Below are 144,179 nucleotides of genomic sequence, written 5' to 3'. Positions count from 1 at the left end.
TTATACAAACTGCAATATCCCAATAATTTGCCAAAATTAACCAAAATTGGACTCTAAAAGAAATTTTGACCGTACAGACTATTAATTACTAGCTTCTCTACATACCTGATAATTTAAATCTTCACTTAAACTGGATTTAATCTGAATTTTAGCTCCAAAATCTCCCACTTTCATGTTCGCGAGCGCACTGAAATTTCTCGCTGTAATTGCTGCTTCTATAGCAACAAAAATACCCGAAATTGGGCTTAATTAAAGGCAAAAAGAAGTGGATGAGAGGGCGCCACGTGGCAGTGCGCGGGCCAGCCGCTAGGAGGCCACCGCCATTAACGAAACGACATCGTTTTGGACGCATTGGGCTGATTAAAATCAGCCAAATTCCAGCCCTCGCGCGCGCAACCCCCACGTTTTGAACCCGCATCCACGCCCACGCCTGCATGCCCGTGAACTTCCCACGCCCACGCTCGCCTTTAACGTTATACCGCAACCATTAAATTTAAAGGGACATTTGATTCCTTTTCCTGAAATCGCACCAGCCACCCCCAAACTTCCATAATTAACACACACACACCCTATATTATTTACACTATCGCCCGAAACTTATAAAAATCCCACAATTTAATTTATTTCAATTTTTTTCTTATTCCAGAAATATTCCAAAATAAATAATTAATTACCCTAATTTCTTATTTCCTGAAAATCACATAATTTATTTATTTTTATTTATAACAACAAGTTATATTAATATTTCTTTTAAATTAAACTACCCCAATAACAAATAATCAAATTAAATTACGATTCACGGGGCGTTACATATAATGCTTGAACATAAGCTTTCACTTCAATGCATTACAATTGCTCTCATCCCGCTTCTATTCTTTAGTATTACTCTTTGGGCTGTTAGAACTTAATTATGTGAACTTATTTCTATAAAGTTACCAATGGGTAGAAACTATTTCATTTGTTGCATATCATCAAAGAAAAAAAAAGTTACCAATGTGATTCATGAGTTCTCTTTAAACTTATTAGCAAAAAAAAAAGAAATCCACTTGAAACTAATTGTGAAGTTTAGGCAAGTTTTATTAAACAACTATATCATTTTACTATACGAGTGTAATTGAGAAAAAAGTTTTACTTACAATAGAATTCTGGCCAGTCCAAGTAAGATTAGAAAAAAAGAAAGAAAAAAGAGTAAATATATATATATATATATAAAAAAAAAGTGATTGGTGTGATGTTAACTCTGCTTAGTGAAGATAAGATGTTGAAAACCCAATTAAACTCAATTGTGCAATCAATTATCTCACTAGGTTTGACGGGTTTATATCCAGTTTATGAGAAATAGATATAATAGACAGGTTTAGAACCTATTGTTGAGAATATTGTATGTGAGAATATTGTTTATCAACTATCAAGATGAAGCTTAGGATTCTAAAGCTTTAGCAAGACAAAGATATATGAGAAATTATTCTTTGATATTTCGTCCAAGACAAAGATATATAATATATGTCATACAACAACAATAACAAAAAGCCGTATAATAAAAATACATAGAAGATGGGGACATAGAAAAGTACCCGAAAATCGACAAAACTGGAGGAAGAGGAACAGAGACTGAGACAGATGGGAGAGAGTGAGTTCATAGAGAGAACGAAAGAGAGGAAAGGTAGAAGGGGTGAGTGAGTTTCAATTTTTAGACGAAAGAAAGAGAGAGAGAGAGAGAGAGGGGGGGGCATGAGTAATGATCACAAGCTCTTATTATGCTGGAGAAGAAATGATGTCATACCAACATACCATATGTTTAAAATAATTATTATTATTAATGCTAGGTGGCTTCCACACATAAAAATGAGTAATACTAACATACCATCCCCTGTTTTATAAAAGTTCAATGAATTTATTTACATTATACAAATTCAAAGAAAATAGTAATACGTAATAAATGACAAAAAAAGTAAAAAAAAAAAAAATGTAGCACTTGGTGAGAATATATGCAAGAAGCATCAATATTTTTTAAAATAAAATTAAAAAAAATTATGATCGAAACAAGAAGGCCCAAAAAGTAGAAGAGTGAGGAAGAGGAAGGGGATAAAGCTGAAATGTAGGAAGTCAAATGTACACTTGATGTTGGAGCATCCAATGCTATGCCCAAAAAGGAATGAGTTTGGGTTTGGATTTTTAATTATTTATTTAAAATTAAAGTAAAAAATATAAATATTGAGATCATATTTCAAGTTATAAAAAGGAATAGGTTTGGGTTTGGCAATGATGTGCTTGTTGCAGTGTCCTTGTCTCCTTTTGATAAAGCCTATCCCTTAGGGCTCCTTTGACAACTGATTTCCATTCCATCTTTCTAGTTTGGAGACCACAAAACTAATTTTCATTTTCCACCACTAATTAATTAATTATTTCCACCTTGGTTCATTTGTTGATTCGCCACTCTTAATAATTTTTTTATAATAATATATATATTTTTTTAGGATATCTAATTAATATTGGGGCTAAAAATTTATGACAAAATATTATATTTTTTATGCCTAATATGATGTATTTTTATGAAAAATTAAATTTAATAAAATTATTTTTGTCACAAAAAATTGAATTATATTTTTTAAATTATAATATAAAAATATAAATTATATATTATTTTTTAAAATTATATATTATTTTGAGACGGATTAATTATAATATATTATATATTAATTATATATATATATTATTTTTAATAATTAACTACTAATTATATATTATTTTTAAAAATTATATATATATTTTTTATAAATTTGAGACGAATTTTTTTCCGTCTCTAAATTCGTCTTTATTTTTCCAAAATTTTTCCTTTTATTCTCCTTCTTCCTTGCGTCTTCTCTCCTTCCAGATCCACCGCCTTCTAGATCCAATGCCTTCCAGATCCACCGTCTTCCAAATCCATTGACTACGCCTTCCAGATCCACCGGCATCACCTTCTAGATCCATCAGTCGCTCCAGCCTTCCAGATCCACCGGTTGCTCTCGGTGGTCGCATACCTTCCAAATTCACGGGCACCGCCTTCCAGATTTGCACTCCTTCTAGATCCATCAATCGCTCCCGGTTGCGGTGCACCTTCCAGATCCACCAGCACCGCTTTCCATATATGCACCGCCCTCCAGATCCACTGCCAACAGCCACCTAGGTTTGCCTCCTAGATTTGCGCTGACAACCACCTAGATCACGGTGAGTTTCTATATTTTCCCGGTTCTCCGGTTATTCGTTGTTTCAGCCTCCAAGTCTACCTGTCTATTTATCCGTCAGTTTGTTCGGCCCAATCTACCCAGATCCACCTAGATTTACCAAGATATCTACCCAGACCCAAGATCTAGCCAGATCTATCCAGATCCGATCAAATCTGCCTAGTACCCAGATCCGACCCAATTTACTCAATCTTCGAAAAAAAAAACTAAAAGATCATGTTAGGACTCGATTTTCCATGCAATGCCTGTAAATTCTTGAGAAGAAAATGTACCCAATTGTGTGTCTTTGCCCCTTACTTCTGTCATGAAAAATGATCTACTAATTTTGTAGCTATCCACATGATTTTTGGTGCTAGTAATGCCTCCAACCTCTTGTCTTAGTTTTCGATAAGTGACCGTTATGGGGTTGCCACTATACTATTATATGAAGCTCAAGCTAGGCTTCAAGATGTTATTTATGGTGGTGTATTCTATATTTTTGCCCTTTAATAGCAGGTCGTCGATCTTCAATTTCATCTAGCTTTATTGGAGGAATTACTATTTGCAAACTCTTATGCAAACCCTCTAAATGTTCAAAATTAGTTTCACCCATAAACTAATTCAAACCCATATTATGACAATTGATCTTTCCTCGTGAATGATCCAAACTCTATTTGGAATTTTGAAAACTCAATCATCCAAGAAAAAAATGTGTCGCTTCTTTATTTCTAAGAGGCTAGTTCGCAACCTTACCCAATCGAATCTAGCTGCAGCTAGTGGCCATTCCCAGATGATATCGATGAACTTGGATCTGTCGTGTTAGGCAACCATCATCAGCACTGAGCATCGACGAAATCAAAAGTTATTAACGTGGGTGAATTAGATTATTGTTTTGTAGATTCTGTAATGAAGTTGTACCCCTTGAATATTCTATAATTACTTTCTTAGATGTTGTGTAACTTTGGTTCTGTGGTTAGAAAAAGTTAGCATGTAATTCTCTGACAGATGAGTTGCAATTATTGTTTCTTTGTCATTCTAGCTAAACTGATCTTTCATATTTTCATCATACCCTTGATCTTATAGTTAATTATTATATAACATTTGTAGTGTTTGTTTATTACCAATTGTGCGAGTAATTGTTTAAAAAATTAAATTAAAATTTTAATAATAAAATAAAAATTAAAGGAATAAATTAATTGAAATGAATTAATTGATTAAAAAGAGAGTTAATATATATATTTTAAATTTTTTTATACATTTTCTAAAATTTTGGCACGACTAATTTTTTTTTTTTATTATTAAATGAATAAATTTTGTGATGATTAAGAATGTTAATAACTATTACAAATAGTATGATCATTTTGTATATATTTAATAACTATTATAAATAGTTAATTGTTATACATTTAATATATATTTTAATTTATAAATTTATATATATATTAGTTTACAAGTATATATACTTTAATTTATATTTTATCCATATGAAATATATTAATTTATATATTTAGAATTTAATTTCTATATCTATAGATAAAATTTTTACATTTTATAAATTAATATTTCAAAATTTTATATTTTATAAATTTGGGAGGAAAAAAAAATTTCGTCTCAAAATCCATCTCAATTTGATAGGGATTTTGAGATGAAAAATATCCGTCTCAAATTGAGATGGATTAATTTCCATCTCCAAAATCCATCACTAATTTGAGACGAAAAAATTTTCGTTTCAAAAATTCGTCTAAAATATAATTTATTATATTTACAAATATATATTTTTAAATAATTATTAATCAATAATATTTATTAAAGGGAGAAAAATTTTATACACTCAATTCGACATCCGTCTTAAGTGGCCATACTTTAAGAGACCAACAACACATATAACATTTGTAATTATGTGTGGGTAAGTTTATAACTTATATATGAGAAACATTTATTAATATGTGTGAAAAATTATTTAAAAAATTAAATTAAAATTTTAATAATAAAATAAAAAATAATGAAATAAATTAGAATAAATTAATTGATTAAAAAATAAAAAGAAAAGTTAATAATGCCTAACCGATTCCCAATTGAACCAATCGAACTTGCTAGTCCGATTTAATTTTTAAAACATCGATAAAAACTCAAATTAAAAATATATAATAATAATAATTATTATTATTATTATTATTATTATTATTAAAGATATATACATATATCTATTCTATATTTTTTGTTACAATTTTTTTCACTTTTTGAATTTTACATGAGAAAATTATATTTTATTACAAAAATGATACTTTTGGTGACAAAATTTAATCCATCACAATTCGTTTTGCTACAATATTTTTTATATATTTGACTTTTTTTCTTAATTCTGAATTTTTTAATAAAAATAAAAATATTATTTTATTAAAATTTTAAAAAATAATATTTTTAATGAAAATTTAAAATTACCAAAAATTATATATTATTTTTCAATATTTCTAATCAATATTGACACCAAAAATTTGGCATCAATATTTTATGATAAAATATCTTAATATTAAACAAAAGTCAAATTTTCAAAGATTTTGTTATTAAATGAGAAACTTAACTTTTTAGGTGAGATCAAAATAACAAAGGTGAAATAAAATTTTTAAGGAGAAAAATGATAGGGGCAAATTTTTAACGAAAATTAGAATTTGTCAAAAGTTAAATATTACTTTATTAATTTTCAAGATATCTAATTAATATTGGGACCAAAAATTTGGTGTCAAAATTTTATGAAAAAATATTATAACAAATGTTAACTTTTTTAAGTTTTATTTTTAAATAAGAAACTTAATATTTTGTGTCAAATCAAAACAACAAATGTGAAATAAAATTTTTAAAGAGGGAAATGATGGATGGAAATTTTTAAGAAAAATTAAATTAGCCAAAAACTAATTATTATTTTATTATTTTATTTTTCTAGTGTTTTTTTTATAATTTATTAATATGTTTATTAGGATATCTAATTAATATTGGGGCTAAAAATTTATGACAAAATATTATAATAAAATATTTTTGTCACTACATGTCTTTTATTTTTTTATTATGACAAAATATTTTGAATTTTTTTGTCACCAGATTATTATTTTTTATGCCTAATATGATGTATTTTGTTAAAAAAATAAATTTAATAAAATTATTTGTCATTAAAAATATTTTTGTAACAAAAAATTGAGTTTCTTATGACGTACATATTTTTGTCATATTTTTTTTTATAATACTATGTTGTGACAAACTATTTTTGTTATAAACTAAATTTTTTTGTAATTACATCTTATATAATTAAATGTTGTGACAAAATTATTTTGTCATATTATGTAAGTTGAATTGGCGCTAAGAATTTTGCACCAACTTGATATGACAAAAATTATTTTGTCATTATAAATTATCTACATTACTATATAATGACAAAATATTACGTCAAAATATTATTTGTCACAACTTTACTTACTTTTTGAATTTTGCATGAGAAAATTCGATTTTGTCACAAAAAGGATATTTTTTATGACAAAATTTAACCCATCACAATTATTTTTGTCACAATATTATAAATTTCTTGTGATGTCACAAACTACCAGTTAGACCTTTTTTCATAAATATTGTAACGACCACAAAATGGGTCTAGGAGTTTTATTACTTAGTGTCGGTTGAGGGCATTTTAAATATGGGTCCAAGTATTTTAATATTTAATAATAAAGTGTTTTGATGGCATAGAAATAGTTTTGGATTTTAAAATTTTATTTTATAGTTCATGTGATTGTGAAAATTAAGCCTGGTGGGCTTAGAATATATGTATATGGGATACATGTGATTTGGATTTAGGCCCATGGTGAGAAATAATTTGGAAATAATGGACTTGATGGTGTAATTAAAAAAATAGGGAAAAGAAAATAAATTAAAATAGCATTTGTCAATCAAGTCCTTGGATATTTTTTTTTGTAATATGAAAAATATGGCATTTCAGTAAATTCTGGAGCTGGCGTGCAAATCTGTATGCACTCTTTTTCCCCAACAACCTCTAGCACAAATATCATATTTTAGTGCAATGCGTATCCCCTCTTTTTAAATGCACTGTTCAATTTCTCCTTTTGTCCCTCTCCGTGTTCTTCTTCTTCTTCACCTTCTCCATTCTATGCACTCATTTCTATTCACTACTGCTATTTGCTTCCTATGTGCGGGTGTAATTTCTCTCTGATTTTTTTTTGCATTCTCAACAAGCAAGTTCTTCTTGCACTCCCTCTTTATTTTTGGTGCTAGCTCATTTATACATTCTGTATTTCACTTCCTTGGATTTCCTATTTTCTCCTTTATTGTTCTGCAAGTTCTTCTTGCACTTCTCTTTGATTTGCAATGCAAGTTCTCTTATACATTCTCTTATATCCTTGTGTGAGCTAGCTGATGCAATTTCTATATTTATTTTGTCTTACTATGATGACTGTGAATGTATATATATATATATATATCTGTTGTTGCGTATAACTTCTTCTTCTCCAGTTATAGCATCAATTTCTTTTGAATATTCTTGCTATGTATATTAACGTCCCTTTGATGTTTCAAATGGGGATTCCTTTACCCCATATTTATTTTCTACGAATGGCGTATATTTGGTTTCAGTTTAGATACAAAGGTTCTGTTCGCCTCTATATCGAGCTATTGGTTGTATGCATATGTACAAATAAAGATGCCCGCTCAAATAGCCGTTATAAGAGGCAGGCAGATCGTGGGTATACTCCCTGGTCTTGAATAAACTCACATATATATATTATATATGAAACGAACAGCTTGGTATAGACACCCTATGTTTTAAATAGTCAATGTATATTTGGCTGCGAGCTCTTTGTCGCGAGCTCATACCTATATGCCCTCTGACCATCAGCTTAATTGCAAGCTCTTTCCCATGAGTTCATTTCTCAAGCTCTTATCTGCGAGCTCTCGTCGCGCGCTTGACCTCAAGCTCTTGGCATGAGCTTGTCCAGCGAGCTCTTGCTCAACCCCTTGACCGCGAGCTCGTTCAGCGAACTCTTGTTCACCACATAACCTCGAGCTCTCTCCGTAAGTCGCGAACTCATGACCTCGAGCTTATCTGAAGCTCTTCCCATAAGCCCTAATTGCGAGCTCTCTACACAAAAAAATAAAAAAAAAATAAAAAATAATAAAAATATATAAATATAAATACATAAATGTAAATAAGAAAGTACCCCATATTTCGATTCAATAAAAATATCAAAAAAATTAAAATCCATAATAATAAAAAGATAGAATTTTAGTTTTAATACAAATTCAAGAATTTGCGATTTTACCACCCTCGAAATACATAGCTTCCATTTTTTTAAAAATTCATTAAAAATCATTCTTACAACAATGAATGCTAGTTATCAAAAAATCGGGAGTTAGTTTTTCAAAATGAAGACATTTATAAAAATATGTTCTAGTTGGCCCTTCGCCTTAGAAAAAGTTTGGATTTATTTTGATCAAAAATTTCAAAGCAAATTTTGAAATTCACTTTAGGAGATTCTTTTAAATATTTTTTTAAACTCCTCATATGTATAAGAATGAAAATAGTTTGGTTTTCATTTGAACAAAACAACACTTGATATGAGTGAACAGCTATCCTGTAACATCCCGAATTTTGGAAATAAATAATAATTATCAAATTTTGGTATTTGAGGATTTAAGGTAACAAATAATAGTAAAAATAATGCCAATAATAATAGAGATAATAACAATAATCATAATAATAATAAAAAAGAATATCAAATTAACTGAAATTAAATTAAATTAATTAATATGTTTATTTATGTGTGGCTGTGCGCGAGTGCTTGGAGGCTAAGTAAAGTGACATTTTCTCTTAAGTTAAAACACGCGCGCGCGCCAACACACCCACTCGCGCGCACACACATACTCACGTGTGCTCGCGTACGTGCACGCATGAGCACGTTCCCGCAACGAAGTGTGATGGCAACGCGGGTGGTTGAGGCAGAGGCGGTCCGCGGTGGTTGAGGGGCGACAAGCAGCAACGATGAGCGAAGATCGGGAGGCTACAAAGACCGCCTGAAGCATTTACGGTGGAGGCCAATGAAGCTGAAGCAGTAGCCATGGCAGACGGTTGTGCTGTGCGTGCGTGCTAGCTGTGGCTGGAGACGTGGTGGTGCTTAATAGGGGTGGCTCGCGGCGATTGTGGGGCTGGCAGTGTGGACTAGCGATGGCGATTGGTGGGGCTAGGCAGCGACGGGTGGCCGCTGGTGCACGCGTAGGGAAGAGGGGCAGGGAAGAAGAAGAAGAAGAAAGAAAATAAAGAAAAAAAAAGAAGAAAGAAGAAATGAAGAAAATATGAGGAAAATGAGGGGATTCCGAGATTGTATTGGCTTGAAAAGTGACCAAGTACGTGGGTAAAAATTATTAGAAGTGTTCTATGTTTAAGAATTCTATTAGGATAAATTAATTATATTACATGGTAGATTTATTTAAATAAAGTTATGATTTTATTAATTCTTATGAAACGGTTTACTTCGCAGCGGGAGTGCAAAAAAGGCAAGAAACAGCTGTGTAAAGGCAAGCTCCTAACTCTCTTCTCATGTTCTTTAATTCCCGTGGGAGACTCCATGGTTTCTTGTATTTTATCTCATCCCTTACTCTAATTTGGCGCCTAGCATTATTTATTGAGTTATTATTCATTTGTTTTAATTTAAATTAAATCCGACACTTTTAGGATTTTATTTGTTGTGTGCCTACAGGGGATTCTACTGCCCCCAGTCCTTTAGGAATAATACCGAACCTAACTTTGGGACTAGGTTCCTAGATATGCGGGTTTATTTATGGGTTTCTCGGGTTTATTTATGGTTTGGCTAGGGCTATCGAGCAATGGAGCAGTGGTTGGCTGTTTGGTGACGTTGGAGTAGACTATTGTACGGCCCTGAAGTGAACCGTCAGGTGGACACTCCGGGTCACTGACGGTTGACCGGTGCCGGACACTACTGACTAGCCCTGCCATTATGTGGTATATGTGGTTCACTACATGATTTGATAAATTGTATTACCGTTCATGATTTTATATGCACATGGGTACAAGTTACATGTTGTGGTATTCATTTATTGAGTATGCTTGGACACGAACATTCTAGCGTGGTTAGGTTGCATCCGGCACGGCCATATGCATCGCATGTGGTTTACTATGTGGGCGGAGCATGGCCTGATGCTTAGATGTATGGGCGCTAATGTATCACGTTGATGCGTACTACACCATTGCATTTTATGTGCATTGCATGATTACTGGCAGTTCACTAGTCTCGAACGGGAGAACCGTTCCGAGGGAGCCTTCAGCTCGGTTATTCTATGGCTCGGGTGTCGGGAGTAATGACGAGGGCACACGGGTGTCGGGAGCACTGACCAGGGATGGCGCACACAGGTTTGTTGGAGATATATGTTGCCTTTCAAGGCATCAGTAGGTTGGTATGGGACTTGGGTGCCGTGTGTTTTGTGTGGGCCCCAATGATCGATTCGTGCTTTATTTACGCTTTTATACTGTGTTGTGCATCTCATGGCTTGTGTGTGCTTGAGGGTTGGTGTTTTGGGGAAAGTTTATTGGATATGTTCAGCCTTTAGCCTTTATTTCTTTATGCTTGTTGAGTCTCTCGACTCACTTTACTTTCCATCATTCCAGGTAGTAGCAGCGTGGGCCATGGGTAAGGGAGTCAGCTTCTAGCGACCGAGTAGGTATGGTGTACAATCAGTTCCGTCAGTCCCTGTCAACTCTGATGGTTGAGTAGGATTTACTCTATTATTTTTACTATTCTAGGTCATTCCTCAAGTCTCATGTATGTCGACACAAGAGTCCGTATTTATTTATTTATCTTGTGACCATTGTGTTAGATGTGTTCCCGTAGTGCATGCAGGTATATAGATTCGCTTCCATTGTTTAAGTCTTGTGTATGCATGCTAGGGTGGTCTTTGTCTTGCGTTCCATTCGTTCCCCTTTCGTAGGCGCTCCCGTTCGGATAGTCTGGGCAGTTGGGATATCCGAGCGGGGGTGCTTACATATCCAGTATTGTGAGATAGTCATAAAATATATATAAGTATGGCAACAGTTTGTGAGAGGAAATTCTTTTTGGGTTGTCATTCTTTCTTATGATTGAGATATGAGCATAAATGCAAGTAGCTGTATATTGGAACCAGTTAAATGAATTCAAAAAAATTATAAGAAGAGAAAAATAACATATTAAATCTCTAATACTGCTCAAATGTTGAATCAAGCTTTAACCTTAAATAACATCTCCCAAAATTACTTCTAGGTTATAATTTACATCTTAAATGTAGAAAATGTTATGAAGTAAGATATGATGAATTATCTGATGATGATAAAATACCCGGTATGGGTAAATGGTGTTGAAAGTATGAATATTTAGAAACAAGAATTTAAATACATGTGGTTGAAAAAGGGATACATGATTCATACATGTACATGCTACATATATATATGTTTTGCGCACCTATTATTCTGTGCGGAGGGAGAAAGGGTACGCTAGAGCACCTGGTATGGGACGAGGTGATCATAGCTCAGCAAGTTGGCTCCATATTTATTTGTGAGGTTTTTTGGAACTTATGCACTTTTGCATGCATCGATTTATAGCTTGAGAGCCGAGAAAATTGATATTGATAATGAAATGATGCACTCTTGCATGTATTGATTGATTGTTTGCGAGCCTGAGAGAATTGATAATGACATTAAAATTTTATGCACATTTGAATAGTGATACATGGTGACATGATATATGAAGTTGAATTGATAAATTCATGAATTATGAATATTGTATATAATTGTGGAGTCCTTGATTACTTTTTTTGGTGTCATCATGTTCTTGGATTCTATATATTGTTCTTTGTTCTCGAACTTATTGAGCCTTGTGGCTCACTTGATCTTTTTTGCCATTCCAGGTAAAGGTATGACTTTTATTGGGGGTGAGTCCAGTAGGACCACAACCAGGGATAGTGGTGTACGGAGATGCGTCCTAACTTTAAAAATCATAACTAGTGATTTGGTGAGGTTATAGTTGATGTGAATTTATTATGTTTATGGGCATGTAAGCCTCTTATTATTTTGTATGGCCATCGAGCCTAGAGTTATGAGATATTATAATGTAAAAGAGCTTTAATTTAATTTCCGTTGCTAGAAATGAAATGAGTTGTCATTTTAGATCAATTTTGTTCTAATCATCTCTATAATGACTTTCTTTCAAATATCATATGTTGAGCAGGAATATTCGAAAGCGGGCCTTACAATTTTGGTATCAAAGCATAAGTTAGGAGTAAATGGAATCTCCGTACACCTAGGAGTGATGGGTAGAGTTAGGGCTATGTTTAGTAGTCCAAAACTTAGAAGTGTATTAGAATGATGTAAAAAAAAAAAAATTGCTAAGAATGAGAAAAATGGGTGCTCGTGGCAAGAAGCCATTGACTTGAGGTCAAGGTTAGAACACCCCCTTATATACGTATATATATGTAAGTATTCATGTCATCATATATGAATGGCTAGAAGGGTATTAGTAATGAGGTGTATGTGTTCTGATTATGGTGTTTAAGGAGAAATGGTCTACATTGGTAGGAGATTTGACACTTGACCTTGCATGTAGATTTTGGAACCCCTTAGCATGGATTATGGAGAATCGAGATGGTAGATGCTAGACCCAAGTCTTGGGGAACTAGATTTGCTTTGGCATCTTTGAGAAGAGGAGCTACTCTTAGTACGTGGAGGAAGGCAACAAGAGGATGAGCCCATAGTGAGCTATCTGGACTAAGTGGAAACAGTATTTTAGATGGGTACACATGAACCTCTGTGGGGCCTTCCGGAGAAGCAGGTCTTGTTCACAAAGAAGTTCATGAATGAAGCATGGGGACAGCTTACTAGAGTGTTGATGCTAGATATGCATATTCAGTTCCATTTTGATGATTTTGTTGTCGCGGTGAGGCACCAAGCTAAGCTATGGGAACCTTATTAGACCCTACCTTATGACTTAGCTGAAGACAAGACCATTTGTGGGGACATTCCTTCAGAGGCCGTGGAATGAGGACCGATTTATCAAAGGAAGGAAACTTCTGGACCTGAATCAAGTGTGGGCAGCGATGGGTACTTAGATTGCTGGGCAGATGAGGCCATGTCCGGTGCTGAGGGGGACGTGGAGAGCATTGTTTAGTAGCGGTGTTTGTACCGAAAAAGTTGTAAGCGTTAGCTTAAATCTATGTAGTAATGGAAAAATGAATGGAATGTATTGAATGTAGAAGCGAAATGTACCCAGAACTTTGTTTTGTCACAACTAAGACCATTCATGAATATTAGTTGTGTAGAAATTATCGTACATGTATGGCAAGGTGAATGAATGGTATGTCATGATGTTGGATTGGATAGAATATGACCTTGGTTGACTGGTGTATATTGGAGTAATCAACCTAAGGGTGTCATGTTAATTCTTGAGGACTTAAAAATGGAAGGACCGCTCTCATGTGAAAGAGGGCTTGAGGAAACGAAGGTCATTAAATTATTATCATGGGATAATGGACGCAACATATGAATAGTATAATTGTAATAGGTTAGAAGTGTAGATACTTGTGAAGCATGTGCATATGAGATATTTTGGTAATAAATGATGAAATGTCGAGGGAAGTATAGTACCCAAAAGTGAACTACTAGGGATAGTACGTAGTTGTATTAATGAAAAGCTAGGATTGGGATCCTAGGAGTGGCTCGTGTAATTACTCATGGAAATAACTAATTGCGATTTTGGATCGAGAGTACATTGCATATGATTATGTATATATGTAAAATATAGGTTAGGCTATAATAAGAGGAAAAATGTAATACGAAAATGGTAGGTTAGCGTGAGGCTTGGGGGAAAGAAGCAATGAGGTGAGAGCCTTATTCAGCATAGTGACTGCACTCCCACCCTGCAATTAAAACACAAAACAAAACACAATAAAAATTTTATATTTTTTTTCTTTGTTTAGGTGAGAGGTTTATACTCGTCAGTGTACGAGTGCAGTTGTAGTCCAAATTTAAATTTATATTTTCTGAATGAGTCCAGGTCGTCCACTGAGAGATTTATTTATGGCAAAATAAAAAGAATGTCACACAAGCACACACACATTTGGATAAATTGGCAACAAGGTTTTTTATGGTTTTTTAAACAACAGATTCTAGGAAATAATTAAGGCAGTAATTGAAATAAATACTTTAAGTGAGAATATAAAATTGGATAGTACTTGAGTTAAGACAATTTCAGTGCCAACCCGTTGATTCCCAAATTTTAGCATAAAAGATTAGCAACATTAATTTAATTTCAGATATGAGGGTTTGTTATTAAATGCAATTAGAGATGATGATAGTTCTAGGTTAAGCAATCCCCATACATGATATGCGGGATTCTAATTTAAGCAACCACCATAAATTCAATTGCAATTAATACACAAAACAACTAAATTAATCATCCGGGTTTGGGTATGATAGCGTTTCCAGTTCTAGTAACTCTCATACATGGCATGAAAGCTCTAAGTTAGGCTTACGCTCCAATCCAAACCTAGTGATTTCTCAATAATTAAGATACACTCATACTGAAATTTAAATTAATGTTACTTATTTAAAGCGCAGCTTTCTTTGGGAATCATTGGCGTTGGACACTGTCCTTGCCTTAACCCAAGATTAGATTTAGCTACTCATTTCCATTTAAAAGTTAATTGACATGAATTTAAACGACGTAATTTAAATAACATAATTTAAATGACAGGAAATTTTAAAGGCATAAACTAACCGGCCATTTAGGCGGTGGATAATTAAATAACAAGAATTAAAATTGCAGAAATTTAAAGGCACAAATTAACCGGCCATTTAGGCGGTGAATAATAAAGTAATAATAAATGACATAAGAATTTAAAAGAAGAAAGGAATGAAGTAAGATCACAAGAGAGAATACTAAAGAAAAGGGGAAAGAACAAGAACAATTCTCAAAGAGAGAATTATAAGGAAACAACTAAACTTTGATTCAAGAATAATAATCACACTTACAAATGCAATCAAGTGACCTATTTATAGGCCACAAGATGCAATACAAATCACACAATTTCAATTATTCAACTAGACATAATTATATCTAATGGGCACTCACACACTTAAAGTTAAATGGATTTTAGCTATAATACACACCTAATATTAAATGGATTTTAGCTAAAATACATACCTAATAAAGCACTCATAAAGTTAAATGCATTTTAGCTATAATATCCACCTAATAGTTAAATGGATTTTAGCTAAAAAACACACATAATAAAGCTCTCACATAAAAAAATAAAAATAGATTTCTATAAATTGGTTTTTAATCTTCATTAGGATTAAAAATAATCCTTGGGCCTTCTCCAAATAATATCTTCCATGGGTTGCTCAAATTGGGCCTTAATTCTTCATGGGCTTGAATTCTTCATGGACTTTAATTTTTCATGGGCTTAATTTTTCCATGGGTTTGATTTCTTCATAGGTTTGAATTCTTCATAGATTTGAATTCTTCATGGACTTTAAGTCTTCATGGGCTTGAATTCTTCATGCCTAAAAAAAAATAAAAATAATTTAATGTTATTAATAAATTATATATTATATATATATTACACATGGCACATATATATATTAGATTATATTATATATATATTACATGCATGCATATAATGATATATATGTATTATATATAATTTTATATATTATTATTATTTACTTTAGAACTTCATTTCATTCATCTTTCAATTTAAATTTGCATATAACCATAAAATATATATTAATATCTAATTTAAACCATTTTTAAGATCAAAAGAAGGGTATAATTATAACAAATTTTTTATAAAATTAACCACTAATCATACCCCCCAACTTAAACATTGCTAGTCCCTTAGCAATCAGACTATACACATGCCAAGCTTTAATAACTGTATGAATGTAAAAATTTCAAATTCGAAACCGAAATGCATAAAATTGAATAAATAATTTAGCATTCTAAATCAGATTTTTTGTTAAAGGTCATATAATCTCAGGAATGGAAATTAGGATAACCAACACACAGACTTACTCCCTCGAAGTTTTGACTTCAAATCTTACTATGGATTTTCTCTCCAATAAAAAGGATTCCTCAGGTGTACACACAAGGGGGTGCACCGTTATAAGAGTAAATGCAGAACAAGTTCAAAACTCGGTGCCATCCCAAATACAAGGAACGTATTTTCATGAAAGAACAAGGAAATTGACATAGCTTCATGATTGGAATAATGCTGTAGATGAGTAACTTCTGAATTTAAACATGATTCCCTACTCCAAACTCGAATTATGAGATCACATGATTTATAGCATCAACAGGGACCAGACTGGGTTGTAATGGGGCTATAAGGTTAATACGGGTTGTCAAAGAAAATGTAGAGTGTGCAAAGGGTGTGTCGGGATTTCTTTTTTTTTTTTTTTAGCATTTATTTTGAAACAGTTATGCTGAATAACTAAGAGAATTTGCCCCTTTTTTTTTCTTTTTTTTTTCTTCTCTTTTTTTTTTTTTTTCTTTTTCTTTTTAAATATGAAAATAAATAAACAGACTAATTCCCAAAATCACATCAGGTTGGATAAAATTCATATGGTTATGGGTTAAACAAGGGTAACGAAAGAAGTTGTACTACAAATGGCTCAAATGGGCTAACAAGAGGTTGATTTAAAGAAAAAATAGGCTCAAAATGAAAGAAATTGATCCCCCTATCATGCTTCTCAGTCATCTAATTCATAGTTTGAAACCAGTCAAATTCATCCGCTATCATACTAGACATTCAAAGCGAATTGATATTTTGAAGCCATTGAAAAGATAAGATAAACAAGAGAGCATATTTAGAGTAAGTGTTATTTCACTCAGAATTAACGGTTATTAGGCTCAAACACTTGCTTGGGTAATAGTCTCCACTTCTGTTGAGGGATCATACAATGTACTAATCAGCTAATTACTGTTACCTTTGACTTTATGTCCGATAACCAATTTCTAAATTTTGAATCCCTGATGAATGTAAATTACTTATTCTCATGTATAAACGTTTTCAAATGAGAAATCAATGCATTCATGTTTCGTATTGTAAACTTAACCGGCTATCAGTGCATAACTTTAAAGCTTTAGGAATAGCATTATTTAAAACACGTAATAATTTATTTATTTTTTTATAAGAGCAGATAAAGATAATCAATTCCCACAAGACTACAAACTAGTAATTACAAACTCACAGTTAAATATAAACCAGATGATTCATGACTAGACCTTACACCCCCCAACTTGAATTGCAGTAATAAATCAGGGTTGTTAGGAATACCTGTAACTCCACAAGTCCATAGATTTGCTGTGAACTGCTAAAACCTAAACAACAAATGAGCACACCATATATATATATTTATATTTTCACACCAAAATAAAAATTTCATGCAAGTCATAAGATAAGCAAAATGCGTCTCAAGAGTACAAAAAGTACTCCTTACTCAGCCATCTTATCAAAGACTTTGCTAACAACATTCCACAGTTTTGTTTTGTTTTTTTTTTTTTTTAAAGAACACAACCAAGAAAAATTCTGCAAGTTGTATAATAACTAGATGCGTCTCAAGAGTACAAAAAGTACTCCTTACTCAACCATCTTAATAAAGAGCATTTCTCACAGTGATAAATCTAAATTAATCGGACCCCTTTGGCGCTTGTTACTAATTGCCTTAGACCAGTCTATCCGAGGCTCATGAGGATCGTACTGTGGAACATAAGCATGTAATTTCTCTATCAGCTTATCAATGGTGGATGCAGAAATAAGAATCTTTCTTGCTGAACGAGAAATGAACTGTTGGTCCACAGTCTGATCAAGAAAAGAGAGTAACCCATCGAAAAAATGGTTAACATTTAAAAGTCCAATAGGTTTGGTATGGAGATTACTCTTGGCCCAGGAGATTATACAAAAGATTTCTTCAAGTGTTCCAAAACCTCATGGTAAAGCAATGAAGGCATCTGACTGATAAATCTTACAAGCCATGCGCTCAGACATAGAAGTCGTTTCTATAAGTTGACCGCGTGTAATCCCGGAAATATGTGGTTCAGCTAAAGGGATTGGCATTATACCTACCACAGATGAATTTCCAAGATGTACAGCTTGTGAAACATAACCATTCAATCCACGACTTCCCCCTCCATATACCAAATTAATTTTTTTCTCTCCTAATTTTTTACCAAGTTCGCTCGCTGCAAGTGCGTAACAAATATCTCTCCCAAGTTGAGAGCCACAAAGTACACATATGGTATTGATTCGACGAACTAACTGGCCTTCCATGTTTGTTCCTTTTGTATGTCCTGAAAAGAAGTTTGGCGATCAAAAGTAGCTATACAACAATTCAACAAGAAATAAATACAAACAAAAATCGTGCGTATGTATAAGTAGTTGTGATTGTGGCTCACATCTTCCTCTGGTTTTACGTCCAGAAACGGCTTAAACACTTTCTATGAAGTGGGGATAAGCTTCCCATCCAATTTTCTTATAGATTGGCAAACAGGGTCGTTTTTAGTCAGATTCCCAAGACTATAGCGTTGGTGGTCACTTCTGAACTGGGTCCATAAAGCAAGAAGTTCTCTTTGCACTATTCCACACGGATGCGTCTCAAGAGTCAATCGGATATCATCCAGAGACTCCTTACTCAGTCCATCCTTTATGAAACTAATTTTATCTTCTCGATTTATGGACGTAAACCCCACAGATTTGCATCGTGTGTTACAGGTCCATCGAGCACATTTGTAACAACCATTCACTCTTTTCGCTCTTCTTTTCTTCGCAAAACTACTCTTCCCTAAGCCTGGAAAATGCTTAAAACTAGGTGAAGTTTCACCAGCTAATCGAACTTTTGTTTCAATCAGCCAACGAATATCTTCAGGGATGTTATTAAGCATCAACAACCTAAGTCTTTCACACCTAGCAACATAAATTTTTTTCAAATCATTCTGCGGGAGAGATGGATAGTACTTGTGAATTTTTGAGAGATAAAGATCCATTTTTTTTTTTTTAACTATACTAAGAAAAAAAAGTAAAGAACTATAAACTTTACAAAAGGGATGAGAGTACCTGATCGGAGAATAACACAAAGGAGAGAAGACTGAGCTCAAGAAGGGTGGCTTGCCTTATACAGATATGGAGTCTCTTATAGAGTAATGACCATCACTATTTTACACTCGGCTCGAGGCATGCCATAATTACAGGGTTATGCTTGGCGTCTCTTTTTTAACGCTTGGTGCCTCATTTTTCAACATTTGGCAGTGTGCCTTATCCTTTATAGGGCAGTGTGATTGCACTGCCCAAGAAAAGATAGCTACCACCAGCGTCAATTCTGTCTCTCTCAATTCAATTTTTTTTTTTTTATTATTATTTTTTAATTTTTTTATTCTTATTCTTATTATTATTATTTTTTTTTTTGATTTTTTTTTTAAATGTTTTGTTTTAGGGGCCTAATAAAATCATACATACCACACAAGATAATATTATCGAGTCTAACAAAATTATTTGCATAATAGATCAGTTTCAAACACCAATAAAATCAAGTACACCTTACCCCCCAACTTAAATTGCGCATTGTCCTCAATCGACAATAAAAGGATAGAAGATAGGCATACCTGGTGGTCTTCAATGCATGAACTCGTATGCAAAAAAAAATTTATTTAGACTGCACACAGAGAAACACTATTTGAATCAAAGTTAATTAAGTAATGCAGAAAATGAACAACTTATATATATAATTCTTTATTATTTTATTTTATTTTTATTTTATTTTATTTTTTTCTTTTTTTTTTATTTAATTTTTTTTTATTTTTTTTTTTCAAATCTATAAACATCCATTTAACCTAAATGGAAATGTGGTCTTTTAACGTCAGATTCCCAGACGATAGGAAACTTTCCCTACTCATCAGATGATGATGGATCATCTAAATCCACAACTCCTTCATTCTCCTCAACACTACCCTGGTATGGTTTCAACCTATGACCATTGACTGTTAGAAGCTGTCCTGACTCCGGATTTTCTATCTCAAATGCCCCATATCCTGAGATGGACTTGATTACAAAGGGGCCGACCCATCGAGACTTCAATTTTCCTAGGAATAGATGCAATCGAGAATCATACAAGAGTACCCGTTGCCCTACCTGAAAGCTTTTTCGAATGATGTGCCGATCATATAACTCTTTCATGCGAACCTTGGCCAATCGTGCATTTTCAAATGCTTCATTCCGAATTTCCTCAAGTTCATTCAATTGGAGCTTCCTGGATAAGCCTGCTTCAGGTAGACTCTTGTTGATCTTATGAATTGCCCAATATGCTTTATGCTCAATTTCCACCGGCAGATGACAAGATTTACCGTATACTAGCCTATAGGGAGACATTCCCAAAATTGTTTTGTAAGCTGTCCTGTATGCCCAAAGAGCGTCTACTAGTCTTAAGGACCAATCCTTACGATTAGCAGCAACAGTCTTTTCCAATATGCGCTTAATCTCCCTATTGGCTAGCTCGGCTTGACCATTGGTTTGGAGATGGTATGGTGTTGCAACCTTATGCAGTACACCATATTTCTTCATTAATCCTGCCACAACTTTATTACAAAAATGGGAACCCCCATCACTGATGATTGCTCGTGGCATCCCAAATCGACTGAATATGTTTTCTTTCAAAAATTTCACGACAGTCCTATGGTCATTTGTTCTGGCCGGGATTGCTTCTACCCATTTGGACACATAGTCAACAGCAAGTAAGATATATTCATGACCAAATGAATTGACAAATGGGCCCATAAAATCCATACCCCAACAGTCAAAAACTTCTAACAGTTGGATCGGATGTAATGGCATCATGTTTCTCCTTGACAGACTTTCTAACCTTTGATATCGATCGCAATTTGAACAGAACTTGTACACATCCTTGAACAGTGTCGGCCAATAAAATCCACTCTGAAAAATTTTTGCAACTGTTTTCTTGACAGAAAAATGGCCTCCACATGCAAGAGTATGACTGAAATTGATGACACTTTGTTGCTCATGATCGGGTATGCATCTACGGATGATTTGGTCAGGACAATACTTGAAGAGGTAGGGCTCATCCCAAAAGAAGGTTCTGACTTTTCTGAAGAATTTATGCCTATCTTGCTTACTCCAATGGTCTGGGATCAGACCAGTTGCCAGGTAGTTCGCAATATCGGCATACCAAGGGACAACAGATGATGCACGAATAACATTCACTTTAAACAGTTGCTCATCAGGGAAATTGTCATGAATTGGTTCATCAAATTGTGTGAGATCTTGACTTGGAATCCTTGACAAATGGTCAGCCACCACATTTTCTACTCCCTTCTTGTCTCTGATTTCAATGTTGAACTCTTGCAGGAGTAAGATCCATCGGAGCAGACAGGGTTTTGCATCTTGTTTTGTGAACAAATACTTCAGAGCAGCGTGATCAGTAAAAATGATCACTAGTGACCCTACGAGGTAAGATTGAAACTTGTCCAGGGCAAAGACAACTGCTAGTAACTCTTTCTCTGTAGTGGTGTAATTCTTTTGTGCCTCATTAAGAGTTTTGCTAGCATAATATATCACATGAGGTTTCTTATCCTTCCTCTGCCCTAACACAGCTCCTACCGCATAATCACTAGCATCGCACATAAGTTCAAACGGGAGGGACCAATCAGGGGACTGAATGATAGGTGCTGAAATGAGTGCATCTTTCAATTTATCAAAAGCATTTTGACAGGCAGGACTCCATTCAAACGGAACATCTTGAGACAACAAATGGCACAAGGGTCTTGTTATGGTGCTAAAGGAAGCAATGAATCTCCTATAAAACCCTGCATGTCCCAAAAAACTTCTGATGTCTTTCACATTCCTAGGGATGGGGAGTTTTTGAATTGTTTCAATTTTTGACCTGTCTACCTCCATCCCCCTAGATGAAATGATGTGCCCCAAGACTATGCCCTGTTTCACCATGAAGTGACATTTTTCCCAATTGAGTATCAGATTTGTTTCCTCACATCTTGCTAAAACCTTTTTCAGATTCTCCAAACAGGCCTCAAAGTTACTTCCATAAACAGAAAAGTCATCCATAAATACTTCAACAATCTGCTCAACCATTTCACTGAAAATGCTCATCATACACCTTTGAAAGGTGGCTGGAGCATTGCATAACCCAAATGGCATGCGCCTGTATGCAAATGTCCCAAATGGACATGTGAAAGTTGTCTTCTCTTGATCTTCTAATGCAATTTCTATCTGATTGTACCCTGAGTAGCCATCTAAGAAACAATAGTAAGCTTGGCCTGCTATTCTCTCCAGAACTTGATCCAAGAAAGGCAAAGGAAAATGATCTTTCCTTGTCACAGAATTGAGCTTTCTATAATCAATGCACATACGCCATCCTGTCTGGATGCGCGTGGGAATCAGTTCATTGTTCTTATTTTTTACAACAGTGACTCCAGACTTTTTGGGTACTACCTGTGTTGGACTTACCCACTTAGAATCAGAGATTGGGTAAATTATTTCAGCATCCAATAGCTTAAGCACTTCTTTTCTGACAACTTTTTTCATGTTGGGATTTAATCTCCTTTGCATTTGCCTAACTGGTTTTGCTCCTTCTTCCAAGAATATCTTATGAGTACAGATCAAAGGGCTAATACCTTGCAAATCTGAAATGGTCCATCCTAATGACTTCCTGTGTGCTTTTAGAACTTCTATCAGTTGTTGCTCTTGCTGAGGTGTCAAACTTGAAGAGATCACCACTGGGAATGTTTCCCCTTCTCCTAGAAAGACATACTTCAAATCACTGGGCAATGGCTTTCTCTCAGGCGTGGACTGATGGCTATTAGGAGCCATGAGCTTACTGTCCAAGTTCCTTAATGGCTCTAAACCAGGCATCCATGTAGGCTTCTCACTTTCTTTGCTTATGACTTCCACTTCTTTTATTTCTTCGAGATCTTGATTTCCTTCTTTGGGTCTTCTCATGAACTCTTCAAAACAGTCATTGGTCAGTGTTTGGATCAAGTCTACCTCCTCCACTTCACTCTCAGTGTCCTGATGTTTGGCTACCCTGAAGATATTCATTTCTACAGTCATGTTCCCAAAAGATAGCTTTAACACACCATTCCTACAGTTGATGATGGCATTTGATGTGGCAAGGAATGGTCGACCTAAGATGACTGGCACAGGAGGTTGAGGCCCCTGATGCGACTGGGTGTCCAAAACGATGAAGTCCACTGGAAAGTAGAACTTATCGATTTGTACCAGAACATCCTCCACAATTCCTCGTGGAACTTTGACTGATCGATCAGCCAGCTGAAGGGTCACTCTAGTGGGTTTAAGCTCACCTAATCCCAACTGTTGATACACACTGTATAGCAACAAATTGACACTAGCTCCTAAATCCAAGAGTGCCCGATCAACCTTTTGACTTCCTATGATGCATGTAATGGTTGGACAGCCTGGATCTTTGTATTTAGGAGGAGTTTTCAATTGGAGAATGGCGCTAACTTGTTCAGTCAAGAATGCCTTTTCATGCACATTTTTTTTCCTTTTGACAGTGCACAGATCTTTCAAAAACTTTGCATATGAAGGTGTTTGTTTGATTGCATCCAACAACGGGATGTTGATTCTCACTTGCTTAAACACTTCATATATATCTGCATTTTGTTGCTCTTTTTTCAAATGATTCAACCTTTGTGGAAAAGGTGGTTTGGGCCTGTATTGAATTTCTTTCTCATCTTCTTTTTGTTTTTCATTTTTCTCATTTTTTTCATTTTTCTCATTTTTCTCATTTTTTTCATTTTTTTCCACGGTGGATTCATGATCTTTTGGTTCTTTTTCTTCATCAACATGTTGGTTTATCCTAGGATCAGTTGGTTTCTCAATTATTCTTCCACTTCTTAGGGCAGTCACTGCTTGCACTTGTTCATGAGTGTTGGTTTCACTATTTGAAGCTTCTACCTGGTTGGTTTGCCTAATTGGGTTAGGATTAGTTTGGGATGGAAACCTCCCGGGTTCTCTCACACTCAATGTTTGTGTTATCTTGGTCAACTGGCTCCTAATGTCTTCTATGGCTCTGTTTGTTTGGTCTTGATTTTTGACAAGCTGAGCAACCTGATTATTGATACCTGTTTGACTTTGGATGAACTGGTGCAAGGTATCTTCCAAAGATCTCCTATGAGGAGGTTGGTAAGTATTGGATGAAGAACCTTGATTTTGTTGGAAGGTATGTTGTTGTGTAGGGAAGGGAGGTTGAGAATGATTTCCAGAATCATTTCTCCAAGAAAAATTGGGGTGATTTCTATTATTGGGATGGTATGAATTGTAGTTCTGATTATTCCCATAATAGGCTCCACTCTGATTTTGATTTTGTCTCCCCTCAAAGTCGTGTGAATGATTGTTATTAGTCTGCCCATACAATACCTCCTTGAAAGCAGGTAGGGTAGGACATTCTTCAGTTGAATGATCTGTTGCATCACACACAGCACACTTTACTTCCACTTGATTAACAGATTGCACCTTTTTCGGTTGCATGTTTTCAACTTTCTTTGTTAAAGCAGTTAGTCTTGCATTTAAATCGTCACTCTCACTCAGTTGGTATCTCCCTCTAGGTTGTGGATTTTCTCTTGAATCAAGAGCAGATGTTGGACCAACTTCCCAGTTCCTTGTATTCTCAGCCAATGTGTCAAAGAAGTGGAAAGCTTCTTCTGGAGTCTTCTCATAGAATTCTCCATTGCACATTGTAGAAACTAGCATTTTCAATTGGGGAGTGAGTGAATCATGAAAGAAACTGACCACTCTCCATTGCTCAAAAGCATGGTGCGGACAAGTGTGAAGAAGGTCTTTAAACCTTTCCCACGCTTGCGCAAAATTCTCATTTGGTTTACAGGCAAAGTTCATGATTTGTCTTTGAAGAGTAGCAGTTCTGTTGGCAGGGAAGTATTTTTTTAAGAAAGTTGTTTGCATTTCTCTCCAAGTTCCTATAGATCTAGGTGGAAGAGTGCTTAACCATATTTTTGCCTTATCTTTCAGTGAGAATGGAAAGAGTTTTAATCTTATGACATCCTCATTTGCTGTATGGTCCATGCAAGTGCTACATACTTCCTCAAATTCTTTCATATGAGTATATGGATTTTCAGAATCCATGCCATGAAAAGTTGGCAACAATTGGATTGTGCCAGGTTTGAAGTTAAACCTATGATGATTGATGGGAAGAATAATGCATGAGGGGATTGTCTGCCTAGGAGGATGAAGATACTCCCTAAGGGGTCTGATCATCTCCTGATCAATGGGATCAGGGTCACCGTGGTCACTACCACGTGCAGACATGTTCTGTGGAAGTGGCATGTTCTCATTGTGTTGAGACATGAGTGACTGATTTTCTACAGTTTTACCTGACCTAAGTATCATACACTATGCAAAAATAAAGTAAAAAGAAACAGAGTTACCGAATTTATCAAGAGATGCTTCTTCTTATATTTTTTTTTTTCCTTTTTGTTTTTGCTTCAATCTCCCCGGTAACGGCGCCAAAATTTGACTGCACTCCCACCCTGCAATTAAAACACAAAACAAAACACAATAAAAATTTTATATTTTTTTTCTTTGTTTAGGTGAGAGGTTTATACTCGTCAGTGTACGAGTGCAGTTGTAGTCCAAATTTAAATTTATATTTTCTGAATGAGTCCAGGTCGTCCACTGAGAGATTTATTTATGGCAAAATAAAAAGAATGTCACACAAGCACACACACATTTGGATAAATTGGCAACAAGGTTTTTTATGGTTTTTTAAACAACAGATTCTAGGAAATAATTAAGGCAGTAATTGAAATAAATACTTTAAGTGAGAATATAAAATTGGATAGTACTTGAGTTAAGACAATTTCAGTGCCAACCCGTTGATTCCCAAATTTTAGCATAAAAGATTAGCAACATTAATTTAATTTCAGATATGAGGGTTTGTTATTAAATGCAATTAGAGATGATGATAGTTCTAGGTTAAGCAATCCCCATACATGATATGCGGGATTCTAATTTAAGCAACCACCATAAATTCAATTGCAATTAATACACAAAACAACTAAATTAATCATCCGGGTTTGGGTATGATAGCGTTTCCAGTTCTAGTAACTCTCATACATGGCATGAAAGCTCTAAGTTAGGCTTATGCTCCAATCCAAACTTAGTGATTTCTCAATAATTAAGATACACTCATACTGAAATTTAAATTAATGTTACTTATTTAAAGCGCAGCTTTCTTTGGGAATCATTGGCATTGGACATTGTCCTTGTCTTAACCCAAGATTAGATTTAGCTACTCATTTCCATTTAAAAGTTAATTGACATGAATTTAAACGACGTAATTTAAATAACAGAATTTAAATGACAAGAAATTTTAAAGGAATAAACTAACCGGCCATTTAGGCGGTGGATAATTAAATAACAAGAATTAAAATTGCAGAAATTTAAAGGCACAAATTAACCGGCCATTTAGGCGGTGAATAATAAAGTAATAATAAATGACATAAGAATTTAAAAGAAGAAAGGAATGAAGTAAGATCACAAGAGAGAATACTAAGTAAGATCACCCGAGTTGTGTATTTTATTATCTCTTGTATGTAGGCATGTGGTGTTATGTATGTATACCCTTCTGAGTAAATATATGTGTTGTTGAGCGTTAGATGTATTTAATTGTTGTAATCATCAATGTGATAGATGATTGTGAGTCTGCGTGATTTATATGTGGCTTGAGTTGTTGAACTTAAGTTCAGACCGAGTAAAGATCAGTGAGGTATGTTCTCATAAATCCCCAATACTCAGTGAAGTGGTTGTTATGCTAGCTTTGTGCCTGGGTCACCTTTGGCTTGTTATGAGGCGAGCTGAAGAGAGGTGAAGCTCACTCAGGTTTCGGGTCTCAGTCCGCTGAGTTTTCTTGATTGAGTTGGGGCCGATTCCTAAGTGAAGCGAAGGAAAGGACGAAACCTAGTTCCTACCTAGGGCGTTTCCTGTTGAAACATAGTCCAACCCTTCAGTGTGGTTCGTCGGGTGAGTAATTCGGTCGATTATTTACCGATGGCGCCCGTAAGTGGGAATGGGTCGTCACAGCTTGCCACTAGGTTGGACCTTGCGGCCAGCTACCGTTAGCTGGCCTTCGCGGCCAGCACCTGTCGTGAGGTTGGCCCTCGTGGCTAAAACTTTTTATTTATTTAGAAAAAATTCTCATTTTTCCTACCAATTTTTTCTGGCACTACAATGAGTTTAATAGAGTAATTATCATTTTAATTGAGTAAAAAAATATTTAGTTCAATAACAACTAACAAGTATAAAGTATTATACTTAATTGATTTTTTTTAATCAAGTAAGACCTAAATATTTAAGGGCTTAATGGATTATGTACTTAATTTACTCAAATATTTGATAGAATAACTAAAACTTAATCGACTAAGTGGTACATTAGTTGAGTAACTATAACATTTAATCGAGTAATAAATTTAGATTAAAATGATAAGTTTCTATACTTATATCATTAATCGATTAAGAATAAATATTAATTGAGTAAAATTATAATTTACTCGAGTATTAAAAGGATTTATTCAAATAACTACATATTTCACTCACTTGAAACTTGAGTAATATTTAGTTTACTTGACTAATCTTACATTAAATTTTAAAAAATTAATCATTACAGATATCATTAAATATACATTTCAAATGTTTTATCTACAAAAAAAAAATTATAATTTGGCATGATACTATAAAATTTATAATAATTTTATCTAAAATCAATAATAGTTCACAATAGTTCTATAAAAAATTTAATAATAATTCATAATAGTGATTGGATTTATTATTAATTTTAAATAAGACTATTATGAATTATGTAATACTACATCAATATATATAAATAAAATTGTCATAAAAATATAGTAATTATTTAAAAGATATGAAAATTTGTACATATTTTGAGTAATATGTAGAATAATAACTTTTTATTTTATTTTATATGTTATATGTTGCAAAACACACCAACACTATATATTAATTTTCAGACAATGCATATTCATTATATCTTATTTTTTAAGTCTAACTATTTATTATTAATTAATTTTATTATAATAAATGCATTATCAAAAAAGATATATTTAATGCTTGTTAACCATATATATGGATTGCAAAAATTAATTAATCAATCAAAAGAATTAAGTCAATCAAATTATATATTATTAGTCACCATTTATATGCATGTTTCTCATTTAATTAAAATTTTCTTTTGGACACCTTAATATGATGTTATAATCATTGTTCCTGGTTATTGTTATCTTTTCTTAAAAAAAAAAACTTATAGAATAGAAAATACTTAAAAAGTAAAATAGATAAGGTATACTTGAAAAATAGTCAAAACTATAAGAGTTGGAATAAAATAAATAAAAGTCTAGGTGAAATTAGTTTATAATTTATATGATATAATAGACTATGGAGTTTAGTTGTATTGAATCTATTGATATTTTGTTTTATTTTTAGATTCTTATGAAAAAAAAAAAGGAGAAAAACAAGGCAGTTACCAGTAGGACCAAATTTTGGACCCAATTAGTCCTGTCATATTTAAGATCAGCTTAGTTTGAGTCTAAATTTTTACGAAAATTCGGTCTCAGTCCCAATTTTGATCCAGCCCGGACCAAATGAACAACTCTAAAATCTGTGACCTAAAACTTCTAGGACTGCAAGCCCCCGTCTTGTCTCGCTATTGATAATGAACAAAGGTGTCATTGACATGCCCATTTTATTTAGTGAGTTGCATTTAATTTATTTATTACCATTGATCTTTAATTTTTTAAGAAAACTTATAAAGATATCAATGAATTTAAATATTAGACTTAATTATTAAAAATAATTTTCTTAGATAATCAATTACTTTAAATAATTTATACTTATATTGTTGTCATTTGAGTGATACATCATTTAGTTCATTTAAATTATTTTAAATTAACATAAATAAGTATTTTTTTATATAAAAAATCATTTTTATGTTGCATCTGCTTGAAATAGAGATCTGGCAGAGAGCAATGTCTCCGTTGTCGAAGTGGACATGGCTTCCTCACTGATCAAAGAGATTAGCCTCCAAAATTGCCGTCTTCATTAGATAGCAAAACGAGAGAAGACCCAACCTGCCATAATTGCCGAAGAGGTTTATACCAAAGCAATTGCACTGCCTGACGAGGTTAGTGTCCCTCCCTCCAGCATTATTGAGTTAAATTCCTTTTTTTTTTTTGAGTTTGATTTGAGTTTGGTTTGGCTGGAGAGAGATTGAAATTTTCTTGGGCTTGCTGCAAAGTTTGATCTCAATAAATGCCACGAGTAAAAAAATTTTCTTTTTTGGTAATTTAATTGTTAAAAGCACTTTTCCCGATCAATCTGTCTACCAACAGGTCATGGCTTTGTGCAGGTGTATTTGCGAGTGAAGAAGTTATAATCACCGCAACACTGGGTAAATTAGAAGCTCAATCTCATTCCAATTGTTTCTGGTTCTTTTCGTAGAATTCGATATATATGCATATTCAATTTCCTTCTACTTATGTGGATGCTTGTTCCTATATTGTTGTCGCTATTTTGTTAGGTTGAGATATTTCAATCTAAAATGGAAGCCGGAAGGCAGGTTTTCTCTGTGGATCTTCTGGAGAGATATGCAACAAAGGGCCGTGGAATTATTACATGCATGTCTGCTGGTAATGATGTTATCGTTTTGGGGACTAGCAAAGGATGGATAATTCGACATGATTTTGGAGTTGGAGATTCTTATGGTATGCTCTTTTATGCTCTTCACTGAGCTGTAAATATCATTATCACCTTATTTTTGGGGGATAAACCTTGTTAAAGAGACACAGTTGTAACCTTCATATATTAGATTATCCAATTTCACCACCAGTTCTTACCTGGATGGTTAGCCATGATTTTGCACCATTTTGAGTATTATGCCTTTTGTTAGGTGTGGCTACTATTGTTTGAATTATGATTGACCAAAATCTTAGTGTGCAGTATGGTTGAGGAACTAGTGATGCCATTTTCAAAGTAAATTCTTTGCACTGTAGTTTCATTTTGGTTAGCAGGACAAACTAGTGCTGATTTATGTTGCCCCAATTTATGCCCTATATTTCATAAATACATCCTCTCTGTGTTTGCGTCTTTGTTTTGCTACAATGATAACCTGCAGTCTCTTTGGGGGTGCACTGGGTAAACTCATTGAGCATGCACAACAGCTCACAAACCATGTGCACCAGGTAAACACTTAAACATCTGTTTGTGGTGGTCTCACCCCATAGAGGTTTGAATCTTGGTTGCAAAGGGGGCCATTATAACCTTCTACTATCAGGCTAACCCTTGTGGCTGAATTTTTATGTTTTTGTTTCTCATTTTCTGAGAACAGAATGCATGCTATTTATTGATTCCTCCAGTTTAAGATTTGTTACATGCTTAGATTGCCAGTCAGTTCCAACTGTTGCAATTTTTGTGGCTTACTTCAGGGATCCTTCCAACACTTAATATATTTTCTTCATCATTTCACTTTAGATATTGATCTCTCTGTGGGTCGACCTGGAGAGCAATCTATCCATAGAGTCTTTGTTGATCCTGGGGGGAGCCACTGCATTGCTACTGTTGTTGGCGGTGGAGGTGCAGACACATTTTATACCCATGCTAAGTGGAATAAGCCCCGTATTTTGGGCAAATTGAAGGGCCTTGTAGTGAATGCTGTTGCCTGGAATAGACAACAGATAACTGAAGGTAAGGTGTTTGGTTTTTCTGTCATGCCTTTTTTTCCTCATATACAACTATAGGAGGGTTTTTGTTTGTCACTTATTTCTTCTGATCCATCTGATGTATTTACAGCTTCCACAAGAGAAGTTATTCTTGGTACCGACAATGGTCAACTTCATGAGATTTCAGTAGATGAGAAGGATAAGAGGGAAAAGCACATAAATTTTCTTTTCGAACTAAAAGAACTTCCTGAACCATTCACTAGTTTGCAGGTCCACTATTGTCATACCTCCTGGTCCATTTCTTTATCCCTTCTTTCTTTCTTTCTTTCTTTCTTCTTTTACCTTTTTTTTTTTTTTAATGTTAAGAGCTATTTAGTTACAAACAGCTTAGGATGCATTCTGCTTTGCTTCTTAGTGCTTTCCTCTTTGCTGCTGGAGAATTGCTTACTTTTAAGTGATACTTAAAATTTCCATCCAAATTTAGTTCGTTTTGGAATTAAACCTATAAGATGTTTGTATGATGATTCTTTAGTGGATACATGGATTTCTCAAATAATTTTTAACTTTTTCTTTTGTTATGAATTTGATACTCCTACAGGATGTGGAATTCATAATGATGAAATTCAGCATGTGGACAAAAGAAAAAAGAAGGAATAAAACATGTGATGATCACTCAATAATGAAATTGCTACTGGGAAACTATGTTTTGTAACTAGTTTACGATCAAGGCTAGAGTATTGGCTTTCCCCATAATGCCTTTCTAGACTCACCTTTTTCTGCAGATGGAAACAGCTAGCACAAGTAATGGAACTAGATACTATGTGATGGCCGTTACTCCTACCAGACTTTATTCTTTCACTGGCATCGGATCACTGGATGTGAGTTTAATTAAATCCTTTGTTTCATCCATTTGCCTTTTAAATACGTGACGTTGTACTTCAGTTGAGTACAGAAGTTAATGATTTTGGAATTAGTTGTGTCTTTGTATTTTGTCCAACATGTGATTTTATGCATATTATGAATTCTTTAAATTAGCCTCTCTAGGACTAACAACATCAGAACATGCCAATTCGTCTACATCGTACTTGTAAATGTGCATCTGCATAAACTCAAAGTGAAATCTTAATTGTGCCTGTGCCTGTGAAGAAGAAATTGACATTATCAATTCCTCCTTGGGATTGGATTAATCTTATTCCTTTACTTTAGAACTGTTTTTCCTCTTATGGTCTGGTTGTCTCAAGTCCCTTGCCATGTGTGCTGTTTACTTGCATCATATGCTACCAGCCTATTTAATTGAGTCAAGTGATATATTTTTTCTCTCCTACAACTGAAGTTTTATAATTTTATATTTGCCTCTCTCTCTCTCTCTCACTCCCGCCCCCCCACCCCTATATATATATATTTTTTTTTTTCTAGAAGTTCTGTTTTTCAGAAATTATGCTTTTGACAACCTTCAACTCTAGTGACCTGTTAATTAGCCCTAAGAATGCTGATGGTCTTGATGAGAAGATTAACTGGAATGATTAAGGTATTAGGATGTGGATTATATGTTGGCATGAGTTGTTAGAAGTGAAATAAGGCCAAGGTCGGAGGAGTTGAGTGAATAGTCAACTTTGGGAACAAGTAGGCATGTGTAGAGTCTAGTGTTGATCAACAGTTGACAGTGTAATCAACTGAAGAAAGAATAATGCTTGAATGATTGATTTCTAAGTGGACAGTCAACTGTAGGTTTTGGTTGAGTGAGGGGAAATTGAATGACCGATTTGATAGTTGGCTGTGTAGGCCAATTTTACTGAATATTTGTACCAAATTCTACTGAATCTCAAGGACTTAAAGGATGAACTTTTGTACCAAATTTTAGTATGTTATAGCTGGATGCACAGGTGTTCTAACATGCAAATCAATGTGAATTGTGGTTAAGTTTTGGTTGGTGAAAAGAGCCCCTTGAATGGATTGAACATGGAGTAATGAGGTGGAAAATTATCCCAAATTTTCCACCCCAAGTACTTGAGGATGTATGGAAAACCATTATAGAGGTTATTTTTGGTCATTCTTGCAATTTCTATGATGATATTCGTATGTTCTATATGATAGTGTACTGAAATGGGTAGGAGAGAGAATTCATGGCCTGCCAAGATAAAGATTACATTTTTTGGATGCTTTTGTACTTTATTCATGCATTGGGTAATTTGGAAGCTAGAAGATTTTAAATCATGATTTAAGATTTTGAGGACTAATTTTATAATGAAGTGGAGTGATAGGCATGTAATGTAGGCACACATGGGAAAGACGTAATGACAACACAACTTTATCTCCTAAGCATGCATTTGGCAGTTTTGAGGTGCAAGAATGATGATGCTTTGGGAGGTGAAAGACCATGTATATAGGCTGTATGAAGTGTTTTAGGGCTGTTCTAGGGTGAAGGTGCTTGCTGTTTGTGGTGGTTTTTAAGCTGAAAGGGGACTGAAATAAACCTCCTAAAATAGATTAACATGCCCTCAAGAGAGGCTCGAGGGAGTCCTCAAAGGCTGATTTAATTAGCTAATATTTTGGAGGCATTTTGTGGGTGTAAAGAACCTTCAGGGGCTCAGTTTTTGTGCTGAAATATGCTTTGTTGGAGCCTAAAATTCATCTTATAAGTTGGTTAAAATACAGCCAAAACATTTTAGTAAGTGTTGGAAAATAAGGAAATTAATGGATATTAGAGGATGGATAAATTAGATGAGGAATGATGTGGGTTTGAGATACCAATTGGATTTGGTCTTGGACTGTTTTGGGACACATTGCTGACACTTGTCCTAAGGAAATGGCTTTCTTTTGGGTTTAAATGGCATGCACAATGGTCTAAGGCTTGGGCATGTTGAAGGAAGAAACGGAACTTGTGTGTTGTTGTGTTTGAATAGAAGCTGAAAGAAGATGAGGTGATAAGGAATGTTTGAAACTAAAGAGATAAGAAAGATGAGAAGTTAAAATGGAGATGAGAAGATAAGGTGGTTCCATAAAAATAGGAAAAAACTACCACTTAAGTTTAAATTCTACCTTATCTATTTGTGACGTATTTGAACTTGTATTTTGTACTCTATCCCTGTATTTTATGAGCAAACTGTGGCTCAGCTCGTGTATATATACACATTCTAAACTCAATACAAAGTGAGAAAAACTAGTGATTTGTTAGTCTCAATACAAAATGGCTTTCTTAGGTTATTTAGTTTGTTCATGGTATTAGAGCCATCGATCTTGTGGCTGAATACCTTATCCTTCTCCTTCAACAAACTATAGTGTTCATGATGACTACAATCCATCTGCAAGTGAAACCTCTACCATCGGTCCTACACCCACTAGAACCACACAAGTTTCGGCTATTCCAATATCTCTGGACAACCATACCCTTCAAATTACACAACATAAGCTGAATGGGACTAATTTTCGAGAATGGTCTCAATCAGTCTTGTTGGTTATCAAAGGTGTTGAGCCGAGTGGAAGACTCTAACCAGATTAAACAAACTTTACAGAATTCAAAAGAGCTTCGGCAGATCAAAAAACCATTCTCACACTTACGAGATAAAATGAACCGCAAGCAAAAACAGAATGACAATAAACAGGAATGAAAAAGAGGACACTGAAAATTTATCATGGTTCACCCAAATGGGCTATGTCCATGTTGAGCTCAGTAAGAAAGAACTCACTACACTATATCGAGTAGGGTTACAAAGATTCGAACATACAAACTGTACATCAAAGGTTCTTCTAAACAAAATAGCCTCACAATCATCAAATATTGATTAGAAGCAAACCTAAGAACCAATGATTACACCAAGAACAGAGAGATACAAGAACAAAGACACTAATCGCACAAATGAAACCCTTACCGATTGATCTCCCTCTTTTCCCTTTTCTTTTTAGCGATTTTTCTTGTTTTGCTTACCATCCCGAGGCACTGTTGCATTTATATGAGTATTGGGTGGCTAAGATTGAACCAGATAAAGGGAGCATCGACGGCCATAACATGATCGTAGATCACGATTAACAGAAAGAGGCCAAAGGACAGATAAAGGCGTCGGGCAGAGGGAGGCTGCCTTGATAGTTGCCAAGTGGCCCTCCAAAATGGGTAGCTGAGGTTGCTGACTTTGCCCTCCAAGACGACAGTGTTTTGATGCTTCACCCACAACAATTTCCACCTTGAAGCATCAAGAGGAGGAACCCAATACTCAGAAGATAGTGCAGCATGCTTCAATTTCTTACCATCATAGCTCTTGTCAGTTGAAGGATCAACTAACTTCAATGTGCAGCAAGCCCAAGCAGTGCTTGAACTTGGCTCCAGTCAGAGGTTTGGTCCCCATATCAGCTGGATTATCCTCGGTTGAAACCTTTTTAATAATCACAGTTCCATTTGTTACCAGTTCTCGGACAAAATGATACTTTACCTCAACGTGCTTAGTCCTCTCATGATATACCGGATTTTTACAGAGGTGGATAGCACTTTGACTATCCGAGAACACCACCACTTTGCTTTGAAGCAAATTGATTTCCCTCAGGAGGCCTTGAAGCCATATGGCTTCTTTAAAGGCATCAGTGATTGCCACGTATTTTGCCTCAGTGGAAAACAATGCAACCAGAGGCTGCAATTGTGACTTCCAACTGATGCAGTTACCTCCCAATGTAAAGAAGTAAGCTGTAGTGGATTTCATGGAATCTTTATCACCTGCAAAATCTGAATCTACATATCCCACAAGATCAAGATTATCATATCTTCTTTTATAACACAAGCCACCGTTAACTAAACCATTAATATATCTAAGCAAGTATTTCAAGGCATCCCAATGAGATTTCCCAAGGATTGACATGTATCTGCTTAGTAAGGAAATTGAATGAGCAATGTCGGGCCTGGTACTTATCATAGAATACATAATGGTTCCTATGGCATTTGCATAAGGAACATTTTCTATCTTAATAATTTCAGAATTTGAGGTGGGACACTGGGCTTTAGATAGCAAGAAATGACTAGTTAAAGGGACTGATACAGATTTACAATTATTCATACCAAATTTTTTCACAGCCTTTAACAAGTAATCATATTGCTGTATTTTTAAACTGAAATTGCTTCTATTTCTTTCTATTTTCATTCCTAGGATTTTCTTAGCATGCCCTAAGTCCTTCATGTCAAATTTCATATTTAACATAGATTTTAATTCATTGATTTTGGACTTGGATTTGCTAATTAACAGAATATCATCTACATATAGCAACAAATAAATAGGAATGTCTGAAAGGGTAAAATAGAAGCAATTGTTATACTGACTCCTAACAAAACCAATTTCTAAAACATAATAGTCAAATTTCTTATACCATTGTCTAGGTGACTGTTTTAGGCCATACAATGATTTCTTTAATAAACAAACATGCTGAGGTTTAATTGAGTCAATATATCCAACAGGCTATACCATATATATTTGTTCATCCAAGTCACCACGCAAGAAGGAAGTTTAACATCTAGTTGTTCAAGTTCTAAATCAAAGTGAACAGTAACAGCTAGCATTAAACGGATAGTTTTAAACTTGACAACTGGAGAAAATATTTCATTATAATCTATTCCCTCTTTTTGGGTAAAACCCTTTGCAACTAGCCTTGCCTTGTATTTAATTGGTTCAGGGGGTGACATACCCTCCTTTAATTTGTACAACCACTTACATTGGATTAATTTTTGATCCTTTGGTCAGGGAACAAGTTCACAAGTTCTATTTGCAGCAAGAGATGCCATTTCTTCATCCATTACTTGCTGTCATTTAACACTGTCTTGAGAGTTGACAGCCTCCTCAAAAGTAGAAGGCTCACTATCCCTCAATTCATAACCAACAACCAAAGCACAGTATACTAAGTCTGAATATGCATATCTGGAGTGTGGTCTCACTGTCCTTCTGCTCCTATCCCTGGCTAGTTGATAGTCACTTAGATCCTGTTGGGGAACATTAGTTTGTTCCTCCTCAATCTTCGGGTCATCTGTTTGTTTCTCTTGATCAGAAATATGATCAGAGGTATGATCAGTAGGGGATGAAACAGCCCCAAGGTTTGGTTCAAGGGTGGCTGGAGCACTAGACATGTTATCTCCTATAGCAGTTGCTCGACCTGAATTTGAGTATCCTCTAGGATAGTATGATCATCTAGTTTTTCGTTATCATTAGATTCTTCTGTGGTTGTTAGCTTACAAGGGAATTTAGTTTCATTGAAAATGACATCTCTACTAATAATTATCCTAACTCCACCTGAATGCCTATCCCATAGTCTATATCCCTTAGTACCTTCTTGGTAGCCTACAAACACACATTTTTTGGATCTGGGTTCTAACTTTCCTTTAGATTGATGAGTATATGCCTCACAACCAAAAACTCTTAAGTATTCAAAATTTACTTTCTTACCAGTCTAAATCTCTTCAGGGCATTTAAAGTTTGGCACTGTTGAAGAGCTTCTATTGATTAAGTGAGATGCAGTTGAAAGAGCCTCACCTCAAAAGGATTTAGGCATATCTGAGGTAAATAAAAGGCACCTAACTTTTTCAAGTAGGGTCCTATTCATTCTTTCAGCCACCCCATTTTGTTGGGGTGTATACCTAACAGTCTTATGCCTAAGTATGTCTTGTGAGTTACAATATGCATCAAATTCTCTATTACATAATTCCAATCCATTATCTGTCCTTAAACACTTTAATCCTTTTATTAGTTTGGTTTTCTACCAAAATCTTCCATGATTTAAATTTTTCTTACGTCTGATCCTTGGTTTTTAGCAAGAATACCCAAACTTTTCTAGTGTAATCATCTATAATGGAAAGGAAATACCTGTTACCACCATGGGAGGGAACTTGGGATGGTCCCCACAAATCAGCATGTAGGTATTCTAGGCATACCTTCGCCAGGTGAGTCCCTTGATGGAAACTTAGTTTGTGTTGTTTGCCCAGAATACATGGTTCGCAGAAATCCAAGGATCCGGCAGACACTGGTCAAAGGTAGCCTTGGTTTTTCTGTGCCTGCAGTCCTTTCAGGCTTACGTGACCAAGTTTCAAGTGCCATAGTTCTGTCTCATCAGATTTTATAATGCAAGCAGAATGTATATTAACAGAAAGATGATAGCAGCCATTTAAAATATACAAACCATGTTTCTTGGTGCCAGACAGGATTGGATTTTCACCTTTAAGAACATGCATGAAACCATTCTCTGTTTTATATGAAAAACCTAACTCATCAAGAGTGCCTAGATATATTAAGTTTCTCTTTAAGCCTGGTACGTACCTTACATCAGTTAGAATTCTCACTTTGTTATCATGCAGTTTTAAAGGTATATTACCAATTCTTTGTACACCACATGATTGATTATTACCCATATAAACTGTACCAGTTTCCTTTTGATTAAAGTTTTGAAACTATTCTCTATTAGGGCACATATGAAAAGAACAACCGGAATCCATTACCCATTCATTTTCAACAGATGAGCTAGAGACAGTAAGAACTTCAGCTAGACAGTTTGAACTACCTGCATTTACATTTGTGTTACCCCCCTGTTTCTGTTTCCTAATAAAGTCATAATAATATTTTTTGATGTGTCCCTCTTTCCCACAGTGGTAGCACTTCCATTTTGTTTGTTTTTGTTTTCCCTTCTTATCATTTTTCTTCCCCTTAAACCTTGTTCTACTAGATTGATCACTATTCCCTATGTGATTCTTTTTATCACTTTTAGCTTTCACAAACAGATTATTACCAGATTTCTTTGATGTATTTAATTCAAGTTCTCTTGCTTTAATACTCGAGATTACAAGACCTAAGCTAGGAACTATACCAGTATCATGTAATGCATGTTTAACAACATCATATTCATCAGGCAACGAATTTAATAAAATCATTGCCTCACTGGTGTCTCCCAGTGCTTGGTCAGTACCTCTTAACAATAGAGCTAATCTAGTAAATTCATCTACATTTTCATTTATTGATTTAGAGGTATCCACTTTGAAGTTAAACAACATGCCTTTTAAATATACAAGATTAGGAGCAGTCATAACAGAAAATAAGGAATCAAGCTTGTTCCAGAAATCAGTAGGGCTAGACATACCATCTACCTTCCATATGACGCTGTCACGAGATGAAGAAATATGAGGTTGTAAGCCTCATCTTTGATTTTCTCAGTTTGAGCGATCTAGTCTATAGACCATTTCCGATCATCAGGTTCCAGTGCTATCAGCACTTTGTGATGAGAGAGTAAGACTCTCATCTTCTTTTTCCAACTACTGAAGTCTTCTTTCCCGTCAAATATTTCGATTTCAAATCGAGTGGACGCCATCTTCGCTTTGCACGAAGGTAACCTAGACCTCTAGATTAAGACTCTCTCAGCACACACCCACTGATCGAGAATCAAAGAAACCCTAGAGCCTTGGTTTTCTTTACAGAGCAAAGAACAAAGACACCCAAACGTAGAAATCAAATGACACGGATTCTGACTCAAACCCTAGAGTACGATTTATGAAACCGAGCTCTGATACCATTGTTGAGCCGAGCGGAAGACTCTAACCAGATTAAACAAACTTTACAGAATCCGAAAGAGCTTCGATAGATCAAAAAACCATTCTCACACTTACGAGATAAAATGAACTGCAAGCAAAAATAGAATGACAATAAATAGGAATGAAAAAGAGGACACCAAAAATTTACCGTGGTTCACCCAAATGGGCTACGTCCATGTTGAGCTCAGTAAGAAAGAGCTCATTGCACTATATCGAGTAGGGTTACAAAGATTTGAACATACAAACTGTACATCAAAGGTTCTTCTAAACAAAATAGCCTCACAATCATCAAATATTGATTAGAGGCAAACCTAAGAACCAACGATTACACTAAGAACAGAGAGATACAAGAACAAAGACACTGATCGCACAAATGAAACCCTTACCGATTGATCTCCCTCTTTTCCCTTTTCTTTTCAGCGATTTTTCTTGTTCTGCTTACCATCCCGAGGCACTATTGCATTTATATGAGTATTGGGTGGCCGAGGTTGAACCAGATAAAGGGAGCATCAACGGCCATAACATGATCGTAGATCACGATTAACAGAAAGAGGCCAAAGGACAGATAAAGGCGTCAGGCAGAGGGAGGCTGCCTTGATGGTTGCCAAGTGGCCCTCCAAATAGCCGTCCAAAATGGGCAGCTGAGGTTGCCGACTTTGCCCTCCAATCAAGACAGCAGCGTTTTGATGCTTCACCCACAACAAAAGGGAAAGGAAAAGTGGGATATCTTACCGGTGCCATTCCTATGCTAGATATTGAAGCAACAACCTATGAAGTATGGGATGCTGAGAACTCGATTGTTATGGCCTGACTTATGAACTTATGAATTCTATGGAGCCAAACATAGGCAGGACTTATCTTTTTTATAAGACAATTGAGGAGGTTTGGGAGGTAGTGCAAGCACTCTATTTTGATATGGAGAACCTTGCTTAATACTTTGAAATCCGGTCAGCCATTCGAACAACCAGACAAGGTAATCACTCGGTCATTGAATACTATAACATCTTGATTGAGCTATGGTTGGAGATGGACTTATTTTATGAAATTAGATGGCAGTGCACCGAAGATGGAGTCAAGTACAATAAAATGGGGAGAAAGAATGAGTTTTTGACTTTCTTCATGGACTCAATACTGACCTAGTGACATATGGGGACCAGTTGATCTATTGTCAAGGTTAAGTTATTTAGTTCATAGTGACATATGGGGACCGGCAAGAATTCCTAACTTAAACCAACACCCGTTGGTTTATCACCTTCATAGATGATCATCCTAGAATTTGTTAGGTTTTCTTAATGAAAGAAAAATCTAAATCTAGCACAATCTTCAAAAAATTCCATCAAATGGTGTGTAATGTTTTTCAATCTTCAATCCATATCCTTCGATTAGATAATGGTAGGGAATACTTCTCTAATAAATTTATCAACTATTTAATCAAACATGGAATTATCTATCAGAGTTCTTGTCCCTATAATCCACAATAGAATGGAATGGCTATAAGGAAGAATCGCCACCTCCTTGAGATTGCTCAATCCTTGATGGTTACCAACTCAGTCCCTACTTCCTATTGGGGGGAGGCAATTCTTATAGCAGCCTATCTTATTAATAGACTTCCTTTCAGGGTTCTTAATTTTAAGACTCCATTGAGTACCTTTCTTGCTAGTTACCCTCTTCATACTAGGATGCTTAATTCATTATCACCGAAGGTATTTAGTTGTATTGCGTTTGCGCATAACCATTCTCCATCCCATTCCAAATTGGAACCTAAGTCCATCAAATATGTGTTTGTTGGATACTCTTCGACACAACAAGTGTTATTGTCCTAACACTAGGAATTTTTTTCTCTTGTGATGTCTTATTTCTAGAGAATCAATACTTTTATCCTTTCATCCCCCCATATCTCTGTAAGAGGGGACCACTAATGCAGAGCAATGCTTGGATACCTCTTTTTTCTATCTTGAGACAATCACTATATTTACTCCTACTCCACCGTATGTAACAGATCAAGGGGGAGAACAATAGGTCCAACAAGTTCTTGAAAAACCAACCTTGGTTTACTCTAGAAGACCTCATGATCCTCAGCAAGGCCAGTTGTCACCTCAAGAGGCAGGTCTAGTGATTGAAGAAGATGGACAAAGGGCAGCACTTGAAGAGGATGAAAAAGGGGTAGTACCTATAGAATTTGATGATCTGGACATCCCAATAGCATGGTAGAAAGGAGTAAGCTCATGTGCTAACTATCCTATCTCTAACCACCAATTAAATTCTAGATTATCTCCATAGTTTAGGGCTTTCACTATACGTGTTGATGAAATTGAGATTCCTAAGGATATACACAGTGCTTTACAGGATTCACAATGGAGGAATGCTGTAATGGATGAAATGCATGCATTAGAAAAGAATGGCACGTGGGGGATTGTAACCTTACTTGATGACAAGAAGGTGGTTGGCAACGAATGGGTATTTACCGTTAAATATAAATTAGATGGGAGTCTTAACAGGTACAAGGCTAGATTAGTAGCTTAAGGATTTACCCAAACTCAAGGATTAGACTATGAGGAGACATTTGTTTCGGTTGCTAAATTAAACTCTATATTTGTCTTGCTCTCACTTGTAGCCAATCTGGATTGGGAATTACACTAACTTGATATTAAAAATACATTTCTGAATGGTGATCTAGAAGAAGAGATCTGCATGAGAATTCCTCTAGGTTTTGAGACAGAAGGCAAGAGAGGAAAGGTTTGCAATCTTAAGAAGTCTCTATATAGACTTGAACAGTCCCTTAGGGTTTGGTTCAAACGGTTCAGTGCTACTTTGAGCCAGCTAAGGTACAACTAAGGGCAGACAGATCATACATTATTCACTAAACATGCAGTAGATGGCACAAAAACTATTCTAGTTGTTTATGTGGATAATATTATTATCACTAGGGATAACATCCAAGAAATAGCGAAGCTTAAGGAATAGTTACAACAAGTTTTCTAAGTAAAAGACCTGGGACAACTGAGTATTTTTTAGAAATGGAAGTGGCCAGATGCAAATAAGGTATTTTCTTCTCTCATAGGAAATACATATTGGATTTACTGAAGGAAACAGACAAGTTTGCTTGTAAACTAACTAGCACACCCTTGGAGCCAAATTGGAACTATAAACAAAGAGATGGAGCAGAGTGTTCGGTAGACAGAGGGAGATACCAGCAGTTAGTAGGCAAATTAATCTACCTATCCCTTACACGACCTAATATCACGTGTTGTGAGTATAGTGAGCCAATTTATGCATTCATCCATTAGTAAACACCTCAATGCTGCCTGTCACATTCTCAGATATTTTAAAGGCACACCTGGAAGGGGGCTGCTATTCAAAACGAATGAAGATGGAGGAATAATAGGATTCATAGATGCTAATTGGGCTGGATCTATTGAGGATAATAGGTCTACATCAGGATATTGTACTAAGGTATGGGGGACCTTGTTACATGGAGAAGTAAGAAACAAAATGTGGTTGCTTGAAGTAGTGCAAAAGTAGCGTATTGAGCCATTGTTCAAGGTGTGTGTGAAATTATTTTGCTAGAAAAACTAATGAAAGAATTGAATATGCTTATATCTATTCCTATAAGGCTGTACAGTGATAGCAAATTAGCAATAAGCATTGTGAATAATTCGGTATAACATGACCGAATGAAACACGTGAGGATTGATCGACACTTTGTTAAACAAGAAATTGAAGATGGAGGAATTAACCTCACCTATATCCCTACTAATTCCTAGGAAGCTGATATTCTTACCAAAGCTATGACTAGACAAGGGTTTGAATTGATCAGAGGCAAGCTGAGAATGAGAGATATCTATTCACTAGCTTGAGGGGAAGTGTTGAAGGAAGAAACGAAACTTGTGTGGTGTTGTGTTTGAATAGAAGCCGAAAGAAGATGAGATGATAAGGAATGTTTGAAACTAAAGAGATAAGAAAGACGAGAAGATAGAGTGGAGATGAGAAGATAAAGTGGTTCCATAAAATAGGATAAAGCTACCATTTATGTTTAAATTCTACCTTATCTATTTGTTATATATTTGAACTTGTATTTTGTATTCTTTTCTTGTATTTTAGGAGCAAACCATGGCTCGTGTGTATATACTCATTCTAAACTTAGTACAAAGCAAGAAAAACTAGTGATTTGGTAGTCTCCAACCCTACCTAAGTTATTCCTACTTAGGTTATTTAGTTTGTTTAGGGCATAAGGTGGGAAAATAAAGTGTGTAATTTGGGCTTGAGAATGAGCTCAATTGAGAAACACTAATTGGTTGTGAGGCCCGAATGTGTTTAAAGAGATTGTTCAGTGAGCCCACATGGGCTTCTTATTTAACACAAATATAATTTGAAGTTTATCCTTAATTGGGGTAAATTTGGGTCTAATGTGTTTTAACGTTTAGGTTCAAGTGCAATGCAGTGATATTGGAAGGCTGCATTGGTTGTGATGATGGATCAAGATTTGCTCTCACACCAAGTTTTATATGGAACAAAAAGGGATCGTACAAAATAGTATAAGAGGGGAGAGATATGAATTTGGCAAAGGGGAAGAAGTAGATAGGGAGATGGAGAGGGAGGCCTAAGATAGATCAAGAGAGAAGATAAAGTAAACAAATTTTATTAAAAATCAACCATCTAAAATGTTACATTACTCCTACCTAATTATTGGCTAAAATCTTAACACAAAGTTCAAACTACAACATCCAAGAAAATCTACGGAAAGCACACGAAATCCAAATTTTAAAATCAAAACCAAAATAATTAAAAAAATTTCATCACTAATTACCAAAATAATTCACTTTCTAGCTTAGTTGTCAATATTGTACTAGAAAAACTACCGAATTCATCATTGGTATGGTACGGTACTATTACCTTATGATGTCGAGTACCATTTTGAATATATCACTTTAACAATTTAGTAATATGTATTACAAAAATATATACAATTATACTAAAATTTTCTATACAAGATCACATAAATCATTGCATTTGTTAAGAACATGTCACCATGCTTTTAAACCAAAAACTTAAAATAACAGTAGAACAAGATTTTTATAATGATTAACAAATACTCTATTTTATTAATAATTATGATTTGATTGAAACATTACTTTTTTAATTTGAATACTATTTATGAAAATAAAATAAATAATATTTAAACAGTACTTTTAATTATATAATTTTGTAAAGATAAAAGAAAATAAAAAATAATTTATCATTTTTATTATAAAATAATTAAAATAGTCTTGAGACTAAATAACCTTTCCAGGCTTTCTTGGGAAAGGCTAGTTTAGTTTTGCAGAGTGTGCCTAATTGAGGCCAAGGCTGTAGCTTCAGATAGAGAGCTTAGTTTAATTTTGGATGGACAGCCTGCTATAGGCTAGTTATTTCAAATGGGAAATTGAATAAGTAGCCAAATGGTATCAGCAGTACCATTGATTTTGGCCAGTATTGCCCATTACTGGCCAGTGCCATGGGTTAAAGCGGGATTGTAAATGGAACAGTACTTGTATTTTGGTTTATTGGTTTTGCCTTGGTACAGTACGTACTGGCTGGTACTGTACGGGATTGATAACTATGCTTTCTAGGTAATGTAGGTAAGATTAGATTAATTTATTCTCCTTACAGTTTTTGATTCATGATTTAAGCAGCTATTTGTCCTTTTAGCATGTCTTTGAGGTCGTGTTTAAGTGAGAAACTTTTTAGATATTGCTCAAGTCTTGTAGCTCACTGATTTAAGAAGCTATTTTCATGGTTCTTAAAATACATCTTTCCTTGCATATGTTCTCATATTATTACATTTGGCTTATAGGATTTCATAATTAACAAATATTCTTCATTTTATGCTCACTGATAGTGTTCTTCTAGGCTGTTTTTTCTAGCTATCTTAATCGTCCAGTGCGCTTTATGGAACTTCCAGGAGAAATACCGAACAGGCAAGTGATCTCTGTACATTAAAGATCAATTTGTCTAAAACAGATAAATAAAATGATATGCTTGTTTTATATGCATACTCTTCCAAAAGATCTTTGTTCTCCCAGTTTTTTATGTAGCATTTTTTTTTTTTTTTTGCGTTACACGTCACCTGTTCTGTCATGTGTCACATATTTGAGCTTTGAACACCACTAACGATTGATAAATAAATCAGTTAACTACAGCATTACCTTTGATAATTTCTTTAATATATGTACATGGAGAACCCCACCTAGTGGGATTAAGACTTGGGATTGTTATTGTTTTTGTTCTTGTTATTTATGTGCACTGAGAGTGAGAACTGAAAATCAGTCCAGTTATTGTCTTTTAGAACATTTGAGGCATAAGGAGAAGTAATCCATTTAGCATGCTTATCTTAAACATTTACACTATTTGAAACATAAGGTGTGAAGGCTAGGAACATTTGGAGCTTGTACGACTGGATAGATAGTGTTGTTAAAGGCGTGCCTAGGCGCAAGGCCCCTCAAGGCGCAGCCATCTCGCCTTGCCATGCTTAGGTGAGGCGAGATCCAGCCAGGCGCCCCTAGGCCCTTCAGGCGCACCTCCCTTAGGCGCACATTCATCAGGTGTAGCTGATTTTTCAGCATGTTTTATTTTTTAAACATTTTTCTATTAAAACTTAAAGAGAAAGAAAATAATAAAATACAATATTGAAAAGTCAACAAAACTCAAAAATATCATGCTCCAGCTCATTTGATTTATCTGTCAGATATAGGTACTAAGCCAAATCTGATTATTTCTCTTGCTTTATTTCTGATTCTCTAAACCATGCCTTGCTCGTTAGAGCAGTTGGTTTCTTTTGATAATTCAATGCAACAGTTAATTACAACTGCATTGTTAAAATTGAAACAATCAGGTAAATAGGATTTTCTTTCCATACCTTTGAGCTTATGGGAATATCAACACAGAAGGGAATTCCCTATTTTTTTTTGGTTTGGGGGGGGGGGGGGGGGGGGGGGGTTAGTATGGGAAATTAGTGCGATGAAGCTGGAGATCCTGGCACTTATTGTGCTATTTATATGAACTTGAACCAACTCGGATCCCTTTGCATGTTATTGATATGCACTTTGCTTGGTTTATTTACTTGGAATCTTAGTGATTCGGGGGTTAAACTTTTAAAGTTAAGATGGCTTCCTTGGTGAATATAAAACCTTTTACTTGGCTGTTTAGATAGGTAATTGTTACGCCTAACAAAATAAACCCACCGCATAACTAGGCCAAAAATTAGCCAAAGTGGACCAAAAGAGTCAAAGTGGGCCAAAAGAGTCAAGGTGGGCCAAGGAGCCAAAGAAAAGATCAAGTGGGTTGAGCAGCAAAAGGGGCCAACTTGGTTGAGAGACCCCCTTGGACATATGGTCAAGTGAGGGTCACTTAGGTATATGCCCGAGTGAGGGTCACTCGACAATAAGTCCCGTTGGTGTGCAAACACGTGTGGCCATGTTACTGCGCGGCTAAGAGGCAGCCACCCTTGCAAGCCACAAGCCCTACCCGCGTGGCTAAGAGAGGACCATGCCGAGAGACCCCCCCCCCCCCCCCCCCCCGAGCCTATTACTGAGTGGCGATCACTTGGCCATGAGCCCCCCACCGTGCAAGCCGCACAACCAAGTGTGCACAAGTCGTGTAGCCATGCAAGCATCCACACACAGCTATGCAGCCAAGCTCGTGCCACCCATGGGCCTCTTGTTCGAGCAAACATGTATGCTCGAAGACCACCATGCCCATGCGAGCCATGCACCAAAAGACACTAATCACACCAAAGCCATGGGCCATGTGGAAGACGCCTAAATGACCCCTAGGGAGCCTCTCTCGAGGCATCATCGGGGGCCCTCCTAAGGGATCCACGAGTCACTCGCCTCCTTTGAGGACACTCGGGAGACCCTCATGGGCCACCTAAACTTGGGAGCTTCTCTCCAAGCCATGTGAGAGACCCTTCTGGGAGGCTGTGAACCCTGGTCAAAACTACATTTGAGATGCCCGCCGAGAATAGCGAGTAACATGCTACTTGTCGGTTCCTCCATCACTATAAATAGGGGGGGTCCTCCCCCCCTATTCAGGGACGCTCATTCTCTCACTCAAGCTCTTCCATTGTGCTCGAGCACTCTAATATTTTTTAGAGATTGACTTGGGCATCAGAGAGTCTGCATGAGGGACACTCACTCGTGCCCCTAACTGGTTTCTTTCTCAACAGGTCACTTGTCACAAGAGGGTCACTTGCCATTTGAGAGGTGACTCGTATGCCACCTTGAGACGGTCTCCCATACTATAAATTCATTGTTGTAGTTTGGCAACAACAATAATAAATGGTTAAAACAAAATAAAGCATAATGCTTTGAAGCTGGAGATCTTGGCACTTATTGTGCTATTTATATGAACTTGAACCAACTCAGATCTCTTTACATGTTAGTTGATATACACTATGCTTGGTTTTATTTACTTTGGATCTTAATTATTTCCCTTCTGTTATCCAATGAATGTTCTTTTACTTTATCTAAATTAAAAATATTTATTTTGAAATGCATAGTAGGTGGAAATTTCTTTCTCATAATCCCTCTTATATTTGGAGATGACATCCATTTGGCTTATATTGCAGCGAGCTGCATTTCTTTATGAAGCAGCGGAGAGCTGTGCATTTTGCATGGCTTTCTGGAGCAGGTATCTATCATGGTGGCCTACATTTTGGAGCACAACATAGGTAGATGTTGGCTCTCATTACTTCTTCTTTTGTAAACAGAACAAATAGGAGTAGATCCTAGAATTTATTGTCTTCACTAGGTATTACTTATGTGTCTCTCTCTTGAAATAATGTTGCTTTTATGTGCTTGGTCTTGTAGGGTATTGATTCTTAATTTTGGTACTGAACTTGTTATCTTGTGAAGCATTGTTCTTATTAAATTATTTTTGAAACCTCATGGTAGTTCATCAGATGGGGATGAAAATTTTGTGGAGAACAAGGGTCTTTTGGTCTATTCAAAATTAGGTGAAGGTGCTGATGCTGTTAAACCCAGTTCTCTGGCAGTGTCCGAATTTCATTTTCTACTTCTCCTTGGGAACAAGGTTAAGGTGTGTATTATACACATACACACACACACACACATATGCAGAGACTTTTGAATTTGCTTGCAATTTTTATGTACATGAACTACATTGTGCTGTAAATGGAAATCTAGGTTGGCTCCAAAAGTTCAGTCTAGAATATTCTTTTCCCTTGCATAGCTTTTTAACAATTTTACTGTATCATAGATTATAACTTAGCTCCCTATTCTTTAACACTAGAAATATGTTTGCTGTGGTTTTATAATGTGTTTAGGTGGTCAATAGAATCAGTGAACAGATCATCGAGGAACTTCAGTTTGATCAAATACCGGAATCAATGTCAAAGGGTATTATTGGACTATGCACTGATGCCTCGGCTGGATTATTCTATGCATATGACCAGAACTCCATCTTTCAGGTTTGTATGGAGGAATTATTGCAATGCTTTATGTTGTTGGTGCACAGTCCCTCACTTCACTGGACTAGTGGTTGTGTGTCCACCTGCATCTGAAGTAAATAAGTGATGTATTTTAGTCGGGACTTACCTTTTGTTTCTTCTGTTTGAATGACAAAAAGTATCACCTCTAAGGTGTTCATTCACAAAATCAGTAGGATGATTAGGGTTGCTGGCTGCTTGTTTTTTCAATGTACAGAGCTCCTCTCTATAATATAGATCAACTTGAAGCCATATCTTACACAATAATGTTCTAGCATGCTGAATTTGGTAGTGTATAGCAGGTGTCTGTAAATGATGAAGGCCGAGATATGTGGAAGGTGTACCTGGAGTTAAAGGCATATGCTGCTGCTTTGGCAAATTGTCGGGATCCATTCCAAAGAGATCAAGTAAATTTAGCCCAGGTTGTGGCTTGTTTGACATTGTTGGTTGTACTTGAAGCCTCTTGCACTCTTGCTGCAACTTGAATTCATGTGTTTAGTTCTTGAAAACTGCAGGCAGAAGCTGCATTTGCTGACAAGGATTTCCTCAGAGCAGCATCTTTCTATGCAAAGGTGAATTACTTTTTGTTCAGTTTAGTTATGTTTCAAGCTGTACTTGTAAATTGAGTCTTAGTGATTCAGGCTTTAAAATTTTGAAGTTAAGATGGCTTCCTTTGTGAATATAAAAGCTTTTACTTGGCTGTTCAGCTAGTTAATAAATGGTAAATAATAACTTTTTTTTTATAGCTAAACAAGAGTTGGATTACAGGGAAATACAAAGAGAGGAACCCTTAAGAAAAGAAAAACAAGCACAATCCAAGATCCTTTCTCGACCACAAAATTAAGGAAATGAAAAGGGAAACAATGTATGGGTAACTTAATCCTTTCAAATACCCTCCTGGCTATTTCTTTTCTTCAAGGGCCAATATCACACAAAAAGGACAAACTCATCATCTTCATACTTTGAACAACTCCGAGCCCATGACGATGATAAGTTGGACACTGTAGTAGTCAGAATCCCTAATGCGATCTTAGGTACCAGTGCATGCAAAAAGCCAATAAATAAAGAATCTAGTGGCACAAATCTTGATTGTCCAAAGTTTAGCTAGCAATTGTGTTTATTTAAACAGACAAAGCGAGTCATTAAAGCACAATTAATTTACTAAGATATATATGTAAGCTGTCACTGAAATGGAAACTCAATTAATTTCCAAATTAAGGTCGAACGCATTGAATCACAGAAAAGAGAAGAAAAGGGTAAAAAAGAAACTAATGACCTACAGACACAAAATATAGGGAACTAAAAAAGATGTACTTGGGTACCTCAGAAAAGGCTAGAAGGTGGTTGTTATTGAACAGAACCAACCTAAGGTTGAAAAAGATGTACTTGGGTACCTTTACATGTTGTACCTGAGAGCTTAGAAAGAGTAGGGAGGAAACTTGAATAAAATGAGGACTGTTTTCCCGCCATTCCTTGATCTCAAGTAGGGTGTTTATGCATGAGTACATCTAATCTCTTCCTAAAATATAGGAATAGATGATAAATGAAATCAAACAACTTTGAACTTGATTTTTCTGATAGGATTATCTAAGTTTTGTGTAATCTCCTTCTGTCTTGGTGCTTTATCTTCTCATCTCTTATCTCTTTTAACTTGACTTTATCCTCAACAACCTGATCACAAACCAAGCTTTATCATTTATCTCTTATCTCCTTTTAACTTTGAAATACCCTAACAACCCTACCTCTTAATTTTCGGCCATCAAGGTCTCATCTTCCCAATTTTTCCAACAGTTTTAACGGCAAAAAATCAAGGGAAGGAGAAGAAGGAGATGAATAGAAAGGACAATGACTTCGTAACAGTGGTAACAGGATAAGATTAGGATTAGGAGAAGAGAAAACAAGAAAGAAAGAAAGACGGGCAGCTATAACTGTGATAACTACTGCAGTATTACAGAAGTGGAAGAAAGAGGAAGAAGAAAAGAGAAAGGATAAGCAGAAGAGAAGAAGAGGGGAAAGAAGAAGAGGAAAGGAAATAAGAGAAGAGAGGGAGGGCACCAGCCATAGGTTTTGTAATATACCCTAGGTTCTTGGACAAGTAAAATGCGATAGGTATGTGATGGAAAGGAAATGTAACCTATTTGAGTTGATAGTTGACCAAGAGTCCACTTAGAAGTTGGCTATTCATTAGAGGTGGTTTGCTGAAGCTGGTATTTTAGCATGGCTTATTTATCGACTGTCCATTTGCTTATGAAATGCAGGTTCTGTTCATGATGATGGCCAACTTAATCATCTCTATACATAGCCATTTTTGCAGCTAGGAATCAATGTAGTCCTAATTTTCTTCTAGCTTTTTAAGGTGGATTTTGAGAGCTATAATGGGTGAATGTTTACATGGAACTTTTAACTGGAGAAACTAGGCTGCATGGTAATGGCCAATTTTTGGGTTTGATTTTGGATATCATTTAGTGAGGATTTAAATTGGTTAAGGGAGGCTACCGCAATCAACCTTAATTGGGATCAATGTTAATCATATGATTAGGTACAACAACATATGAAGCCTTAAAATCCTACTACATGGGGTTTACTCGAATTCTAGCTTGCCAATCAATTCTATCTATAGTCCTATCTTCTATAAGGGCTCTTATAACTCATATGAGATCTAAGAGTGTCCCATTAAGTTTTGATTGGTCTTCATATATCACTTTTGATAAAGACTTGTTCCATTTCGTCCACTCTTTACATGAGCCATTATTTATCTTCATCTCACATGACCAAACCATCTTAATTGTGTCTCAAGTATCTTATTTTCAATAGGAGCCACTCTTGTTAGTGATATGCCCTAATGGTAGATTTGGATGATATCTATAAAATAAAATTTGATGTACTCTTGTATCTTATTTTATAAAATGGCGTATAATCTTCATTTGTATGTCTCCATATTATTATGTATGAATAAGTCCCTAAATTTCTTCTTAAAGATCTCATTCTTAAGTTGTTAAGAATATGTTGACGAGATTCTTTAGTACTAGAATTCTTTAAGAAGTTGTCACGACCCTCGGGTTTAGCTAGGGTCTAGGAAGGAAATGGGGAGAATTCGGGAGAGAAATGGAAAAGAATTGGAGGGAGAGACAGAGCAAAAATCAAGAGAAAGAGAGGGAAATCTAGGGAGAACGAGAGAGAGAAAGTAAGGAGGAAAATATGAATTCACTATATTATTCCAACGTACATTTCTCTACATACTAGGGTCTATTTATAGGCTGTTCAACTGGAAGTAAAGTCTAGGAACAACACCCATGTGCACTACAACAGAACTAACAACATTTCTTTACCAATAGTGTAACTAATTACAGCTTTGCCCCTATAATACTCCAAGGGTCGTGACAGAAGTTCCTAGTCCTTACCACATAAGTTCGCTACATTTGATTAGTATGAAATACTAATGATAAAGGATAGTGAGTCACATGCCATAAAGTATGAGATGCGAATGGTAAAACATGTGGGTGATCGCTAGTTGAACATTCACCGAATGTGACTTTAATAACAAATCACATGGATAAGATGATTAACGATTTGTTATTAGTTGCAATTGTGTGAGTGATCTTCTGATTTAAAGCAACATAGTTATCTTATATATTGGTGTTTGAGATTTGCTAGTGTATGTTGACTTACTCTATTCACGGGTGGGAATGTTCACTCAGTGACCTCTCTCAACTGATATATGAAGGCATGTGGTTGGCTAATAGGATCTATTACCTTAGGCTTGAGGTGAACGTCCTATGTGATCTTATGTTGGATTGTGGTAAGAGAATTCCTCGGCAAAGGCATGAATGATTGAAAAGTAGTTTTCAATGAGTCATTCAAATCACATCAAATAGGATCTATGGCATAGAATTGAGTTAGCAAGGTTAATGGATCTATGACTCTCACTCGATTGGGATGTTAGTAATGGAAGGATTGAATTGCATAGTAATCATCAATGAAATGGGTTCACTTGATATTGACTTCATTGTCATTTAAATTGCTTTGATATGTTGCTAGATGTCACTCAAGACCTTTAGGGTGCTTTGAAAATGTGGAGAGATTTTCTAAACAAATTGAAGAGTTTGATTAATGTCAAAGTAGTTTAACATTTCCTAATTGCTATTTGGCTTTGTGACAAAATAAGTTATGTTGAGTTTCTCATGTTCTTAAGTGCCATTAAGAGTTAATGGATAACCTATGTAAATTGAGGCATGGCTTATGGCATAAAAGATATCCATTAAGGGTTTGTTTGAATAAAATGAAAAATGGTTGACTATTTTTTAAGACTTGGAAAAACTATAGACTGCTTATGGAACACAGTCGATAGTTTCTGTTTGGTAGATTACAGAAATTAATCTGTAGTTAGTGGATTCTCCACTAACTCCTCATGTTGCTAGGTGTCAATTTGCCATGCTTCATGAATTATTAAGTGGAGTTTCATGTTTTGCCACTAAGTGAATATAATGGAAAAAAGGCTTTTCTTTCATGCTTATGCCTTGCTTATATATATACATACATAAGAAGGAATGAGAAGGGCTCTCCTCCTGGGCTCTCTCAGTTCTTCCTCTTTTGTTGATGCTCATGTGCTGAGCTTTTTACACTAAAGAACAGGTTGAATCAAGCTCACCATTCCCTTGGCGAATTTCTGCTAGCACAAGGAAGAGCCAAAGGGATTTGTTTGCTAGCCTGGTGTGGACAATCTTGAACCTCTTCATTTGAGGAGGAATTTGTCAAAGAGCAAACAACAAACTCAAAGGGCTGCATTTCAAGAGATAAACTGCATCCCTTCTTGAATTAATATTCAAAATGAATGCATATTGCATAAACACTAAGTCATATAGGATTAGGGTTTAATTTGCTGTACATCTATGCTTGTTTGCATGCTTTAAGAATCACACAAATCCCATATGTGGTTCCATCAACTCTACCCTATTATGAATTGTTGGAGGAAGTTAAGGAATTATAAAAGGCTCGGGTTACAGTTCAGTGTAATCAGAAAATCCAATCAGAAGGATAAGGTAGAATAAGGATAATTTAGTCATAAGTTATCTTAATTATTTTTGGTTTAAATCTGATAGCTAAGTTGTTGTAATCTACTCCTATAAAATAGGAGAATATCTAGGAGAAAAGTTAGGAGGTTTTCTAGCAGATTTTTTAGGACTTTTGTGTATAAATATCTTGCAGATCAATGAAAGTTTTAATGGTGGTTTTCCCTAATTCTTTTGCCTAGTTTCTTCATGGTATTAGAGCCACGTTCTTGTGGCATCTGATAGATAGTGTTCTATTCCAGATAGGATTCTTAAGCTCACGTAATGGCTGAGACTCCAACAACAAGCGAGACTTCAACCACCAATCCTCTTCCAATGAAGAACAATCCAATCACTCCAACAACCTTTGATAGTCATTCACTCCAAATTACTCTACACAAGCTGAATGGAACCAACTTCTGAGAGTGGTCCCAATTAGTTATGCTGGTAGTTCGAGGGAAGGGTAAAGTAGGCTATCTGACAGGAGATATTGCGAAGCCAAGCTCCGAGTTAGGAACTTATGCAGTATGGGAGGCTAAGAATGCTATTGTTATGGCTTGGCTAGTAAACTCTGTGGAACCTAAGATTGGAAGAACCTATTTATTTTGCAAGACAGCTAGTGAGATTTGGAAGGTTGTCAAAGAGATTTATTCAGATCTTGAAAACACTGCCCAATGTTTTCAAGTTCGGTCTATCATCTGAACCACAAAGCAAGGTAATAAGTCGGTTACTGAGTATTATAATACCTTAACTGAATTATGGCAGGAGATGGACCTTTTCTATGAGATTACGTGGGAGTGTCTTGCGGATGGAAGAAAGTATGACAAGATGGTGGAAAAGGAAAGAGTTTTTGACTTTTTACATGGTCTAAACCCATATTTAGATGAAAAGGAAGATTACTTGGTACTAAGCCCTTCCCATCTATGAGAGAAGTATTTGTTGAAGTAAGAAGAGAAGAGAGTAGGAAGAAAGTGATGTTGCCTACTTCTAGTCATTCAAACAACGAGATATTTATTCAGAATTCTGCCCTGAACATATCTCGAGGAAAGTTTCCTATCACAACTAAAGGAGAGATGCAAAAAGATAAGCACTGGTGTGACCACTGCAATAAACCCTATCATACTAGGGAAACCTGTTGGAAGATACATGGAAAGCCAACAAATTGAAAACTAGGAAATCAACATAAGGGAGGTCAATCCACGTACATGGTAGAAGCGGAAAAAGGGGATTCAACTACTGTTTCTCTAACAATAGATCAATTTGAGGCTCTACAACAGTTACTAAGCCAAACTAAGGTACATAAGGTGGTTGAAAGTGCAGACAACAATCCAGTGGTATCTTTGGCAAAATAAGGTAATCTAAGTCACTCTCTACTTTCTCAAAGGTTTCCTAGAAACTTTTGGATCATAGATAGTGGCGCATCATACCACGATAGGTTCTCTTAAAATTTTATCCAATTATGAACCTTGTGATCAAGGCATTGTTATGTTTATGGCTGATGGCACAACCTCCTTAGCCCAAGGGAGAGGAACAACTTACATAGCAGGCTTAACCTTAAAATCAGTACTTTATGTACCTGATTTAAGTTGCAACCTGCTATTAGTAAGTTAAATAACTAAAGAAAGGAATTGCTTAGTGATATTTTTTCCCTCTCACTATGTTTTTCAGGATATATCATTGGGAAAGATGATTGGCAAAGCTAAGGAGAAGGGAGGACTTTAGTAAATTTCAAGACTTGATCATCCTACAGAATTTAGGTTACCTATTCAATCCTCTTTAGGTACTGTTTCAGAATCTGAATTAATGTTGTGGCATCAACGATTAGGACACCCTAGCTTTGAGTGTTTTAGAGTTTTGTATCCTTCTCTTTCCAACAATAAAATTCAGAATTTCTATTGTGAACATTGTATCCTTGCAAAGCAAACCAAGAGTTCTCATCCTAATCATACCTATAAACCTTTAAAACCATTTCATTTGGTTCATAGTAACATTTGGGGACCAGCTAGGACTCCCAACCTAACAAACACACGATAGTTCATCACATTTATTAATGACCACATAAGAGTGTGCTAGGTGTTCCTAATGAAAGACAAATTTGAAACCTATCTTGTTTTCAAAAGGTTTCATCAAATGGTCAAAAATGTTTTTCAATCACCTATTCATATATTGAGATCTAATAATGGTCGAGAGTACTTCTCCAATGAATTCAATCAGTACCTAAATGAGCATGGCATTATTCACCAAAGCTCATGTCCCTACAATCCCCAACAAAATGGGATAGCTAAAAGAAAGAATTTGCCTCTTCTTGAGACAACAAGAGCTCTAATGTTCACTCAATCAATTCCAAATATCTATTGGGGAGAAGCTGTCCTTACAACAACCTATCTCATCAATAGATTCCCTTCAAAAATTCTAGAGTTTAAAAATCCCTTGAACGTGTTTCTTGAATCCTTTCCTCACCATACCAAGGTTCTAAAATCTCTTTCTCCTAAGATTTTTGGATGTACTATTTTTGTACACAAAAACCAACTTACTCAATCCAAATTGGACCCTAAAGCACTCATGTGCATATTTGTTGGTAACTTGCCTACTTAGCAAGGATATAAATGTTATAACCCCACTAATTGAAAATTCATTATCTCTTGTGATGTCTCTTTCATTGAGCATCAACTATTTTTTCAAGACAACCCTCTGTAGGGAAGTACCTCTAAAACAAAAGATGGTTGGAGTACAATCATATCTATACTTGATTATTCCTCTCCTACTCCACTCATTGATCCATTACCAACCCCTGTCCTTAATCCTGAAACTCTTTAGATCATTCATGAATTTAGTTCATATTCCATTCCTCTAGCCCTAAACCATCAAGGGGGAGAGAAAGAGAACACCAAGTCCAAATATAAACCACCACTAATGGTTTATTCAAGAAGGCCTCGTGATCCTTAGCCAACTAAATCATCTAATCCGGAGATAAGTCCAGAAAATGTGGCTGCAAAAGATACTGAGGTACATAATAGATTTGAAGATGATCTAGGTATTCAATTGCTCTAAGGAAAGTGACGTAGTGTGTAGCGCGAGTGTGAAGAAAACATACTAAAATAAACCCTTGAAATAACAAACTTCAATGGCCGAAGCTTGACTTTCAAGAAGACGCAAAAACAAGACTGTTTTGCTAAGAAAACTCAAATAGGTTGCTGAAATTTGTATTGATAAAATTTGATTACAAACTCTAGATCCTAGGCATATTTATAGTATTTGGCTAATCTAAATCCATCTAACATTTGTAAACAAAATGCAACTAAAATCATAATAGAAATAAATCCCAAGTAAAAGTTAGCTATAATCCTAATAAAAATAAAACCTTAATCAAACATAAAGTAGAATCCTAGATCAAGTAGAATCATGAGGAAGAATCCTAAATCAAGTAGAAACATGAAGTAGAATCCCAAATCAAGTAGAATTCTAAAAATTAAGAAATATTAAAATATTGTTTTGGCGCTACTATTCCGGTGATACTGTTTCGGTTTGGTAGGGTCAGCCTTGGGCCGAGTCTTGATTGGTGATCGCATCATTAACCTCCACTTAAGAAAAAATTCGACCTCGAATTTTGATCCGGGTAGGACAAATCCACGTTCGGCAAGTACAAAGAGAGATTAACCACATTGAATGTTTAGAAATACCCATATGATTAGGCAAATCCACAACATAAGCATTGTCATTGGTCTTCTTTGGAATCTTGTAAGGACCATACTTTTTTGGCTTGAACTTGTTCTGTTTTCCTGTTGGAATCCGTTCCTTCTTCAAGAATATCATGACTTCAGCTCCAACCTCAAATACCTTGTACTTTCTATGCTCGTCAGTTGTCGTCTTGTACTTCTTATTTGTGCAACTTTTGCTTGACATCTTCCTGAACCGCTTGAACTTTTCTGCTAAGGGAACATGAGCAAAGACATTCCTTCCTTTTCTGCATTGGCATGGGTCCAGCCATTGCCATGTTTGTTGCCCTCTACCTCCACTGTATTATTACTGTTAGATTGAGGATGTTGAACATTCCATCTTGAACGCTTCTCTAATTTGGTAGATCTTATCACATGTCCTTCTCCTCTCATTAGCTTTCTTGATTTTGACTCCTCATCAGCTTTTGAATTCATTTATAGATTTTTCTTGTCTGAAGAAGCATTCTTTTGCAACTGTTTCGAATAAAGGCTTCTTCCATGACCACTAGCAGTCTCCCCATCACTTAAAATATTGATGCTTGAATCCTCCTTTGGTCTAAACACTTGATCAGCTATAGCAGCAGGTGTTACAACATTCTTAGTTTCGGAATCTAATTTCAGATTAATATCAAAAGTAGTTGCACTACCCGAGTTAACTAGCCTGGGAGATCCAACACCCCTATCCACAATGAGACCCATGCGACCATCTTGCTTTTGCAATCGCGAAGGTGAATATATTTCTATTGCCTTTGATTCAACTATGCCAGAGCTTGAATAAACTGTAGAAGGATTTGCTACCATGACCTCCATCTCCTTTATAGTCTCAAGCCGATCAGAAAAAACGCCACCATCCTTGGGTTGCGAAGCAATGCCTGAGCCCTCGGGACTAGAAAATACCCCAGTATGAGGCAATAACCTTGGAGTTTCTGTCATGTTAGCAACATAAATTAGACATGAGTTTGCAAACGTTGAGGTTGCTGGGACAACATAATCTTCAAAATCAAGCTCCAAACTCATCGAAAAGCCATTCTTTAGTTTATACTCATCGTTTCCCCAATGGTTGTGTTGCTGTACATTCCTCCTAACCCCTTTACCACTAGGGTTGGCTATCATACAACCAAGATCATCCTCATCGTCGCTATCATCCATCATTGGTCTTCTAGGATTAATGAGGACAAGATTAATGATTGGTCTTCCCGGTTTAACATAGCCAGCTTGATTCATGCCATTAGTTCGGTTCTGATTATCCTTAACTCGTTGTAAAACACCCAATTGGTTTCAGATTTGCACCAATTGCTGCTCTATTATACGAGTTATTTCCCATTGTTCTTCGATTGCTCTCCAAATCGCGGGCAGCCCCCGATCATTGTCATGAGGATGGTTGCTACTGTTACTTTCAAGATTGGCCATTTGATTGGTTGATGAACCGCTTTGATACCACCTGTCGCAGCGTGTAGCGTGAGTGTGAAGAAAACACACCAAAATAAACCCTTGAAATAACAAACTTCAATGGTCGAAGCTTGGTTTTCAAGAAGACACAAAAACAAGACTGTTTTGCTAAGAAAACCCAAATAGGTTGCTGAAATTTGTATTGATAAAACTCAATTACAAAGTCTAGATCCTAGGCATATTTATAGTATTTGGCTAATCCAAATCCATCTAATATTTGTAAACAAAATCCAACTAAAATCCTAATAGAAATAAATCCTAAGTAAAAGTTAACTAGAATCCTAATAATAATAAAACCCTAATCAAACATGAAGTAGTATCCTAAATCAAGTAGAAATATGAAATAAAATCCTAAATCAAGTAGAATCATGAAGTAAAATCCTAAATCAAGTAGAAACATGAAGTAGAATCTTAAATCAAGTAAAATTCTAAAACTTAAGAAGTATTAAAATATTGTTCCGGTGCTACTATTCTGGTGATACTGTTTCGGTTTGGTCGGGTCGGCCTTGGGTCGATTCTTGATTGGTGACCGCATCAGAAAAGGGTAAGATCCTGTACAAAACATCCCATCTCAAATTATTTCGGATACTCAAAATTATCTCCTTTATACAGAGCATTTACTACCAGTCTTGAAAGTGTGGCTATTCCTAGAGATATTTATCAGGCATTACAAGATGAAAAATGGAAAGCAACAGTCATGGAGGAGATGGAAAGCTTTGGAAAAGAATGATACATGGGAAGTTATGGAGATACCAGTGGGAAAGAAAGCTATAGGCAGTAAGTGGGTGTTCACTATGAAGTGCAAATCTGATGGGAGTATTACAGGTACACAAGGCAAGACTTGTAGCTCAAAGATTCACTCAAACTCAGGGCTTGGACTATGAGGAAACATTTGCTCCAGTGGCTAAACTAAATTCCATCTGAGTTTTGTTATCATTGGCAGTAAACCTAGACTGGAGACTACATCAATTGGATGTTAAGAATGCTTTCTTAAATGGAGAGCTAGAAGAGAAAATCTATATGAGAATACCACTGGGTTTTGAGAAAAATGACACAAGAGGAAAAGTATGCAAGCTAAAGAAATCGCTATACGGTCTTAAACAATCTCCTAAAACTTGGTTTAAGAGGTTTAGTGACACCCTACGTGAGCTTGGATACAAGCAAGGGCAGACAGATCCCACTCTTTTCACAAAGATTGAAAAAGATGGAAGGAGAACAATCCTGATAGTTTATGTAGATGATATCATTATCACGGGAGACAACAACCAAGAGATTGAGAAATTAAAGCATCAACTGAGACAAGCATTTAAGGTAAAAGAGTTAGGAGAATTAAGATACTTCCTTGGATTGGAAGTGGCAAGAAGCAATGAAAGCATCTTCATATCTCAAAGGAAATACATCATAGATTTGCCTCACACAAGGCCAGGTATCTCAAAGGAAATAGACAAACTAGGGTGTAAACTAGCAAGTACTCTCCTAGAGCCAAATTGGAAGATAAAGAAGAGAAAGAAGAATATCAGGTTGACAAAGGGAGATATCAACGTTTAGTAGGAAAGCTTATTTATTTGTCTCACACAAGGCCAGGTATTGCCTATGCTGTGAGCATCATCAGCCAATTCATGCATCTACCAACTAAAAGACATCTTGAAGCAGCTTACCATATTCTTAGGTATCTCAGAGGCACACCTGGAAAATGGTTGTTGTTCAAGAAAGTCAAGATAGAGGAATTATTGGCTTTGCAGATTCTGATTGGGCAGGTTCCATTGAGGATAGTAGATCCACATCAGGGTATTGTATCAAGCTGTGGGGAAATTTAGTGACTTAGAGGAGCAAGAAATAAGAAGTTGTTGCTCGTAGCAGTGCTGAACCTGAATATCGAACCATTGCTCAAGGGATTTGTGAGATAATATGGATAGAAAGACTGGTGAAAGATCTCTCTATGCCTATAACATCTCTTAAACTACTCTATAGTGATAGGAAATCAGCTATTAACATTGTAAACAACCTAGTGCAGCATGACCGGATGAAGTATGTTAGAATTGACAAGCATTTCGTCAAGCAAGAGATGGAAGAAGGAGACATAAGACTCACTTATGTTCTTACTGAAGATCAAGGAGCAGATATCCTAACTAAATCCATGCAAAAACAAGGTTTTGAATCTCTTAGAAGCAAGCTGGGAATGATTGGCATCTATTCCTCAGCTTGAGGGGAGTGTTGGAGGAAGTTGAGGAATTATAGAAGGCTTAGGATTATAGTTCAGTATAATTAGAAAGTTCAATCAGAAGGATAAGGTAGAATAAGGATAATCTAGTCATAAGTTATCCTAATTATTGTTGGTTTAAAACTAATAGCTAAGTTATTGTAATCTACTCTATAAAATAGGAGAATATCTAGGAGAAAAGTTAGGAGGTTTTCTAGCAGATTTTTTAGGACTTCTGTGTATAAATATCTTGCAGATCAATGAAAGTTTTAATGGTGGTTTTCCCTAATTCTTCTACCTAGTTCCTTCATGAATAATCTCATTTCTAATTTTATCGTTTATTATATGGCCTCACATCTATCTGAGCATCTGATAGATTACTAAAGATAATCTACCTTGATTTACTATAAAATGAAGAGAATTACACTGAAAAAAATAGGAAAATGGACTTTTGAGAGGTCCAATCTCTCCCAATATCTTCCTTCCTTCCGAATGCCTTCTCTATTCTACTCTCTTCCTTATTTATATGTTGCTCCAGCTATGCTCCTCTAACAGAATCTGTTGTGCGCACATGCCACCTGCCTGCTCTCCCCATAATGCCCCTTTAACCATTTTTGTTTCTTTCCTCCTCTCCCTTATCCCTATTTTGCCCCTGCTTCTTCCGTCTACGGTAACGGAACTGTATGGGTCTTACGGGTCTTTTATCAGCATCCTTATCTCCTTTATGCTCATTTTGCACATCTTAGTGCTTTGCTACCCAACTTACTGTGCCATATAATGATGTTGGTATTATAGCTATCATTTAAAATTTTCATTTCATTGTTACAAAATCTATCACATAGAATGCTAAATGCACTTTTCCATTTTAAACCATCTTACCTTAATTCTATGGCTAACATCCTCGTTAATCTTTCCATCTTTTGTCGATGATTAATTCAAGATATCTTAACTAATCTTTTCTTGAGATACCTTGATCTTTAAGATTTCCCATAACATCATCTAGGCTTGTATTTTTGCTTAACTTAAATTTTATATATTCACTTTTCACTTTGCTTAACTTAAAACCTTATCAAGTATTTCTCTAGTTCTCAAGCTTAGTATTCATGCATACATCAAGGCACCTTTGCTAGGATATGTTTAGTTAGTTCATCTACTACTAGGTTAGTGATGCGGTCACCAATCAAGAAGTATTAAAATAACATTATGGCACTACTATTTTGGTGATACTGTTCCGGTTTGGTTGGGTCGGCCTTGGGCCGAGTCTTGATTGGTGACTGCAGATTCACAACTCACGTTGAGCTCTCTCTAGCTATCTCATGAGCACATTGCTACTAAGCTTCAATTCATGATCCATATGATTAAGTTTAACTTGTGCGTACACAAGTATTCGCTCAAATTCCAACAGCTCCCACTCGCACATGGTAAACTTGAACCAATCTTCACTAACACATCAAGAACACATAAAAGCAAATGCAGATTCATACAAGGCATATGGGCCGTGACCCTTTGACGAAAGTTGAGTTTTTCTTACTATGCAACTGTTAAGTTAGACATAACAGATTTTCTCAAATCGATGTGACCTACCTACCTAAATAGATAGTCGTCAAAATGACTCCCACTGTCATTAGCATTAATGGTTATAACCATTAAGTTTGCCTAATACCTAAGACTTGTTGTTACGCATGTTTGGCTACTTTCAATCCCTTTTGTGAGTTGAAACTAATTCAAACTCATGAACTGTACCAAAGAACGAGTACTCATGCTTTAAATCGCTATGTAGTGGAGGCTTGTTTCCCTAAGAAACATATGTTCTGGATCGATTCCACATATAAGTGATAGCGTATTCAAACAAAGTCTTTCCTTTTGAACTCACTATCTTACAACTATGAGGTATTTAATTGCCCAACAAAGAAACCAACAGCAAGGAGTGATAATCACATGTCTTATAGCTGAAAGGCAAAATGAAGATTTATGGCATTCAAGATTAGGGCATGTAGGAGAATCAAGAATGAAAAGGTTAGCCAAAGAAGGCTTACTTGGTTCTTTGAGAAATGTATCTCTTTCTACATGTGAATATTGCCTTGCTGGAAAGATGAGTAGGAAACCATTTGGGAAAGGGTCCCGAGTTCAGTTTCCATTAGCTCTAGTACATTCTGACATATGTGGTCCCTTGAATGTGATATCTAGACAAGGGTTTAGATATTTCCTCACATTCACTGATGACTATACTCGTTATACACATGTGTACTTGTTAAAGTTTAAAGGTGAAGCAATGAGTTGCTTCTTGGCATATGTGCAATTGGTTGAGAATCAACTTAATACTACGATCAAATGTCTAAGGTAGATTTATCTATCTTGGAGTTTTCAAAGTAAGATTTCTATTCCGCTATTTTTCTATAAGAAATCTTTCAGTGGTATCAGAGCCAAGAATCAGCCAAATTCGCCCACTTAAATCATGTCTAGTGGAATTCTACCAAGTGTACTCCCACTCAAAGAAATGGTATCGTTCAACTTGGAGCGTATGTCAAGATTTGAATTATAAATACCGTGCAAACGCTGACCAAAACACACATATTTTGGCTGAACTTCTTTAGGAAGTCCTGTCTGGTTCATAGGTCCTGCCTTTCAACTATGCGGTCACCAATCAAGACTCGGCCCAAGGCCGACCCAACCAAATCGAAACAGTATCACCAAAATAGTAGTGCCATAATGTTATTTTAATACTTCTCAGGTTTTAGAATTCTACTTGATTTATGATTCTATTTTATATTTCTACTTGATTTAGGATTCTATTTCATGTTTCTACTTGATTTAGGATTCTACTTCATGTTTGATTAGGATTTTATTTTTATTAGGATTCTAGTTAACTTTTATTTATGATTTATTTTTATTATGATTCTAGTTGGATTTTGTTTTCCAAATATTAAATGGATTTGGATTAGTCAAATACTATAAATATGCCTAGGATCTAGAGTTTGTAATCAAGTTTTTCTTAATCAAATTTCTGCAACCTATTTGGGTTTTCTTAGCAAAACAGTCTTGTTTTTGCGTTTTCTTGAAAGCCAAGCTTTGACCATTGAAGTTTGCTCTTTCAAGGGTTTATTTTGGTGTGTTTTTTCATACACGCGTTACACGCTACGTCAGGTGGTATCAAAGCGGTTAATCAACCAAACAGATGGCCAATCTTGAAGGTAACGGTAGCAACCAGCCTCATGACGGTGATCAGGGGTTGTTCGCAGTTTGGCGAGTAATCGAAGAACAGCGGGAAGTAACTCGTACTATCCAACAACGATTGGAGCAACATAGCAACCAATTGGGCACCTTACTACGAGTTGATGATGACAGGAACCTGAATAATGGGGTGAATCAAGCCGGAGCAGGAAGACCACCCATTAATCATGTCCTTGTTAATCCTAGAAGACCAGTGATTGAAGATAGCGATGAAGAGGATGATTTTGGTCGAGCAATAGCTAACCTTGGTGGTAGAGGGGTTAGGAGGAATGCGCATCAGCACAACCACTGGGGCAACGATGAGTATAAACTAAAAGTTGATATTCCTACCTTTAGTGGAGATCTTGATATTGAGGGGTTCTTGGATTGGATCACTGAGGTTGATCGGTTTTTCGAATACATGGAGATCCCAGATGAACGACAAGTAAAGTTAGTGGCTTACAGGTTGAAGGGCAGTGCATCTGTTTGGTGACAGCCAGTTCAGACATGGAGACGAATGAAGCAACTGTTAAGAGGTAGGTTTTTGCCCCCTGACTATGAACAATATATGTTTGAAGCTTATCAAAGATGTGCACAAGGAATGAAGAGTGTGAATGAATATACCTCTGAGTTTTTACGATTGGCGGAGAGAAACCAATTGTTAGAAAGTGATAATCAACAAGCAGCTCGTTACTTGAATGGATTGAAGCCTGCTATTCGTGATAAAATTGGGGTTCTGATGGTTCTGAGTGTGCAAGAAGCAAGGAACTTAGCTTTAAAGGCTGAGTTAATGTTGAGTGAGAGATCTCGTAATGACAACTATTGTCGGTATAGTGGGAATGAAAATAAACAACCAGCTTTTGATAAAGGCAAGTCGGTTCAAGGAGCGCAACCCTCCAATCCACCCCATACAGTCAACCCTAATAAGGCTACAATGGGGGGAAAACATTCGAGGTACTACTTCTAATCTTCCAAAATCCCTTAATCCTTATGCAAAGCCTATTCTTTTAAAATGTTTCAAGTGCAATGAGGTTGGGCATCGATCTAGTGATTGTCCAAGGAGGAAAACAGTTAACATTGTAGAAAAGGAAGATGTTGCTGAAGAGGAAGTATATTGCGGGCCTGATAGGGAGGATGACGAAGAAGATTATGGATATGGGCAATATACCTGTGTAGTGAGGAAGTTAATGCTATCTCAAAAGAATGAAGATACTACTCAACGGCATAAGCTTTTTCGCACGAGGTGTACGGTGAAAGGAAAAATCTTTGAGTTGATTATTGATAGTGGAAGTCGGGAGAACATCATAGGAAGAGACGTGGTGGCAAAGATGCAGTTAACTCCTGAAAAACATCCAAGCCCTTACATGATTGGATGGATCAAAGAAGTTGGTGGCATACATGTGGATGAACGTTGCAGGGTGCCTTTCTCTATTGGTAAGTACTTTGATGAAGTCTATTGTGATATTGTTGATATGGATGCTTGCCATATTTTATTTGGGAGGCCTTGGCAATTTGATGTGGATGCTAAGCACTCGGGTAGGAAGAACACATATCAGCTTGAGAAAGAAGGTGTGCGTTATACTTTGTTACCCATAGTGGAAAAGAATCAAACCAAAGCTTCTAAAGTGGAGCTTGATTTCGAAGATTATGTTGTCCTAGCAACCTCAATGTTTGCAAACTCAGGTTTGATTTATGCTGCTAACATGTTACATGACAGAAACTCCAAGGTTATTGACTCATACTGGGGTATTTTCCAGTCCCGATGGCTCAAGCATTGCCTCGCAACCCAAGGATGGTGGTGTTTCTTCTTATCGACTTGCGACTGTAAAGGAGATGGAGGTCATGGTAGCAAATCCTTCTACAGTTTATTCAAGCTCTGGCATGGTTGAATCTTAGGCAATAAGAACATATTCACCTTTGCAATTGCAAAAGCAAGATGGAATGTCTAAGAAGGGGAGGAATGTCTTTGCTCATGTTCCCTTAGCAAAAAAGTTCAAGCGGTTTAGGAAAATGTCAAGCAACGGTTGCACAAATAAGAAGTACAAGGCGACATCTGACAAGCATAGGAAGCACAAGTTGTTTGAGGTTGAAGATGAAGTCATGATATTCTTGAAGAAGGAACGGATTCCAGCAGGAAAGCAAAACAAGTTCAAATCAAAGAAATATGGTCATTACAAGATTATGAAGAAGACCAATGATAATGCTTATGTTGTGGATTTGCCTAATCATATGGGTATTTCCAAACATTCAATGTGGCTAATCTCTCTTCGTACTTACCGGATGTGGATTTGTCCAAACAGAATCAAAATTCGAGGTCGAATTTTTTCTCAAGTGAAGGTGAATGATGCGGTCACCAATTAAGACTCGGCCCAAGGCCGACCCAACCAAACTGGAACAGTATCACCAAAATAGTAGTGCCATTATGTTATTTTAATACTTCTTAGGTTTTAGAATTCTACTTGATTTAGGATTCTACTTTATATTTCTACTTGATTTAGGATTCTATTTCATGTTTCTACTTGATTTAGGATTCTACTTCATGTTTGATTAGGATTTTATTTTTATTAGGATTCTAGTTAACTTTTATTTATGATTTATTTCTATTATGATTCTAGTTGGATTTTGTTTTCCAAATATTAGATGGATTTGGATTAGCTAAATACTATAAATATGCCTAGGATCTAGAGTTTGTAATCAAGTTTTTCTTAATCAAATTTCAGCAACCTATTTGAGTTTTTTTAGTAAAACAGTCTTGTTTTTGCGTTTTCTTGAAAGCCAAGCTTTGGCCATTGAAGTTTGCTCTTTCAAGGGTTTATTTTGGTGTGTTTTTTCACACGCGCTACACGTTGCGTCAGTTAGAGATAAGGGCTTAATGTAGATCCTTAATGTAATCCAATTGTAATTGGAAAAGTCTTAGTATATCCTCCACATGTTTTGACTCATGTTTTTATGCCATGATACATAGGGGTGTGCAATCGGTTATAACCGAACCGAACCGCCCAAAAATTACTAACCGAACTGAATTGAATTATCCCTAATAACCGAACCGAACCGACCGATAATCCTAGTATAACCGAACTAACCAAAACCGAAATAACCGAACAATAAAATGCAATAACCGAACCGAACCGACAATAGCAGAGAGTTCCCAATCCCCAATCTGAACCGATAATCCTAGTATAACCCTAGTATAACTGAACATGAAATCAAAACGATTTTCTAGTCCCCAATCAGAATTTCCAAAACAAATGAACAAGAATCAGAGATAGCCAGAGTTTCCCAATCGAAATTTTCCAAAACAAGTGAACAAGAATCACTGAATCAGAAAGAAATATGTAGCGCTTGGGAAGAAAAAGGGCCTGGTCAACGAGCTTCAAAGTGCATGTCGTCGATTGCCCCTCCGCCACTTCGGTAGTCGCCGCCATGGCCCAGATCTTGGAATAGCCCTCGTCCATTGTCCAAGCACAAGGAAAAGAAGAAATGAAGGCGAGGGATGGTGGGGTGAGGGTTAGGGTTCGATTTGGTCGGGTGTGGGTTTCGTGTTTTGGGGCCGCCGAAATCGATCTCGCAGTCTCGCTTGCGAGTGGGAGGGTCGTGGGAGAGAGAGAGAGAGAGAGAGAGGGAGAGTGAGAGTGAGAGAGAGAAGGGGGGTGCAGTTTCAGCAACATTCGTAGGCGAGGGTGGGGGGAGATAGAGAGAAAGAGAGAGAGAGAGAACTCAGAGAGAGGGGGGGGGGGAGTGTGAGTGTCGCGGGTCGGGTGGGTTCCGTGTTTGGGGGGGGGGGGCGGTTATGCTGATTTGCTCAACCGATTAGTTCGATTAACCGAATGACCGAAAATTGGAAATATTGCTAACCGAACCGAACCATCTCATAAAAAAACTGAATCGAATTAATCGAACTAAATTATTTCATCAAAAAAACCAAACTGAACCGACCAATTTGGTGGGTTCAGTTCGGTTTATCCGAACTTCTGCTCACCCCTAATGATACATCTTTTTAATTACTTGGACACAAGCAATTTTGAATTCTCTAAGACCCTTCGTAAGACTTTTATTGGAAACTTTGTCATAAGCTTTTCCCAAATATATAAATACCATATTTAAATCCTTGCATTTATTTCTATATCTTCTCATTAGACGCCTTAGCAAGTATATAGCTTCTAATGTTGACCTATCAAACATGAATTCTAAATTACTTGCACACAAGCAATTTAGAATTCTCTAAGACCCTTTGTAAGACTTTTATAGGAAACTTTGTCATAAGCTTTTCCTAAATATATAAATACCATATCTAAATCCTTGCATTTATCTCTATATCTTCTCATTAGACGCCTTAGCAAGTATATAGCTTCTAATGTTGACCTATCAAACATGAATTCATATTGGCTTTTATACACTTTGGTTTTTGTCTTAATCATTTATGTCAGTCACTCTCTCCCAAAGTTTCATAGTGTGGCTAATTAGATTGATTCCTCTATGATTTTTACAACTTTGAACATCTCTTTATTCTTATAAGTAGGCACGAAATTACTCTTTGTCACTCGTTTGACACCCTTTTTTGATTTAAGGATCACATTACACAATTTTGTTAATTGAGAAATGCCATCTTCTCCCATGCATTTTCATTCTTCTACTGTGATATTATTTGGTTCAGTTGCTTTACTATTCTTTATCTTTTTCAATGCTTGCTTTATTTGGTTTGGAAATATGCATCTATAGAACATTTAATTCCTCTCTTGGATAACTTTAAGAATACACCTTTAGTCATAGGCGAAAGGCACTGTGACATTATATTGCTTGAGGCATTACGTGCCCAAAAAAGAGCTCGTTTGAGTAAAGCAAGGTGCCAAATTGACAAAAAATTAATAACCTTATTTGGTGTGGAAAAAGATAAACAGATAATGTTGTAAGACTTAAAAAATACTCCCAAATACAAATTCTATTAATAAAATGAAAAAAATAATTGTGGGATCTTGCAAAAGTTGAATAATGTTCAAACAAGCATTTTTGGGATTTTGAAAATATATATATTTCCAAGCTAGATATGTTTATCTACTTAATGAAACAAATTCTAAAGCCATTTGTTGTAACAGTAGTGTCAATACTAAAAAATGTAATATATTATGAAGCAAATAAAGAATGAATAGACACTAAGTAATTGTGCAATATAATAACCATCAATTGCTCAATTATAAGCTCAACTGCATTAGTATGTCGAGAGAAATAGATAGGGCGACCATCAAAGGGATTGCCAACCACCTTCTCATGTGTCGTTGAAGAGGAGCAACCTTGAAGGTTAACTATGTGCCATCATGCAATATGGGTTCATCGACAAGTGACTTCTCTCGCTAGAACCCCTCCTTACCAAAACCCCTCTATAGGTGAGAGCTTTGTCCAATCTTGAGTCTTTTCCCCAACTTGCCTTCTTGTGATCTATGTCATGCTGACCTTTCCAGGTACAAAAGAAGAGAAAGGGAAGAAATTGGGAAGACAACTTATAGTGATCAATATTGGCTCAACAATGATTTTCATTCTTACACATTTTACTTATATTCTCCTATTTGTTTTGTCTTGTAAGTTGCTCTTTGTATAACTCTTTTGATTTTTAGGGCCAATTCTTCTTTATCTTCTTTGTATGTCTAGGCAAGTGTCTTTGACGCTTGTCACCTCATTTGAGGTTCTTGCTTGGGCATCGCCTAGTTAAAGTCGCTCAACCTAGAGGTAGACAAGGTGCTTCCATTGAACCTAGAGGGAGCTTGAGTTGCTAGGCGAGCGAGGCATTTTCCTTTCACTACACATCTCTTTTCCATCTTTCTTTGATTGCCCTCTCATTTATTAGTCTTTTTTTTTTTTTTTTTTTGTCTTTTATGTCGTGTTTCCATGTACTAGTTGGTTTCACAATATCAATGATGGAACACAACTATGTCAATTATTTTCTTTTGCTGCTATCTCATGGAAGTTTTCTGTATGAAGATGATGTTGGAACTTTTATGCATCATTCCTTCACTAGAGGGTTACTTTAAGAAAGGCATCTGACGTAAAATTTTGCCATATTGTTCTTTTCCATAGATTTGTATTGTTAGTGTGACTTTGAAAAGTCAATTGACATTTTGAATGTTGTTCCTTAGTAATCCTAACTTGGTTAGAATATGGTGCAGTTTATGATGAATTTCACTTGGGTCAAATCCTTCTTGTTTTCTTTTCTTATATATATATATTTATGTATATATCTTAACCCATGTTTTGTGCCAAGTCATTGGTTAAACTGTCGTAAACTTTTGAGTTTGCTTTACTACCTGCCTTATTGGCCTTTTTTTTTAGGGGGTGGGTGGGGGGCGCAAAATATACATCTTTAGGTTTCTTCATTACAATATTTATGTGAAGTCTTGTAGCAACTCTCTTAGTTTTGAGTTTTTCTCCTTCTCCTTCTATTTATTTTTGGGAAAAGATAAAATTTTATTAAATTTAGATGAAGACAAGAACAACATATTCAGCAGAACATTATCCCTATACCTCCAAAAACACCCAGAAACCGTGATGAAGGAACCAAAACCACCACTACACAGAAACCAAAACTGCAACTGGTAATGAGTGTGCTGAAAATGATAATTTGCCTCCTGAAACTGAGACCAAATCATAGCCACCACTGTTAGAAATGCAATTGATCTCCACTCATAAGAAGCTGAGAACAGGAATATGGGAAAGAGGGATCCCATGCTTGAATCCAATAAAATAGATGTGTAATAGCCAGCCTGAACAAGTCAGCTGAAGGGAACCAAAATATCATTGAAAACCACTCTAATTCTTTCAAGTCACGAATGGTATTGTAGGACATTTTTCTTCTTTCTCTTCATTCCACCACCGAGACTGTTTTTGATTTCGGACATTTTCCATTGACTTTCCTAAAACTACTTTTGCTGTATTTCAAATAACAGTAGCCCTTTCAGTCCACATTTTGCTAGCTTTTTGTATAGTCCAATCTCTTCTTGTATACACTTTTTTCCTTGGAAAATAACCTTTTAGATACCACCATCTAATTTTTGGGCTTTGTTTTGTATCAATTTTTTTCTCCTCCATTTGTTGATATGGATGCCAATAACTTTACAATTCATACAATATAAGTGGTCTGCTTGTCCCATAAGAAAGTAGTCTATAGATAGTTGATAAGCCATTTCATATGTAATCAAGTGCTCTTCTTGTTTCTTAAACCTAGTTTGGTTGTGATGTTGTCATATGTTCTGGCAAAATCCAAAATGACTTTACCCCTTTATTTCATTCCCCAAATCCATAGCCTCCACGTACATCTCCCTGTCCATTCTCTTGAATCTCTTCTCACCCCATATGACCATTTAGGTCACCTCCAATAGTGATCTTCTATCCTCTAGGTATTTGATATGTTGACCCCTCTAAACCTTCCCAAAATTTTGTCATTTTCCCCTCTCCTAACCCAACTTGTGGTGCTTGCACTGACAATATTCATAATCCCTTCTCCTAGAACAACTTTAGCTCCAATAATTCTGTCCCATATTCCTTTCACACCTACCACCCCATCCTTTAAAGTCTTACATATAATGATGCCCGCTTTGTGCCCAAACTAAATGTCCTCTTGCTAACTGAGAGGAGAATAATCATGAAGAATGCCGTAGAAAGGATTGAAGGAGTCATTCTATTGACCTTGGAAATTTTTCCTAAAAATGGGATTACAAAGAATACTATTATAGGATAAATAAGACTTTTTCTTGATTTTGACTATAAGGATATTGGGAGATACCTCTCTTTGTCGATTATTATCCAAGCGTGCCTGTAAGAACTGTGCTTGGTAAACCTTTAACTTTATTTACCAGCCATGTGATCCTATCTTGTGTGAAGGTCATAAGGTCACTCTCAGATGGCCATGACAACACCAAATTCTATAGGTTTCATCTAAGTGTTGTTCTGAGTGGGACAAGCAATGACATTAATAAATGCTTTAAAACATACTCTCATTGAGTCCCTGGCCAAAAGTAGTGAATGCATGAAAACTGCTTTGTGAGAATGTCGCTAGTGCTTGGGTATGAGGCTAATGCGCTTTGTGTCTTGGGCCATATGTGGGGAATCCCCATATTCTACTTGGATGAGTGGATGGTCCACGTATAGTATTGTCTTAACTTTTTTATAGTTGGCATGTGGAAGTGCATTACCAAATTGATATCTTGTGGAACTGCCATGATCATGAGGTTGGGCCATATAAACATGATTTGATAGTTTGTTTTTCCAACTCATTAATTGATACCTCATAATGTTGCATGATTTACTTTGTGTCATGCACGCTTTAGAGTCATTCTTATAATAACTGCTAAAGAAAGTCTGATAAATGGTATGGTCTTGTTAGGTTGCCACTCACTTGAAAGTTATCAAACAAGTTTGTGTTATTTCAAAATTCGAATTGACACTTATCACAGTAAAATGATGCTTACTACTATTGCTGCCTTTTTTTTTTTTGAGCCTTTTCTTTTGAACTATATGGTATGTATAGTATTTTTATTGTGCCAAATTAAATATCTGATTGTGTAAATTGTTTATGTAGTTTGGAGTTCTAGTTTTTGACTATGTGAATACATTATGCAGATCAATTACATATTATCATTTGAAGAGATCACTTTGAAGTTTATTAGCATAAACGAACAGGTAATTCATCTTTTGTTTTTTGCTATAGAATATTTATCTGTATATTTTAGGTGTATGTTGTTTTTTAATGTGTGTAATTTTGCACTTAGTATAGGAGAACTCTGTTCAATTGATGGGTTTTAGACCATCATTTCTATGTAGAGTATAACTATTAATGCAACAGTAACAATCACAAACCCTTTCCCATCAGGTAGGATTGGTGAAGACTATAAATATTGATATGAGAGATAAAATTTTTCCTTTCTAATGATTTAAATTCTTATATGAGTTGGTTGATCAATAATTTGATATGGTATCAGGGTAGGCAAAAGGTCCTGTATTCATACCTCTCCACCAACCTAATATTTAGATAGTTGATTGGTCCAATTATGAAGGGAATTTCAGCCATGCATGAGGGCATGTGATGTGTTCAAACTTTACTATCAACTCAATATTTTAGATAGTTGCATGTGTTTGATCCAATTATGAAGGAATGTTTGGTCATGTGCGAGGGCATGTTGCAAGTGTAAATATTTACATAAATGATAAAGCTTCCCCTATTTCTTACAGTTTAAGGTTTTAGATGCATTGTTAGCCAATTATTTTAACGATTTTAGTCTTGCATAAATGTTGTGCCCCAATTTGGTGGCTTCTTTATATAATATACTTCACAAAACAAAAAAGAAAAAAAGAAAGAAAGTAATGTGTTTAAAATTATAAAGTTGACCAAGTTTAGGATTTATGAGTTTCTTATAGTTTGGTTGCATGGTTGTGAGCCCTTCACATTTTTAACATTGTTTCCTTTCTGATACCTGGATAAATTGTATTAATGCTATTATGAATCGCCATGCTTCTAATTTTCTAGATGGTGTCATCATGCCGTGTTATCTTCAGCCTGTTCAAGTATAATCAATTTTGGTAACGATAACATGTGATGAATTTTCATTTTTCCTACCTAATCGGCAGACAATTATATTGTGGAATATATTTTTCTGTTTAAATACTGATATATATGTTGAACCACTCAACACAATGCATAATCTGAACTGTTTTCTAATTAACATTATGCTTTACACTGTTTACTTTAGCTGAATATATACATTTGTAATTATCATTGTCTATTTGTTATCACAATGACAGCTGTTCCTTGTGTGCATCTGTCAATATCTTGAACACATTAAGTGCAAAGATTACACATATTGGTTAGTTCGTTCTCTGGTAGGACCAATGCTGCCCCTTGTGGTTGTGCGTAAATCCTTGTGGTTATGCATATCCTTGAACAAAACAACTCTAACCATCTTATTTGTTAGCTGGTTTGAAATTTCTATAAACTGACTCATTCTAGTGTTGTCTATTTGAAGTAATGAAGGAATTTGATATGTTTATTTTCACTGCCTATGCAATGCTAATACATTCATTTTTCTGTTCTTAAAAAGGCATGATACTGGGTATTCTGTCAAGGATTTCAAATTCTGATTGTTTCTGGATATTGTTTATTGGCTTTGCCTAGGTTATGTTTATGTTCCAGTCAATTCTAGTGGAAGGTTCTCATTAGTGTTGTCCTATGTTACATGGATTCTCCTTAATTAGTGAAATATCAGTGTCAGACAGCATTTGGGATAGTATATTGGATATGTTTCTGAAATGGTTTGGTTGGAAAAAAAAATTCTACGGAGCTATCAATAGAACCTGCATTCTATGCTCACCACTCAGTAGACATTTTTTATAAATTTCATTAAATAAATGAAAAATATTAAAGAATTTTAGTTTAGCCATAACTTCATGTCCATGGAGATATGATTAGACGACTATGATTAGACCCACCCCTGCAACTTCACCCGACACTGGAACCTGAGTCCGTGTTAGATAGCCATTGTCTGCTTTGATTCAATTTACTTTTTTTGTCCACGCATACATATCTCTTACAGGAGATTATCCTGCTCTTCTCACTTGGAAGTATATTTCTCTGCCTGCCTCATTGATTTCATCCTTTCATTATGTCTTCATTTATGTTGGTTGTAATATGTTTGTATCTCGTTAGAGTCATGTCATGAATTAAAATTTACTATTTAACACTCCCATTCTTTTAAATCTGACTTATCTTTATTTCATACTGGAATAAACATGACATGAGTTTTTTGACACGTGGTTTATGATTATATATGTGGTTTTTTGCTTCATGCAGGATCCTTTGAGGACCTTTTTGTTGCGGAAACTTGATAATCTTGCAAAAGATGACAAATGCCAAGTAACTATGATATCCACTTGGGCAACTGAATTATACCTGGACAAGGTTTTGCTTCTGCATAATTTAACCCTTGAATGAATAAGATAGCAGTCTTGTTTGTCTTCTGCTTTGGTTAATTTTGTATTTCTTAAACAAACTGGGTTTTGACATGATTTCCTCGCAGCAACTGTTGGTTGCTTTTGTCTACTTACATATTATCAGGGATGAGTCTGTTGGGAACTTTTTTTTTTTTTTTTTGATGAATTGTTGAGACCTTTTTCTTTGTTTATTTCTTCCTTCCCTTATAATCTTACAGTTGGTTGGCACCAATGAGGGAAGTTGCTTGCTTCCAGTTTCATCTATGTTATTTATCCATGGCAAAATGCTATACACTAACAATTATTCAAAATTATACTTGGTTCTGCATTATTTAATTAGGATTTTGTTTCTTGCATTGATCTGCCAACCAATTGCCTTGAACTGGGAGTTTATTTTACTTTATTTTTGTTGGGACCAAACTCTGGTCGAGTCATGGGGCAATTAGGAAGGATGCAAAATCAATGTTACCATAATTACAGACCACCCCATGGAACCATGATGGTGTGTCTGCACACATCTTAATGATGGTGCATCTGCACGCATCACAATATAGACTAATCCTGACTGAGAGGAAAGATGATGTCATGAACCTAGGGTTTAGCCTAGGATTGGAATGACAATCGGAAGGAGCTGATGAATAGAATCAAGAATAGAATACTTGAGAGGAAGAAATAGACAGAAATGGGGAAAGAATGTAGAGAGAAATGGGGGAGAGAAATAGAGAGAAAATGAGAGGGAGATTGTAGAGAATTGTAGAGAGAGAATTAGAAATTCATTTAATCAATTCAAGCATATTCATCTCTTCTTACAATGGGCCTTTTTATAGGCATAGGTAGCTCCTTAACTAATTTCTAATAGCACCCATGTGCTCCTAACAAACAACCAAATATCTCCTAACAAACTAATATAAGCCTATTACAATATTACCCCTTTATTATATCCCTATCACAATATTACCCTTCTAATCCTCCTAGGGACATGACAATTTCCCCCCATTTCAATGTTTCTTGTCCCCAAGAAACTTATTACCACCTAGCCGTTGCTTCTTTATTCAATGCCCATCTTCACCCAGTAGTTTCTTCTTTGCTTTTCCTTCTTCTTATCTTGTTTTTCCCTTTTCTTTTGCCTTCTCTTTTCTTTCTCCTCAGCAGCAACAACATTATGGCTTGCTACCACACCAATGGAAACATGAACGAGCAAAACATCAAGGGCCTCGATCCCTTCAACAAAGAAGTCCTTCCCTTTCTTCCTTTCATCTTGTTTCGCTTTATCCTTCTGGGTCCTCCATTGCTCCAGATGCGCCGTCAATCCTACAACCCCATCCTCCAACTCTTCGGGTTGCAATGTTAACTTTGCTTTGTCTTGTGTGCTCGTGCCAATGACATACATGTGGGATGTTCCAAGAAAGGTGTCTAGTGCAATTCTTTGTTCCTTCTCTTTGGACTCCTTATTTTGCTATTTCAGGAGATCAATGGCATCAGGAGTCTCAGCATTAGTGGCAGTGCTTGAGAGACTGCCAATTGATTGAGTGCCATCTTCCACTTTCTCCTCCCCAATCTTTTCTTCCATGTACTCCTCAACCTTCTCCATAGCCAAGACTAAGGGAGTAGTATGTTTAGACCCTTTCATATCTTCAGTAAGGGTCTCCTTCAGTGGAAATACTTTTACTTGCTAGTAGTTGGAGTACATTAAGGATTTACTTTTAGCAAGGCTGTCCTTCTTCAGCTGCTCCACTTTAAGGAATTTCTTCCTTGTTAAAACTCCTGCGATAATCATCAAAGTATTTAATGAGAAAGTTGTAATGATACTTCTTGATTTACATCACAAACTCCTGTAGCTTCTCATGGAACATACGACCAAATTCCGCACACTCTTCATGAATCCCACTGCTTGTTCCTTTGCCCCTTCGGCTAGACTCATTCTCAAACTTTTTTCCCCATGTTTGATTCTTCCGGTCAACTGAAAATGCAGCATTTTTCTACTACCATTGAGGATCTGATTGTCTGACGTGGGCACTGCTTCCCAAAACCTCCCTAGTAGGACACCCTATTGAAAATGCAGCCTTCTTTGGCTGCCATTGAGGCTCCATTCCAACTGAAAATGAAGAATTCTTCTGCTGCAATTGAGGCTCCAATGGTCTCCTAAGTGCACTGCTCCTCTTAGCCCATTTTTCACAATCAACATACTTTGAAGACCAAGGAGCTATATACATACTGCCCTTCTTCGCCTCTCCAATTCCAACAAAGTTAACAAGAATTCAAAGTCGAAATTACCCCGTGTTTACCTTACTAGCAGCCTAGAATTTGATTGGAATTATCACATACGGAATTCCTCCACTGATTCGCTGCCCAATCCCTTCTCCAGAGCCACAGACAAGTTGCCTTAATCCTTCTCAATCTGGGCCAGAACTGTTCGTCCACCTTCTACCACCCAATTAGTCTTGCAATCTTGGACTTTAGCCTCTTATAATTTGGCCAAGACCCCACAGAATTTAGCGGCAGTAAGAGGAATTGGAAGCTAGGCAGTGGTTGAGATCTGTTGCTAAGGAGCAATAGCCAAGATCGCCTGGGTTTGCTTGCCTCAATCACACACAACAACTTGGATCCAGCTACTAGGACAACTGTAATTTACACACTGCTGGAATTGAAGGCTAAGGATGTTCACAGAATTGGCCGAGGGTCACTCACCTGTGGCGCCTTCTAAGTTCGAACTGAGGGTGCTCGCTTGCTTGGAGATTAACACCTCCCAACACCTACCCACCTTCCAGATGTCCAGAGTCACTGGAACATCTCTTGAATCTGTTTCACCTTCCTTGTTTGTCTTCAAGATCCGATCGGAACTATTTGGTCTTGCTTGCCCACAACACCAAGTCGCTTGCACCCCCAGATTCGTTCGTGGACCTCGTTTAATGCCAAGAACACTATTGGCCTTGCTCGTCTCACCGTGCTGGACCCAATTGTGATTGCCCAGTTCTTGGTCAGAGGAATTCGGTTGGAATTCTCTGGGTCTGCCTCGTTTTCTTGCTCTAGAAAGAATTGCCCGCCACAATTCTACCTGGAGTCTTGCGGAATTTGGGCTGGGTTTTGATTGCTTCAAGCTCGCCCTTAAAAGTTGTCAGACGCACCTTCGGAACACTAGACCAAGTTGTTTCCCAAAGTCGGACAACAATTTCTGGTCGCTACTCCGCTTAGCCTTCAAGACTCAAGCTAAGAATTACTTACTCATTCAAGTTTGCCGGAATCACTGCAATTCACCGATCGACCTTTAATTGTCAGTACTTCGCTCGGTCTATCTTGCTACCGATATTGTTGGAGAACTTCTAGGAATCACAACTAAGGAACGTGGCTCCGCGTCAGATCTTAATAGGGTCGGAAAATGAACCCAAATCGTCCGAATTACTACTCGATTAATTCCACCGATAATTGAATCAAAATCACGCCCAAAGATTGACTGCTCTGATACCATTTGTCATTGACCTAGGGCTTAGCCTAGGATTGGAATGATAATCGAAAGGAGCTGATTAATAGAATCAAGAACAAAATACTTGAGAGGAAGAAATACACAGAAATGGGGAAAGAATGTAGGGAGAAATGGGGGAGAGAAATAGAGAGAAAATGAGAGGGAGATTGTAGAGAATTGTGGATAGAGAATTAGAAATTTATTTAATCAATTTAAGTATATTCATCTCTTCTTACAATGGGCCTTTTTATAGGCATAGGTAGCTCCTTAACTAATTTCTAACAACACCCATGTACTCCTAACAAATAACCAAATATCTCATAACAAACTAATATAAGCCTATTATAATATTACCCCTTTATTATATCCCTATCACAATATTACCCTTCTAATCCTCCTAAGGACATGACAGATGATTGAAGAATCTAAAAAAAAAAAAAAAACTAAATAAAAAATCTAGGGTGCTAGTATAAAAGCAATCTAAAGCTAGGGATCTTAAATAAAAAAACTCACCTGGTTGTTCTTATTCTGGTTACTGTTGTATTTATCTTTAAAATACTGGTGAATATATATAAATGTATACATTTCTAGTTGAACCATGACCCTTAATTATGCTCCAACTAAGTGTACACCCTCGTATTGTATATGTAGGAAACATTTTATTGCCTAACCTACCCATGCCACTTTTTATGTACTTGTACCACATGTGATAGATCAGATTTTTGTATAAGAGATTGTCCTTGAATTTGAGTCTATGATGTGAATTAATGTGGATGAGGATATTAGATATGTTAATGTGTTAAAGCTGGGAAGAGAAATGTAATACACATTTAATTGAGATTAAATGATGTATTAAGAGCGAGAAATAATTAACGCAACTTAGAGAAATGAGAATTTAAAGTTGGGTTAATTAGTTAAATGTGGAGTAGGTATTCTTGAGGCATGTGGAGATTTAAATGTTCAATACCAAGACCTTATATATTGAGTCAATATTATGGTATATAAGGTCTATTGGAAAGTTAATGGGTAATTGTGGAAGATTAAAATGAAAGTCATTAGATTAAATGAGATGAATGGCGTGCCACTAAAATATGAGATTAGTGGGCAAGATGAATAAAGAGCACTGGCTATAGTGAAATCAATGGTTGGAAATAATATAAAATGGAAGATGGCAGATTTTGTAGAGAAAATTGTGGGCAAATAAAAAGAGAAATAAAAGTAGAAATTATTTAGCTTCTTGAGGAAGTTAAACTTGGTGATGCATAATGATGTGAAATGACCATGCTGGAAAGATGACCAAGATTAAAGTTGTAAATTTAAGCCATTAGATTTAAACATGATCAATGGTTAAGGAATTTTCTAGCAATTAAAGAAAATGGAGAAAATAAAAGAAAATACGAAAAAATATTAGTTAGCAGTTGGGATGAATCCTACCCATTTGGATTAAAATGAAATCAAGGATAGGATTAGGCCTTGGGTAGAGGCTATATATAGAGGCAAACAAGGGCACTTCTATTTAAAAATAGAGGTTTAAGCAAGATCAAGGCTAGATTTGCATCATTAAACTAGGGTACTTTTGTTTAAATAGCTTGAAAGGAAATATGGATTGCATGCTTGATTTTCATGACAAATGTGATAAGATGCATATTTAAGCAAGACATGGCTTTGGATGATGTACATAAAAACATGAGTGCGAGATTCAAATGTATGGATGTGAGATCTTGATGTAGCGTAGGAAGCGATTTAAACTAGTTTCACGTTGAAACTGAAGACAAAATCAAATATAAGAGAAGAAATATGATATTATTCTAAAGCTGCTTTTTAATACTTAGAACAAGAATATTTATAGGCTAATCCTAAACCTTAATTCACTAGGAAAATGGATTCCTAGCTGAATCAAGAAGAGAAAAACAAAGTCAAATCCTAACTAAAGTAGAAAACTGAAATTCTAATTGAAGGATAAAACTAAAAGTAAAATCCTAACTGTAGTAGGAATGTGAAAGGCTCATCTGGCTTCTTTCGGACTCTTTTGTGTTGGATGTTCCACGTTAGTCCCCTCCACTTAAGAAAAACCCAACCTCGAGTTTTCATGAAGATTAGGGTACGAGGGTTTATCTAGGAATGATAGGTATAAAGATCTGCAACATTGAACATCTTGGATATACCCATGAGTCTGGAAAATCTACGACATAGGCATTATCATTGATCTTCTTCAAAATCTTGTAAGGACCATATTTTTGGGCTGTAACTTGTTATAAGTGCCTGCTGGAAATCTCTCCTTTTGCAGAAACACCAACACATCATCTTTAACTGAAAACAACTTCTCTTTACAATGTCGATCAGTAGCTTGTTTGTCCTTAGAGTTAGCTTGTTGCAACTTCTGCTTCACATCTTCCTGCACGGTCTTCCACTGTTCTCCCATATGGTGAGTAGCTACGTTGATTCCTAGATCCTTTGGAAGCTTGATTAGATCCAAAGCATGCTGCAGTGACTTCTGATACAGGACTCAAAATGGTGATTGTCCTGTGGCACTGTGAATAGCATTGTTATAAGAAAATTCTGCCTGTGCTAGTGCTAAATCCCATTATCTAGGCTTATCACCACAGATGCTTCGAATGAGGTTGCCCAGAGCTCTGTTCACTGCTTTTGTCTGCCCATCTGTTTGAGGGTGGGTTGTATCATCCGCATGTAAAGGACTACTTCTTTGAAGAATAATTTAGTAATACCATTCGCATTAGCAGTCTTCTTGCAAGGGATGAACTGAGCCATCTTTGAGAACCTATCAACAACAACAAAAATAGAGTCCATACCTCGTTGAGTTCTTGGTAAACCTAACACAAAATCCATTGATAGATCCCCCCAAATAGCTTTAGGAATAGGTAAAGGCATGTATAACCCTGTATTCTTTGACTATCCCTTAGTAGTTTGGCATATGTAGTACCTTTGTGCAAATTTGGTTGCATCCCTCTGTAATTGTGGCTAATAAAAATAATCACTAACCGCAACAATGGTTTTATCATGACCAAGATGACCAGCTAGACCCACTCCATGCAAGTCTTGAATTAGCTTTTCCCTTAGAGAGGAACGAGGTATGCAAAGTTGATTTCCTTTCATCAAGTACCCCTCGTGAATGTGAAAATCATCTGTAAGTTCGTTGCTATTGCACTTCCCCCAAAGAACTTGGAAATCCTCATTTGTTACATACAAATCCTTCAGTCGTTCAAAACCCACAACTTCTGTGATCATTGTTAGCAATAAGTCTGCTTGTTTGCTTAAAGCATCTGCAACTTTGTTCTGCACTCCCGACTTGTGCTTCAGTTTAAAAGAGAATTTATTCAAAAACTGAGACCACCTAGCATGCGTATCACTGTTGATTCTCTTCTGGCTATTCAAGTACTTCAAACTTTCATGATTTGAGTACAGAACAAATTCTCACCCAACCCGATAATGCTCCCACATTTTCAAAGCTTAGACGACATAAAAGAATTCCTCATCATATGTGCTCCACTTTCGCCTTGGTTCACTCAACTTCTCACTGAAATATGCTATGGGCCTCTTCTCTTGGGACATGACGACCTCTATGCCTACTCCACTGGCATCACATTCCACTTCAAATAGCTTGTCAAAATCTGGTAGCGCCAATACTGGAGCAGTACACAACTTTTCTTTTAACACAGCAAAACTAGTGTGGGCTTCCTCTCCCCAATGGAATTTCCCCTTCTTCAAACACTCGGTTATGGGTGCGGTGATGTTACTAAAGTTGCGTATAAAACGCCTGTAGAAAGTTGCCAGTACATGGAAACTTCGCACCTCAGTGATAGTTTTTGAGTTTTGCCATTCTCTAATGGCTCAGATCTTTTCTTCATATCCTTTCAGCACTATCAATAAAGCCCAAGAATAGGAGTTTATCTGTCATGAAACTACACTTTTATTGGTTCACACACAACTTATTCTCCTGTAAGATTGTTAGCACTTCCCTCAAGTGCGAAAGGTGCTCTTGCTCGGATCTACTATAAATTAGGATATCATCAAAATATAACAACAACAACAACATATCTAGCCTTTATTCCACTATGTGGGGTCGGCTACATGAATTCTAGACTTCCATGTATTTATGTCTTTTGTCATATCTTCATTTAGGTCCATACACTTCATATCAAACTTTAATGTCTCTCCCAAACTCTTATTGGATCTACCTCTACCTCTTTTTTTGACTAATTGTTCCATTTTATCAACTCTCCTTACAAGAGCGTCTCTTAGTCTCATTCTCACATGACCAAACCATCTTAGTCTAGTCTCTCTCATCTTCTCCTCAATTGGCACTACTCCTACCTTATTACGAATAATCTCATTTCTAATTTTATCTTTTCTTGTATGGCCGCACATCCATCTTAACATCCTCATTTCTGCTACGCTCGTCTTTTGCTCATGTTGGTATTTGATTGCTCAACATTCTGAGCCATACAACAAGATTGGTCTTATAGCTATCCTATAGAATTTTTCTTCAATTTTAATGGGATTTTACCATCACATAACACCCCCGATGCATTTCTCCATTTTAGCCAACTTGCCTTAATTCTATGTGTGACATCCTCGTGAATTTTTCCATCTTTTTGAATCACTGATCCCAAATATCGAAAATGGTTTTTTCTTTATAAGATTTGGTCTTCCAATTTTATTATAACATCCTCCACTCTTGCATTCTTACTAAATTTACATTCCATATATTTTGTTTTCTTTCTACTTAATTTAAATCCCTTAGATTCTAAATTGTTTCTCCACAACTCAAGCTTAGTGTTCACTCCTTTTACTTCATCCACCAACACTTGTGTCATCTCCAAATAGCATACAACATGGCACCTCTGTCTGAATGTCTTTAGTGAGTTCATCCATTACTAAAGCAAATAAATATGGACTTAGTGCAGAACCTTGATGCAGTCCCATTGTAATTTTAAATGGTTCAGTATCTCCTCTTCATGTTCTGACCCTTGTCTCTGCATCGTGATACATGTCCTTAAAGGGTTGTATATATGCTTTTCAGACTCTTTTCTTCTTTAAAACTATCCATAATACTTCTCTAGGGACCTTATTATAGGCATTTTCTAGATCTATAAACACCATATGCAGGTCCTTCTGATGATCCCGATACCTTTCCATTAGGCGTCTCAGTAGGTATATAGCTTCCATTGTTGACCTACCAGGCATGAAACCAAACTGATTTTCCAAGACCTTTGTTTCTTTTCTGAGCCTCTGCTCTGGGGGTGTTCGCGGTGTGGTTTGGCCGGTCTGAATCATTTTCAGCACGCCAAACTGTTAGTGCGGTTTTTCAGCTAAATCAGACCACGGTCTGGTTTGGGTTCGGCCAAACCGCGGTTTGAAATGCTACTTAAAATAACTAAAAAAGATATTTAAAAATGGTAAATAAAGACACAAATATTGGTAAATAAAGACAATTAAATGTAAATAAATAGGAGCAAAAAATAAAGACAAAATAGTGTAAAAAATAAATAGGATGGGGCTGCCAATTATTAGATTTTTATAATAATAATTTTTTTATAATTTTTTTTTTTATTTTCCTGGAAACCGAACTGCCAACTGTGCAAACCGTAAACCACGCGGTTTGGACAGAATCCAAACCGTTTTCGACCGCCAAAAAAAAAAAAACTGATCGGTTTGGTTTGGTTCGGTTCGGTTTGGCCGGTTTCCGCGGTGCACCGGTTTTTTTGAACACCCCTAATTTGCTCTATTACTCTCTCCCAGAGTTTCATGGTATGGCTCATTAACTTAATTCTTTTGTAATTTTCATAGTTTTGAACGTCTCCTTTGTTTTTGTATATAGGAACCAAAGTACTCTTCATCCACTCATTTGACATCTTTTTTGATTTAAGGATCGCATTAAATAACTTCGTTAGACAGGAGATGCCCTCTTCTCCCATGCATTTTCATGCTTCTATTGGTATATTATCCGGTCCCACCGCTTTATGATTTTTCATCTTTTTTAATACTTGCCTTATTTCATTTGAATTTATGCGTCGATAAAATGTATAGCTTATGTTCCATTCGGAGTTACTAAGATATCCCAACCTAACTCTTGTGTCGCCACTAGTATTGAATAATTTTGTGAAATACTCCTTCCATCTCTCCTTAATCGCTCCCTCATTCACTAATACATTTTGGTTTTCATCTTTTATGCATTTCACTTGATTTAGATATCTTGTTTTTCTTTCTCTTGCTTTAGCTAATTTATATATATCCCTTTCTCCAACTTTATATCAAGTCGTTTATATAGATTCTCATATGCTTTTGATCTTTCTTTACTTACAGCTCTTTTTATTTTTTTGTTTCTTTATAATTTTTTAGAGTTTCTTCATTGTTACATTGATATACAGCCTTATAGTAAGTTTTCTTATTTTTAATTTTCAATTGTACCTCTTCATTCCACCACCAAGACTCCTTTATTTTAGGGGCTCTACCATTTGTCTCTCCAAGGACTACCTTTGTCGTGCTTCTCAGGGCATTAACTATTTCTCTCCACATTTGGTTTATTTGTCCTTCTCCATTCCATTCCCTTCTATCCTTTAATTTTTCTTTGAAGATTCGTTGTTTCTATGACATCCGTGACTTAAAACATGCTTAAAAATAATAATAATAATAATAATATTCTTATGAACTTCAAGGTTTAGCGCAGACGAAAACTTGAGAAACAAAACTTTTATAAACTTAAGTAAAGTTTCGAACATAATAAGATTTAGAGCATGTTTCGTGTAAATATAAAGTTTGATACTGAAAACATGGCTTCAATAGAAGAAAGAAAGACTTAGCAAATATAATAGCATCCATACCGAGAAATCCGGATTTAAAATGAGACTTGACTCTTTTCATAAACTTATATAAGTGTCTTGACCCAAGAATCTATAGAAGGGCAATATAGTAATAGGTTGATAATAGTTGTTAGAAGATATTTTAGATATTTTAGCAATTGGTTAGAAGCACATGGGTGCTGTTTTGCAGTTAGTTAGGAGCAAATATGCCTATATAAGGCTATGTAAACGGATGGGATAGGATATGCTGAAATTGATATTGAATCTCTGATTTTTCTCTCTACATTTCTCTCTAAATCTCCCTTCCATTTCTCTCTATTACTCTCTCCCTTTCTACTGATTTCTTCCCCCCATTTCTGCTCCATTTCCTCCTCCAATCATTCTGTTATCAGTTCTCTTTCAATTATGATTTCTTCTCCAATTCAATCCCTCCCCAATTACTTCTTAAACCTGTTATGAACCCTAGGTTCATGACAATAAGCTTTAAGGATATACGGTGTAGCAATAGTGTAAATCTATCATAAGAGTGTAATATTGAAAATCTTTCTAATACAAGAAGAGAGAAACATCATTTCGACTATTAAAAATTAACTTCAAATAGCCACCACGCTCCACGTCTATGTTCCGATCTCCTCATTCATAATCACCTGGGGGTGAAAAATATGGGATGAGATTCATGCGAGTCTCAGTAAGTACAAGAGAACCATAATATGTATTTAAACAAGTCATGACATAACATAACATATCATATGGAGACACGAGAGGTTCCACCAACTTGCAGGGGTAAGAACCCTCGTGCGTAGCGCTACCGAGCTCCGGTCTCGAAACTTGCGTGAACATAACATAACATGAGGGACCACATAACATAATTTATGGGTATGCTTAAACATCATAAATAGTTCACAATGTACTTATCTCAACTTGGTTGGACGAGATTTGAATGTTTAAGGCTTCACACCTTATCGGGTTTGTTTTTCTGTAGACAAAATACGTATTTTCGTGAACTAACCCTCACATAACCTTACATGGGATTGTAGGTAATTAAATAAGGGGTTGACATGTGAAATCTCATGGAAAAAGGGGCTTTCACGCGCCCCAAGAAGGTTGGCCACGCGCCACCTCCTTCCTTGTTTCGAATTTTGCACCCTAAAATTAAAAATGCTATAACTTGCTCATTTTTTATCTGATTCGCTCTCCGTTTGAACCTACGGACTCCTCTTTTCGTGCTTTATGACCCCATGGAAAGAAATTTGACCTACCTTTTCGGTTTCTTTTCTGTTTTCGCGGTTTTCTGATCAGGTCTCCCTATCCTTTCTGCTTTGCTTTTTCTTTGATTTTTCTTGCACTTGCTTGTTTCCTTTCTCCTTAGCTTCACGTGGCCTTACCTCATTCCCTTTATATAGCCTTTAAATTCCCAAATCCTCAAGATTTCACTTGGCCTCCAAGTTACTCATTTTCCACCCTAGTAATCATCACAACTTTGAAATTTTTCCAATCTTCTCAAGCAAGCCTCCACTTCTTCCAATCATAGGCCTCCAAATACACCTTCAAGATAAGCCCTTATCATCTGCTTCCTTTGCAAGCAAATCCTAGCCAATCCAAGTTAAGTCTTCCAAGTTAAGTCATCTTAGACTTTTAGGGTAAAATCAATCATTACAACCATTCTTCCTTTCAAAGCTAACCTTACAACTTCCAAGCTAAGCCATTCTAAGGCTTTTGGTATAAGCCAATCTCTTTCTTCCAAGCTAAGACATCCTAAGGCTTTTGGTATAAGCCAATCTCTTTCTTCCAAGCTTTATATCACAATTTAAAATTCTTGGATATTACATATTTGAACTGAGAAAGGAAATAAACAAAATCTCGGGTGTTACAGTTTCTCCCCTTTTAAATCCCACCACCTAATTCTTGAATTTTGTTTTATGTAATTTTTTCCTCTTCCAATTTCTTACTTGGACGTCAAGTATTAAAAGTCTATGTTGAGTAGTCAAACACTCTCCCGGTATCACATTACAATCCCTACAACATAACCAATTCTCTTGTCTCATGAGGAAGCAATCTATTTGAGTGCTTGATGTGACATTTTTATATGTGATTAAGTGTTCGTCCCGTTTTTTGAACCTAGTATTGGTTATGATGAGCCCATATGCCATAGCAAAATCTAGAATAGATCTATCCTCATTATTAATTTCCCCGAATCATACCCTCCATGTACCTCTCTATAGCCGTTTCCATCTCTACCCACGTGGCCATTTAAGTCACTTCCTATAATCACTTTCTCTCCTATTAGTATCATTTGTATGAGTCCCTCTAGGTCCTCTCAGAATTTTGCTTTTATCTCCTCACCTAACCCCGCTTGTGGTGCATATGTACTAAAGATATTCATAGTCATTCTTCGTAGACTAACTTTCACCATAATAATCCTATCCCCTATTCTCTTTACATCCACTGCCTCATCTACTAAGCTTTTATCCATAATAATCCCCATTCCATTTTTTGCTCGATCATTTCCTGTGTACCATATTTTATATCCAGTTTCTGATAAAGTTTTTACTTTTTTCCCTACCCATCTCATCTCTTGAAGGCACATAATATTAATCTTTCTCCTAATCATTACATCTACCACTTCCATAGCTTTGCTTGTTAATGTTCCTATGTTCCATGACCCAATCCTTAATCTATGATTTTGGTTTTGGCCTTGACTTTGAATTTGATTTTGATTTTGATTTTGGACTTAGCTTCTTTACCCTCATACAACCCCTCCTTAGTCTCAAAGGCATTTTCCACTCATCTCCTAATCTAATTCAAATTTGATGGTATCCACTTCTCAAGTCTAATTTTGAAAACCACTTAGCACCATGCAATCTGTCCAACATGTCATCTAGTCTCAGAATTGGGAATTTCTACCCAACTGTTATCTTGTTAATTGCTCAACTATCTATGCACATCCTCCAACTACCATCTTTCTTTGGAGTCAACAATGCTGGTATTTGTACCCATCTTTCACTGGGAAGTTCTAACCACTTACAAAATGTTGTAGACTGTGTCTCACTTTATGGTGGTTGCAATTTTAATTTTGTCAATTACTGTTGGCAATTCTTCTATTCTTTATTATTTATGGCTTGAATCAGTTGTCTAGTGCACACAGGAATTTGACTTGCACTAAAAAGTTTACATGCTACATGTTAACTGCACATTTTCATATTTTGAGTTTAGATCAATCGACTTCTCCTTGAAGATGATTCCGCTTTAGAGAATCGTAGTTCAGAGTACCACTCCATCATTAGGGAGTTTCGTGCTTTTCTTGCTGATTGCAAGGATGTGCTGGATGAGGCAACCACAATGAAACTATTAGAAAGGTAAATTTTATTGTTATAATGTTGACGAACATGGCAGTTAAATTTTGCATTCAACCTATTTATATTTGTATACTCTTTTCTGTGTGGCTGTGGTTCTTTTCTTGGTTGACTATTTTTGTTGAAGCTATAATCTATTTACATTTTCTGGTTAGTGTAATGTGGAAGAAATAGCATGAAATATGGTGTTTTTGAATTTTTTATATGTAGATTTTTTTAATTGTTATAGGGTCTTAAACTATTACCAGGTTGTGGTAGGTGGTTTTATATAGTAATTGGTTTTTAGTAGATCTTTTGAGGTTTATAAAATGGATTATTGGGGAAATATAAATTACCTTAGAAGAATAAAAACATTCACGTCATTTTTACTCATTGCACAATCCATAAAAATACTTAAATTAGGCAAGGCACATCAATGTGATACCTGAGTGTACACAACTGAGATTCATTGGAGACACCAATGTGATACTGTAATTTTCTCAAACTTGTACGGTATTCGACTTCTTGATCACGTTTTCTCCAATAAGTGTCAAGTGATGCACTCTCGTTGGTGCAAAATTTGAGTAAATTTTGTTAATGAAGTCATTAATATTCTACAGGCAGCCTATTATTTTAATTATTTTTCTATCTTAATTCTTCTTTCTTTCTTTCTCCTTCTAGGTTTCTTCTTCTTCGTTCTTAGGTTTTCAAGATCAATTCCAAGCATAAATTGGCCCAGAATTTCAGTAGGGAAAACTTCATCGTGTTCAAGCCCAATACAACCACCCTTGGTAATAGATATCCAATCAAGCTTGGTCTCCAATCTATGGACATGATCAGCCACTTTCAGATTGACATAACTAGTAGGTGGACCTTGGAGTCCAATGGATGGACTATCCATGTTCGCGACTTCTGTTAGTACTTCATTACTGTCCAATACAAGTAAGAAGGGCAGATCTTCAGCCATTGTTGCTGTCACTATATCCCCATTCAACCCACAACCATGTTTTGCTGCAGAAATATCAACAACACCCTCAAAATGCAGCAATGGAGGTTTGTTTTCTTTCCTTGAATACTCATACCAAGGCTGTTTGTGAGCATTAACATTAGGAGATGCTGCAACTTCACTTCCTGCCAACGATTGCTCAATCATTGGCACCTGGCCAAGTGTTTCGGCACTAGTAAGAGTGCTTGAGAGGCTGTCAATTGATCGAGTGTCATCCTCCAATCCCTTTTCCTCACTTTTTTCTTCCTTTGGCTTCTCCATTTGAAGAAACTCCTCTTTGTTGAAACTTCCATGATAGTCATCAAAGTATTCGGTGGAAAAACTATAATGATACTCCTTAGATAGTATCATTGCAAACTCTTGCAACTTCTCGCGGAACATTCGACCAAATTCCTTGCATTCTTCATGAATCCCATTGCTTGTTCGTTTGTCCCTGTTGCTGCCCTCTGGAAATGCAGCCTTCTTTGGCTGCCATTGAGGCTCTCTTTCAGCTGAAAATGAAGTATTCTTGAGTTGCAATTGAGACTCCATGGGACTCCTCCGTGCACTACTCCTCCTGGCCAAAATCTCACTGGCTAGAAAAGCAATAAGCCCAGAAACAACAACTCTTTCCATCCTAATTACCTTCTGTAACTGCCTCACCCAATCACCTCTAAAATTGATCCAATAAGTGGCAAATTGCAGCCACTATTATGCTTCAAGACCAAATCTATTGTAACAGTAGAAAAAAATTGCACACTTACAGCAACTTGATCAGCCTCCTAAAGTCCCCTAGGCCTACCAATTCTCTTGACTCGCCTGCTGCAATGATTCCCTATACCTGCTGGAATCGCCGTCGGACTCGCCTTATCCAACCACTCAATTGCACTTCCAAAATCCAAGCTCAACCATTAAGAAATTGCCGAGAGTCAACTGTATTCCTTTCGCTCTTCGGAATTCCCCAGATCGTTGGAATTCACTATTGGAATTGCCTGGGATGCTCGCCTCCCTTGCTCGATTGTGCTGCAACTAATAGAATTCTCCAGAATTGAGAATTTGATGGTTGCAGTAGTTTAGGAATTACAATTCCGCCAAATCTGCCACATTGCCCAGCCTTGAAAATAGACGCAATCCACATGCTCTTCTACTTGACAACAGTTGTCGACCCTTCCTTCGGAGACGCCTTGTCTGTTCATCCTCAAGCTCTGACCAACACTCCCTAAATTTCAAACCGAGAGCCACCAAATGCACTGTCAGCACCACTTGGCCAAGTCACCTCCAGCACAGCCTCCCAAATAGATCGACTTAGTTATTCAATCCATTCCTTGTTGTGTCTAGGATTGCTTCCTGTGATCCTTTGCGTTCAGCGGCCTTCGTCAGGGGAACTCCTTCCAATCCCGATTGGGCGGTATTTTCGATCGGAGGTGTTCAATCTGTTCGCCCAGACTGCTGGACTCACCTCGGGTCCTTCCTCTAGTTCTGCCCAATCATCGACCGTTGAAAATGGCCGCGACACCCACTGCACAATCGCCAGACCTACTGCAATTAACTCGGCTGCAACACTAACTTCCTTGCCCGACCAAACCGTGATCGCTTGGAACTCCTGCACCAGTCGCTCACGCCATTCGCGACCCACCTGGATGTCCACGTCACCTCCTTCGGCGGACTCCCCCACCAATCGCGAATTCTCCTCTGTACTGATCGATGATGGGCTCAAGTCCCGTGGATCTTCGATTGTCTGTTCGTTCATGGATCTTCTACTAATACCTTCAAATTTCGAACAGAAATGACAACAAATAATCGATCGGAATTTACCAGGGGAATCGTTGGGGCTGCTTGTCGTGGATTTCAGAAACCTGCCGCGCAACTCTGCTTCTGAGGTCACCCTCTTGAGTCGCACTATCCTGCCTGGAATCGCCTTGCTTCCAGAAAATCCCTTCCGATACTCGCTGGATGGTTGCAACTCTAAAAATCGCTCCAAGTTCTAACAGCGATTGTCAAGATGCAACAATCGCTTCCAGACTAATTCCTTACTCACTGAAATGTCAGCTCTGAATCGGATCAGAAAAAACCTCTCAACAGCCAAGAAGCACTGTTGGAATTTGTTTCCCATGATCAATTTACAGTGAGCGAATGAACCGTTTTCGTCGAAATCTCAGTCGAGAACCAACACTAATCATCGTTCGCTTCACGCCATCACCGTCCAACACTCCAAATCTGCTTCGACTGCAATTTCCGATCACCCTAAACTGCTCTAGGAGTCGCTAGAAGCTTTGTCGGAATTGCCTGGCCCAGTCACCTTCAAATCAGAGCTGCAACAGAATCACAGCCGAGGATGGTACAGCTCTGATACCAATTTGTCATGATCCTAGGGTTTAGCTTAGGTCTAGAATGGAAATCGGAAGGTTCCGATTCATTTAAAGTCAAGAATAGAATGTATAGGGGGGGATTGAAGAAGAATGGGGGAGAAATTAGAGAGAAAATGAGGGAGAGCAGAATAGAGAAATGAGAGGGAGATTGTAGAGAAATTGTAGAGAGAGAATCAGATTTCTTTAATCAATTCATGCATATCCCTCCCCTCTTACAATTAGCCTTTTTATAGGTATAGCTAGATGCTTAACTAATTTCTAACAATATCCTAACAGCACCCATGTGCTTCTAACAACTTGTAAAATATCCGTAACTAACTATTATACCTTATTACAATAATGCCCCTTTATTACTCTTAAGGTCATGACACTCCTCTCCTTCCTTCCTTAGCACAAACATTGGCTAGTGTCTCATTTAGGGACGACAAGTCTTCTTTCCCAAATATCTGTACCCTTATTGCATCAAACTCAATGTTTAAACCAGCAATAAATTCATAAATCTTGTCTTTTTCAACAAACCTTTTTAGAAGAGTTGCATCCTTGTTGTAGGTCATCTTGATGCACTGATAATGATCCATCTCTTGCAACACAAAGTTTGCAGGATATTGGAGCATTCAATGATTGATCGGTTTCTGTGCTTTGTAGCTGAGATTTTTGTTTTAATCTCATAAATCTGGTTTGCATCTCGAACTTTAGAGTAAGTCTGTTTGCCAGCATCCCAAATTTCTTAAGTTGTATTTAAGAACGTAACAGTATCACTTATCTCTAGAAGCATTGAGTTCCATAGCCAAGACATTATCATAGAGTCTTCTTCATCTTGAGCCTCAAATATAGGATCTCCTTTTTTTAGTCCAGTGCTGAGCAAATGGCTTAACTTGCCTCTTCCTTTCAAGAATGTACAAACTAGGTGAGACCACTTCAGATAATTCTTACCATTTAGCCTATAGGCTGCCTGGATGTTTTGTAATTCTCTTGTTGGATTAGTACTTTTGTTTTCTCCGCTGATAGTTGCTATACTGGTGCTTCAGATGCATCACTAGATTCTGTTGTGGTAGACATGGTTTCTAGATGGATCACTCTTGATCTCTCGAGTCAAAAATTGGGATAATATTTGATCTTGCAGTTGTACAAGGCTGCTGCCAGGCTTAAGAACACAAAGGATGGTAATATCGATTTCTAGGAAATAAGCTGCCTATATTCTGATACCATGTTAAAACATAGGCAATGAAAATCGTATATTATTCTCAGCAAACTAGGACTCAATATATATAGTTTTGGAGATAAACTACCCACTACGTAAAAAATAGGAACTACTATCTAACCACCTAATATGAAACCAAACAAAAAAGATAAGGACAACTCAGTCCACTGCCAGATCAGACTAACTGAAAAACAACCAACAATCTGAATGATGAAACAATAGTTTGGATAAACCTAATAAACTTGAAAAAATACTCCTTTTCTTCCGACGGTTTCATCCTTATTATTGATGCTTTGGGGGAGGGGTTTTATTCCCTCTAATTTGTGTTACATGTGCCTCTAATTCTTGAGCTGGTGATTACTTATTCTACTAATTTTCGAGATCACCTTTGTGCCTGATTTTGAGTGTGTGGGGTGAGTGGAATGACTGCACTTTTGAAGGATATAGAATGGTAGTTCATACACTAATAATTGCATTCATTTCATAGTTTTATTTGGCTCAAAAGAAATTTTTGTGAAGGATAGGTTAAACAAATGTGGGGTGCTATGGTTATTGTTATTCAAAACACGATAAGAATTGGTTGTAGGTGAGTCAAAGGGAAAAGTCCCAAATCAAGAAGAGTTTTGGTGGTGTAATGAAGAGGTACAAAAAAATCAACTAAGAGAGTTTTTTTTTTCCTTTCTTTTGCTAAGTAAAAGAGAAAGGTGGAGCGACTGGCATAGCAACCCCATTTGGGTGTGAACATGAGGGTCGTCCCTTGCTAGGGATTATTCAATTTGAACCATGGCGAGTGTCGGGAAGGCAAGCTCACCAACCTAGCCTTACTGTAATGCGCAGGGTCAAACCTTGCATTCATGGCTCTTTTTGGTGCCAGGGGTTTGGGTCATTCTGCAAGTAGGATGGGTTTAAGGTTTGAACTCCAAATGCAAGGAGCATAGGAGAACTCCTAAACTTTTGGGCTACCACCATGGTGATCAAGAGAGCTTATTTTTCTACAAGACTTTTAAATGTTGTATGTTGGAAGAATACGAGGCCTAAAGAGTTCCGATGCATGAATGGTGGCATACATGGCATGGATTAAACTCTTAGATTAAGAAGGAGTTCTGGAAGATAATGCTAGCTAAAATCTAGGAGTATTTTTAGATATTTATCATGTATAGTTTTAGTTTAAATATATATTATCTACTGTTGTAAAGTAGGAGAGTTTTTAGGAGATATCTTTGGAGAGATTGTGGGATAATTTTTAGGACTTTTGCTGTATAAATTCTTCCTAAAGCTGATGTATGATTTACGGGTGAAAGATTTATTTTTACCCTAGTTATTTCTTCATGGTATCAGAGCCATCTCCTATGGTGCCTGATTTTCCCCATTAATCCATCTCAAGAAGTCGGGTTAATACTCCGAGATGGCAGACGACTCCAACTGTGAGGTGACCACCTCTAATCCTCCTCTGGTGAGGACTTTTTTTTTGGTTCCACCTCTCTCAACAGCCTTAGACAATCCGTCTCTCCAGATTACACAACACAAACTGAATGGAACTAATTTTCGAGAATGGTTCCAATCAGTCTTGTTGGTTGTTAGAGGCAAAGGCAAGGAAGGCTACCTAATTGGAGTTACAGCAAGGCCAACTTCAGGATCTGCTGCTTCGAGCATATGGGCGGCTGAGAATGCCATTATTATGGCTTGGTTAGTTAATTCAATGGAGCCTAAAATCGGTAGAACATATCTCTTCTACAAAACAACTTGTGAGATATGGCAGGTTGTCCAAGAGATATATTCTGATTTGGAAAACACTGCTCAATGTTTTCAAGTTCGATCTTTCATTCGAAACACAAAACAAGGTACAAGCTCGGTTACTGATTATTTTAATATTCTAATAGCTTTGTGGCAAGAGATGGATCTCTTCTATGAGATTAAATGGGAATGCATAGAAGATGGTAAAAAATATGGAAAAATGATGGAGAAGGAGAGAGTGTTTGATTTTCTTCATGGATTAAACTTAGATTTAGATGAAGTTAGGGGTCGGCTGCTAGGGATGAAACCTTTTCCAACCATCAGGGAAATATTTGCTGAAGTTAGGAGGGAAGAAAGCAGGAAGAAAGTCACGTTCTTGGAGTCGGGACACTCTTGTAATGAAGTTTATTCCCCTGCATAAACCCTAAATACGTTTAAGGGAAAGACTCCTCTATCTTCTAGAGGGGAGACTGCAAGAGAAAAACAATGGTGTGACCATTGTAACCGGCCCTATCACACACGAGAGACATGCTGGAAAATTCATGGAAAACCAGCTAACTGGAAGCCTAAGAATCAAAAAAGAGGAGGACAAGCTGGAGGCCAATCAGTCTATATGGTGGAAGCTGAGAAAGGGAATCCAACACCTCTTACCATCACAACAAATCAACTGGAATTATTACAACAACTTCTCAACCAAACAAAGGTGACTAAATCAGGGAATGCAGAAGATCCTACTCCTATGGTTTCTTTTGCCACAAAAGGTAATATTGCCTATTCTTTTATTTCTCAAAGAATACCTACCAGTAGTTGGATCATACACACTGGTGCCTCAGATCACATGACAGGTTCTTTAAATTTATTGTCCAATTTTGAATCATGTGATAAACCTATAAGTGTAACTATGGTTGATGGTACAATATCCTTTGCAAAGGGAAAAGGAACAGTTGTGGGAGGAGGATTACTACTTAAATCAGTCCTTTATGTCCCAAACTTGCAGTGTAATTTAATATCAGTAAGCAGATTTACCACTGACAGGATCTGCAATGTGATATTCTCCAAAAATTCTTGTGTTTTTTAGGATCTATTCTCGGGGAAGATGATTGGCAGTGTTGAGATGAAATGAGGGCTCCATCAACCACCAAGGCATGATCATTCTGCTGCTTCTAGGACTCGGTTTTTATATTCTTTAGCTCTTGTTTTAGATTCAGACATGATGTTATGGCATAAGCAGTTAGGACACCCAAGTTTTGAATATCTTAAACACTTGTATCCTTCTTTATCAAGCAATAAAATTCACAATTATTCTTGTGAATAGTGTATTCTTACAAAACAGACCAGGATACCTCATCCTAATCATGTTTATACTTCCTCCACACCTTTTCACTTAGTTCATAGTGATATTTGGGGGCCTTCTTGAACTACAACCCTCACTAATACACGATGGTTTATCACCTTTATTGATGACCATACCAGGGTTTGCTGGGTTTTTTTGATGAAAGAGAAATTTGGAGCCTTTTCTATATTCAAAAAGGTTTCATCATCTAGTGTAGAATGTGTTTCAATCCTCAATTCATGTTTTGAGAATTGATAATGGTAGGAAATACTTTTCTAATGAATTCAGCACATACTTAATTGAGCATGGTATAATTCACCAAAGCTCATGTCTTTATAATCCTCAACAAAATGGAATTGCAGAAAGGAAGAATCGCCATTTGCTAGAAACAGGTAGAGCGATGATGTTTACTACTTCCGTTCCAAATTCATATTGGGGGGAAGCTGTTTTGACCTCTGTCTATCTTATTAATCGCTTACCTTCCAAAATCCTAAAGTTTAGGATCCCTTTGGTTGTCTTCCTTGATGTTTTTCCTCATCATGCTAGAGTTTTAAACTCTCTCACTCCTCGTGTGTTTGGATGTACTTTTTTTGTTCGCCAATATCCATCCACTCCATCGAAACTCGATCCTAAGGCTATTAAATGCATTTTTGTGGGCTATTCTCCAACACAACAAGGATACAAATGCTACAATCCTAGTACCCACAAATTTGTTATTTCTTATGATGTTTTTTTTCTTGAAAACCAGCCTTTCTTTCAGCCTCAATCTCAACTAGCCCATGTTCCAGAAACAACCAACAGTTGGAATTCTTTGTTTTTGGATACAACTCCCTCTCTTCCTATTGCTTATCCTAATCTTGACCGAGCCCAGAAGAGTGATCAAATTCAAGCTGAACCACCCTTATTGGTATATTCAAGAAGGCCTTGTGACCCTCAGCATCAGTAGTAGCCCATGTCATCTAAACTGAGGGTAAGTCCAGAAAAGGCAAAGGAAAAGGAGACTGAAATGGAGGCTGATATTACTAACAGGGAGAATAGAGATGAAGTACAATAGGAGCATGAGCTGGAATATGATCTAGATGTTCCCATTGCTTGGAGAAAAGGAGTCAAATCATGCACCAAGTGTCCTAAGTATTCTATTTCAGAGTTTTTGGGATATACAAAGTTTTCTCCTAAATTCAAGGCATTCACAGAAAATGTCGATGATGAGGTGATTCCTAAAGATATCTACAGTGCACTGCAAGAGGAAAAATGGAGGAAAGCAGTTATGGAAAAAATGTTAGCCCTAGAAAAGAATAATACTTGGTAAATAATGGATCTTCCATATGTAAAACACACAGTTGGCAGTAAGTGGGTGTTCACCATAAAGTACAACTCAGGTGGGAAAGTGGATAGATACAAAGCAAGGCTTGTAGCTCAAGGTTTTACCCAAACACGAGGCCTTGACTATGAGGAAACATTTGCACTAGTGGCCAAACTTAATTCTATCCGTGTATTATTGTCATTGGCAATCAATTTGGACCGGAGACTCCAACTAGACATAAAAAATGCCTTCTTGAATGGTGAGTTGGAAGAAGAAGTCTACATGAGAATTCCCCCTGGTTTTGAAAGAAAAGACACAAGAGGAAAGGTATGTAGATTGAAAAAATCCTTGTACGGGCTAAAACAATCTCCTAGGGCATGGTTCAAGAGGTTTATTGACACACTAAACCACCTAGGATACAAACAAGGGCAAGCGGATCAAACGCTCTTCACAAAAGTTGATTGCAAGGGTAAGAAAACTGTTGGACGAAATTCAAAGTTAAATATTGATAAGGCCATCCAGCCATATAGATTGAATTAGTGTATCTTATAATTTAAAGTTTGAATGTGATTGTTTAGTTTTTAGGTTATCTCTATAATTTAGGAGATAGTATTTCCTAAATTTTAGGAGATAGAACATCCTATCTCATCTCCTATTTTGTAGAAGAAAAGATAAGGATAGGTAGAGTATTTAACTTCTTGTTTTTCAGCATCTTTGAATTATTCAAGCATTCTTTTTCTGCTTGTTTCATGGTATCAGAGCGCCTAGGTTAGGCCGCAAGAAAATTCTGTTTCTCTGCCATTTGTTTGTTTCTTTAGTTTTTTCCGAAAAATAGATCATGGCCGATTCAACCCAAAACCTTATCTTCACAGAAACTTCAGTCACCAGTTCTCCAAGTGCTGTTCACCATTCGACTCCTTCACAAGCCGTTCCTAACATGTCCAATCAGTCTATCGACAATCACCCACTACAAATTACTCACCATAAGTTAAATGGGAGTAATTTTAGGGAGTGGTTTCAATCAGTTTTATTGGTGATCAAGGGTAAAGGGAAAGCTGGATACTTGACTGGTGCGGCTCCAGCTCCTTCGCCAACAAATGCTTCCTATGGCATATGGGAGGCCGAAAATTCAACCATAATGGCATGGTTGATAAATTCCATGGAAATTAGGATTGGAAGGACATACCTCTTCCATAAAACAGCCAAGGAGATTTGGGATTCGGTGCAAGAGATGTATTCAGATTTGGAAAATTCATCTCAAAGCTTTGAGGTAAGGTCAGCCATAAGGAATACCAAGCAAGGTAATCTAAGTGTTACAGATTATTTTAATACTTTGGTAGAGTTATGGCATGAGATGGATTTGTTTTATACTATTACTTGGGAAAGTGCTACTGATAGTGTTAAATATAATAAGATGATCGAAAAAGATTGAATTTTCGATTTTCTCCATGGACTTAACAGTGATCTAGATGAGGTACGTGGCAGGATCTTAGGCACTAAACCTCTGCCCAATTTAAGGGAAGTTTTTGCAGAAGTTAGAAGAGAAGAAAGCCGCCGAAAGGTTATGCTTCAATCAACTGCTGATTTGACTAACCAACATTCAGCCCTTGTTACTGTTAAGCAAGGAGATTTTGGTCAAAAATATTATGGGAGAGAAAAGCAATGGTGTGATCATTGCAAAAGACCATACCACACCCGAGAGACTTGTTGGAAGATCCATGGCAAACCAGCTGATTGGAAACCAAGGAATAAACGAGAAGGCAGCAGATCAGCATATGTGACTGCTGCATCTGGTGAAGATGGGCCAAAATCAGGTGGAGAAAAAGGGGTAAAATCAAACTTAAATCTAACAGAAGAACAGATAAAGACATTGTACAGGCTGCTTAGTCAAGGAACAAGTTTGGCTGATTCTTCTAATCCTCAATCTATAGCCTCTATTGCATTGCAAGGTAACCCTCATTGCTCTTTAGTGTCAAAACAGATTCCTAAGGATGTATGGATAATAGATACAGGAGCATCTGATCATATGTCAAGTTCCATGGAAGGTATGACTGAATATAGACCATGTAGAAAGCAGATTGAGATTTCTATGGCTGATGGTTCTACCTCTCCTGCTTTGGGTCTTGGTAAAGTGTGTATTTCAAAGTTAAAACTTGATTCAGTTCTATATGTTCCAGGATTAAGTCACAACTTGTTATCTGTAAGTAGGATTACAAGTGACATGAATTGCAAAGTGATATTCTTTCCATCCTATTGTTTATTTCAGGACCAAGCCTCGGGGATGATGATTGGCAGTGCTGAAGCTAGGGATGGTCTCTATTGGTTGCCCGGGAACTCTTTGGAAGCTACTCATCCAAATAAATTTGTTTTCAATGTTAACGCCAATGCCAAAGCTATGTTATGGCATAAGCGGTTAGGACATCCTAGTTTCCCTTACCTTAAATTTTTGTATCCCCAATTCTTCATTAATAAAGATCACATTTTTTTATGTGAAAACTGCACTCTTGCAAAACAGTTTAAGGCCCATCATTCCATCCAATATTACAAACCCTCATCTCCATTCCATCTAATCCATAGTGATATTTGGGGCCCCTCTAAACTGCCAAATATTTCAGGTTCTAAGTGGTTCATAACTTTCATAGATGACCACTCTAGAACATGTTGGGTGTACCTTATGAAGGAGAAATCCGAAGCTAGTGGTATCTTCAAACAATTTCATCAATTTGTTGTGAATATGTTCCAAGCTTCAATTCACATCCTTAGGACTGACAATGGAAGGGAATATTTTTCTCATGATCTAACCAATTACTTGCTTGACCATGGGATTTTACATCAAAGCTCTTGCCCTTACACACCACAACAAAATGGTGTGGCCGAATGGAAAAATAGGCATCTCTTAGAAGTTGCAAGAGCAATGATGTTCACAACCCATGTCCCTCATTCCTATTGGGGGGAAGCGGTTCTTACAACAGCTTTTCTTATAAACCGCCTACCCTCCAAGATCTTGAGCTTCAAAACCCCCATTGATACCCTTTGTGCCTTATATCCTCATGCTCCTTTTCTCCACTCCCTTCCGCCTAAAGTATTTGGCTGTGTTGCTTATGTTCACAATCACAGTCCCTCTCGTACTAAGCTTGATCCCAAGGCTTTAAAATGCCTTTTTATTGGATATTCTCCTACCCAAAAAGGATACAAATGTTACAGCCCTATGAATCGAAAATACTATATTTCCTCCGATGTTACATTCTATGAGGATATTCCCTACTATCAGTCCAAATCACCTATGGATCCTCCCAATAATCCACTTTCTCCTCCCACTCTTTCACTGCCAGTGTATTCTCAAGGGGGAGAAATGATTAAAACCTCTGATAACACACTAACAGTGACTTCTACAACAGCAGATACAGCTCCAGCAGTCCATAAATTAACAATTGATTCTAACACAGCAGCTGGCCATTGTTCTGGTCAGCACAATACCACACCACCAGCTGACCCTCTGCTTGTTTATTCCCGACGACCAAAAGACCAAACTAAGCTACAACAGTGTCAATCATCTCTACCAACAGCTGCTGGTCCTTTAGAAGATGCATACAAGACTGAAGAAGAATGTCTAAAAGACAGCCCTGAAGCAAGGGAAACTCTCAGCAAGGAGCATGACACTAGCAGTGATGCAGCACCAGAGGACAGACTGGATTGGACAATGCCCATAGCTCTACGAAAGGGGGTAAGATCCTGTGCAAAATACCCACTGAAAAATCATTTGACCTATGCTAAGTTGTCTCCTAAATTCAGAGGGTTTATTGCTAAAGTTGACAGTGTAATTATTCCAAAAGATATCCAAGGAGCAATGCAGGATCCTAAATGGAAAGCAGCGGTTATGGAGGAAATGAAGGCCCTAGTGGAAAATGGCACTTGGGAAATAGCAAGGAGACCTTTAGACAAGAAGATAGTTGGATGCCGATGGGTATTTACTGTGAAGCACAATGCTGATGGTAGTATTGAAAGATATAAAGCCCGGTTGGTGGCCCAAGGATTCACTCAAACATATGGGATAGATTATGAGGAGACTTTTGCACCTGTGGCTAAATTGAATTCTATTCGGGTAATTCTTTCTATTGCAGTAAATTTAGATTGGCCACTATTTCAGTTTGATATTAAGAATGCATTTCTTAATGGAGACTTAGATGAGGAAATATATATGAGGATCCCACCTAGTTTTGAAGAGGAGGTTGGCATAGGAAATGTGTGCAAGCTGAGAAAATCTCTATATGGATTAAAGCAGTCACCTAGGGCATGGTTCAAAAAATTCAGTATGACCTTAATCCAATTTGGGTATCAACAAAGACAAGCTGATCATACGTTGTTTGTGAAAACCACAGAATATGGGAAGAAATCTATTCTAATTGTTTATGTTGATGATATCATTGTAACAGGTGATGATCTACAAGAAATTGAAACTTTAAAGGGGCAGCTGAAGGCAGAATTTGAAGTCAAAGATCTCGGATTTATGAAATACTTCTTGGGTATGGAAGTGGCTAGAAGTCAAGAAGGGTTATTTATATCACAGAGAAAGTACACCTTGGATTTACTAAAGGACACCGGAATGTTGGCATGCAGACCTACTGGCACTCCACTAGACAAGGGCTGGAAATCTAGAGAAGAGGGTGATACTCCCGTAGACAAGGAAAGGTACCAACGCTTGGTGGGAAGGCTAATTTATTTGTCTTTGACTCGGCCTGACATTGCCTATGTAGTAAGTAAAATAAGTCAATATATGCACTCTCCCACACAAAGACATATGGATGCAGTATTTCATGTACTAAGGTATCTTAAAGGAACACCTGGAAAAGGATTAATGTTTCGAAAAACAAAAGAAAAGGGAATTGAAGGATTTGTGGATGCAGATTGGGCAGGCTCAAATGAGGACAGCAGGTCAACAACGGGATATTGTACCAAGGTATGGGGAAATGTTGTGACATGGAGAAGCAAAAAACAATCTGTGGTGGCCCGTAGTAGTGCTGAGGCAGAATTTCGAGCAATAGCTCAAGGAATATGTGAAGTGATATGGTTAGAGAGGCTATTGAAGGACCTAAAGATACCATTGGCTCAACCTACAAGGGTCTACAGTGATAGTAAGTCGGCAATATGCATAGTTAAAAATCCTGTTCAACATGATCGCATGAAGCATGTGAGGATAGACAAAAGTTTTATAAAATGAGAAATTGAAGAAGGAGGGATAGTCTTGTCTTATATTTCCACCAAAGATCAAGTAGCAGATGTGTTCACAAAAGCTATGGTGAGACCAGGATTTGAATTTCTAATTGGCAAGCTGGGAATGACGTGCATCTACTCCACAGCTTGAGGGGGAGTGTTGGACGAAATTCAAAGTTAAATATTGATAAGGCCATCCAGCCATATAGATTGAATTAGTGTAGCTTATAATTTAAAGTTTGAATGTGATTGTTTAGTTTTTAGGTTATCTCTATAATTTAGGAGATAGTATTTCCTAAATTTTAGGAGATAGAACATCCTATCTCATCTCCTATTTTGTAGAAGAAAAGATAAGGATAGGTAGAGTATTTAACTACTTGTTTTTCAGCATCTTTGAATTATTCAAGCATTCTTTTTCTGCTTGTTTCAAAAACAATCCTAATAGTCTATGTAGATGATATAATCATCACCGGAGACAATGATCAAGAGATAGAAAGATTGAAGCAACAACTGAAAGTGGCATTTGAGGTAAAAGACTTGGGAGAGATGAGATATTTCTTGGGGATTGAAGTAGTAAGAAGCAGTGAGGGTATTTTCATATCTCAAAGAAAATACACTCTTGATCTGTTAAAAGAGACAAGAAAGCTTGGGTGTAAGCCTGCAAGCACTCCATTTGAACCCAACTAGAAAAACAGAAAAGAAGACAATGATGAACAACCAATGGAGATTGGAAGGTATCAACGTTTGGTGGGGAAATTGATTTATCTTTCACATACACGTCTAGATATTGCATATGCAGTGAGCATAATTAGTTAATTCATGCATTCCCCAACCAAAAGACACCTAGAAGCTGCCTACCATATCCTAAGGTATTTAAAGGGGACTCTAGGGAAGGGAATGCTATTCAAGAAAAACAAGGATAGAGGAATAAGAAGCTTTGCAGATGCAGATTGGGCTGGATCCATTGAGGATAGCAAGTCTACATCAGGGTATTGCACTAATCTTTGGGGGAATTTGATCACATGGAGAAGTAAGAAACAAGAAGTTGTCTCTCGTAGCAGTGCTAAAGCCGAATATGGAGCCATTGCACAGTGTATTTGTGAGGTAATTTGGGTGGAATGGTTCATGGAAGACTTATCTATTCCTATAACTGGACCTAAAATACTTTATAGCGATAGTAAATCAGCTATAAGTATAATAAATAATCCAGTTCAGCATGATCGGATGAAACATGTTCGAATTGATAGGCATTTTGTCAAGGGGGAGCTGGAAAATGGAGACATAGACTTGACTTATGTTCCCACCAAAGATTAAAAAGCAGGCATCTTGACCAAAGCAATGCAAAAGCATGGTTTTGAAGTGATTAGAAGCAAGCTGGGAATGATTGACATCTATTCACCAGGTTAAGGGGGAGTGTTGGAAGAATCCGAGGCCTGAAGAGTTTCGAGGGATGAAAGGTGGCATACATGGCACGGATTAAACTCCTAGATTAAGAAGGAGTTCTGGAAGATAATGCTAGCTAAAATCTAGGAGTATTTTCAGATATTTATCATGTATAGTTTTAGTTTAAATATATATTATCTACTACTGTAACGTAGGAGAGTTTTTAGGAGATATCTTTGGAGAGCTTGTGGGAGAATTTTTAGGACTTTTGCTGTATAAATTCTTCCTAAAGCTAATGTATGATTTACAGGTGAAAGATTTATTTTTACCCTAGTTATTTCTTCATTGTAATGAAGAAAACCTAAAGAGGTATGGATTGGCCAAAAAAGAAGCAAAAAAGGCAGTTTTTTGTTTTTTTTAAAGAAGGTAAAAATATATAATATTAAGGCATAAAAGACAAGACTGTTAAGGGATCAAGTCCAAGGGCAATTAATGAGGTTAGTGGCAATTTCCTTTCAAGAAGGGGATGCTTTGTTAGTTCTTCCTTCCCTCCTATGTATGGAGAAACTTGGGGCTCATTAGAGAGAACCCCTTGATCTCTTGCACAAAGTGCTGGAGAATAATTCTTATTGCTTACCCAATTTTAACAGGCTGGAGGGTATTTATAATAACCCTAACACAACTAAATAGGAAAGTCTAACTTATTAAATAAGGAACCTTCCTAATTAACTAAATATATGAAATAAGGAGACTTCCTAATAACATTAATAATATTAAATTAGGAAACTTCCTAATTAACTAAATAAGCCAAATAAGAATCAACTAAATAAGGAAACTAACAAGTCCTTTTTAGTTTTAGGACACCTTTGATACACATGGTTGATTGGTTGCTTTGTTGGTTTTGCTCCTGTAAGGCTCATACCATCACTCCTTGCTTTAGAAATGTGGTTGTCCTCAAGCAAAAAGGAAGGAAAATTGGTCTTGAAAAGATTCTCATGTTCCCATGAAGCCTTGGCTAGAGATAATTGCACCCAATGCACCAAATACTCTTTGCAACCTAAATGAATACGGGAATCGAGAATAGCTTGGGGGTTAAATTTAGGCTCATCTGTAGGTGGGGGAAGTGTTGGAGTTACTGTGGGCAACATCCCATGGAAACACTTGAGGCAAGAGACATGAAGAATATGATAAATGTAGTTTTCTTTAGAAAGAGCAAGCTTATAAGGATAGATCCCATGCAATGAATCGCCTGAAATTGCTTGTTCCTTGGCGTCATCAGAATTGGTGCTTATGAAGCCTTGGGAGGAAAATCCATTGGTAGGTTGGCGTTAGGCTGCCGAGCAAACATGCTTAAGGCAGCACTCAATTGTTGGCTCAATCCAACGAATTCCTCCCTAATTCCATTCACCACTCATTCCAAATTGGCCGCATTCTCTGATTGGCTCCAGCTAATCTCTTCTTGAGTCTGTCGAATCCCCAGCTCTAGAGTCTCCAGGCAGTCATCCACTTGTTCTTGATTCTGGCGCATCCCAATTTCGATGGCATCCAATATGGATTCCATTTGTTTCGCCCTAGTGCCTTTAGCTATGACATAATGCTTTGGCCAGATCGTCGGCTTTGATACTAATTGTTAGATCTAAGATTTGACAGTGGACTCTTCTTGAATTGAGGAAGAGAAAAAAAAAAAAAAATTGGCAAGAGAGAAGAACTAAGAGGGAGAGAGAAAAGATTTTTGAAATAATCCTCACATGATCCCATCCTCCCCTGAGATAACTTTTATTTATAGGCTGCTCGGTTACAATCTAGAGAGTTCTTCTAAGTAACTAACTCTCCGCTATTAGTACCCAAGTGGCCATGTGCAACTTGGGTCCTAATTACCATCATACCGAACTCCTAATTTCAATCATTCCAAGCTTCTAATTATAGTGGTGCCCTTTGGCTAGGACAGTACCTTCCTTTGTCATGTTTTGGCGCATTGTTTATCAAGGCTCTAGGATGACACAATTATTATTATTTTGCTTGGTGTTGATGCATGTAATTTATTTATCTTTCTTTAGAACATCATGTGTCCCCACATGGTGGGCTTAAGGCTTGATATGTTGTTTTGTTGTTGAAGATCAATTGTATCTACCCTTGTGTGGCTTCTTAATCTCTTGCAGTTATGGGAGGGTTGATGAGTTGGTATATTTTGCAAGTCTGAAGGAGCAGTATGAGATTGTTATTCACCATTATATCCAGGTACTTCTCTTTACCATTTCTTCTGTTTGGATGTAGATCATAATATGTTTATGTATTATGATCCTTGGTTGGTATTTTGTTCTGTTCATGGGCTTCATTGGTATTTTTCAGGTTAACGATTAAACAAATTCCATTCCATATTGCCTGGGCTTGTGCATCTTTGACAACACATGAAATATAATTACCCAGAATTATCATAAAATGTTACTTATTGTGGCCAAGATTACAAGTGATTAGTAAACAATTTTATGCATTCTACAAAGAACTGATTCTATTAATGCTGAGTGCAGCTATTTGTAGTCAAGTTTTCATTGGAACACCTTTCCAACATTTGATGGGTTTCATTCCTGACAGTTATTTTGTCCATCTGTGGCTACTATCATAGTGCCTTTATGATAGGATAAAAACCTTCCCAACTTTCCCAAAAATTAATTCTGTTATATTCTTTTTGCATATACCTTAGTTACTTATTATTGTCAGAGAGGATAGTGAATTGTACTTGTAAGAAGAGAGGGTCTATATAGTTAGGTGATGTATATATTGCCAGACACTGATATTTGGATAACCTTTTATTTACTAGTATCACAAAATTTGCTATTTGCTTCTCTTATTGATTTAGTTTTCCTTTCTGGTACTTCATGAACTGACTAGCAAGGAGAAGCAAAGAAAGGATTGGAAGTTCTCCAAAAACCTTCTGTGCCTGTAGATCTCCAGGTAAAGACCTACTGTTGAGGCTTGGAGTCAATTTGCACAAATTTCATTTTTTTGTTATTGTTGATATTATTACTAATTTACTACTATTCTCATTGCTATTGTTATTATGTTGTTGACATTATTACTACTATTATCATTGCTATTGTTAGTGCTTTTGTCATATTTAGTGTCATGTTATTGAAAGTTAACGAAGTTTGCTTCCCTTGCAGTACAAGTTTGCACCAGACCTTATAATGCTCGATGCATATGAGACTGTTGAGTCATGGATGACAACCAAAGACCTGAATCCAAGGAAGTTAATTCCTGCAATGATGCGCTATTCAAGTGAACCTCATGCAAAGTAAAGTCCTCCAAATATCAATTTCTAGCAGAAAATATCTTACTTTGTAAATCTGACCGGAAAGGTTTTATCAACGATGACTCTAGATGTTTGGGGTTTGTTAAAAGTTGGATATGGTTCTGCTTCCTGAATAATATCATTCTATAATTTGTCTCCATGATTGAAAAGCAGTTTGTTTTGAACCGCTGCTACTGGCACTGGATCTTCTAAATCATTTGGCCATGCAGTTGATTTCTTCTATGACATGTTCCTTGCTGTTGATCTGCTGCTGGATGTTCCTTGCAATTTTTTCCCAGGATTTAGTTCTCCCCCCCCCTCCTCCTATATGGTTGTATTTTTTTCTTTTAGGTTTTTACATACAGGAGTGGATTTGCTTCTATAATCCAGAAACTGGCATTTGGTCAGTGTGAAGTAACTTTTGTTTCTTTCCTAAGAGACACTGATCCTGGCACAAATATATGTGGGTATATGTACGGTCACTGGTTATAATATTATTTCCAGTGGATGGAGTTCATTTGGTGATTGATGCATCAAAAGTTGGATGCAATCTGTGCTGTGAAGCTTATTATTTAGTATATGGCAACCTTTTACTACAGTTACTTACCTGTAACTTACTCATATGTGACATGAATGACTAGCAGATATTTAAATTTTGGCATAAGAGACATATGGACAATAAGACATACAAACATTCTACTATTTAGGTCCAAGGTATTTTACATCATCCGGAAGGACTTCTAATTGCCAGAGATGTAATGCTTATAAGTTTATAGGATCACTATTATTATTCTTTTGTTTTTTGGATTATGAAGGATTTATAGGATATGTTTCCCTTATTGTTGGTTGGATTATTCATTTTTATATTCTTCATTCTATAAAAGCCACATTGATCACTTTTCTTATTGTTGCATATTATGCAGGAATGAAACCCATGAAGTAATAAAATATCTGGAGTTTTGTGTTCACCGTTTGCAAAATGAGGATCCTGGAATTCACAACTTGTTGCTTTCTTTGTATGCAAAGCAGGTTCACTTTCTTGCTTGAGAACCTTAAAGTGGCTGCAAACAGTTGCCTTTAATTAGTTGTTTTGCATGGTGGCTCTCAACCTTTTATCATATGTTTGATTTTACTTCCACCTTCTATTTGTTAGGTCCCTACTTATTTTGGTAAATGCTTGGTTATATATACATATATCCATATATCCTTGCCTGCTCTGAGTATATGTTTCTGGACTATCTATACTCATATTTGAGATTTATGGGCATCTGTTATGAGATGTTTGAAATATATTTGGTAGGAAATAGACTATGTTTAAGAGAATGTTTCTTGTATTTCAAGACAGCCTCAAGACTTTCAAATCCCTGGAAGCATCTTCTGGAGGTCTGATGTTTCGTTGTGTCTTTCTTGAATTATTTTTTCAAGATTAATTCAAGTTTTTAGCCCGAGTTCTCAAGTTTAACTATTATTTCGAGAGAAATGTCAAAGAGGGAGTGACTCTTTCACAGGTGAACAAAAATGGTAGAAGCATGTGCCTGCTCAATACAATTCATCTCAAACATATAGTTGAATTTGACCGATTAAACAAAATATGTTATAGGTAAAAGATTCAGTAGCATGATCAAAGTAGGTCTATTTGGATGATGTGCTACAGACCAGGTTAGTTCATCTTGCAGTCAAGTTAAACCAATTAAACAAAAAGAATACATATAAGAAATTTTCCATATTCATACCTTACCTAAACAATTCAGAATTTTAGCATGACTGGAAAACTCGATGATGTTGATGATGCAATGCTCAGATGCTAAGTTTTAAGTTATTCTTTTGATCCTCAAATAGACTTACTGGTGTTTCATAGCTGTTGTGTACACAAAGATGATAAAGGTATCCATTTATAACCATATCCTCTTACACATTATTGAGAGTGTGCCTTGGTAGCAACAGTAAGGTTACTCTTTTTTGACTGGAAAGTGATGGTTTGAGTTATGGAGACAATTTCTTTGTAAAACAAGGGTAAGGCAGCGCACAAAACTGACCCTTCCCAACCCTTTTGCAAAGTAGGGAGCTTCATGTATCTTTAGATTCCTTTTCATTTTGTATACATATATATATACTTACATCAGATTTTCTTCTTTTCCCTTTTTTCTAACACTTTCCCTTCATTAATGTCATTTTCTTACAGTTTAGAAAGTGAGCAGTTCTTTTGTCACTTTTTCTTCCTAGTAAAACTTGTGTACATTTACTCTTAATAAACTATAGTTACCACTTTAGGAACATGCTTATTGTGGTCAGGAGTGAATATTAATGATACTCTCCTTAAAATCAAAGGAAGATATTGTTAGCATCTGACTGGATAATGTTTTTGTTCTCTTAATTTGTTGAGCTTGACGTGTAATCTCTTTTACTTTATGTTGATCCTAGTACATCTCCAGAACATATGTGTTAGGATAAGAAACATACATCAAATAGAATTCTGTAATATTTTGTTTATGTGCTTCAAATTTGAGGTGGACAACCAAAGAGCAAGAGAGATAAGTTGTAGAAAAGTATTGTGAGAAGAAAGTTGTAGAGATTTTGAGAAGATTATCAGAAATCATAAAGATGGCAGATTGGATGCTTAAGTTTGAAAAAGAAAAAATAGGGTGGTTGAAAAAATTCAAGATTTAAATGGGGCAGCCTAGAAAATAAGATAAACTCCAAAATTCAAGGAAATGATAAAGCTTGAAAAAGGAAGATAATTCAACAATTCAAATATTAGTTGCCGCGGTTCAAATATCAGTTTTGGTTATCTAAATTTGAATTTATTTCTGATTTCTAGGAGATAGCATAAATATTTTGTACTTATATAAATACCCCTACTTGGATTCAATTTCAATCAGTTCTTCTCTGTAATATTTTCTGCATGGTATCAGAGTAGAAAAACATCCTTCTCTTTTGTTAAAACCCTGGGCAACAACTACCACACCTGGGTAGTGACTGCCATGCCATCCGCCTTTCAATCCTTCACTCTTGCAACCTTTAGATCTGCGAATCACAACATGGCCGGGAAAAACAATCAATCTTCGGAGATCATCTCCTGTCCAGCCAATAGCATGGGAGCCGTTGACAACAATATTTTTACTATCACTAGTCACAAGTTGAATGGACAGAACTACCTCCAATGGTTCCAATCCGTCATGATGTTCATCTGCGGAAAAGGGAAGGATGACTACCTAATTGGAGCCAAAAGGAAACTAGGGGAGGAAGACCCAAAGTTCTAGATGTGGAAATCTGAAAATAACATGGTAATGTCTTGGCTTATTAACTCCATGATTAAATGAAATTGGTGAGAATTTTTTGTTATATGACACTACATAAGAGTTAGGAGAGATGCCAGATGAGTGGAGGAAGAGTACTTTGGTTCCTATATACAAGAACAAAGGAGATGTTCAAAACTGTGAAAATTATAGAGGAATTAAGTTAATGAGTCATACCATGAAACTCTAGGAGAGAGTAATAGAGCAGAGGGTCAGAAAGGAAACAAATGTGTCAGAAAATCAGTTTGGTTTCATGCCTGGTAGGTCAACAATGGAAGCTATATATTTACTGAGGCGTCTAATGGAAAGGTATCGAGATCATCAGAAGGACCTACATATGGTGTTTATAGATCTAGAAAATGCCTATGATAGGGTCCCTAGAGAAGTATTATGGAGGGTTTTAGAGAAGAAATGAGTCAAAATAGCCTATATACAAGCCCTTAAGGACATGTATCATGGTGTAGAGACAAGGGTCAGAACATGCGGAGGGGATACTGAACCATTTACAACTACAATAGGACTGCATCAAGGTTCTGCACTAAGTCCATACTTATTTGCCCTAGTAATGGATGAACTCACTAAAGATATTCAGACAGATGTGCCATGGTGTATGCTATTTGCAGACGACATAGTGTTGGTGGATGAAACAAAAGAAGGAGTGAACACTAAGCTTGAGTTGTGGAGAAACAATTTAGAATCTAAGGGATTTAAATTAAGTAGAAAGAAAACAGAATATATGGAATGCAAATTTAGTAAAAATGCAAGAGTGGATGATGTTATAATAAAATTAGAAGACCAAATCTTACAAAGAAAAGACCATTTTCAATATTTGGGATCAGTGATTCAAAAAGATGGAGAAATCCACGAGGATGTCGCACATAGAATTAAGGCAGGTTGGCTAAAATGGAGAAATGCATCGGGGGTGTTATGTGATGGTAAAATCCCATTAAAATTGAAAGAAAAATTTTATAGGACAGCTATAAGACCAGTCTTGCTGTATGGCTCAAAATATTGGGCAGTCAAATACCAGCATGAGCAAAAGACGAGTGTAGCGGAGATGAGGATGTTAAGATGGATGTGCGGACATACAAGAAAGGATAAAATTAGAAATGAAGTTATTCGTAATAAGGTAGGAGTAGTGCCAATCGAGGAGAAGATGAGAGAGACTAGACTAAGATGGTTTGGTCATGTGAGAAGGAGACTAAGAGACGCTCCTGTGAGGAGAGTTGATGAAATGGAACAATTAGTCACAAAAAGAGATAGAGGTAGACCTAAGAAGACTTTGGGAGAGACATTAAAATTTGATATGAAATATATGGATCTAAATGAGGATATGACAAAAGATAGAAATACATGGAAGTCTAGAATTCATGTAGCCGATCCCACATAGTGGGATAAAGGCTGGATATGTTGTTGTTGTTGTTATGACACTACACAAGATATCTGGACAGTTGCTAAGGAGGCTTACTCACATGTTGAAAATACTTCGGAGTTGTTTGAGATTGAAAGCATGCTTGATGATCTGCAGTAAGGACAATCCCATGTTACCCAGTACTTTAATTCACTTAACAAGTACTGGCTTCAATTGGATAAGTGTGATACAATCCAATGGAAGCGTTCGGAAGATTCAACCAAATACAAATCGATTGTTGAAAAAAAGAGATTATTCAAGTTCTTTATAGGTTTGAACAAAAACCTAGATGGAGTGAGAGGGAGATTCTACGTGCAAAACCCTTACCAAGCATTCGGGAGGCCTTTTCTGAAGTACATTGAGAGGAAAGCAGGGTGAAGATAATGCTGAAAACAACCACTCCAAGTTTTGAAAATTCAGCCCTAACCACTCAAGGCACTCAAGAACCAACCAAACCAAAAAAAGGGGCGTCCTTGGCGTGATCACTGTCATAAAACAGGTCATACAAGGGATACCTTCTGGAAATACACAGCAAACCAGAAAATTAGAAACCGACTCATGAAAGGAAACGTCGAGGCAATATAGCCTCTATGGAGGAGACCACTACAGCCTCAGGACTAAATTTTTTCAGCAAGGAACATATGGAATGGCTGGACAAAATGTTTGGCCAATCACAAACCATTCAACCTTTAGTAGTTGCCTCTGGTTCCATAGCCCACAAAGGTATTTTCCTAAGTGCTTTCACTGCTAAACGTGAATTATCAATTGTGTGGATTATCGACTCAAGGGCATCTGACCACATGATTGGAAATATCAAGCTGTTGACAAGCTTTAAACCCTGTGATGAAAATTGGACTGTTAAGATTGCAGATGGTTCCCTATCAAGGGTAGTAGGGACAGGTTCTATAGCTCTATTAAAGGATCTTACCCTAAAATCTATTCTCTTGGTTTCTAATTTAGACTACAATCTATTGTCAATCAGTAAACTCACTACTGATTATAATTGTGTGGCCAAGTTCTCAACTAATTTGTGTGAATTTCAGGATTGGACATTGGGGAAGATGATTGGCAGTGTTGAGGCATGTTCGGCACTATCTCCTTGGAAAGAATGACCTCCAAAGCAAACAAGTTCATCCCAATAGCTCCTTCTCCACAGAATGTTCTGTTTGTCCTTCTAATTTTCATTCTGATAATAATGGTGCAATTATGTTATGGCACTACAGGTTAGGACACCCCAATTTTGCCTGTCTTAAGAAATTGTTCCCTTCATTGTTTAAGAATAAAGATTCACATTTGTTTCAATGTGAAATCTGTCAATATTCTAAACATAGTTGGAACAGTTATCCTAGCCAAATTGACACAACATCCTATCATTTTTCTTTGATTCATAGTGATGTGCGGGGGACCTCTCGAGTAAAAAATGTTACTTGTTATCATTGGTTTATCTCTTTTATTGATGTTCATACACATCTTACTTGGGTGTTTCTTATGAAAGAAAAGTCTGAAGCCAGTCAAATTTTCTATAATTTTAATTCAATGATTCAAAGTTAATTTCATGCCAAGATTCAAATCTTAAGAACCGATAATACCAAGAAATACTTCAATTCAATCCTTGGAGACTATCTTTCAAATCGGGGCATTATTCATCAGAGCTCTTGTGTTGATACACGCTAACAAAACGAGGTTACTAAACGTAAGAATCGACGTCTATTAGAAGTGGCCAAATCACTCTTGTTTTCTTCTATTGTCCCTAAACACTTTTGATGTGAAGCTATTCTTACTACCACCTATCTCATCAATAGATTACCCTCACGAACTCTCAACCACCAAACACCAAGTCAGCTTCTTTTTCAATTTTTCCCACACTCTTGGGTTCTCTCACACATTCCTCTAAAGGTCTTTGGTTTGTTCTGCCTTTGTCCCATCACTAATTTCGTAGAAAGCTTGATCCTAAATCCATCAAATGCATTTTCCTTGGCTACTCTCTTCATAAAAAATGTTACAAATGTTATTCTCCCGAATATAAGCAGTTTTTCATTTCAATGGATGTAACTTTTTTTGAAAATCAGCCCTATTATCCCAAAACTACTATTCAGGGGGAGGACACTCTAGATAATCCTCAAGAATATCAGTTTTGGCACATTCTTTCCATTTCTAGTCCTTTCATCTCTATCAATAAATAGCAGCAGCAACAACTTGGTCCATGCAATCCAAGTTCACAACCATCACAACATCCAAATCCTTCCACCAGTCACCATCCTTCTCATCCCCATACCAATTAACTTCAAGTTTACCCTTAGAGGAAGCCTAATCAAGAAGGGATTGAACAACGAACATGTCTTAGGACTGACCAAGACATTGACCCGAATATGAGGGTAAGTGAAGGTAATTCCAATGATAAACCTATTGATGATGAACTTAATGGGCCCATAGCATTGAGAAAGGGTGTTAGATCATGCACACAACACCCAATTCAAAATTATATATCATATAAGGGTCTCTCACCTGGCTTCAGTGCATTTGTTTCAAGTATGAACAAGGTGCAGGTTCTTAACAATATTCAGTAAGACTTTCAACACCCAAGGTGGAAGAAAGTTGTTCTTGAGGAAATTCAAGACTTAGAGAAGAACGAGACTTGGGATATTACAGACTTACCATTTTGAAAAAATCCAGTGGGCTACAAATGGGTGTTTATAGTGAAATATAGAGAAGATGGGTAGATTGAAAGATATAAGGCCCAACTTGTGGAGAAAGGCTTCACACAATCTTATGGTATCGATTACAAAGAGACATTTGCCGTAGTGTCTAAGCTAAATACCATCAAAGTACTGCTTTCCCTAGCTGCAAATTTGGACTGGCCTATCCACCAATTAGATGTGAATAATGCATTTCTAAATGGAGAGCTAGAGAGGTTTACATGGACATTCCTCCTAGATTCGAAACTAACATTACAAAAAACAAGGTATGTAAACTAAAGAGATCATTTTATGGACTCAAACAGTTTCTTAGAGCCTGGTTCGAAAGATTCACAAAGGCAGTCACGAAGCATGGATATGGTCAATGCCAAGCAAATAACACCCTCTTTGTTAAACATTCCCCAGGAGGTAAAATTTCTATTCTTATTGTTTATGTGGACGATATCATTGTCATAGAAAATGATATTTTTGAAATAAGATGCCCTCAAAGAAGTTCTTGCTAAGGAGTTTCAGACTAAAGATTTGGGAAACCTAAGATATTTCATAGGCGTGGAAGTTGCAAGGTCAAAAGACGGAATTTCAGTCTCTGAAAGGAAGTATATCTTAGATCTCCTAAATGAAACAGGTATGTTGGGTTGCAAACTGACAAACACTCCTATGGAATCTACTACAAAGTTAGATATTGGCAAGGAAAGTATTCTAGTTGATAAAGGGAGATATTAACGATCGGTGGGAAAACTTGTATACCCATCACACACTAGACCAGATATAGAATTTTCTGTTAGTATTGTGAGTTAATTCATGAATGATCCTAAAAAAGAACACATGGAAACAATGTATTGCATTCTAAGGTATCTAAAGTTAACTCCAAGCAATGGTTGGATGTTCAGGAAAACAACAAACAGAGAGGTGGAAGAATATAGTGATGTTGATTGGGTTGACTCAATTCTTGATAGGAGGTCAACGTCTAGATATTGCTCATTTATGTGGGAAAATCTGGTCACTTGGTGCAGCAAAAAGTAGTCTGTGGTCTCTAAAAGCAATGATGAGGTTGAGTGGCTTAAGGATTTTTTGAAGGAATATGGTTGTGAAGATTACTACAAGACTTGAAAATGAATGTTGCTAGTCCAGTAAAGGTATTGTGTGACAATCAATCTGCTATCAGCATTGTTAAGAATTCAGATCATCACAATTGAACAAACCATGTGGAAATTGGCAGGCATTTCATCAAGGAGAAGTTGGAAGAAGGGATATTTCGACTTATCTATACACTTACCAACAGTTAAGTCGTAGATATTCTCGCTAAAGCCTTGCCGAAAAAAAATATTTGAAGATTTAAGCTGCAAGCTTGGTCTAAATAATATATTCAGCCTAACTTGAGGGGGAGTGTAGAGATTTTGAGAAGATTATCGGAAATCATAAAGATGGCAGATTGGATGTTTAAGTTTGAAAAAGAAAAGATAGGGTGGCTGAAAGAATTCAAGATTTAAATGAGGCAGCCTAGACGATAAGATAAGCTCCAAAATTCAAGGAAATGATAAAGCTTGAAAAAGGAAGATAATTCAACATTTCAAATATTAGTTACAATAGTTCAAATATCAGTTATGATTATCTAAATTTGAATTTATTTCTGATTTCGAGGAGATAGCATAGATATTTTGTACTTGTAAAAATACCCCTACTTGGATTCAATAAAGTTCAATAAGTTCTTCTCCCTAATATTTGCTGCAAAAATTAAGGCTCTAGAAATTCATTGCTGTGAAAAAATGAAATTTCTTTGTATTGATTTGCTAACTGTACGCGTAACATATATATATGTACAAGGAGGAGATCTTACCATATCACTAACTATAGAGACTTCCTAAGAATCTACAATCAATCTAATCAAGTAAACTTAGAAACTGAATTTTCCTGACTATACACTTCCTAACACAGAAGGATCCTTGGTATATTCTTGGGATTCTTGGGATATTCTGACACTTCCCCTCAAGCTGGGGAATATAGATTTATCATTCTCAGCTTGCCAACAATCTTTTGAAATATATGATTGGGTAGCCCTTTAGTGAGAACATTAGCAAGGTGGTCTTTGGATAGGACATATGGTGTGCAAATTAATCCACTATCGATCTTTTCTTTTATAAAGTGCCGATCTATTTTCACATATTTAGTCCGATCATGTTGAATAGAGTTGTGAGCAATGCTAATGGTTGACTTGTTATCACAATATAATCTCATAGGACCTTCCCGATCTTGTAGAATTATCTTGAGCCAAAGAAGCTCATAGATGCCCAGTGCCATGGACTTGAATTCAACCTCCATGCTTTACCTAGCCACAAATGGTTGTTCTTGCTCTTCCAAGTGACCAAATTTCCCCCAACAAAGGTGCAGTAATTAGAAGTTGATCTCCTATCAACGATAGAGCCTACATAATCGGTGTCTATGTATGCTTCAAGACTGAGGCTTGTACCCTTCTTGAAAAGGATCCCCTTACCCATATGTGTTTTCAAGTATCGAAGAATGCAATATACTGCATGAAGGTGTATCTTCTTGGAATTGTGCATGAACTGACTCACAACGTTGACCACATAGGCAATATCAAGTCGAGTGCATGATAGATAAATTAATTTCCCAACAAGCCTTTGGTACATTCCTCGATCTACTGGTTCATCATTTGTAGCTTCACTGAGCTTGTGGTCAACCTCAATAGGCGTATCCGCGGGCTTGCATCCTATCTATCCAGTCTCATTGAGTCGGTCGAGGTCATATTTTTGTTATGACATGAAGATTCCTTCTCTTGACCGCGCTACCTTTATTCCCAAGAAGTACCTTAATCACCCCAAATCCTTAATCTCAAATTCCTTAGATAGGCATTCCCTTAAGGCTTTTTCTTCCTTCTCATCATTATTGGTAACAACATCATCCACATAGACTAGAAGAATAGTCACTCCCCTTGACGTTGTGTGCTTCACAAACAAGGTGTGGTCCCCTTGAATTTGTCAATACCCCATTGCCAACTTTGCCTTTGTAAATCTCCAAACCAGGCCTTGGGAAACTGTTTCAATCCATAAACTGCCTTTCTGAGCCTATAAACCTTCCCTTTTGTGTCAGTGTCAAACCCCCAGGGGCAAACCATGTAAATTTCTTCATCAAGATCTCCATATAGGAAAGCGTTCTTCGCATTAAACTGGTACAAATTCCAGTCGAAATTAGCTGCCAATGATAGTAAGATCCTCATGGTATTCATCTTAGCTACCGGTACAAATGTGTCTTGATAATCAACACCATATGTCTAAGTGTACCCCTTTGCAACAAGACGAGCCTTGTATCTCTCCAAAGACCCATCTACCTTGTATTTCTCAAAAAACAACCATTTGCAGCCAACCAATTTTTTTCCTTTTGGTAGATCAACCACCTTCCACGTTTTGTTTTTTTCAGTGCATCCATTTCCACTTTCATGGCATGTCTCTACTCCTCACTATCTAGTGCCTCAAACATCGTTTGTGGTATCTTGATTGAGTTGAGATGGGTAAGGAAGCTTTTGTGTGAAGGTGACATTCTATCAAAAGTCACAAAATGGGACAAAGGGTGGCTTGTGCATTTTTGGGTGCCTTTTTTGAGGGCAATGGGGAGATCAAGATCATTTTCACTGCCAAGTGGCTCTAAAAAGGGCAAATCATGGTTAGGGTCAATAATATGTGGAGGAGAAGTACCAACCTCTATGTGTACCCAAAGGTTGGAATCTGGTTCGGACAGTTGAGTGTGCTTTCATGAGGCCATGATACTCTTTCTTCTTGAATAGACGGACTCAATAGGTGGCCTCTGTTCAGGTTTTAGGAGTGTTGGTGGAGGAGAATCAGACCCGAACTCAATTTGTGGTTCAATTGGAGAAATTGATGACTCAAGTTGTTGGGGAAGCGAACTGGGTAATGACAAGAAATTAATCCAATCGTGGTCTTTTGAGTGGTGGTGGCTCCCTCAAAAGACCACGATTGTCAAAGAATTGTTTGTGTTCAACAAAGGTAACATCAATCGAGACAAAGGTTTTCCGAGAAAGGGGGTGGTAGCACTTGTAACCCTTCTGAGTAGAGGAATACCCATTAAAGACACATTTGAGAGCTTGGTGGTCAAGTTTGCTCCGATTGTGGGAGTAAGATGGACAAACACAACACAACCAAAGACTCGAGTGGGTAGGATTGCGGAAGCAGTGAAATGGGGATAGAATTGTGAGAACACGTGCCAAGGACTCTAAAAGCCCAAAGTATGAGAGGGTGTGCGATTAATCAAATGGGCAACAATAAGAACAACTTCCCTCCATAGTTTGGGACTTTGTTTGAAACATTAGGGCACATGTAGTGGACAACAAATTGGCCATTATTCTGTTTTTCCATGCCATTTTGTTGGGGAGTATCGACACATGAAGACTCATTGATGATGCCTTCGATATGAAAGTAGGAGGATAAAGTTTGATTAAAATAATCTCATGCATTATCTGACCTTATCTTTTTGATTTTGACCCCAAATTGATTTTGAATCATATTGTGAAAGATCAGAAAAATAGTACTCACATCAGATTTTTCTCAAGGAGATAAACCCATGTCACATGTGAGCAATCATTGATAAAGGTGACAAACCAAGTAGCCCCAAAAATACTATGCACATGAGTGGGTCCCCAAATATCTGAATGAATTAGAAAGAAAGGCTTGGAACATCTTTTATTACTAAGAGGAAATGCACATGTTCGTGCTTGGCAAGCTCACAAGTATCACAATGCAGTGTGCTGACATCAACATTTTTAAACAAAGATGGAAACATGAGCTGAAGGACTTTGAATGAAGGATGACCTAAATGACGATGTTGCAGCCATAGTTGATTTAGAGTGGAACTGTTGGACAGCAACGAAGTGGAGCAGGGAGCCTGATGAAACCCACCGATTCTAGATAGTAGAGCTCATTGCTTTCCTTAGCACCCCCAATCGTCCTCTCCAAATTTCGGTCCTGAAAAACACAGCAGTGGGGAAGAAAGGTGAGGCTACAATTTGAGTCATAAAGCAGGAGGTGAACAGAGATGAGATTGGTGGTGAGTTTTGGAACATGCAAGACATTTTTTAAGGTGAATGAAGAACTAAGATAAATGTCACCTATCCTTGCCATGATAATGGAGGATCCATCAGCTGTGATAATTTTCTGAGAGCTGGAACAGGGGGTATAATTGGAGAAAGATCTTGAGGAAAAGGTCATATGATCAGTCGCTCTGAAGTCAATTATCCATGAAGCAGGTTGACTGTAATTTGAAGGCGAGAGATATACCAGATTGTGCAAATGAGCAGACACTGAGATTGGTGGATGATGTACCTAGAGTTTCAAGAAACGCTTTCAGCTTTTTGATATCCTGTTTATCAAGTCCCACTGTGCTGGACGATTCTTAGGATCCCAACTCCTCTTTTGATTGAGGCAGCTCCTTTGATTGGGACAGATTCACTTGCCCCCCTCCATTGTCTGCCATATCCACGATCAGCTTCCTGGGTTTGCCATGAAGCTTATAGCACTCATCCTTAACATGTCTCTTCTTCTTGCAGTAGTTGCGCACCAGATTATACCTGCTATTCTGCTTGGAATCAGGTTTCTTTACTCACTGGCAGCGAAGCACTTTGCTTGGCTGCTGAGTTATCCTTGTACTCCCTAGCAGCCAACACTGATCCTTCAACAACTTGGTCCTTGAGCATCCCATCCCTCCAACTCTCCTCTGCTCGAATATTAGCAATGGTCTCATTCAGTGATGGCAGTTCTTCCTTGCCAAAAATCTGAACCCAAGCCTGATCATATTTTGGCCAAAGTCCGGCTAAGAAATCATAGATGCGATCCTTTTCTATAAATTGCCACAGAGTAGCTGCATTATGTTGATCTTTCATTGGAAGGGATCGATAGTTATCCATCTCTTGCCATAGGTTGTTCAACATATTTGTATACTCGGTGACAAAAAGATTACCTTGCTTGGCAGCCATCAGTTTGACCTTGATTTCATAGATCTGGGCTGAATCATTTTTCTTGGAGCATGTTTGCTGGATGGTCTCCCAAATCTCCTTTTCCATGGATAAAAACATACACATATCACTGATTCCTGGCTCCATCGCATTCCACAGCCATGTTCGTCCCGTGCTGCAAACTTCGGATCATTGGATTTCGGTGCCGTACCAGGGAGATGGCTGAGCTTTACTTTCCCTTTGAGGAACATGCGAACCAGTTGACAACACTTCAGGTAGTTCCTCCCATTTAATCTGTAAGAGGAATGGAGATTTTGCAGCTCTCCGGATGGTGTATGGCTGATGGGCTCCTCGGTTAGGGCTGGGTTTGCAGGACTTCTGATGCCTGAGGTTGAATGATCAGACATGATTCCACAGGTAGGTTGATCGATTGGATCTAGCTAGGATAAGAATAGAATCTGCTGCTACAACAGCACAGGGCTGATGCTGAAACAGAGGGCCTCTCGTGACTGTAGTGACTGGTTGGATCAGGCTCAGACCGAGTCTGAGAACGTGACAGTGCCAGAACGGACTGTTGGTAGCAGTAGCTGTTGGGGCCGGCGGCGACTCTGTCGTTGCTGCTTCGGTCTAGACGAACTCAGCCAAATGGAGTATGCGAACCCTAAGAGGCTCCTTACTCTGAGGGTAGAACAACTGGCAATGAAGGCTGGAGATGAAGAACAGGCCAGAAAAGGAAGTCGAACTATCGCCCTAAGAACCGGGCTCTAATACCACGTGAAAAAATGAAATTTCTCTGTATTGATTTGCTAACTGTACATGCAACATATATATATACAAGGAGATCCAATCATATCACTAACTATAGAAACTTCCTAAGAATCTGCAATCAATCTAATCAAGTAAACTTAGAAACTGAATTTTCCTAACTATACACTTCCTAACACAGAAGCATCCTTGGGATGTTCTTGGGATTCTTGTGATATTTTGACAATTGCCATTGATCAGAAATCCCCTTTGCGATTTCATAGTTGAGGACGTTTCTTCATCATTATAGAATGAGCATAGGGATACAGGGATTGCTCTCTCTCTCTCTCTCTCTTAAAGGTTGAAATCTCATGGTAGTGCCAGTCTCTGGTGGATATCTCTTGGTTGATTGGAAGGCTGGGGCTAGGTGTGTTTTGAGTTAGAAGGTTGGTCAACTGAGAAGGGAAGTTTCTAGTAGTTGGTTTGGACTTTTCTGGGTGTCATGAGGCTGATTCATATATCAGAGTTGGTCCTCAGTTACTGTGAAGATGAATATTCTGAGTTTGTTATTCAAAAGGTTTGCCTAAGGAGTAAGGGTCATTTCTGGAAAGTCTTTCTGCATGCTGCAACAAAGCCATCTTGATCTAAACATCATGTTGAGATCCTACCAAGCAAGGGAAACAATTTTCCTGACTTAAGAGTTGGGTTTGTAGATACTAGTGTGTAACGGCCCGCCTCTCGGAGCCCCGCTAGCATAGAGTATCCGTGAGAGGGTCATCAATAGGATGTTATACAGCCCGCCTCTCGGAGCCCCGCTAGCATAGAGTATCCGTGAGAGGGTCATCAATAGGATGACATAGAACAATTCCCCCCCCCCCCCCCCCCCCCCCCCAAGCATCTAGCAAAGAAACTACAACATACATCATTTCATAGCCATCCTTACATAACTTACCTCACGGTTACACAAATTAGGTCCCCATGTTGCCTCATATAGCATATAACAAACCAGGACTACATAACACGTATCATTCTTGAAAACAAAAGTGCCTTAACCTGACAAAACAAAAACTACACCTAGGACCCTATCTTCGGAGAGCTCTGCACATGATACTATGACCTGAAAGACTGATCCCAGCACTAGCAAGCGAACCTGCCAACTCAGGTGTTCCCCTTACCTGGAATGATGGAAAGCTAGGATGAGTCGCAAGACTCAGCAAGTATATTCAAGAACGAAGGCTGGTAAAGCTTAAGGAGAATATCCTGGTACAACCCGCACATCACATGCCCAAGACATACACATGCACAACATGAATCACAAGACAAAGAATAACCGCATAAATAGACATGTACATAATGGTACTTGGGGCCCACATAAAAGACATCGGCACCCAAGTCCCTAACAAACCTGTCGCTGCTATGAACTGACAAGCGTAAATACTCAGTGCTCCAACGTTGAATCCAAAGCTTCCCCGGGTCTGTCCCTCCGCCCGTGAATCACGTACGTAGATCTTCATATCCAATCAGTCTTTCCTTAGGACCTTCCCGAGCTAATCTGAAGTCTTCCCTCGGGTTTCCCTCGAGCTAGTCTAAAAACCCAGTCGAAGCTCCCCCAAGTCGGTACTCCCATCACCTGGCCCGGCATAAAAGTAACAATAGTAATAATAGTAACCGTGTGTAATAGGACCATGCAATGCACAAATAAGAATGCAATGGCGTAATAAGCATAAACGTGATACAAGGCCTCCATAAGCCAGGCCATGCTTCGCCCATATAGTAAAACACACTCAATGCAGTGCTCATACAAGACACACTCTAGACACCCTAAAATGCCCATGCCCAAGCACTCACAGGATATGGCCCCCTACTGATGCAATTCTCAAATCCCGACACATATTGTCAACGTCAGACTGTAATTAAATAAATATTAAATTCACACACAAAAACCTAAGACACATAGCTGTCACCCAATCACCCATCTAGAACCTAACCCCACCAGGTGTGGCATTATTCCCATGGAATTGGGGCGATACAAAGCCCCGTGTCGATTAGCAAGAAATAACGCACAAATCATAAAAATGGTTGTCACGCATAGTTACATAATTTATGCGTGGAATTGGATCACGATAAAGGAAGGAATAAAATACGTAAAACAGCAAGGACTTGCGTAGAGATTAAAGGACACGAAGAGAGGGTTAGGAGCTTGCCTTTAAATGGTCGATTCTTGTCTTTCCCGCACTCCCACTGTAAAGTATTAAATTTGTAGAAAATAATAAAACCATGGCTCAAAATAATTAAATTTAACCGTGTAAAACTTATAATTTAAACATACGAAACTCCCAATAATTTTTCCTACTTACCTGGCTGCCTTAAGCACTAATTAAACCAGGATTTCCTCCAATTTTTCCTTATTTCTTGCCTCCCTCGCTGCTGCTTGCGCCCGTTTCTCTCTCCTTTTTGCCTCCCTTTCACTCACCAATTTTGTGGGCTTTATAGGGGGAAATTGGGCCACTGGAATGGCCAAAATTAGCTTAAAAAGGAAGCAAAACCGAGCAGCTTGACAGCCAAGGCGATTAGGTGGCCCAGCGTGTGCCACGTGGTGGCCCAACGTGTGCCACATGGTGCCTCCAACGGCTATCGTGCGGCCCCTCAAAACAGCACCTTCTTGGGTGCCCTTATGCTGAAAAAAATCCAGCAGAATCCCCCCCCCCCCTCGCGCCGGGTGTGCAAGCCTCGAACCCTCGACCCCCACCTTCACACGCGCACGTGTGACCGCCTGCTCTAGCTGCCTCCTCACATATTTAACGTGCACAATTAATTTTAAGGTGAATCTCAACCCAGTTCCAGAATTCTCACTTAAACCCGAAATTTCTGGAATCTAGCACATACACCCCAAATTAATAATTGCACTTATACCCCGATTTTACCAAATACTTACCCATTTCCTTAAATCAATATAAATTAATATTCTCCCTCAAATCCTCAAATACCGGAATTAATAATTATTATTTATTCCCAAAATTCCGAGATGTTATATGGTGTCTCTATACTTCTTTGAATTCTTGTTTGGTGGGGACTTTCCTGGGTTGGGGGACGTTTCCTGCATGTAGCAAAGGAGAGAGCTCCGCAATGAGTTTCCTACTTGAGTTGAGGGGGATGCTTTCCTAGAGCCTTAGTCTTTTGTTCATCATGTGGCATATTTTGCCCGAAAAGAATGTGAGAGGTATTAAGGGGCTGTGAATCAATTGTTGTCATATTAAGAGGAGAATTATCATCTCCCTCTTTTGTTGCTGAGGGAGGATACTTCTTTCCTGAGTGTTTTTTTTTTTTAATAACCTTCTGCTGAGTAGGTTTAGTCTATCTTTTGTTGTATTTATCCAAAAAAAAAAGAGGTAGGCATTACCAGTTCCATTACATTCAGTAGCAGGTTCATTAGCAGACTGGTTCTGAATTTAAGAAAGGTGGATGTTATCATTTAGTTTCATTGGTTCATGATACTACATTTTTGTTGAACTGGTTGTGAAATGTTCTTCTGATATTTGTAGGAGGATGATAGTACCCTTCTTCGTTTCTTACAATGCAAGTTTGGGAAAGGAGGACCTAGTAGCCCTGAATTTTTCTATGATCCCAAGTATGCCCTGCGCCTTTGCCTTAAAGAAAAACGGATGCGGGCTTGTGTTCATATATATAGCATGATGTCTATGCATGAAGAAGCAGTTGCTCTTGCCCTTCAGGTAATATAGTTCTAAAACCATGTTGATCGTGTTTTTTGCTTCTCTGAGTTTCCTTGTTTCTTATTCTCACCCCCAGCTTATGTACATGGGTCACTTCAGAATTAGTACCAATTTTACTCATATTTTGGTTTTTTTACTAATTCATACTGTGGGTTTATTATAAATAATAGCACTCCTTGTTATTGGCTAAAAATCACGTGGCCATGTGACTCTTGGTATGTGAATCATAGAATTTCTTGGTATGTGGAAAAGATTATTTTTGGAATGTATGCATTTATTTTTAATGGCTTACACAATAGGGCATTGGAATAAACATGTCCTGCTGGGCCTTCATAACTAATATTAATAGTGTTATGTGTTGGTTTCCCTGTTTTTTCTAAAACCACATTCAATAGTGAGTGAGTTTTTCATTGTATTTGGTGAGAGAGTTCCTATTTTACTTTTGCAGTAATGCCCTCTTCTGAAAATGGAAGAATGAGAAAAACAAATTCGAAATTTACAAAGTTGTTGGGTTTGGGTTTTTTGGTGGAATGCATGACTTGATATGTTGTCCTTGTTTATTTTAGACGGACTAGCTCTTTAGAGTGTTGATAGAGATGATAGGAATGTAAGGAACATGGATATATCATAACACACCAAGGACATCATGGCACCATGATTTTTGAAAAATATTAGGACTGAACAAAACATAGACATGCCAAATAATAAATTATATATTCTACATGTATATATGAAATCATTCATTTTCTTTATATATAGGAAATAAGTTTGCTTTAACATTCTTAATATATATTTTAGAGAAATCTTTTAAAGAATATTTAACAAATTGGAACTCAAAACTCCTTAAATTCGAAAGTCTAGAGGAAGGATTATTTATATCTATATGATTTTTCATTATAATTGATTTTAATTTATTTTTTAAACATATAATGTGGTCTTAATTTGTTTAAGTGATGGGCATGCAAGATAGTGGGATAAAGGCTGGATATGTTGTTGTTGTTGTTGTTGTTATGGGCATGCAAGATCCTACTATGAAAATGATGTCCATAAAGTGTCCTACAGGTGTTTGGGGTCAAAGAAATTACAAAATAATGACCTATGTAGACCAAAAAGAACCGATTTGGATGCTGGTTATTGACATGACATGGACATGCCAACATGTTAAACATAGAAAAGATTAGGGTAGGACACAACATGGATGTGTCACATAATAAACTGCACGTCTTTTATTTAAACATGAAAATAGTCCATAGTATACATACATGACAGGAAATGATTGTGACTAAACATTGTTAATATATGATAGAAAAACAATTCTTAATATATATTCTGTAAAATTCTACTCATCAAAAGTTTTGAAAGTCAAAGCTCTTAAAATTTAAAAGTTATGAAGGAGAGAGGACTAGTAAACTAAACCTACATTGATTCTATTTGTAATTGGTTTTTGACTTATTCTTTTGCACACTGATATTGCAATTCGTTGTTTAGTAACAGACATGCAAGATCTTGCGATGGGCATGGGTGTCCCCTTAGTGTCCATACAGTGCAAGATAGTAAAAAAAATTAAAAAATAGAATAACACATATGCTTGGATGAGTATCCAACATGTACTTGCAAGTTTCTTAGCATTTGGATGAGTGCCCAACATACATTTGGAAGTGCCCAACAAGTGTCTACACCACATTCATAAAGTGTTCATGCTTTTTAGGAACGGTTCTTTTACATATAGAATTTGCTATATTTATTTTACCATCAATAAAGCATTTGCTACTATTTATTTGCAGAGGTGCACTGAGGCCTCAAAAGAGAGCCCCAGGGTAGTGAAAGATGGAAGAGAGTGCCTCCTAAATCTGTTCTTTATTTTTCTTATCTTTCCATCACTAAGTGGTCCTAATCAATGTTTTATCTCATTTTCATGGTGAAGGTAGATTGTACCATTTCTCTCAACTTATTCTAGATTTAGGATTTGACTTATGTTCGATTACATGAGAATAATTTGCTTCTTAGTATTCTATATTTAGGAATTATGACTTATGGTTGACTACATAAGAATAATTTGCCTTTGGTGCATAATTCTTGATGGGCAGAATTGTAAACTAGAGATTGAAAAGTTTTGCTACCTTTTCTACTATTGCAATTTTCTAATATGTTTTACTGAGTTAATGGAATAGAGTAGAAAGATTTATTTGTATATGTTTTTTTTCTAATTCATTAATTGATGCTCAATATGTCAAATTTCACCTCTATATTTGTAGTAAAGATTTCAAATTGCTATCAGATTTTAGGATAAAAAATGTATACCTATCACATGCATATTGCTTGAGGGAAGCTTGTGGTTTATTTTGTCTCTGCACATAGGCACTACCATGCCTCCTGAATGCTCCTTGAGCATTTAATATTTCAAGATGAGATCATATCTTCATGAAAAAACTCTCTACCTTTGGAAGTAGAACTTTTGAAATCTAATTCACCCCTGTTTTGTAGATTTATCAACAAATGGTTAATTGTTTTCTTGCTGAATAGGGATCAGTGATAGAATTCCATTAAACACTGTCTTCCTCTTAAAATTATTAATGATCTTTTGTGCCAAAACACAGTAATGGTTCCAGAAGTCTTGTCTGCTATTGTTGCATGAAGTTCTTTTTTTGGTTGACTAGGTTGATCCAGAACTTGCTAAGGCTGAAGCCGACAAGGTTGAAGATGATGAAGACTTGAGGAAGAAGCTCTGGCTTATGGTTGCCAAACATGTTGTTGAACAAGAAAAGGGAACTAAAAGGGAAAATATTCGAAAAGCAATAGCATTTCTTAAGGAAACTGATGGATTGTTAAAGATTGAGGATATTTTGCCATTCTTTCCTGACTTTGTCCTAATTGATGACTTCAAGGTAACCTTTATAATCTTAATGTTTCAGTTATCTATGGGCTAGCGTTTTGTTAGTGAAGGAAACTGATACTGAAGTTTATCTCGCAAAACAAAGAAAGAAAGAAAGAGGAGACTGATACAACATAATGGCTATATTCTATTTTCTTCTTTTTCTTCTTCTTCTTCTTCTTCCACTTATTTTGGTCTCTGTTCCTTTCAGTGGTGCTTAGTGCCTCTTTGGTTGCAATGAGTCCCCAGTAGAGATGCTGGATGACTGAATTCTGAATGGTGTTTCTAGGTTTCTAGAGTGAACCAATTGAATTGTCCAACAAAAGGATTTTGGTTTTCAAGTTGTAAATTCTGTTTTGGTTTAAACTGCTTGCAGCTTTCATGGTTTAGCTCTTAGTCCCATACTGGTCTAGAGAGATGTGATTGTTGTTACATGGACTCCTATAAGCTGAATCATTTGTGGGAGTACTTGTGTTGATTTCTTTTTCATCTTCATTGGAGTATCGGAGGCTAATCTTAGCCTAATAATACATGGATGTAATTATTGTTGATTTCTTTTTCATCTTCACTACCAGCTTTCTGTTGTGGATGTTGTTATCTTTTACCCTGATAATACATGGATGTGATTTCACTAAAAGAGGAACAGAGTGATCAGTGTCTTCAGCCGCTAACTAAATGTTTTAATATGCTTGCAGGAGGCAATTTGCACATCATTAGAGGATTACAACAAGCAAATCGAACAACTAAAAGAGGAGATGAATGATGCAACACACGGTGCAGATAATATTAGAAATGATATCAATGCTCTTGCTCAACGATATGCTGTCATCAATCGTGATGAGGACTGTGGGGTAATGTTATTTGTGATGTATTTGCCATAGGTTTTTTTCTTGTAAGGATTTCCCATTCAACAAGCCAACAATGACAAGACAACAACAATCAAAAACCTTAATCCCACCAGGTGGGATGGGTTACATAAATTCTAGATCTCTAGCCAGCTCTATCCATAGCCGTATCGTCTATAAGGCCATTATATTCTGTCATGTTTATTGGTTTCCCACCAACTTTTATTTTGTCTCACCATCCCTCTTTACTACAAACTTCCTCCATTTCATCTAGTCGCCTTGCAGGCATCTATCGATGGTCTTCTCATATGTCCAAACCATCTTAATCATGACTCTTGCATCTTATCTTCAATAAGCACCATTCCAACCTTATTATGTATGATGTTCTTTCTTATTTTGACTTTTCTTGTGGCCTCACATCTATACTAACATTCTCTTACTAGCTATACTCATATTTTGGACATGTTAGTGCTTAACTACCCAACATTCTAAGCCCTACAACAAAAATTATATTTTAGCTGTCTGATAAAACTTTTCTTTTACCTTTAAAGGGATTGCACAATTACATAAAATGTTGGATGCAGTGCTCCATTTCAACCATTCTGCCTTAATTATATGAGTAATATCTTCTAAAAGATGATCTTGTGATTGTCTGTTAAAACTTTTCATTTTCCTTTAAAGGGATTACACAATTACATAACAATGTTGGATGCGCTTCTCCATTTCTATCATCCTGCCTTGATCTTATGAGTAATATCTTCTATAATCTCCTATTTTTTCAACAATTAATCCAGGATATCAGAATTGATCTTTTTTAAGTTGATCTTCAAGCCACAATAATTACATCAACATTTCTAATGTTGATGATATTCTTACTATTCATTGTTCCCAAGCATGGATAAGGGAGGAGGGAGGGTTAAGTAGTCTATAGCCAGTGTAAAATTTGTTGAATACAGTAGCAAACTATTTACCATGGATTTTTTTTTATATCGTGATTATTTACCATTGACCCTTGTTTTTACCATATAATGGCAAAATATAGTCTGTGACCTGTTCCCCTGATGGCTGATTTGCTGTGTATCTGGAATCTGTTTTCCTCTTGTGACTTTCAGGTCTGTCAGAAAAAGATCCTAACTGCGGGTTGGGACCAAAGGATGGCTAGAGGTTATGCTCCAGTTGGTGCAATGGCCCCTTTCTATGTATTTCCATGTGGACACACATTTCACGCACAATGCCTGATTGCCCATGTCACAAGGTGTACGGACCATACTCAAGTAAGTTGACAATGAGTCATTCATTTATATATCTGGAAATTATTTTATGCTGCTGCTTTAAGAAGTATGTAGGATTACTACTGAAGCACATGCCTCCTTAGTATTTTTGTCTGTTCGCAAAGCAGAATCCATTGTTACCCTCCTTTTACCCCTCAGAAGTACCATTCTTGATAGCATTCTTTCATCAGTTTTTTTATGTTAGACAAATGTATTTATGAGGACATAGATTTACATATATCTCTATTGGAAACCGCAGACAGTAGTGGACTTGACAATATGAGGTATTGGGGTCCTTGCTACATTTATACCTCTATACAAATCCACTACTTACTACCTTTTCCAGTGTAGATGTTCCAGATGTTTCGAAAAATTAGTTTGGTTTCATATCTGGTAGGTCAACAATGAAAGTTATATACCTACTGAAGCGCCTAATAGAAAGGTATCGGGATCATCAAAAAAACCTGCATATGGTATTTATAAATCTAGAAAAGACCTATGATAGGGTCCTTAGAGAAGTATTATGGAGGGTTTTAGAGAAGAAAGGAATCCGAATAGCCTATATACAAGCCCTTAAGGACATGTATCACAGTGCAGAGACAAGGGTCAAAACATACGGAGGGGATACTGAATAGTTTAAAATTACAATAGGACTGCATCAAGGTTCTACACTAAGTCCATATTTATTTGCTTTAGTAATGGATGAACTCACTAAATACATTCAAATAGAGGTGTCATGGTGTATGTTATTTGCAGATGACATAGTGTTGGTGGATGAAACAAAAGAGGGAGTGAACACTAAACTTTAGTTGTGGAGAAACAATTTAGAATCTAAGGAATTTAAATTAAGTAGAAGGAAAACATAATATATGGAATGTAAATTTAGTAAGAATGCAAGAGTGGAGGATGTTATAATAAAATTGAAAGACCAAATCATACAAAGAAAAGACCATTTTTGATATTTGGGATCAGTGATTCAAAATGATGGAGAAATTCGCGAGGATGTCATGCATAAAATTAAGGCAAGTTGGCTAAAATGGAGAAATGCATCGGGAATGTTATGTGATAGTAAAATCCCATTAAAATTGAAAGAAAAATTCTATAGGAACAGCTATAAGATCAATTTTGTTGTATGGCTCAGAATGTTGGACAATCAAATACCAGCATAAGCAAAAGACGAGCATAGCGAAGATGAGGATGACAAGATGGATGTGCGGTCATACAAGAAAAGATAAAATTAGAAATGAGGTTATTCGTAATAAGCTAAGAGTAGTGTCAATCGATGAGAAGATGAGAGAGACTAGACTAAGATGGTTTGGTTATGTGAGAAGAAGACGAAGAGATGCTCCTCTGAGGAGAGTTGATGAAATGGAACAATTAGTTAAAAAAAGAGGAAGAGGCAGATATAAGAAGATTTTGGGAGAGACATTAAAGCTTGATATAAAGTGTGTGGGTCTCGATGAAGATATGAGAAAATATATAAATACATGGAAGTCTAGAATTTATGTAGCCGATCTCACATAGTGGGATAAAGGCTGGATATATTATTCTTCTTATTGTTACTGATCTCACATAATGAGATAAAGACTGGATATATTGTTCTTCTTATTGTTTGGGGGGGGGGGGGGGGGGGGGGGGTTGGATTCACTAAAGCGACATTGGGGCATACACCCGTTCTTCTTATTGTTGTTGGGGGGGGGGGGGGGGGGGGGCGGGGGTGGTGTTGGATTCACTAAAGCGACATTGGGGCATACACCTGTTGCTTTGGAAACGTTGCAAATATTTTTATTCATTTCTTTCCATCTTCACAGTGTTCCTATACAAGCGATAAGAATATTGTTACTAATTCTGGCAATTTGTTGTCAGATGATAAAGACAACTGCATATGAGAGTGAATTGTGTAAAATTACAATTGAGTCCGTACTACAGTTATAATTGTTGCCCTCTGTATGGACAATTAACACTGGCAGAAAGGTGATCCTTAAGTATGTAAAGCTATGACAATTTTACTGTTATTCTCTCTCATCATGTAAGCGAGTTTTGTTTTCACCCTCAAAATCATGAAAAAGTTGGTCTGGAAGGTCCACCATTAGCCCACCACATGTATTGTTTTGCACCAATAATGAACTTCTTATCTAAGTGCTGCACTTAAGCTGATTTAAGCAGATTTAGTTATGTCCTTTATTAATTAAAAAAAATATTGTAGATATTTAGAAACCTAATAACAATTCCTGGATGTGAGGTTACTGGAAAGGATTTAATTTATAATCATCGACAATCAATCCATATGGCACTACGGTTGGTGCTTGTGGTTCATGTCAGAGATAAATGACCAAACTATCTTAATTCTAACTGTGCATATATGGAACATACAACAGATTCTTACAGTGAGTAGCAATATTTCAGAAGCAAAATCTCTTTTGCTTATTTTTTCTCTCATCGTTTCTTCAAATGGACCGTTTGCAGGCAGAATATATACTGGATTTGCAGAGGCAACTAACATTATTGGGAGGTGAATTCAAGGATTCAAATGCTGCCTTAAATGTGGAAGAATCCATAACTACCATGACACGTACAGATAAGGTTGGTGGTATATAGCTTTTATAAGCAACTCAAAATTGATGATGAAGAAAGCATGGAAATGCTATTTGGCCCATTCTTTCATGTTCACATACGGCCATGTCTCATGCATTTCTTAGCCCTTCAAATGTGTCAAATTTAATGTACATAGTATAAAGAGTCGATAAATCCCATGGAGTAAATGTCTTCCATTTTCACGGTAACACCTTTGGTGCTTTTGCCATGTTCCTGATGCAAATGATGTCATTTTATTTTTCTCCAATTTGTCCTAGAATATGCTCATTTTCCTCTTCTAACCAGTTCTGGAATCATGCTTCTAGGCCAGTAAATTGGACAGACTTACTAAACGTTTACATGCATACTACTTGCAGATACGATCACAACTGGACGATGCCATAGCTAGCGAATGCCCATTTTGCGGTGAGTTGATGATTCGGGAGATCTCCTTGCCGTTTATCCTCCCTGATGAAGCGTATGAGGCTACCACTTGGGAGATAAAACCACAAAATGTTGGAACCCAGAAGAGCATCTCTTTGGTAGTATGATTGAAGAATGAAGCCTCCATACAGGCTTCCCTTCACCCATATCCATGCCTGGTTTGTTGAAGCCTTTTCTTGTATCGTTGTTTAGCTTTGTGACCCTTCTTCTCTAATGGTGTGGTTTCCTTAAATTACAATTATGTCATACAAAATGCATATGTTCGTTTATATATATATATATATATATATATGAGTGGAAAATAGTAGTGAGTGAGTTATTGTACTTAAGCAAAGAAGGAATGCAAGTTGTTTAACTGTTGTTATTGCTTTAAAATATTTTATTATATCAACTCATATTTTAGTGTTTCCCTTTCATATATATATCTTATAAACCGTATGTGTTTGTATGGCAGCCTCAATCCATTCTTTACTTGAATGAATTAGATAACTTATTGTGATATAGAACTTCACAAATTTAGTCCTTAGATTATTCTTTTTGGTACATACAAAATTATAGAAAATGTCCACACACTAAGAGATATGGGAAGATTTGAACCCACCCATAAGGTCATACTTATCATCGTGGTGGTGGGTGGGTCATCGCTTGAGCTACCTTTGGAAACATAGTCCTTGAGCTCTTGCATAAAATCACTACTGCTTTCAAATTTTTCATTCCATTCCAAAAAATTAGAATGAAAGATGGAAGTTGTGTTTGTTTTCAAAATTTTGGCAATAATTTTAGACGTGGGATGAATTTAAAAGCTATTATATTTTCATTTCGAAACTTTTTACCTCACCTCAAAAGTCCACCAATATAATATAGGCTCTCTTCTTCCACCCCCACTCCTAACCTAAGCTTCTGTTGTTGTAAGTCGGCATCCAGCAACAACTTTGGTGCACAACGAGAGAACTCCAAATATTGCTGGCGGCTGCAATAGTCCCAAAGTTGAGCAATTTCAATGATTCATTGACTAAATCCAGGGCTATGTCCATTCCAAAAACAACCAGATCCAGTGAGTTTCAGCTTGGACAATAGATCCAGTCACCCTGTAGTTGGTGTCTGACGTCTGCTTCTTGCTCATGACGTTTTCATCAACGAGTAACTCTAGTAGTAGCACGAGCATCAGATTTAGCAAGATGAGATCCACAACATATCTGACCTTTTATGTGACTGCCTGTGACCTTTTATGCTTCAAGGACTCCTCAACCAGATCTGGTGACCTTAAGCTCTTTACCAGCAAGTTTCAAGCAAAGGACGCAGTACATCTGATGACCCTCCCTCCCTCGGCATCTATTGCTCGCTACAATGTGCAGATTCGACGACTCTCCTGACAATGTATGGATCCGACAACTGGAAAGTTTTGCAAGAGAGACAACTAATCACAGCAAACTCTTAGTGACCCATAGTGAGTCCAATCCTCTTTCAGCAAGTGCCCTCCTCACTACCAAATTTTTTTAGTAACCACCTTCTGACGACCAACACTCTTGTACTGTCATCCAAACGAAAATTTCACATACGTTAGAGCTACTAACACATTATAATGTTCTATCTATGCATTTTTCTTTTTTATCCTAATCATATGTAGTAGTGTGTTTAAATGAAAACTCTTATGCATTTTGGTATAGTTGATTGATGTTTGGTCTTGAGAATGAGGACGTAGTTGACGTTGAGGAGGGGAAAGTAAGCTCATGGGTGGATGATCGAGAGTAGTCACTTTTTACTTGCCTAATAGTAATGGAAGCCCAGGTCACCAAAGGACAGTGACAGATGGGAAATTTTACTAACGCAGCATGGCATCGAATCCGGGAGGAAATGACTGAGAAAATCAGATCCATCCATTCCATACACCATAAAGCAAATAAAGAGCACAAGTATCTCTCTGTTACATATTAAGTGATGTGGTTATGATAAAAGAGCACAAGTATCTCTCAGGTAAAGATTAAGTAATTGGGTCATGATAAGTTGAGATGCATATCAGTATGTCGTGAGTTCGATTCCTTACCCTATATATTGAAACAAAGTTTCAACTTGTAATTTACCTTCTTTGTCGAAATAAAAAATACGAGTAATAAAGGACCACGTAAGGATGATAATCCCAATAACACAAGTACAATCAGTTATGCACAAAATTCAATTAATGCTTTTCTAATTCTGCTTAAAGAGACTGGCATTCCGTCACAAATATTGTCGCAACTCCTAGGGATATCTGGCATTCCGTCACAAATATTACAAACACCAATATTTAACACCACAAAGGTTGCGTATGAATTTGCCAACAAATTTAAGAAACAGGGCGAGCCACGTTACCAGGATTTGAAACTGATCTTTGGGGACAATGTGGCTGCAACAAGAAACAACCAACGCACACGCGTCAATGCGACTGCCCTCCTCGATCAACAGTAGCTATGCCCCCCTCGCTGTTTAGCTAACAGTGAACGTTCTAGGATGGGCATCCCCAAACAACAAAAAAGGGTCACGTGGGGATCCAAATATAAATGAAACACTATCGTATTCAAGTCTTAGAGGTAAGATTTTGAATCACATGGGGAAAAAAAAGTAAGGTTGATGTTAGTGTTGTGCGCTAGTCATAGAGGTGTATATATGTAAAACACTATTTTATTTATATAAACTCAATTCTAATATGACATTATTTGTCAATGAGCTTTATTGAGTACATATTTGTATGCTTGTTTGATAAAGTCCCTAGAGCATATGCACAATATAGGAAATCAGAAGTGTTTATGATGATGAGTTTTTTTATTATACAATGCACCATTCTAGAATATCTCTAATCGTAGTCCTGTCAAAATGGGACATTAATAATGCAGATATACTAAGCACATGTTCAGTTTTTTTCTTGTGAAGAAAATAACTATACTCAAAAGTTAAAATGTGGGGACGCTTGATCAAACATGCGAATGCTTGTTAGGGAATAAGCTCATTGGATGAACTTGTGAAGAGAATTCCATATGGAGCATAGTTTGCATTTTATGGAACATCTTTCATAACGATAGTGTAAGTGATCATTAGACTTGAGATTATCATAGTATCTTGTATGTAAACTATTATGTTTTGATAGTATTTTTCGGTTGCCCTAACCACAGGTTGCTAGTACTTGGGTATAGCATAAAATATATGGAGGTAGAAGAGTGGTCAATACAGGATCTATCACTCTTGGCTATAAGAGAGTATATCTCACAATTGCTTGATAAAATGGTAGCTCGGAAATATCTCGGCCAAGGTGGAAAGGAAATTTGACATGTCATTAGATTTGATCAATTTGGTATAAAAAAAATATATTATTAAGCAAATATAGAGTTGACACTACTTTCATACTCTATGCTTAATGGGAATATAGTATAATGAAAGAATTAAATTACATGGTAACTGTTTATCCAAAAATCTAGTCAAATCAATTGCCTTTCTTACCAATTGGGTGGTCATGGCACATAGCTAATGTTAATCATGATCTATAAGTATAAATTGATTAATTGATGAATTAAGGATAAATTAAAGGGTTTAATTTATCTAATTCTAATTTATACTTATTGCCAACTTAGTAAGGACCTAATGGGTCCCACATGAAAGGAAATTAAGCGATGATTATATTAGATATTAAGTGAAAACTTAATAAATTTATTTAAATGTGTGATATTTAAATAAATAAGGCTAATGATGTAATTAAATACACCAAAGGGGTATTTAAGTCAAAAGGATGGAAGGTAAAATCAAATCCTAATTAGGTTGGGATTATAACCTAACCCTAGGTTTAAAGCTTATAAATACCCCCATTAAGCCTTGACTAGGGTCATGGGATGGAGAAAATTTTCCTACTGTTTTAATCTCAAACAAAAAACTAGCATTTTTCGAGATTGGAGATCCACTCCAAGATTGAAGAGTTCAAGCTTGGAGATCTAATGTTGGTTTCTGTGGATCATCGTTAGAGATTGGACATTTGTGCGATTTGATTTGACAAGATCAAAGATCTACAAAAATCTATGAATAAGGTAACTTTATCATTTATATTCTTAGTTGTTTTAAATTACACAACGAATATAATGATCAAAGTTTTGGTAAATGGGAATAGTTGTTTTAAATTTTTATTTTTTTCACTGCATTACATGTATGTGATATACGATTATTCTCAACAATTGTGTGGTTAGGAGGTTGACAAATGGGACGAGGAACTCCCAAAGTTGGTGGTGGATGCATTTGATGCATTGAGCCTACTTAAAGGATTCGACCACAAAGTTTATGCCAGGGTTACACAACTATTCATGATAGTTTGTCTTATCTTTCTTCACTTTCCAACGAATAGGAAGAGAGATTGGCTAAAAAAAAATTAAGTTGTAGTGGTGGTGTATTCGTGAGGGATAATCTCAAGCTATAAAAGATGTTAGTTGTTATAATTTTGTATGTTCTTGTGATGCTTTTAATGTTGCATGAGTAACTTTCTAGACATGTTTGTAGTTACTTATTCTAGATTTTGAGTATAATCATGTATGACAATTAATTTCCTTGTAATCACAATTTGCTAGAGGAATTGTGTGATTTCCCATGCTTGCAAATGTCACATTCACAATCATCTAACAAATCATCATCTTGTACATCAAATGAGGAACTTGAAATGGATAAGTTCTATATGGATATGCTCATGTATAGTTAATAGACCCACAATTTTGTGATTAAGATATTGAGCAAACATAAAGGACGATGAAAAGAATTTGAGAATGTGACCACCTTTGTTCTAGAAGTTTTGCAAAGAGTTAAATTCACATGGACTTAAACATGAAAAACATATTTAATTCAAGAGTAGGTGACCATGTTTTTTTTGTTTTTCTTTTGATAATATTTTGATGATAAAAAATCAAAATCTTTTTGTGGTGTGAATTTTCAACTTGAAAGACAAGATTAGAATCTTAAAGAAAATTCATTTTGAAATCAAATGAGATATATTTTATCTTTAGAAATCAAAAAAGCAAAATCCAAATAATGCCAAAGGGTAAATGAGCATTTTGTAGTTACAAACTGTCGACCATTTTAGAAAAGAGTCGACTATTTTTAGTCTTAATTGAATGAGATATGCAAAAACTATTGACTATTCTTGTGAACTGTCGACCAGGAAAATTTTCACTCTATTTTTTTTATGTAAGTCAAAAAATGTTAATCATCACTGTATAATGTCAACTTGTTAACAAAACAATTAACAGTTTTTCTCTAAAAGTTATCTGTTTGCCTAAAGTCAAAGTTTTTTTTTTTTTCAAATTTCTTGAAGAAAATTGTCGACTATTTGGTAAAATGTCGATCTTTTCTTCTCTAACATGTTTAACGACTAGTTTTTACAGGCTCTAAATGTTTCCCAACGGCTATTAACATCTAGTTTTCTTCAATGCACGAGAGAAACCTATAAATACTAGCCCAATGATACACTAGAGAAGGCTAATGGATGGGAATGAAGTGATTTGAGCTTACAATTGTATTCATACTTCTCACTAGTGCTTGTGCTTTTATTTTTCTCTCAAAAAGGGTACATATATCTTTTGTTTTAGCCTTTGTATCTTTATTTGAGAGATTATTATAATTGAGAGTGTCAACTCTAAGATCTTCTCTTTGTTCTTCTTTGTTGTAATTCTTAGCTTGTGAACTAGAGGACCTACTTCGGTATAAGTAGGAAGTTGTATTTCTTAACGATTTTGTTAGAGGGCAAGTAAGAGGTAATAATGAATTTTGAAATCCTTAATGGGAAAATAAGGTAGTAGAGTAGGCTAGATTTGAGATGAACCATTATAAATCTCTTATGTCTCTAGCATATTTGTTGTTTCTTTTGCTTGTGTTTCATTATTTTCATATTTATATTTGAAAATCTCTACAAAGTTTTAAAATTTATAAATACCCAATTCACCCCCTTTCTTGAGTGTGTGGTGCCATTACTTGTGCAAACCCAATAGTTTTTTCTCATTTTATGCTACAATACAAGGATGCATATGTCTGCAAAGAGGTTTTAGCATTCTACACAAACCATTAGTGTAATCTTTCACCATGTTTTGAATACTTTGTAGGCTTGAGACTGAAATTATATGCCCTTCATTCTTCAACATAATGTCCCTTTACATATGTTTCAACCCAATGTCTTATCTATTCTTTAAGGTAAATTAAAATTAACCTTATTTAGTATATTTAAATAAGATATCCCGTACATATATATATGTGGTTGAGAGCCATCTATCAATGTTAGGATTGTGTCAGGGTCATCGATGGATGCCATATTTCTACAAGTGTACCAATGGCCCAACAAATTCCATATCATGGGAAAAACATAGTGCCAACACAAAATAAAATCATGGACCACACCCAACACCTTAATTATAGTTTTCTGACTTTTAATTGATCAAATCAATTATTGCCGCTTATAAACAGTTCATAGACTGATTATTCCTCATAAAATACCAATTTTAATGTCATTAAAATTATGACCATGAAATACTAATTTTAATATCATTAAAATCATGGAATACGAATTTTAATCTTATTAAAATCATGGATTTGCCACAGACCTAATTAGAAATCATCATAAATTTGATCAAATAAACAAACTGAACATATACTGAATCTATTTCCTATAAAGCTGGCTTTGATACCACTAAAGGAATTTACGGATCATAAGCTCAACATAAAAATAAAAAATTTTAACCAAAAATTCATTTAAAATCTCTCCAAGGGAATAGATTATGGAGGAGTGGGTCAAGGATTACCTCTTGAAACAAATATTCAAAACCAATACTTGATAGAGACGATCATGAAGCCGTCCAAGCATTCGGCCTCTAACGGTAACCACGCAAGCAAACAACACCAAGAACCTCCAAGGGGGAGGCTTCCTAAGGCTTGAAAAGTGCTAGCTCAAAAAGAGCAATGTGGGAGCTCTCTCACATGCATATCACACGCTGTTTTTCATGCATCTCATGGCTTCTTAGCTATTCGTGGCTACCATGAAAAGAACCACTTAGGGTTATTCAATTATAACCCTTAGGCATAAAACCCTAATTGAAGGGTTTGAACCGCATGATTTTTAAGCCCATATTTTAAACACTTTAAAACATGATATTGGGTTTTTCTTTCCATTGTCTTTTTGGGCTTTATGTTTTAAACACTTTAAAACAACCCATTAAGGTTCTTAAATCACCCCAATAGATAAAATCCTAATTAATTAAGAACCAATTTCCACCAAAACCCAAGGCCCAATTAGGTAACCTAGTCCAACTACGACTTTAGGTGGCGTTTGACAAGCCTAATTTATAGATTCTATTTGTCTTAGCTCTTCATAAGGGTTTCCTCAAACCCTAAATGTGAGCCCACTATTACCTAGTAATGTTTTCCCTTGTGCATGTGACTGCTTAGACTTTTATTTATGTTAGCATTGACCTTCCTCAAAGACCATAGATCAAGAGTGGAGTTTAGCAACCCATCATGGCCCCCAATTAGTAGAAGAATTAAGTTGTGATCACTACTTTTCAGTAGTGGTATTCCCATGCAATTCAATCCCTTTATTGATGAAAGATCACCCAAGAAGGGGGTGAATAGGGTGTTTTTATTACTTTAAAAAATATTTGAAGAAAGATGAGGTAAAGTTATTTGATGATAACATTTTTCTTAAACTATAAACATTTACACTAGGAGATTATATAAATAAGCATACATATACACAATATAGGGTTTTTAATAGAAGATGCTTCAAGAAACTTTAATCATTTAATCAATATGAAATAATTTATATGTATGCATTTTAAGAAAGAGGTTTATGAAACATTTTTGTATTAAGAGAAATTAGTTTGGAACACAACGAAATAAATGTATGCACTAAGAATTGAATGTGCAAAAAAGACTTTTGTATTCAATGAGGACTAATATCATGCGAGTACATAGTATAGGATAAAACAAATGTTTTATGAGACCTGAATACAAGAAAGTTTTAGACATATAATTTTTGTGTAAAGATAAAGATAAGCTAGTAAAACAATTGTAAAAGATGTGAACAAATATGATTTTTAAGATGATTCCAACCAAAACAACATTTGAATGACAATTAAAAGAATAATGCTATGAACTGTTTTTACGTATAAAAAACATTTAAATGACTGATGCAGAATAAAGCGATTAAAACATAAATAACAAAAATAGGCAACATGAACACAACATTTTTGAGTGGTTTGACCAACATGCCTAGTCTACTATCTTAGTTTCTCACTAAGAATATTAGTTTTTACAAGTTCAACTATAACCTCCACTTTTACGAGCTAAGTAGGAACCCCAGTTTTTACAGGCTAAGCATTAACCTCCATTTTTCATAGGCTAAGTAGGAACCCTTGCTTTTACAGGCTAAGTAATAACCATTATATAAGACTTTTTCACACTTGGCTTAGCCACAACCAAGACATTGCTTTTCCAAAGGTGCAAGTATAACCTTTTACAAGTTTTACAAATTTTGTGAAAGGATAACTCAAGAGAAAAATATAAGATATTACAGTGATATCAAAATATTCTCTTGAATAAAAGGAAGTTACAAAAATGAATGAATTAAGCACTCAACTTTCTTATAATCTATATAGTTAGGAAAGATTTACATGAAACCTTACCTAATAATTGCTTGGAGTGAAGAAGAATAAACCTAAAGAATACACACTCAAGCATTTGAAATTGGCCTGAAAAGAATTAGGTTTGTTAGGTATAGATTAACTCTATATTACTCGAACATAAGCTATTGTTTCATTGAATATCAGCAGCAACCATTCATCAATCAACCATGGCAACAACTACGAATCTTTGTAGCTCTTGGCCTTTTTATAGAAGTTTGAGATTTTGGTTTTGAGTATTGTAACCTACACATATTCACAACTTCTTTGATTTGACTGATAACAGTCAAATTTGTTAGAAACCATATGCATATCATAAGGATAAGCATTAAGCACACCAGGCATATTTTTTATCATAAGGATAAGAGAACTATTAGGTTTGTATAGAAATGGCACTAATACCCAAAATGGGGGATGAATTGGGTTATTTAAAAATTTGATTGAAGTTTGAAATTCTTTTTGGTGAAAAATGAGATCTTAATGCTTGTAAGAGAATAGCTTGGAGTTATAAGTAAAACAAGAAAGACGTAAGTGATATATAGTGGTTTGACTTAAACCAACCCTAATGCACTACCTTAGTTTCTCACTAAGAATTTTTCAATTAATCCACTATAATCCTCCTATCTCTCCGAATAGGCCCTCTAGCAACAAGATAAGAATTTTCAACCTCTTGCTTAGACAAGCAAGCCCTCTAGCAACAACTTAGGTATTACAACCTCTTGCTTAAACAAGCAAACCCTCTAACATCAAACTAGGTATTATAACATCTTGATTAAACAAGCAAGCCGTCTAGTAAGAAACTAGGAAATACAACCTCTTACAATTAATGTAGGCCCTCTAGCAATCTTGCTAGGAAAACCAAAAATGATACAAAAGAGATGATCTAAGAGTAAACACTCTTAGTTACAAGATCTCTCAAAAAAGAAACAAGGCTTGAAAGTAAATTTATAAAGATGAAAGCAAAGCCTTGGAGACAAAAATGAAGAACAAACTATTAAGCTCTCGAAAGAATAAACACTTGAAAGCTTGAAATCAATCATCTTGGTTGTCTTGATTCATCCCTTTGATCTCTATTTATAGTGCTTTGCGACCTCTTTCAAGAATATAGTTGTTCGTGGTGAAAGGAACGAGTTGGAATAGTGGAGAAACTAGGCGTTGGAAGTGTCAGAGCTTCAATCTGTCGACAGTACTATAGCAAAAAACAATAGCAATTGAAAAACACTATAGTGATCGAAAATTACTGTAGCAAGCAAAAATTACTGTAACGATCATCAAAAAATTAATTTAAAAATTTTTCTTCACTCCAAAATTAAACATAATATTTCAAATATCATCAAAAAATTTATCACAAGATTTTTAACATTGGAATGCATAATGAAATTGATTTTAATTTTGGTGCTTTATAGATCATATAAAAGTAATTTGGAACACCAATATAATAACCATTGATAAAATAATTTCATCAAAATGATATGAAAGGCAAAATCATCAATCTATCAAGAACATACATTCTGTTGGTCGACAAATGGTCTTTTGCCTTTGAAAAACTTTAGCTTCATTTTGACCAACGGT

General features: G+C 36.5%; 1 protein-coding gene across 5 annotated transcripts; it reads left to right on the top strand.

Annotated features, from left to right (window-relative positions):
* Positions 1-29,326: 29,326 nt before the first annotated feature.
* Positions 29,327-134,345, top strand: LOC127806050 (vacuolar sorting protein 18). 5 transcript variants are annotated; one of them, XM_052343025.1, is made up of 25 exons: positions 29,327-29,499; positions 29,725-29,766; positions 29,896-30,079; positions 30,846-31,058; positions 31,164-31,303; positions 31,816-31,911; positions 45,465-45,532; positions 48,181-48,282; positions 48,506-48,650; positions 48,898-49,041; positions 49,362-49,481; positions 49,575-49,631; positions 73,290-73,349; positions 75,514-75,621; positions 89,148-89,290; positions 106,945-107,023; positions 107,675-107,737; positions 107,947-108,077; positions 108,998-109,103; positions 125,744-125,932; positions 128,590-128,817; positions 129,500-129,655; positions 130,762-130,923; positions 133,387-133,503; positions 133,872-134,345. In XM_052343025.1, exons 3-25 carry the CDS (start codon positions 29,917-29,919, stop codon positions 134,043-134,045), a joined length of 2,964 nt encoding a protein of 987 aa, XP_052198985.1. In that variant the 5' UTR covers positions 29,327-29,499; positions 29,725-29,766; positions 29,896-29,916; the 3' UTR covers positions 134,046-134,345. The 5 variants fall into 5 exon arrangements, with proteins under 5 accessions (XP_052198985.1, XP_052198986.1, XP_052198988.1 ...); XM_052343026.1 differs by having other exon boundaries at positions 29,888-30,079; XM_052343028.1 differs by having other exon boundaries at positions 29,708-29,766.
* Positions 134,346-144,179: the final 9,834 nt, after the last annotated feature.

Source organism: Diospyros lotus, chromosome 7 (genome assembly GCF_014633365.1).
Source record: "Diospyros lotus cultivar Yz01 chromosome 7, ASM1463336v1, whole genome shotgun sequence".
Lineage (NCBI taxonomy): Eukaryota > Viridiplantae > Streptophyta > Magnoliopsida > Ericales > Ebenaceae > Diospyros > Diospyros lotus.
Note: the sequence above shows the minus strand (reverse complement) of the source record. Positions and strands in the feature narration are given on the sequence as shown.

What these genes read in the sequence shown, in the direction of transcription:
- LOC127806050 (XM_052343025.1), top strand. Translation starts at nt 29,917, where the DNA reads ATGGAAGCCGGAAGGCAGGTTTTCTCTGTGGATCTTCTGGAGAGATAT. An exon ending in CATTTTGGAGCACAACATAG is followed by an intron (nt 48,283 to 48,505) that starts GTAGATGTTGGC and finishes ACCTCATGGTAG; the next exon opens with TTCATCAGATGGGGATGAAA. An exon ending in TCCTAATTGATGACTTCAAG is followed by an intron (nt 128,818 to 129,499) that starts GTAACCTTTATA and finishes ATATGCTTGCAG; the next exon opens with GAGGCAATTTGCACATCATT.